This window comes from Mytilus trossulus, unplaced genomic scaffold (genome assembly GCF_036588685.1).
Source record: "Mytilus trossulus isolate FHL-02 unplaced genomic scaffold, PNRI_Mtr1.1.1.hap1 h1tg000138l__unscaffolded, whole genome shotgun sequence".
NCBI lineage: Eukaryota > Metazoa > Mollusca > Bivalvia > Mytilida > Mytilidae > Mytilus > Mytilus trossulus.
In genome coordinates, this window is record NW_026963302.1 from 8,216 (window position 1) to 145,610 (window position 137,395).

The 137,395-nt window shown below is 31.7% G+C and overlaps 3 protein-coding genes across 3 annotated transcripts; 1 reads left to right on the forward strand and 2 right to left on the reverse strand.

The window, feature by feature from the left end:
* Positions 1 to 4,876: 4,876 nt before the first annotated feature.
* LOC134700409 (uncharacterized) lies at positions 4,877 to 19,786 on the reverse strand. Its single transcript, XM_063561807.1, has 8 exons — positions 19,476 to 19,786; positions 19,087 to 19,132; positions 10,974 to 11,093; positions 9,965 to 10,065; positions 9,478 to 9,571; positions 8,244 to 8,386; positions 6,988 to 7,035; positions 4,877 to 5,023 (listed from the first exon to the last, which is right to left on the reverse strand). The coding sequence occupies exons 1-8, from the start codon at positions 19,575 to 19,577 to the stop codon at positions 4,877 to 4,879; spliced, it is 801 nt and encodes a 266-aa protein (XP_063417877.1). The 5' UTR covers positions 19,578 to 19,786.
* Positions 19,787 to 22,093: 2,307 nt separating this feature from the next.
* LOC134700347 (uncharacterized) lies at positions 22,094 to 70,395 on the forward strand. The gene is made up of 18 exons (XM_063561704.1): positions 22,094 to 22,285; positions 24,711 to 25,852; positions 26,416 to 26,493; positions 27,411 to 27,505; positions 33,479 to 33,556; positions 40,584 to 40,641; positions 41,887 to 41,954; positions 44,658 to 44,733; positions 45,561 to 45,666; positions 51,540 to 51,633; positions 53,024 to 53,168; positions 59,849 to 59,926; positions 60,149 to 60,349; positions 61,529 to 61,597; positions 62,758 to 62,844; positions 63,459 to 63,515; positions 66,085 to 66,150; positions 66,779 to 70,395. The coding sequence occupies exons 1-18, from the start codon at positions 22,210 to 22,212 to the stop codon at positions 67,130 to 67,132; spliced, it is 2,928 nt and encodes a 975-aa protein (XP_063417774.1). The 5' UTR covers positions 22,094 to 22,209; the 3' UTR covers positions 67,133 to 70,395.
* Positions 70,396 to 89,546: 19,151 nt separating this feature from the next.
* Positions 89,547 to 91,971, reverse strand: LOC134700351 (uncharacterized). The gene has a single exon (XM_063561710.1). It carries the CDS (start codon positions 91,769 to 91,771, stop codon positions 89,552 to 89,554), a length of 2,220 nt encoding a protein of 739 aa, XP_063417780.1. The 5' UTR covers positions 91,772 to 91,971; the 3' UTR covers positions 89,547 to 89,551.
* Positions 91,972 to 137,395: the final 45,424 nt, after the last annotated feature.

Genomic DNA, 137,395 nt, shown 5'->3' on the forward strand with positions numbered 1-137,395 from the left:
AAATACAAGTGACCATAACAAATTAATAAACAATCTAACTAATTTCAAAGTGAAATTATTAGATAGGGGTTATGATAACTTGGAAATAGATGATAGTATTACTGATGCTTTAGCAATTGACCGTACTGATTTATTACAACAAAACAAATCTAAAGAGAAGCAAAGTATTCCGTTAGTTTTAATAACTAAATATAATCCATATATACGTAAAATAAAGAAACGTATAATGAAACACTGGCAGTTATTACAGTTCGATGAAGACTGTGCACAAATATTCAATGCAGCACCAATAGTTGCATATAGCAAACATAAAAGTATTGGAGATATGCTTAGTAGATCAAAGTTAAAGACTTTAACATTAAATTGACAGTTGGACCCCTGATGATGGTAGATCTGTCATAATAACTAGATATAAAGAAGAAGAATAAAAATATAAATATATCAATATAAATATGAATAATTTTCATATTTGATTATATTCAAATAATGCATCTTAAATTGACCATCCCAAGCTTAACTACCGAAACACGAAATTGATATTTGTGTCGGGTCCTATCAGCAATATGGGATGCGTGGTTGCATGGGTGTTTTATTATAACAAAATGTATTCATGGACGGCTGTCCTTCTGCACCTTACCGAGAATCGTTTTCTGCATTGAGAACGATCCGCATTGCCTGTTTGGTGGGATACGGTGTGTGTTAATTTATTGTTCCGGTGGACAAAGCTTTTAGCCTTGAGTTGAAAATACTTCATGACATGATTTACTTTGAAAAATTCCACACAACAATGTGACTCATTTATACATCATCAACACAGACAATTTCTCACTGCTATCTTATCCCCGCCTATCAACCCACGTCAAAATGGGCGGATCTTCTTTCAAGGTTTATAACATGTGTAAACCTAAAAATTCTTCAGCCACCCAATGTGAGCTCAACAAAGGCACGTAGCTAAGAGAATCACCCAATGTGAACTCAAAAATGGCACGTCGTTTTAATAGAAATGCTAAAAAGCAAAAATTCCGATTCTACAATAAAAAAGAACGGAATAAATACAATATGCAGCAAAGAACTGCACATGCCAAAAAGCATGTAATTAATCTATCGAAACGCAGATTATCAAATCAGGAATATATCCTGTTGGCGAAAGGCTTGAAATTTATACCAACGCCATCAAGCAAAAATGCAAAAATGTCTATACTAAAAGACTACAATGAATTTGCTAGAAAATTACGATGTAGGTATATGTTCAGTCAAGAAAAAACTGACCTTCATCCATTTCGTAACAATACAGGATATAAACCTGCCTCTACGTGCCATACGTTGGAAAATTATATAGAGTTAACCAAGCTTGAATTGTCTTTTCTACCAATAGAAAGAAATGTAAAAAACAATCTTACTAAGGGCGAAAGAATAGCGCTAAGCAATTTGAAAAATGATGAAACAATAGTAATAAAAAAGGCAGATAAAAATTCAAATTGTGTTATTTTAGACAGGCTAGACTATATAACAGAAGTCACAAGACAACTAAATACTCAACATTACTGCCAATTAGATTCATTTAACATGGCAGAACTGAAAATCCAAGTCATTGAGTATGTTAAATCATTATACGATCAAGGCATAATCGACAAAATATCATTTAGATTTTTAACAAATGGTCAAAAATTAAGAGATGCACGATTAGGGAGAATTTATATTCTTCCAAAAATTCACCGCCTTGAAATAGAGACGTTTAAACAAATACAACAAGATGGATTAAATGAATTAAATATAATTCCACCTGGCAGACCAATTATATCACAGTGTGGTTCTGTAACTGAACTTATAGGTCATTACGTTGACTATTTTCTTATACCAATAGTTCAAAATCAGTCCACATATATAAAAGATACTACATCGTTCATTAATATCATTGAGAAATTAAAACCTATGGCAAACAGCCTGTTAGTTTCGTATGATATAACACAGATGTTTACAAATCTACCTCAAGAAGCATTATTGCGTGCAGTTGAACGAGCATATGACAGTTTTGACAAATCGAACTTCAAGGTCAATGCTCCGCCAGTCAATGTATTAATACATTTGTTGAGAATCATTTTAGAAAACAATGTATTTGAATTTGATGGGAAAATTTACAAACAAATAATAGGTACGGCAATTGGTGCAGTTCCGTCACCGGAAATCTGTGACATTCTTATGTTTGAAATAATGAATGAAATTATTTCTGCATTTCAATATAAAGACAAAATATTCTATCATGGCAGATATAGAGACGATGGATTCATAATATATGATGGAACATCAGATGAAATTACAGATTTTTTTCGTCTAGCAAATGATTATAACCCCTTATTAAAGTTCACCTATGAAATCAAAAACGATAAAATGTCGTTCTTGGATGTTGATGTAATTAAAGGTCAAAGATTTACAACATATGGCATTCTTGACCTCGAAATACATTTTAAAGAAACAAATTCTTATCTGTTTCTGCACAGAAATAGCTGTCACTCACAGCATGTATTCAGAGGATTTATTAAAGGTGAAGCAATACGGCAAATTAGAAATACAAGTGACCATAACAAATTAATAAACAATCTAACTAATTTCAAAGTGAAATTATTAGATAGGGGTTATGATAACTTGGAAATAGATGATAGTATTACTGATGCTTTAGCAATTGACCGTACTGATTTATTACAACAAAACAAATCTAAAGAGAAGCAAAGTATTCCGTTAGTTTTAATAACTAAATATAATCCATATATACGTAAAATAAAGAAACGTATAATGAAACACTGGCAGTTATTACAGTTCGATGAAGACTGTGCACAAATATTCAATGCAGCACCAATAGTTGCATATAGCAAACATAAAAGTATTGGAGATATGCTTAGTAGATCAAAGTTAAAGACTTTAACATTAAATTGACAGTTGGACCCCTGATGATGGTAGATCTGTCATAATAACTAGATATAAAGAAGAAGAATAAAAATATAAATATATCAATATAAATATGAATAATTTTCATATTTGATTATATTCAAATAATGCATCTTAAATTGACCATCCCAAGCTTAACTACCGAAACACGAAATTGATATTTGTGTCGGGTCCTATCAGCAATATGGGATGCGTGGTTGCATGGGTGTTTTATTATAACAAAACATTTACCATAGATTAGGAATCTGCCATAGATATGGAACCGGCCATAGATTTTAGTTCTACATATATATTTCCCAACTCATTCAATATGCTACTAAGATTTTATAAAGCGTCACCAGTGTATGAGTAGAAAGTTGATGAAACAGGGTTATATCAACAACGCCTCTTCCTTTTTTTCAAAATAAAGGTCATTGGAAGATACCAAGACCTTATTGGTAAATATTCCGTATCAATTTACAAATAATAGACGACGGTCTTGATGCTATGCGTACCTGATGTACTGACGTTGTTTATCATCTTAATAATGTGTTATAAACTCAGGATTGAAATGTGCTGGTGGAGATTTATTTCCCCGAGGGTATCACAAGCCCAGTAGTCAGCAAATTTACTGTTTACAAATTTTAGATTTTTTTAAATACTAACTAAAGGCTTTTCTACCTTAGGCATAGATTACCTTAGCTGTATTTAGCAAAACTTTTAGGAATTTTGGTCCTCAATGCTCTTCAACGTCGTACTTTATTTGGTCTTTTAAACTTTTTGGATTCGAGCGTCACTGATGAGTCGTTTGAAGTCGAAACGTGCGTCTGGCGTATATACTAAACTTAGTCCTTTGATCTATGATGAGTTTAATTATATAAACGCCAGACGTGCGTTTAGTCTTCAAAAGACTCATCTGTGACGCTAGAATCCAAAATGTTTAAAATATCAAATAAAGTACGAAGTTGAAGAGCATTGAGGACCAAAATTCCTAAAAGTTTTGCCAAATACAGCTAAGGTAATCTAATTATGCATAAGGTAGAAAAGCCTTAGTATTTCAAAAATTAAAAGTAAGTTTTGTTAACAGTTAATTTATAAATATGAACAATTCAGTGATGATTCAAGTCAACACAGAAGTGCTGACTACTGGGCTGGTGATACCCTCTGGGAATTAAAACTCCACTCTTTAAATTGCCTTTATACATTATTACTTTTACTGTTTTAAATGGTTTGTGTTTGGTAATGTCCGTTTGACGAGACTCAGTACTTATACATCTCGTCAATGTGTTATTGTGTTATGTTAATTTTTGTATTCATGTCTTTCTTTTTTGCTAATGTGCTTTTCCATTTTTTTATTTTTTTTGTTGAAATATTTGTTTGTTTTTATAGTGATTAAAATTATAAAATCATTGACTGCTGTACCCTTATATCTGATATTTGGACCTATTACATGTATCTATATTTGTTTTGTTCACACATCGTTGTCAACATAATGGAATTTGATGTGACTGTCATACAAGTGAGAGGAATAGCTAGCTTTAAAACCAGGATTTGATACATCATTTTCTGATTAAGAACATGCTTGTCCTACGTTAGGGATAGTATCCACTTGTTTGATGTTTAAGCTTTTGATTTTGCCATTTGCTTATGGAATTTCCGTCAAGAATTTCCTCGAAGTTCGACTTTTTGTAATTTTCTTTTTTCAGTACATTTGACGTTAAATTATCATACAAATTAGCCAATGAAATACTACAAGGAGGAGTAAGATGTGTTATGATAATTGTGTACTCTTGACAGGAGAAAGAAACGCTACGCGCTGAGTACAGCTGTTTACGGTTGTTCTAAGCTAACTAGAACAGAAAATAAAAAAATAAAAAAATAATAAAACTACAAACAAACCACATTTAATTCAAGCACAACTACTAATGACAAAAAGACAAATACAAAAACAACATTAACCACTCGACATACTCGACCGCTCGCCTGGAACATGAAACTCTTGACTATTTTTTCTTTCGCATTGTAGACACACTTTCTTGCCCAAAGATTCGACATAACATGGACAGTGATTTGGAGACATATCACTCTCTATGTCATCCAGCTGTAAAAAATAAAAATGGTATTCTACAAATATAGTATGTCTATTTCATTTCTTTTTAGTGCTTAAAACAAATTAAAAGATCGGACAAGGACGTTTTGTACAAATGTATTCTTAATAATTAAGAAGATACTACACATGTTCAACAACATTTTAAAGAAGATAAAAAGAAGTGTGATTCATTTTAAATATAATTTTATACATTCATTAAACAGTTTCTGAAACATTTACTCTTTAACTTAACTATAGTATTTCCATTTTGAACTCTTGGTTTAATAGTTCCATGTGAGCACGCAGCAACCCTCTATCAAAGATATCATGATAGGAAATACAAGTCCAGGGATAACGTTTCAATTTGGAGATACATACTCCGTATGCAGGCGCTGCTTGAATGTTGTTACATAGAAATGAAAGGTTCACAATTGGGAAGCTGAAAACATACCTTTTTTCGTAAAGTTTTGGTTTCAACCGAACCTCATTGTCAATTTCTAAATGTATGTCAATATATGATGCAGACTTAACTGTATCTGTTGTATCCTTTATCTATATAGCTAGTTCGATTGGATAGATGCGTTAAACAAAGTCACCTAAATATTGAATTATTTAGTGACAGAACGTCATCTATATAGCGGAAAGTACAGTTAAGGTGTATGGCTAACTTCTTGGCTTTCTTCCTTGGAAGTATTGTAAGAAGTTAGCCTCATAAGAATAAGAAACAAGTCGGCAAGAAGAGGGGCATAATAAGTTCCCTTTGTAAGTCCTCCCCAAGTAAAAAATATGTTTTAAATAAGGAAATTAAGCATGTTAAGTAATACAAAGTTAGAAAATGAGGAATTGGAAAAATTGTATAACAATAAAATATATAAATGTATAATTTGATGAAAGTAATTGATCTCTCAGAATATGAAAAAAATAACTGGATTCAAGTTTAAAAAAGAAATAAGATCTTAGAACTATGCAATATATATGCTTTACCTTTTATTTGATATATATGCTATACCTCTTGTTTCATATATTTCTCTTTTGCCTAGACACATTGTTATTTGGCATAAACTTGATTGGTTTAAACGACGATTAAGGTTTGAACTGGTGTCCATGACACATCTCAATTTATTCGTATTTTTGTGTCAGAAATGTCGCCCTTGCACACAGGCCATTTTTGAAACTCACTCAGGCACGGCATACGATAAAGTTTTGATCAAACGGTGATTGTTTTCCGAAATATATGCATAATAAGCTATTTTCACCTAAACGCTTCAATTGCATGTAATACAAAATATACCTTCATATGCTACTTTTAGAGATTAATGTGTCGGAATTTTTAAAAATTAATCAAAATGAAATTGGCCATTTGTTTTAGGTCTGTGGTAGTGTTATAAAGCAAGTTTGTGGGTTTACATACATTGTATTTGATGGCTTTTGACGTTCCTGATGAAAGTAAATTCCGAAAAGAGCTTCTGACGCATGAAAGTTGTAATGTCATTGTATTTTATCATACCTGACAAATATATTGCGGGGTTTTTTTTTATCGTCAAACCATTGAAATTAGTTGAATTCATATAAAAACAAGAATATGTCCCCAGTACACGGATGCCCCATCCGCCCTATCATTTTCTATGTTCAGTGGACCGTGAAAATCTCTAATTTGGCAATAAAATTAGAAAGAACATATCATAGGGAACATGTGTATGAAGTTTTAAGTTGATTGGACTTAAACTTCATCAAAAACTACCACCACCAAAAACTTTAACCTGAAGCGGTACAGATGGTCAAACGGACGGACGCAAAGACCAGAAAACATAATGCTCATATATAAATGAGGCATACAATTATCGTCAAACCACTGTTAGTTGAATTCATATAAATGTTGTAACAGAGGGACGAAAAATACCAAATGGACAGTCAAACTCATAAATCTAAAACAAACTGACAACGCCATGGCTAAAAATGTAAAGTGGTTTACGCACCTCGAAAAAATAGACACCTTTTGGTAGACGCTTCACCACAACCATTGACTACAATGAAAAATAAGTTAAATCTCTCGACAAGAATAAACATATTACAGTGGTCATCGGGTAAAAACCATAATAATTATATTGCAAAATAATATGGTATGCTAAATCGTGTTTGTACGTTTGTTGGTTTTTAAGTGTTCCACGTTTCTCGCTTTTTGTATAGATTAGACCTTTGGTTTTCCTGTTTGAATGGTTTTACACTAGTCGTTTTGGAGCCTTTATTATAATAGCTTGCTGCTCGACGTGAGCCAAGGTTCCGTGTTGAATACTGCACTTTGACCTATACTGGTTTACTTTTACATATTGTGACATGGCTGGGGAGTTGTCTGATGGGCACCCAAAACACATCTTCTTATTCATATTTCTTAACACTTTAAAAAGCGGTGCAGAAACTTGTAAGAAAGGTTCAAACAGAAAGCAAGAAGATGTGTTCGCAAAGAAGATGGGAATAAAGAAAACGAATCTTGTATGAAGGACAAAGAAAAAGAAGAGGAGGGATGACAGAGAACATGACCAAACAATGAAAAAAATATTTCTCCCAAATCCGCCATCTCATAGATAATAGGCAAACAGTTACAAAAATGTACAAGTAGAACTAATTCCAATTAGTTTATAAATTATGATCTATTTCGTCGATTAAATAATGAAATGGTTTATATTTTCATCTGACCTGACTCATTCTTTGCGTAATACATAGAGCATTTATAGATCTGAAACAAATAGATGTTAGACACGACGAACGACACATATGGGGCAGCATCTGCCTACCTTTCCGGTGAATCTAAAGAAAACCCCTAGGTTCTTTTTTTGGTGAGTTCGTATTGGTAGTTCTGTTGTGTTTTTGAAACTGTTGTTTGCCTATTGGTTTTTTTTTCATATGGCGTTGTCAGTTTGTCATCGACATTTGCGAGAGCATCTCAAAACCCGTTTTATTTTTATTAATCTGAATACTGTGGGGATATTTTGTAAAATAATTAAATTGGAATTTCTAATACAAAGGTTCGACTGGTCCATTTCAATCTTTTGTTTTGTATTTTCAAGTTTTTTTACAAGGAAGGCAACCTGAATATTACACTTTGTTAATAAAAACTGAATATATACTGGCGACGGGAGACAGCAAAAATATAGTTTTGTCCAAAACTTACATTTTTTTCGATCAAAGGGGTGGCGTGCAAACTAAAAGATATATATGTAAAGTAAAAACTTACTCCTTGGACACGTTTTGAATAGACAAGTTTACCATTCTTTCTGTACAGACTGAAATTCATGGAACTTATATGCTGTAGACCAAAGACAACTTTAATACTGTTTCCAGATATATTTAAAAACGAAAGACCTTTCCACTGCACATCTAGAAAAAACAGTGAGAAATAGGAAGAAATTAAACAATCTTAATGTTTTAAAATAAATAAATGATTTTAAATGTGCACATTTAATACATGTACATCATTGAGTGGAGGCGAAGACGCTAACAAAAACAAAAGTTTTAAAATAAATAAATGATTATTAGGCAATTAAAGCACTGGATTTTTAAATGTGCATATTTAATACATAATTGAGTAGAGGCGAAGACGCTAACAAAAACAATGAAATAAAATTATTAGTATGGGATGAGGGATATATATAGTGACCACGTGACGTCCTGTCTGTGTTTTTGGTTCATGTTTTCTTTTTATCGATCTAATACGTTAAGCCTTTTCCAACTAAGTGTTTTAGTTTGTTCGTATGTTGTGCTGTTACACCACTGTCCCATGTTAAGGGAGGGAAACTTAGAAACTTGTTTAACCCCGCCACATTCTGTAGAAGCCTGTCCAAAATCAGGAGACTGAAGTTCAGTGTTTGACGTTGGTTCATGTCTGTCATATTTGTTTTACATACATTGTTTTGTTATGAATAGTCCAAAAGTTTTACCAATTCAATTGTTTCATAATTTTTCATAACGGTGCCTCTTGCTGTCGACTGTACAGTATGGTTTATTTCTAATTGTTTGAGGACATATGGTTGCCTTTAATTGTTAACATCTACTTCAATTTAACTCTTGTGGATAGTTGTCTCGTTGACAATCATACCACATCTCGACTTTTTGTGTCGCTTAAAACTAGATAACAGTTTATCTTAACTCCACGTTCGTTCTTGATTTCATGTTATAAATACTTCACTGTCTTCTGTCGTACGTTTGGTTGTCACTGTTTTTGCACGCATGTAATTGGATATGTCTTCTCATAGTGGGACATTTTTGAGAAGCATTTGCTTTTAGAGTTTCAGACAATCATAATACCAATAAAAATAAAAATAAGAATGGAATGGTGTACATCATTGTCATTTTTTCTTAATGTCACTAAGAAAACCGAGTTTACGAGACATGATGCTGAACTTTTGTCTGAAGAATGGGATGTACCAAGTAATAAAATGCAAATCAGAAACCATTTTGTATTTACTTACACTTTATTGAGCCAATTTCTACAAGTGGATAGACATATACTGACAGCGCAGGCGTATTCTTGATATTATCTGGCAAGTGCGTTTTTAAATTCATCTGAAATTTCAGAAACAAGCAGTCTTTGTTTAGAGACAAAAGGGCAAACCTCGAGAGAAAATAAACGTTAAAGTTTTAGAACTGGCGAAAAGTGCCAATTTGGAAACGATACGAAATATTACTTACCCGGATTGACCTTAAAAACATATTCCCACTCCTTTTCAAAGTTTAAAGATGCAAAATAAAAATTGTGAAAATCTTTATAAGGATTCTATTATAATATCATTTTTACATTCTGATTCATTTATTTTGTTTGTTCGTAATTTTAATGGTGATACATTTTTCATATGCAGATGACTGAAAAAACTATATTTTGTTTATTATATTTCATTTTGGCATTTTGGTCCAATAGAAGGGTTAATATATTGCTAGTATTTGTTTCACAATACTTACTAAATTATTATGAGTATTATTCAACAAAACAAGCTTGCAGCCTTCTGAATTAGTTTCCCAGTCAGTAAACCATACCTTGAAACCTGTCAAATTGCTTTTATCTGGGACAAAAGAAAGATTATATTAACTTTAATAACTATTATAAAAAAAAAGTCATTAACAAATAACCCATCTCAACCACTGAAAACGAAGCAATTCGAAGACGATTTCTATTTCATTCATATCAATTTTTACCTATTTTTCAAATTCAGATACGTCAATTTAAAGAAGTCAGATTTCCGCGGAAAGTCTCTTACTCTAGGGCCGTTTGATAAATGATCTTCGATCTAAATGAAAATATGCAAAATGATCACCGCGTAAGCTTCATGTCTCATTATCAGAACCATTCTCGTTTTTTACGATATTTTGTCGTATCTCTAAATTTAGAGTCCAATATAAGGGAGCTGGGACAAAACTAGATCAATTTAATATATACTATGCTTTAAAAAAAAAAATCATCAATGACACCATGGTTATAACTTTATGCGAAAGACTCATCAGCCCTTGATGCTACAATCAAAAAGGTTTAGATGTGAACTAGGTGGCATTTATGAGTAAGAACACAAACTAGTCTGTAGTGAACCTTCCTTCTGTATGCATTCTTTCACATAGTAAGTTACAAATCTGGTACAAAGCAAACCAGATAATTATGATTTGATTGTCCTGAAAATGTCTAGTCATATAATAAAATACTGTATACATACGTTGCGTTTGAAAATATAATTGAAAAATACATAAATTTGAATAAGTAATAAATTAGCAAATGCTCTATAGGACTCGATTATAAGTGCCTCTATCCACTATTTTAAACAAATACTAACGACAAAAAATCGTTGAGATACGGGTGGTAAGAGAACATGCGTATTTATTCAGAAAATCAACTTTTAACGGAAGTTCTAAACGCGGTGTATCAGAACCTTTGCGATCGTTTTGTTTGTATATACATATACATATAAAATAAATATTTTACCTTGAATTGGGTAAGACCAGGTTACAGAATGGTTTATGATTTGTATCTTATTACTTGGTACATCCCATTTAGGAGGCAAATCTTCAGCGTTGTATCTCATAAATTCGGTTTCCATACAATCTAAATACATAATTATGTTTTAACTATACTATACACATGTAATATACAAACAAAAAGCATGTAAATACACATTTCTCTATTTTATGTTTACTGTTGAACAGAAAGCAAAACGAATTAATAGTTATCATTATCAAATGAATAATGCTTGTTGTCTTATAATGAATACTCATTTAAAATGATTTCGAAGTGGATATTAGTTGATGTTTATGTTACAGTAAATAGGTGAAATTAGGAATTACATGTAATTTCTAAAATTTAGGAATTACATGTAATTCCTTATGCACTTAGTAAATACACGTAATTCCTAAAATGGCCCAGCTATTACCAGTAATTACTAATTTTAAAATGAATTTTTACACCTATTTACTAACTGTTAAAATAATGTTGTAATATATGATATCTTTATTTGCAAAACATACAAAAACCAATTTTGGTTGTGGCAAATACATTGACAAACAAACATAATGAAACATAATGAAAACTCGACAATATTATAAGAAATATGATAAAAACAGTTACTGTTCTCCTTTCCTCAGTTCTAATATATGGTCAGCTGATCCAAAGTTATGTTAATACTAACCAGAAAATTAGCGAGTACTCTCAAAAAGAGATCAGCCTAAAATGTATCTTTTTGTTATAGGTGCATTAGCTACGAGATATAAAAAAAAAAATATGATTTTGTTTTTGTTAAATCATAATGAAAATGATATTCATTTATAGCAGTAAATCTGGTTCTATTTTGTTAAAAAAGCTAAGGAACATGGTTAAAGAGTTGTGCACTTGCATGTTAGTGATTGGACCTCATTGAATACATATTCATGTCAACTTCAATTCAACCCCTGCTGGATATATGTAACCGATGTATTCAGCTAATAAAAAGATCTAATAAATGCTTTAAAAACTTTTAACTGCAGAGTGTATGTGTTTATTAACTGAAAAAATAGTCAATTTATAAGTTATATACGCAAAAAGGACTTAATATTACTTCTGAATCGATTATCTTATGATCATAAATAAGCTTCTGTCTAAGTTTGGAAGAAATCCAGGATATTTTAAAAATGTTGTTAAAATTTTAAAAACTTTAACACAGTGTGAATGTAGTGTTTACTGGCATAAAAACTAAGTTTTACAAATTTTACTTCTTGAAATTTATTTTATTATCACGAAAAAGCTTCTGTTCTAGTTTGGTAGAAATCAAGGAATTTTGGAAAGTTATCAAAATTTACAAAAACTTTAACCTCAGAGTGAACATTTGTTGACACCTATGACGACGGAATGTAGGTTGATTCGCTATGTCTCACTTTGAGACAAAAGTCACAGGCTTGACAAAAAGGAAAAGTATGTCAACATTGAAAGTAAAACAAAAGGGATATATACCATTTAGTAGACTAATTCAATCCACAAAAAGATAATTCTTATACAGCTAAAAACAATGATAAAATTTTATTGCAGGTATATAAGCTTAAATTTGGAGGTCTTGAAAAAATCATAAAAAAGAGAAATACAGAAATATAAAATGTGACTCTTAACTCCATCAATGTGTATAAATATGTTTGGGAATAATGTCAGCTTCGTCGCAAATGTCTGACAAAAGAAGTCGTAGTTAAACCTATTTTGTAAAAGGAATTTAACTCATGTCATTGGGCACGTTGATAGGCAACCTATGTCTGATAGAGATTTTGATTTAACAAAATTAAGAGATTTTAAGAATTACCAAGATCATTTAACCAAATTTGGCATAGTCAAATGTCTATCATCATAAAGAGCTGACGAAGTTCAAATAAATTTCTCAGAAAGATATTTTCAATTTTGGCTTGTCATTGCCTTGCATGCTGAAAATAAATTTTAGGGAGTTTCAAAACTTAGAAAAGAATCACTTTCCAGTTTCAATTCACAAACACTGAAAAGGATACACTTTTGATTTGCCTTATATTCCTTAGACCTTAAGTAAGTCCTGAAATTTCCTACCCTTTATCTTCTTATTTGGTATATTTTTTAAAAATTATGTCTTTAATTTAAAATCAAAAATATCAAGTTAGTAAATAGCTGTAAAATTGACAAAAAAAAATCAGTTAATACCAGACTAATCACTGAAACAACTAGTAAATACATGTAATTACTAAATTGGCTGGTAATTACAGGTATTTACTGAAATGTTTAGTAATTACGTGTAATTCCTAATTTCACCTATTTACTGTAACATATATATACATTGTAGAAACTGAAACTAAAGTATCAAGTTGTCGATATATGCGGTTTCGCCACCGTGCTTGCTATTGGTTTATGATACTAGTAGTCCGTAAATACGTGTCGTACTACATGTAAACTGTTATGAGTCGCCATCGTACTTGCTATTGATTTATGATACTAGTAGTCCGTAAATACGTGTCGTACTACATGTAAACTGTTATGAGTCGCCATCGTACTTGCTATTGGTTTATGGTACTAGTAGTCCGTAAATACGTGTCGTACTACATGTAAACTGTTATGAGTCGCCATCGTACTTGCTATTGGTTTATGGTACTAGTAGTCCGTTAATACGTGTCGTACTACATGTAAACTGTTATGAGTCGCCATCGTACTTGCTATTGATTTATGATACTAGTAGTCCGTTAATACGTGTCGTACTACATGTAAACTGTTATGAGTCGCCATCGTACTTGCTATTGATTTATGATACTAGTAGTCCGTTAATACGTGTCGTACTACATGTAAACTGTTATGAGTCGCCATCGTATTTGCTATTGGTTTATGATACTAGTAGTCCGTTAATACGTGTCGTACCACATGTAAACTGTTATGAGTCGCCACCGTACTTGCCATTGGTTTATGATACTAGTAGTCTGTAAATACGTGTCGTACTACATGTAAACTGTTATGAGTCGCCATCGTACTTGCTATTGATTTATGATACTAGTAGTCTGTAAATACGTGTCGTACTATACATGTAAACTGTTATGAGTCGCCATCGTACTTGCTATTGGTTTATGATACTAGTAGTCCGTAAATACGTGTCGTACTAAATGTAAACTGTTATGAGTCGCCATCGTACTTGCCATTGGTTTATGATACTAGTAGTCTGTAAATACGTGTCGTACTACATGTAAACTGTTATGAGTCGCCATCGTACTTGCTATTGGTTTATGATACTAGTAGTCCGTAAATACGTGTCGTACTAAATGTAAACTGTTATGAGTCGCCATCGTACTTGCCATTGGTTTATGATACTAGTAGTCTGTAAATACGTGTCGTACTACATGTAAACTGTTATGAGTCGCCATCGTACTTGCTATTGATTTATGATACTAGTAGTCTGTAAATACGTGTCGTACTATACATGTAAACTGTTATGAGTCGCCATCGTACTTGCTATTGGTTTATGGTACTAGTAGTCCGTTAATACGTGTCGTACTACATGTAAACTGTTATGAGTCGCCACCGTACTTGCTATTGGTTTATGGTACTAGTAGTCCGTTAATACGTGTCGTACCACATGTAAACTGTTATGAGTCGCCATCGTACTTGCTATTGGTGTATGATACTAGTAGTCCGTTAATACGTGTCGTACCACATGTAAACTGTTATGAGTCGCCATCGTACTTGCTATTGGTTTATGGTACTAGTAGTCCGTTAATACGTGTCGTACTACATGTAAACTGTTATGAGTCGCCATCGTACTTGCTATTGGTGTATGGTACTAGTAGTCCGTTAATACGTGTCGTACTACATGTAAACTGTTATGAGTCGCCATCGTACTTGCTATTGGTTTATGGTACTAGTAGTCCGTTAATACGTGTCGTACTACATGTAAACTGTTATGAGTCGCCATCGTACTTGCTATTGGTGTATGATACTAGTAGTCCGTTAATACGTGTCGTACCACATGTAAACTGTTATGAGTCGCCATCGTACTTGCTATTGATTTATGATACTAGTAGTCCGTTAATACGTGTCGTACCACATGTAAACTGTTATGAGTCGCCATCGTACTTGCTATTGGTTTATGGTACTAGTAGTCCGTTAATACGTGTCGTACTACATGTAAACTGTTATGAGTCGCCATCGTACTTGCTATTGGTGTATGGTACTAGTAGTCCGTAAGGGAACATATATTTATTCTAGTGAGCTTCCTCCAGGCATGCTTGGAGGATGCTCCGAGCATTTTATAGAAGCTAATATCGTTAATGCACCATTACACTCCCATTAATGTCAATCACATAGAAGAGTTTATAGTTAAGAGCTTGTATGAGCTTTTTGTGAGCCTTTTGTACGCCTGTTATAATAAAGTTTACTATGTTGCCCTAGAAAATTAATCAATTGACCCAACAAAAGATACATTAAAACTTGAGGTCAAACAGTTTAGGGACATTTCATCAACATGAGATGGAAAAGCTCTAATATAACTAAAACATATTTATATAAAGCCGATAAAAATAACACAACAGTGGAATAAATAATATCGATTACATCCAAACAGTAACAAGTCACCTTAACAGTTATAATTACATGACAATAAATATTAACGGTGTTGTCAAATCTATAAAACATATTGTTTAAAACTATATAGGAAAAAAGAGATTCATAAACTTATACTTTTTGGAAGAATGATAACGAATCAAAACATAAACACATGTACCTTCTTCCAAAAATTCATGAAATCAATCTAGAAATAATTAATGAGGCATTTAGAACTGGTCAAATAGGTAGCAACATAAACATTTATTACTGACCAATCATCCGTAAGTGTAACTCTACCACGAGACGCATTGAAAGATTACTGGATCTAATTCTAAAACTATTATTGAAGAGTCATCACTTTTACAATTAAGATACAAAAGACTTCATTTATAAATAGAGTCGCACAAGGTCAAGAAAGAATGCAATTTGTTTGCCTATGATGTAGCGTCAATGTTCACAAATATGAAGATTAATAACTAAGAAGAAACAGTTATCAATGCATTTTCATCAGTAGACAAACAAGAATATGCTTTAAAAATTTCAAACAAACACAATAAACGGCATTTGTAAAGTTAAGAAACAATGAACTTGAATTAACTTGACAGTTATATAAACAAATTATTGGAGCGCCTTTCGGTGGTATAATTTTTCCGACATTCAGATTTACATCTGTCTGTCCTACTAAAAATATCTTAGATAAGTTCCAATGGATAGAAAACCTCAAATTATACTGTCAATACCAAGACGACAATTTTATGTTCTTCACAGGCACATTAAAACAGATTGAAGATTTCTTTAACACAGCGAACACCATTGACCCTCTGCTTAAAATCACATTTGAAGTGTCTAGATTTAGAATGACCTATTTAGAATTTACCGACGTGCACAAAGGTGAAAGATTCCATAATAATAACTTACTTTTTGTTAAATCGAATATACAAAAACGCAAAACGTATCAATATTTACCAATCACTAGAGCCCATCATACACACACATTAAAAAGTATTACAGTGTGTTACTATATATGTCATATTAGAAATAACTAGAACACACCCGTGATATAGCGGGTCCGTGACTGAATTAAAGTATATAACTATGCGCAAGCCTTATTTTTGTATTACATGTAGTATTGTCATCTGATAAAGTCATGCCGATATTAAGATGCACAGTTTTCTCTGCTGTCAAATCTTTCTGTTTTAACCCGTCGAATCAATTATTGGTAATATTAATTATTTGGAAAACAAAAGGTCCTGGAATGGAGTATTTTTTAATCAACAGCAATGATCTAGTCTTAGTTATAAATAAATTTGAATACATAAAAATAAGTATTCGTATTGTTATCTTAGAAAGTCTTACTGATTAAAATACTACAATAGGTTACAATTTGACAATTTAGTAATTTCAACCCCGTCATTATGACTCGTGTATATAGCATATTAATAATGAATACACCGTTTTGTGGTGTGCCTTTTAGATGCGGAACGTACAGATAAGGTAATTGGTATCGGTATCGGACACGACCCGGAACTTTTTAATTATTGGCAATATTAATTACGTGGAAAACAAACTGGCCTGGAGTGGTGTAATTTTTAATCTACACCTTTGTACTATATTAGTTATATATAAAGTTGAATTTTTTTATTCGTCTTTTTCACGTGATGACGGCTGACAGATTGGACCTCGTAATTTTAGTGTTATAGATAGTCACATCGCTGAATTATATAAACATATAATATTCAAATATTGATACGTTTCGTGTCTTCTTTTTTTTGATTGAACATCAAGTATGTTATTATTATTGAATCTTTCACCTCTGTACACTTCGGTAAATAAATAGGTGAAGCTAAATCTAGACACCTCAAATGTGATTTTAAGCAGAGGGACAATGTTGTTCGCTGTGTTAAAGAAATCTTCAACCTGTTTTAATGTGCCTGTGAAGTACATAAAACTGTCGTCTTTGTATTGGCAGTGGAATTTGATGTTTTCTATCCATTGGAACTTAATATCTAAGATATTTTTAATAGACCAGACAGATGTAAATCATAAACCACCAATAGGCGCTCGTATTATTTGTTTGTATAAATGCCCATTGAATTCCAGTTCAATGTTTCTTAACTCTACAAATGCCGTTTATTCTGTTTATTTTAAATTTTTAAAGTATATTCTAGTTTGTCAACTGATGAAAATGCATTGAAAACTGTTACATAATAGACAATGAGAATGCATTCTAAATGTACCTTGTGCGAATTTATTTTCTAAATGAAGTCTTTGGTATCTTGAATGTAAAAGTGACGACTCTTCAATAATAGTTTTAGAATTAGATCCAGTAATCTTTCAATGCGTCTCGTGGAAGAGTTACATTTATGGATGATTGGTTGGTAAGAAATGTTTATGTTGCTAACTATTTGACCAGTTCTAAATGCCTCATTAATTTTTTCTAGATTGACTTTATGAATTTTCGGAAGAAGGTACATGTGTTTATGTTTTGATTCGTTATCGTTCTTCCAAAAAATATAGGTTTTTGAATCTATTTCTTTTTTCCTATATAGTTTTTCAACAATATTTTTTATAGATTTGACAACAACATTTTTATTTTCAAGTAATTATAACTGTTAAGGTGACTTGTTTCTGGTTTGATGTAATTCAATTTTTACAACCACTGTTGTGTTATTATGATCGGCTTTATATAAATATGTTTTAGTTATATAAGAGCTTTTCGTTCTCATGTTGATGAAATGTCCCTAAACTGTTTAACCTCAAGTTTTGATGTATCTATTTTTGTGTCAATTAACTAATTTTCTAGGGCAACTTAGTAAAACTTTATTAATTCAGGCGTACAAAAGGCTCACAAAAAGCTCACACAAGCTCTTTACTATTACTATTATACTTGATTGACATTAATGGGAATGTAATGGTGTATTAATGATATTAGCTTCTCTAAAATACTCGGAGCATCCTCCAAGCATGCCTGGAGGAAGCTCACTAGAATAAATATATGTTCCCTAAATACGTGTCGTACTACATGTAAACTGTTATGAGTCGCCATCGTACTTGCTATTGGTTTATGGTACTAGTAGTCCGTTAATACGTGTCGTACTACATGTAAACTGTTATGAGTCGCCATCGTACTTGCTATTGGTTTATGATACTAGTAGTCCGTAAATACGTGTCGTACTACATGTAGACTGTTATGATTCGCCATCGTACTTGCTATTGGTGTATGATACTAGCGTTCCGTAAATACGTGTCGTACTACATGTAACAGAAAATCAATACTGGATTTTCAAAATGTCTTTACTTTTTTCCATCATGATCATATATTTTTGTTTTTGTTTTGTTTTGTTTTTGTTTGTACGTATGTTTTTGTTTATCATTTTCTTCTTCTTTTTTTTTGTTGTTGCATGATTTTTGTTATTTTCGGGATTTCAATCCGTACTTGTAAGCCGGTCTGAAAATTTAAATATCGAATCATGCATTTGCAGGATGCAGTTTTTTTCTGTCTTGTTAACTATTGTACTAAAAGAACCAAACATACCTATATCGTACTCTGTAAAACTCGATTCAGTTTGACTGACTTGATCCTAAAAGTGTTTTATGTCATATTTATGAAGTCATCACAACAAATCAAAGAAGAAAAACAAACTATCTAGCCTTGGTTCACATTACTTTAAATGCATTTTATATAACATATATATGCAGTAACAAAACAAACTTCTAAAATGCTGTTATTGTAAGATGTAATTTATCATAATATTTGATGTGATGTACACAAAGGCATTAACTTTTGTTTGGTTTATTAAGATGTTTTATGCTTACATTTTATCAAGGACTCGTATATTTAAAAATGCAATTCCTTGATTTTATATACACAAACAAAATATAAAAAAAAAATGAAAATTATATAAAAAAAATTATTTGAATTACCTGAGTAACATGTTCATTTCCAATTTGTCTGCCTGCCACTCGAACGTACACGGTGAGCATGTGAAATACCCCAAGAAACAGAATACGCGTTTCAATTGACATAGTTGATTTTGAATGAAATCAGTGCGCTAAACAGTTTATATACACAAATGGGATGGACAAAACTTTTATGATGAATAAATCCTGGAGATTTAAATTACAGAATGTGATTTGAATTCTTTTTCATATACTAGTTTTACGCAAAATAATGACGCGCTTTCTGTGGCAGTTATAAATCTCCAAATGACGAATTTTACCATACTGTCACGTTTTTCATATTTATAAAATAATCATTACATGTTATTTACAAAATCCTTCAGTAAATTAATTTACGTAAAGGCTTTGTCAATTTTGAACCCGTTACAAAGGTATGAGGAAAATGTATATCATTTGTTTACATAATGATAGTAAAATCAAATATTTCCATATTGTCTTTCCGGACCTGGCGTCATTACTGAACTTTAACAACATTTTTTTTTGTCGAATCAGATTCTTGTTGACTTATAGTTTTTTCTTAGAGTACACGAAGTTCAGACGAAGTTGAACGTGTACACCAGTGAATCCGGGTGTGTATACATCGGTGAATGTTTAGGCTTTTCGACTAATACAAGAGTTGGTTAATCGTTGTATAACTTTTGATGCATTCGTGTTTACCTCCTGGTCTGAGGACACCGTTATTTAAGAATAATTGATGCAAGCTATACTTTATTGTAGTTTTAACATGGGTAGGCATTATTTTCGTGATTTTTTTGCCCGAGCACATTGTTCCTATCATTTTTAACTTGAGAAGTAAGAAGATATATCATTGATATGCTGCTGGAAGATCTTGTTGAAACTTGGGATTTTTACCTCCTAATTATCAATTGAGCCAAACGGAGCTAGTTGAAAATTGATGTATTTCCTTGCTGAACATTTTTTTAAAGGTTTAATGGGAAGCATAGGGGTTGGGTCGGGGTGGGTGTGGATGGGTAGGGGTTGTGATGTAATAAGTTATTCCGCATCTCTAGGTCATACTGAAATGAAAGTTATTAATATAAAGACATATTAAAAATTTGATACCTGACTGCAAGATATTATCTAGAACCTTTAAAAGAGGGTCTGGATGGGGGGTCTGTTATTCATGCAGTTTAATTTTCACCCCTTTTTTCTCTAATCTTTAAGAAATTAACCCCTTTTTTCTCTAATCTTCAAAACATTGACCCCTTTTTTCTCTAATCTTCTTTTTTTGCCAATTATTCTCTAATCTTCCTTTTTTAAGGGCATTATTCATCCAAACCTTCTTGAAACGATCTGAAATATATGCTCAATCACGAGATTTACGATCAATCATGTAAAGAGAGGGTGGGGGTTCGGAGGGGTCCTGACCTCGTAATCCCAGGCTTAGAAACACGAAATCCCGAGGTCCAGAATTTAGAGAAATTCAAATCCCGACATCCCGAAATTCGAAAAAAGAATTCCCGGATCCCGAAATGATCAATCCCGAAATCTCGAGCTTAAAAACAACCGATCCTGGAGTCCCGTTAAGATCCATCCCCCTTCTGTAAAGGAAACAACTATTAGTATTGTCAGTGTAAAATCTGCAAAATTCCCAATTATCATCCACACTTTATGTCCAATAAACAAACAAAAGATGGTCGACCATGACTTACATGAATGAAACGTTGAAATGAAGATTAAATAAAATTGAGAAAGGAAATGGGGAATGTGTCAAAGCGACAACAACAAGTTAAAGCATGGAAATATGATGACATACACACTTTTATAGACTATATGACATATGAATGAATCAAGTGACTGCAATCGACACTTCTGTTGAATAATCAAGAATAATGATTTAGCGTATTTATCAAACCACAGGCGCTTCGGTATATGGATACATTTATTTTTTGTTGTTTATTAAAATATTCAATTTTCTATATTTATAATGCATATCTATCACTTCTGTGCATGTCTCACCTAGTTTCGAGTGATTTAACCGACTAAGTGAAAATACCAAATTTTACTATCCATACTAAGAAACAAATTTGGTATTTTCACTTAGTCGTTTAAATCACTCGAAACTATGTAAGACATGCACAGAAATGATGGATATGCATTATAAAATCCTGAATCGGGCAAGGATTTGTATTCAAATCCTTGAATCAGGTAATAAAAATTTGAAACTCTCCTTTCCATTTAAAAAAAACAAAATCAAAGCCCCCCTTTTCCCACTAGTATTCCACTAACCCCCTTCAGGTTATTAATGATCAATCACTTATCGTTTCCATCTCAATATTTCAAGTAAAATACATAATAGACAGATTTTATATTTTAACGTGTACATATGGTTATCATGAAAATATGTCAATGCAATAAAAGCCAAACAAAAGGATTGTAACTTGAGAGATAATACAAATCACTTTAGAATGGAAAAATGTTCATTTTTTTCTCTTTTGATCGTTCATGTGATATGGCTTGGTGGCGGTGCTCCTTGGACTAGCGTAGGATATCACTAAGAACAGAAGACCGTAAACTAAATTCAACCGGATAAATCCGGAAAATCAAGTCGTCCGGAACTTGTTTATAAACATGGACTACCTCCCCTGAGCAGTACTGAGCCCGCAGTCCACAGAAGTTTTGACAACTTGAACTTCCAAACAATGAAACACACTGACAAAGGGGAGAATTGGCTTGCTTAAAAACCCTCCATAAAGCTATGACTTCGTTCCTTTTCATTATAAAGGTCCCTGTCGAGGAGGCGAAGCACAAATCCAAGGAGACCGAAAAGAAAGGTTCTATCTATCGCTATATGTATATATGAAACCAATGGCAAATCAGAAAAATAACATGGAAGACATTTTTTATAACCCGGTCGAGCTCATATAGGCAGATCTATATAACAATCTGGCAGGGGGAGGGGGGCACTTGCTATATAATAAGGGGTAGGGATGAGCAGCTGGAATAGGTCACTTTTTCATGCTCTATGTCTGATGGGGGATAGGACCTTTATCAGGACTCCGGGAATGGGTGTTTTTAAGCTCAGGATTTCGGGATCCAGGAATCCATTTTTCGGATTTTGGGACGTCAGGATTTACTTTATTTAAATCGGAACCTCGGGATTTCCTTTTGCAAAGTCTGGGATTTCAGGATCAGGACCCCCTCCTATCCCCCCCCATGTCTATGATTTATGAAAAGGGTGCGGAATTCAAATTAAATATATCAACAGGTTGATATTATCACTTGCTCTATTATATCATAGGTATCTGAAACTAATCAGATGTCCATTTATTTTTGATCCGGTTAGACCACAGTCGTAAATGCATCAATTGTTGGTCAAACCAATTAAATTCTATTTATTCTGATGTAGTATTTACACTGATCAGTGATGCCACAGTGTCAGATAGATGCAATAAATCCAACTATTTTGACATTTTCACGTTATTAACTTTCAAGGGTTTGTATACATAAAACATCATAACAATTATTTAAAGAAATTCCATTGTTAAGAGGGAACGGCAATGAAACTTTTTTTTTATCAGTTTTTAATTAATATTTTAACATGTTAAAATCAGTGAAGGTGTTACTCTCTGGGGGATATTACATTTATCTGTAATACCATCTATTTTAATTTGTTTTCTGGAATGCCTTTCCACAGGCGTCTCAGAAAAAAATAGCTTTGCAAGACGCATTATTTGGACTAACCTAGTCCAGATATATTTATGATAGGGCACTACACAGTTAATCAGGTCAGGAATAACCACCAATTGGTGGATTATACCTCCATGAACTCAATTGACGTATTATCCATCAAATTGACATATTATTCTTTATGTTTTCAAAGCAAATTATTCTACCAAAATGGAGCATTGTTTTCTTAAAACCATATTATGGTACATTTGTATGTAAACATGTTAAACATTCCTAGTTTAGTATAGTGACATAACATATTGCATTTAATCAATAATTGTATTTGCAGTTTCTTGTATTGTTTTGTCTGTCAATAGACATCAATGCTGTCTCCAGTCATGTGATTATGATTACAACTCCACAAGTGAATGAGCTCTTTCATACTGATTTTCATTATTAAAAGTCAATCATGGTCAATGCAATAGTACAGATGTTTCAACAAAATAATTGTTGTACACCTGCATTGTCAAGAGTTGCAGCAGGCTTTGACAAAACTGAAACTTTTGGAGGACTCAATAATGGTCATAAAAGAGGTTGTAAATTGTCAAAATGCTCCTACATCTCACACTAGCATTTTATTACAAAAAAAAATTGCATTATACGTCAATTTGTTGATTAAACATCAATTGAGGTATAATCCTCCAATTGGTGGTTATTCCTAATCTGTTAGTTTGGTCAGAAGCGTCTTTTTACTACAGAACACTGCAAAATACCACAGAACACTCAAAACATGCAAAATATACCACAAACTATTCATACCTATAAAATTTCTAGCAAAAATGATCAGCATTTAGTTTAGGCCCATTGGTCCGACAACCCATAAGTTTGAAAACCTTTAAGTCTGACAACCCCAAAATCTTACAACCTATTCTTCCAACCTTTAGCAGTAGTTATTGTGTGGTATCAGGTAATAAATAGTAGACCAATCAGCCTGGAAACATGTTCACCCCAGCTACACAATGTACAAGCCTGTCCACAAATATTTGATATTTGAATGATATATACATGTATGCCTCTTGTGTGAGTTCAAATTTAATTTAATAATATTAACATGATGAGGGTTTGACGAAGTGAAAAACTTTAACCTTTTTAAGCCTAATCATGATCCTTGCTAATGTTAACTACCAGGCTACAAAAAAAGTTCCTTTATTACTAAAATATGGAATAGACTAAAATCAAATTCTTCTCCTGATACTACTACCAGTTGATCATAAAAACCTAATGTTCAAGTTTCTTTATCATCAATATCAAAGAAGACTTTAAAAAGTTATTGATGTCTAAATTTTCTTTATAAAATGGTAATCAGGTAATGGACAGGATAAAGCTTTACTCATGTTGCTCATGAATGCAAAGTATTTCTTTATTTGAAACAATGATAAATTCTGCACAATTTTTTGAAAAGTGCAAATTTTACAAAGACTTATAGGAGGAAATTAATTCAATGGTGGTATTACTCCTGAAAGTTAAACAGTTATTCATCCATTTTTGGTCCATCCATCAAATTCATGACTATAATACTATTTATTACAGGTAAGAAAGAAGTTCAAACTGACGATCAAAAGAAAGATGCAGTACAAAATGGTGATATAAAGAGGGATGGAGTGCTAACTGACGATCTGAAGAAGGATGAAGTGCTAACCGATGATCTTAAGAAGGATGAAGTCACAAATGAGAGGGAAGAGACCGAAGATAAAGAAACTTCTGATCAAAAAGAGGATAAAATTACCTCAGATGCCATAGATGAAACAAAAAATACAAATAAAACTTCTGATGATAAAAATGAACCGAACAAGACTGAAAAAGTGGTTGTGCAGCAGTCATCAGCAACAACATTGGATGAATGGGATTTTGGTGAAGATGATCCTGTAAAAGACTGTGAGACAGCAGATGAAGTCCCTATCAATAAAGAAGAAAATAAACCTATTGGCACAGATGAGGTCCCTAACGAAAAAGAAGAAAATAAACTTATTGACCCAGATAAAAAGTCTCCATTGTTTTTTGAACAAATAAAAGGAGCTTATTCTGCGATTAAAGACATGGTAATTCCAAAAAAGGATGATTCTTTTTCAGAAGAAGGTAGTATTGTCGATGAAAAATCTAACTTATTGGTGGAAAGTTGCGAAACATCAGAAAAATTAGTTGTAGATAGAAAAGATTCTGAGCCAAGATTTTTTGAAGTTGAGCCAGTTGATGAAAAAAAAGAAATAATACCAAAATTGGACGAGAGTGAAATAGAAAATTTATTACCTTTATTGGAAGAGAGTAAAAAATCAGAAATGAAACCTTTTTTGGAAGAGAGTGAAAAATCAGGGGATCCAAAAGAATCTCCTAAAAAATCATTTGCCGTTACAGCAGTTGAAGCTCCAAAGCCGGAAACTGAAAGCAAAGAAAAAGAACCAATTCCAACAGAGAATTTCTATGTATCAACAGACAAAAAGAATGCAATCAGTCTACCAGAGATTAAATCTTCACTCTTGCTTGGTATACCAGAAAGTAAATCATCAGCCAGTCTACAAGAAGAAAACTCGACTGCAAGTCTTCCAAATAAAGGAGCAACAATAAGTCTTGGAAATATTGAAAACTTACATAAAAAGGTTCAGTTTTTGTCACAAGTTTCAGCTACTGATGAAGAAGATCTTCATCCATTCATTGAACCAACAACTATTCTAGAGGTATAATATTTCAATTCTTTATTTTTTCTTGGAATGAAAATTGCACCAAACATAAAAAAGAAGATGTGGAATGATTGGTCAATCAAGTTTCATTCTGACAAAAAAATGTTAACAGCCCCTTTTGTATAAGACTTAGGTTTCTATAAATAATTAATTCTAGTGATGCTTTTTAGCCTTTTTTGAACAAGGGAGATATTTGTTAAGGTGACTGAATCTTGTGTCAAAAATTCAAAAAGACAGAACTGACATGACTGACACTAACTATAGAAAAGATATGGTATGATTGCCAATGAGACAACTCTCCACAAGAGACCAAAATGATATAGAAATAAACAACTATAGGTCACCATACGTCCTTCAACAATGAGCAAAGCTCATCCCGCATAGTCAGCTACAAAAGACCTCGAAATGACAATGTTACTTCCAACTATGTTAATTTTTCTGTAATTATTGGTTTTTGTGTTTGTTGATCTAATTTTAAAAGTCTTAAAAGAATTATTTAACGCAAATTATGCTTGTTCTTAGGGAAATTGTATTCAAACATTTTTTAACTATCTTTCTAGGATACAGAAGCTATATTAGATGATTTTGGAATTGAGAATTATGTTGTGTCAAAAACAGCTACTGGAAAATTTTATCAGGTACATGTTCTTCATGCCAAAGGTTTATCTACAGCACTTAGCAGAAATTTGGTCACAAAAACTTATGGTCATGTGATACAGAAAAGATCTCGTTTTGATTTTACTTTGAATTTTTGACTTTAAATCAATTTGATCTGTACAGTTGATGTATGCAAAGAAAAATATACCTTCAAGAATCTAGAAATTTCAGTTTTCCTTTTTATTAAACACATTTTTCCAAACTTTTCTGAAGAAAAAATTTCAAAAAGAAATAGAAACTTTCAACCTGGGTTTTTGCAAAGTGTTACTTAATTTATTGGCATATGACATATAAGTCTGTACAAAAAATATTGAATGATATAAAAAAATTGTTAAATCATAAAATTATTGTTTATAAAAATCTATACACAATTTTCTTGCCACTACAATGTACATATATACATGTATAAGCATACAGACAAAAAGTACTGTTGATTCTTTTCTTGCAATTCTGTTATACTCTGGATTGATTATTATTTGTTAGACATTCATTTTCCTGAAATTTTTGAATACAGATGAACCATGTATGAATTTCAATGTTAAACAAATTACAAAAATTCTTGAGATTAAATTTATACAGCAATCAGTATTACAACAAAACCAAGCATGCTGAAAGTGGTGTAAAATACTTACAATCAAATTCAAGAAAACTATTTGATGATGTTTATTGTTAGTGATTTCTACAGGAATTTGGGATGCTTTTCATTAGCAATGTTATGAAAAAAAACATGATAACTCTATATCCATTATTTGAATTGAATAAATATGCAATTCTAAAGCATGTTAAGTGTGCATTTATGATATTTGAGAAAGTATTTCCTTTACTGTACAGATGTTTAAGTGTTTGACCAATGTTTAATTGAAATTATTTATTTATATTTCCTTGTCATTGCTTGTAGATACTATTTATAGATGAAGGAGGAGAAAAGTGTGAAATGATACTGAATAAATTGGTAGATCAAGGTATTGGGAAAATGGATAATACTTCTGTAGGGTAAGTCTCCTGAAGAAATGGAAAGTACTTCTGTAGGGTAAGTCTTCAGAAGAAATGGAAAGTACTTCTGTAGGGTAAGTCTTCAGAAGAAATGGATAATACTTCTGTAGGGTAAGTCTTCAGGAGAAATGGAAAGTACTTCTGTAGGGTAAGTCTTCAGGAGAAATGGAAAGTACTTCTGTAGGGTAAGTCTTCAGAAGATATGGAAAGTACTTCTGTAGGGTAAGTCTTCAGGAGAAATGGAAAGAACTTCTGTGGGGTAAGTCTTCAGAAGAAATGGATAATACTTCTGTAGGGAATGTCTTCAGAAGAAATGGATAATACTTCTGTAGGGTAAGTCTTCAGAAGAAATGGAAAGTACTTCTGTAGGGTAATTCTTCATGAGAAATAGAAAGTACTTCTGTAGGGTAAGTCTTCAGAAGAAATGGATAATACTTCTGTAGGGTAAGTCTTCAGGAGAAATGGAAAGTACTTCTGTAGGTTAAGTCTTCAGGAGAAATGGAAAGTACTTCTGTAGGGTAAGTCTTCAGAAGATATGGATAATACTTCTGTAGGGAATGTCTTCAGAAGAAATGGATAATACTTCTGTAGGGTAAGTCTTCAGAAGAAATGGAAAGTACTTCTGTAGGGTAATTCTTCATGAGAAATAGAAAGTACTTCTGTAGGGTAAGTCTTCAGAAGAAATGGATAATACTTCTGTAGGGTAAGTCTTCAGGAGAAATGGAAAGTACTTCTGTAGGGTAAGTCTTCAGGAGAAATGGAAAGTACTTCTGTAGGGTAAGTCTTCAGAAGATATGGATAATACTTCTGTAGGGAATGTCTTCAGAAGAAATGGATAATACTTCTGTAGGGTAAGTCTTCAGAAGAAATGGAAAGTACTTCTGCTAAGGTAATTCTTCATGAGAAATAGAAAGTACTTCTGTAGGGTAAGTCTTCAGAAGAAATGGATAATACTTCTGTAGGGTAAGTCTTCAGGAGAAATGGAAAGTACTTCTGTAGGTTAAGTCTTCAGGAGAAATGGAAAGTACTTCTGTAGGGTAAGTCTTCAGAAGATATGGAAAGTACTTCTGTAGGGTAAGTCTTCAGGAGAAATGGAAAGTACTTCTGTGGGGTAAGTCTTCAGGAGAAATGATTTTACTTCTGTAGGGTAAGTCTTCAGGAGAAATGGATAATACTTATGTAGGGTAAGTCTTCAGAAGAAATGGATAATACTTCTGTAGGGTAAGTCTTCAGGAGAAATGGAAAGTACTTCTGTAGGTTAAGTCTTCAGAAGATATGGATAATACTTCTGTAGGGAATGTCTTCAGAAGTAATGGATTATACTTCTGTAGGGTAAGTCTTCAGAAGAAATGGAAAGTACTTCTGTAGGGTAATTCTTCATGAGAAATAGAAAGTACTTCTGTAGGGTAAGTCTTCAGAAGAAATGGATAATACTTCTGTAGGGTAAGTCTTCAGGAGAAATGGAAAGTACTTCTGTAGGGTAAGTCTTCAGGAGAAATGGAAAGAACTTCTGTAGGGTAAGTCTTCAGAAGATATGGAAAGTACTTCTGTAGGGTAAGTCTTCAGGAGAAATGGGAAGTACTTCTGTGGGGTAAGTCTTCAGGAGAAATGGATAATACTTCTGTAGGGTAAGTCTTCATGAGAAATTGATAATACTTCTGTAGGGTAAGTCTTCAGAAGAAATGGATAATACTTCTGTAGGGTAAGTCTTCAGAAGAAATGGATAATACTTCTGTAGGGAATGTCTTCAGAAGAAATGGATAATACTTCTGTAGGGAATGTCTTCAGAAGAAATGGATGACACTTCTGTAGGGTAAGTCTTCAGAAGAAATGGAAAGTACTTCTGTAGGGTAATTCTTCATGAGAAATAGAAAGTACTTCTGTAGGGTAAGTCTTCAGGAGAAATGGAAAATACTTCTGTAGGGTAAGTCTTCAGGAGAAATGGATAATACTTCTGTAGGGTAAGTCTTCAGGAGAAATGGAAAGTACTTCTGTAGGGTAAGTCTTCAGAAGAAATGGATAATACTTCTGTAGGGTAAGTCTTCATGAGAAATGGATAATACTTCTGTAGGGTAAGTCTTCAGGAGAAATGGATAATACTTCTGTAGGGTAAGTCTTCATGAGAAATGGAAAGTACCTCTGTAGGGTAAGTCTTCAGAAGAAATGGAAAGTACTTCTGTAGGGTAAGTCTTCAGGAGAAATGGAAAGTACTTCTGTAGGGTAAGTCTTCAGGAGAAATGGAAAGTACTTCTGTAGGTTAAGTCTTCAGGAGAAATGGAAAGTACTTCTGTAGGGTAAGTCTTCAGAAGAAATGGAAAGTACTTCTGTAGGGTAAGTCTTCAGAAGAAATGGAAAGTACTTCTGTAGGGTAAGTCTTCAGGAGAAATGGAAAGTACTTCTGTAGGTTAAGTCTTCAGGAGAAATGGAAAGTACTTCTGTAGGGTAAGTCTTCAGAAGATATGGATAATACTTCTGTAGGGTAAGTCTTCAGGAGAAATGGAAAGTACTTCTGTAGGGTAAGTCTTCAGGAGAAATGGAAAGTACTTCTGTAGGGTAAGTCTTCAGAAGATATGGAAAGTACTTCTGTAGGGTAAGTCTTCAGGAGAAATGGAAAATACTTCTGTAGGGTAAGTCTTCAGGAGAAATGGATAATACTTCTGTAGGGTAAGTCTTCAGGAGAAATGGAAAGTACTTCTGTAGGGTAAGTCTTCAGAAGAAATGGATAATACTTCTGTAGGGTAAGTCTTCATGAGAAATGGATAATACTTCTGTAGGGTAAGTCTTCAGGAGAAATGGATAATACTTCTGTAGGGTAAGTCTTCATGAGAAATGGAAAGTACTTCTGTAGGGTAAGTCTTCAGAAGAAATGGAAAGTACTTCTGTAGGGTAAGTCTTCAGGAGAAATGGAAAGTACTTCTGTAGGGTAAGTCTTCAGGAGAAATGGAAAGTACTTCTGTAGGGTAAGTCTTCAGGAGAAATGGAAAGTACTTCTGTAGGGTAAGTCTTCAGAAGAAATGGAAAGTACTTCTGTAGGGTAAGTCTTCAGAAGAAATGGAAAGTACTTCTGTAGGGTAAGTCTTCAGGAGAAATGGAAAGTACTTCTGTAGGTTAAGTCTTCAGGAGAAATGGAAAGTACTTCTGTAGGGTAAGTCTTCAGAAGATATGGATAATACTTCTGTAGAGAATGTCTTCAGAAGAAATGGATAATACTTCTGTAGGGTAAATCTTCAGAAGAAATGGAAAGTACTTCTGTAGGGTAATTCTTCATGAGAAATAGAAAGTACTTCTGTAGGGTAAGTCTTCAGAAGAAATGGATAATACTTCTGTAGGGTAAGTCTTCAGGAGAAATGGATAGTACTTCTGTAGGGTAAGTCTTCAGGAGAAATGGAAAGTACTTCTGTAGGGTAAGTCTTCAGAAGATATGGAAAGTACTTCTGTAGGGTAAGTCTTCAGGAGAAATGGAAAGTACTTCTGTGGGGTAAGTCTTCAGGAGAAATGGATAATACTTCTGTAGGGTAAGTCTTCAGGAGAAATGGATAATACTTCTGTAGGGTAAGTCTTCAAAAGAAATGGATAATACTTCTGTAGGGTAAGTCTTCAGGAGAAATGGAAAGTACTTCTGTAGGGTAAGTCTTCAGGAGAAATGGAAAGTACTTCTGTAGGTTAAGTCTTCAGAAGATATGGATAATACTTCTATAGGGAATGTCTTCAGAAGAAATGGATTATACTTCTGTAGGGTAAGTCTTCAGAAGAAATGGATAATACTTCTGTAGGGTAAGTCTTCAGGAGAAATGGAAAGTACTTCTGTAGGGTAAGTCTTCAGGAGAAATGGAAAGTACTTCTGTAGGGTAAGTCTTCAGAAGATATGGAAAGTACTTCTGTAGGGTAAGTCTTCAGGAGAAATGGAAAGTACTTCTGTGGGGTAAGTCTTCAGGAGAAATGGATAATACTTTTGTAGGGTAAGTCTTCAGGAGAAATAGATAATACTTCTGTAGGGTAAGTCTTCAGAAGAAATGGATAATACTTCTGTAGGGTAAGTCTTCAGGAGAAATGGAAAGTACTTCTGTAGGGTAAGTCTTCAGGAGAAATGGAAAGTACTTCTGTAGGTTAAGTCTTCAGAAGATATGGATAATACTTCTGTAGGGAATGTCTTCAGAAGAAATGGATTATACTTCTGTAGGGTAAGTCTTCAGAAGAAATGGAAAGTACTTCTGTAGGGTAATTCTTCATGAGAAATAGAAAGTACTTCTGTAGGGTAAGTCTTCAGAAGAAATGGATAATACTTCTGTAGGGTAAGTCTTCAGGAGAAATGGAAAGTACTTCTGTAGGGTAAGTCTTCAGGAGAAATGGAAAGAACTTCTGTAGGGTAAGTCTTCAGAAGATATGGAAAGTACTTCTGTAGGGTAAGTCTTCAGGAGAAATGGAAAGTACTTCTGTGGGGTAAGTCTTCAGGAGAAATGGATAATACTTCTGTAGGGTAAGTCTTCATGAGAAATGGATAATACTACTGAAGGGTAAGTCTTCAGAAGAAATGGATAATACTTCTGTAGGGTAAGTCTTCAGAAGAAATGGATAATACTTCTGAAGGGAATGTCTTCAGAAGAAATGGATAATACTTCTGTAGGGAATGTCTTCAGAAGAAATGGATAATACTTCTGTAGGGTAAGTCTTCAGAAGAAATGGAAAGTACTTCTGTAGGGTAATTCTTCATGAGAAATAGAAAGTACTTCTGTAGGGTAAGTCTTCAGGAGAAATGGAAAATACTTCTGTAGGGTAAGTCTTCAGGAGAAATGGATAATACTTCTGTAGGGTAAGTCTTCAGGAGAAATGGAAAGTACTTCTGTAGGGTAAGTCTTCAGAAGAAATGGATAATACTTCTGTAGGGTAAGTCTTCATGAGAAATGGATAATTCTTCTGTAGGGTAAGTCTTCAGGAGAAATGGATAATACTTCTGTAGGGTAAGTCTTCATGAGAAATGGATAATTCTTCTGTAGGGTAAGTCTTCAGGAGAAATGGAAAGTACTTCTGTAGGGTAAGTCTTCAGGAGAAATGGAAAGTACTTCTGTAGGTTAAGTCTTCAGAAGATATGGATAATACTTCTGTAGGGAATGTCTTCAGAAGAAATGGATTATACTTCTGTAGGGTAAGTCTTCAGGAGAAATGGATAATACTTCTGTAGGGTAAGTCTTCAGGAGAAATGGAAAGTACTTCTGTAGGGTAAGTCTTCAGAAGAAATGGAAAGTACTTCTGTAGGGTAAGTCTTCAGGAGAACACTTACTATTTTTTACTCAGGATGAAGGAAACTTTAAAATAGGAATTGTAAGTTTGGCATGTTTTTTTTTAGCAATGTTTTGAAATCTTTTAAATTGCCTGATTATAAAGACTAACACTTAATACTTGGAATGGGAGTATAATAATGGTGAAATAGTGGACATTTCAATTTTGTTTTCTCATTAGAGCTATGTTTCCTTACGAGGTCTAGAAAATACTGGAAATGGCAAACAATTTGATCCTGAAGCTAATCTGTTGGAAAATGGTTTTGAGTACTGGCTATTGATGTCTATTTTGGTTAAATTATTTTATTGAATGACAGTCCGTATAAAAATATCAAAGATGTGGTATGATTGCTGATGAGACCAAATGACATACAACTTTATATAGAAGTTAACAACTAAAGGTCACTGTAAAGCCTTAAAAGTCGGGCTTTTTAATCTGCAGTGAAATATATATTTTTTGTCGAGACCAATTATCATGATTATGTGGATTAAGGAAAATTTAATTTTCATGAATATTTGATATCATGGTTTTGCCAAAATCGCAAAACAAGACTATAGCAAATTTGTACCCCATTGAACATTTAACATGTTTAACTTGTGGTTAACCTGGACTCACAAAAAAAACCCATGGAAATGTGTATCCCATGAATAATATTGAATCTACATTACAGTGTAGAAGTATAATTTTCTTCTTCAGAATTTATCCATCAAGCATATTTAAAGGTGCAGCAACAGTAGTAGATAACAGTGACGAGGGTGATATTGACAGTGAAGGGTAGGTACAGTACATAATTATGGTCATGTGAAAATTATAAAAAAAATTGTTTAAAGCATATTTTAGATTTAGTCAATTTGATTTGCTCTTAATATACATGTAGATAAATAGATGTTGCTGTATTTCATATTGTTTTTATATCATTATTTTATTCATAAATCAGGCTGTTAGCTAGCCTTCTCATTTGTTGTTTACATTTGTCATTTTTTTTTTATATAGCTGACTAATTTTATAGTTGATAGTCAAATATAGAGAAAATCAATCATTTTCACCTAAATGGTGACCAAGGGAAAGAACTCTTAACTTAGATTACGTCATATTGAAACTTATCTATATCATCAAATGGTCACTCATTGCTGCTAGTTTTCTGGAAGATTTACAATAAACAATGCAGGGATTAAAGGGAAATAACACTTTATAAATTTTGTGTCTTTTTTTAAATTAAGTTCTGAATTAACAGAAGATTTTTATGCATTTCTACTTAGGCCAAAAAAAAATATATGTCTGTTTCCTGCTGCCAAGGCAAATAATTCAGGGTCGATAGGTTGCGAATTTTTTTTTTCTTTTTTTTTCTCTTAATTTTTGCACTCCCTGTCAGATTTGCAGTCGGTTAAATGTCATGTTCCCTTTAAAGAAGCTTTAATTGAATAATCCTTCCAGTGCCGACATTTTTTAAACCTTAATTGTAGCACATTTGTGCTGGGAGCACCCATTTTATTGTTTTGGCATAGTAAAGTACGGATCTGGATCAGACAGGAAACGATTTTTTCAGGATCAGAAACGATTTTTTCCCGGATTTGAATAAAAAGATCTAGGGTCGGGGGGTTTGAGTCAGGGTCGGTCTGGAAACAGGGAAACAGACATATAATTTTTTTTGGCCTTACATGTAATAAAATTGCTTAACAGAATTACCTTTTTGAAATGTCTTGCTTAACAGAAATATACTAGGTGTTAAAAGGTAAATTATTGTTCTTTAGAATTTCAATGTGTTCCAGTTTTGTGTTAATGTGTTGAATTGTTTTCTTAAACTTGGTGGCATGATAAATCACAGTGTTGGCTTTTACTATGTAACAATGAACAGTTAACATTTTGGTGGCATGATATATATCACAGAATGTTAACTTTAACTCAGATCCATAACAATGAACAGTTAACATTTTCGCGGCAGGATAAATCACAGTGTTAATACTAGTCACATGATCAGTTACAATAAAGTGTTAACTTTTACTTAGGTATATATATGAGCAGTAAAAATTTCGGTGGCAGAATTGTTTAGATTTACACTGTGCCAATGAATTGTTCACTTTTTGGTGGCAGGATAAATTAGTGTTTATTTTTACTTTGATCAGTAACATTAAAGTGTAAAAGAGGGACGAAAGATACCAAAGGGACAGTCAAACTCGTAAATCTAAAATAAACTGACAACGCCATGGTTAAAAATGAAAAAGACAAACAGAAAACAATAGTATACATGACACAACATAGAAAACTAAAGAAGAACAACACGAACCCCACCAAAAACTAGGGGTGATCTCAGGTGCTATGGAAGGGTGAGCAGATCCTGCTCCACATGCGGCACCCTTCATGTTGCTTATGTAAACTTTTACTTACATTGGTATAAATGAACAATAAATATTTTGGTGGCAGCATAAAACACAGTGTTAAATTTTACTAAGAAAGGTATAAATGAACAGTTAGCATTATGGTAGCATGACAAATCACGTAATGTTAGCTAAATATTTTTGCAAATTTAATGAAAAAACAATAAAAAAAAGTAATGGAAGAATTATTATGATAGTTATAATAATTAGAATGACAATTAATGATAGTATAACTAATCGCTGTATTTGAATATCAAATATAAGACAACGTGTGATCAAACGGCACATGGATTAAACGAGTAAAATCCATAGCGGCGCTTGGTCACAAGTTGTCTTATTTTTTATATTCAAATACAGTGATTAGTTATTCTTTTTATTACATTGGCAAATGGCTTTTTTTAATGAAATTAATGTAGAAAATGTAAGGAACTATATTTTTTTCCTACACATTGACAAATTGTTTTGATCAGACATTATTGTCGTCTTGACAACGCCTTTTATTGTATGACGTCAGAGAGTGGAATAACTTCGTTTAGTTCACATGTGAAATTATCGGTTTTTATTTAATTTGGAAATCAATGTAATTCATTGCAACCAATGTAATAATAACAATTATTCCTAGTGTACAACATTCAATGTTTAGCATGGTGTTTATATAATGAATAAGGATGTGGGAATGACATTTTCATGTTGTCACTATGATGATGGTATTGCAATATAGCATGCATGTCTTCTGGACTGAGCAAAGTTTAAAGAAATTTAGTATGTTAGTGGGGACAGAAAAACTTCATTTACTATTTTAATAAAAAAATAAAATACATTTTCTGTTAATATGCATGACATGGTGACAATTATGATATGTGAAGTTTGCATTATTCCTAAACTTTTCCATAAATGTAGCTTTTTGCTTGGTGAGTTTAAGCTTTTTAAGCTAATGAAGCTTGGTTGAATTAAAGCTTTTGTGCAGTGAGCTAGTTTCATATATTTATTGTTTGCAATTTTCCTGGTTTTATTTAAAGGAATGATCTAAGGTGAGTTATCTTGGATATAGCATGTTTGTGTAGATAAAAAAATAGTAGTAGATATACAAATATATATATTAGTTATTGTATTTTATTTATATATATAATACCTCCTCTTTCGTATTGTTTGTATATATGTAAATATTGTATTCCACTTTGTTTCAAGTATGTTATAGGTCAAATTAAGTGGTCGAAGATGACTTAAGCATGAAGAAAAAACTTTGAAAATATCTCAATCTATAGAATAAAAAAACCCATGTTGTTTGAACTAAAATGTCATGTCTGTTGCACAAAAAAAAAAGAAATAGGTTACTAAATTTTCTCCCTTTTTTTTACAATTTAGACAAACATACAACTCAATATTTGGATTCCTCAACCCTAAGTTAAATCTGTTTTATTTTAAATTTTGATTTTGCTGTATAGAGAAAAATACAAACTCAAAGTTGTAATAGCTTAGAGAAATTAAAACATTTTATGTTTTGGATAAAATTTTGAAAATGATATTTTCAGTAGAAAAAAATATATTAGATTGGTGGTGTGGGTCATATAACCAAAAGGTACTGGTGAAATTTCAATATATTTTAAGCACAGAGTTAGGGAAGGACAGTGGTTCAATGCTCAAAATCATTAAAATGCTTGTCTGTAAAGGAAAATTATATTTTTACTAGAAAAATTTGTCCACTTAGTTTTGTTTGTTTGGACTTTTTAGATAAATAATTTGTGATTGTCCAGTGAAAAAATCTTTTGGACCTCTACAGAATTATTGTCCATTGAACCAATTAGCACCCTATGCACAGCGAAATCTGTCTGACCTAATTTTAGTACAGTCAAATCTGAATGAACATGATGAAAGCTCACTTCTATTAACCATACACCTTTCTTATCAGCCACCCTTTTCTTTTCTCTCTACAGTCATATCTTTGCAATAGACCACTTTCAAGTTCATCCGTCATCAGAAAAAACTCGTCAATTAGGCGTGCCTTTGTGACGTCATTAACCCAATAGAGGGGGTCGCCTGTATCCCTGCACTATTAATTAAGGTTCATCAAGGGTCTTAGTGATCGTCATTGTGCAGGATAAACTAGAAATAATTTATGTTTTGTAAGTACTTAATAACAATTCCCTAATGACAGCAGTGCTTATTGTCAATTATGAGAATTGTGCAATATAGTATTATAATTTTCCAACCACTCGCTCTATATTGGAATAGAAGTGACGATGCCCCTACATGCACAAATGATGTTCACTTAAACCAGAGTTTTTGACGGAAATGCATCGAACTTGAAAGTTGTCTATTAAAACCTGTTTCCAAAGGTCAACTCTGATATAAAGTCAATTTTCTCGGGTCTTGATGTTCAGCTTTATATAGTATACTACAGGTTTGACTGTACTTATCTTAGCTGATCAATCTTAGTATATAAAAAACACATTTTAATTTAGTTACCATAGTCTTCTGGGATTGGATAGATAATTTATCTTAAACTGATTGTTTGAAAACATATTTTTAACAGGTAAGTTTTTGTTGAATCAATATTCACTTTTAATTCTTGTATGGATAGGGTTGAAATTTTCACTACATCTAATGCATGATTGATGCACAAGAGTAAAGTGAGAAAATGAATATATTGGATAGATGTTGAAATATTTCAGGCAATGCTCATTGATTTATGGACTCACTTTTGTCACAATAAAGTGACATTATTGATAGGTAAAAAGTTACCAATATACTGTAAATTCAGAAATAAATATACATATTTTACAAATTTCATAAATGTGAAAAATCTTAATTATGTTTAAGAGGTAGACATTGCTTAAGGGAAGTAACGCCGTAAATCAACACTGTATTTAGTGTACCGGTAGTTTGTTTTGTCAATGATTTGTAAGATTTCAAATAAGACAGAATAGATAATCTTTTGTCTCTATATATATATATATAGAAGCTTAGAATATGTTTTTGAAAAAGGTGAAACAAACACACTAATGATTTTCAAGAGTTATGTAACTTTTAATACATAATAGATCTACCTTCTTAATAGATTTCACATTTCAGAAACATTTTGCTCATTTGCATTTGCAACAGTTCACATTAATTTCCTAATTTACAGTAGAATATTAACAAAGGTATTGGACTAAACTTAATTATTTAACAATATATAATCATAAACTATTAGAACTAAAAAAGAATGTCACCTGAAGTAGTCTGGCCATATCTATTCTAATCAATATGAAACTTTTAACTACAATAATTGTTGTCTTTTCTCGATCATTTAATTTTAATTTTAAGTACTCACTACTCACATTTAAAACACTCATTGTCATTATCTTTCATGTCACTTATCTCTGTAAATTTATGCCTTCTATTAAGGATTGTTTGCAGATTGCAGAATATTGAAGTGTGCAATTACTTTTAGCCATCAACTGTATCTGCAAAATCTTGATCAAGTCTGGTTGACTGTCTAACTGCAGTAATTGTGCTTTGATTATATTTCTTAGCTATCTCAGGGATCAAATATGGCTTGTACCAATATCATACTTTCATCTTTAGGTATAGGAAGATGTGACATGAGTGCCAATGAGAAAACTCTCCATCCAAATAACAATTTATAAAAGTAAACCATTATAGGTCAAGGTACGAACTTCAACACACACAGAGCCTTGGCTCACACTGAACAACAAGCTATAAAGGGCCCCAACATTACAAGTGTAAAACCATTCAAATTCTAATTTTTACAAAAAAACGAGAAACATGTATAAACTACAAAAAAAAACTACAACTACTGTACATCAGATTTGTTTTATTAAGCAGAAACCAGCATAACAAGCAACTGAAAAGTATACATTCATATTACATTCATAAGCATCAATAGCATGTGGTCTAAAAACCTTATATTAACCCAGGTATAATCCATGGCTACAAATTTTGAATAAGGGTTGTATCTATGTGGTTTCACAAGGACAGATTTAACAAGTGACAAGCTATTATTTGTAATGTATTTATGTAATTTCATTACAATCAGATTTTTCATTTCAATCAGATTTTTCAATACAATCAGATTTTTCATTACAATCAGATTTACAATCAGATTTTTCTTTGCAATCAGATTTTTCCTTACAATCAGATTTTTCATTACAATCAGATTTTTCACAGATTTTTCATTACAATCAGATTTCACAATAATGACCAGCTTTTGAGTGCTTGAAAAATATAAATTACTGTATTAAAACAAATACAGTTGGTCCAATTACAAAATACCTATATCCTTAAATTTATGGAACAACAATGTCAATACATTATATATTTAATGACAAATGTTGAAATACGAGTTAGTTGCTGTTAATGGTAACTCTTCTATGTAAGTTACTGTGACATCTTAACACAATGCTTGATAACTGGTTATTTGCTTAGGAAATTGATATAGCTATGGCTATAATATTAATGTGGTTATTGCATATTATTCAGAATCTGATATTTTACCCATAATTCATGTTATGATTGAATTTATTGCAAGTCATGCTGATTCTTTAAATATTAATTTTTCAATCCTGTTATATGTTTATAGATTATCGTTGATCATCTCAACGAGATTGATTTTTTCGCTTGAGCTTGTACAGCGAAAGTGAGAAAAGCAATCGAGTTGAGATAACCAATGATAATCTGTTTATCGCTATTTTACCTATGACGACGTTGTCAATTTCATGTCAATTTCGTTAGCAATGCCACGTGGCCTCCTTAGTTTCTAGCGATAATTTATCCATCTCAAGTGAGAAGCATGATATGAAAATTATCACAAACATTGACAAAAAAGATCAAAGGAAAAATGCACAAAATAGCGATAATATCCATTATACATGTTATATGTATTAAACAGCTTTCTAAAGATTTGGGCTAAGATCTCAATTAAAACTGGAGGTTGTTGAGATCTTTAAGATCATATACAGAATTTTAACATATTTTTTGTGCTCATTAGAAAGCGTAATAAGGACGTCATATTAGAATTTGGGGTATAGTTGAAAACATCATATATAAGATTAATTATACAGGAAAGTATATGCTTTCTTTTTATGAAACAATATTTTAATTTTGTGTTTACAAATTGTGTCTAATATATACTAAACAAAAGAAATGGTAAATTCAAAAGGGGAATAACTGCTGTACACATGCTGTTTATTTTATTTTGCAGTGTTTAAGAGTTATATGCGACAAGAAAAACTTGTTTTTCATCTAATGCTATAAAATACAAATATTACATATATGTCATTATTATTTTTCTGTATTCTGGTAAGTATTACTTTACTTGAAATTGAACTGTTGTTATTTATTAGTGAACATCTTTGTATAAGAATGTTGTTTAATATTTTATGAATAGGTTAATAATCAACAATGGATTAAATTTTATTTTACAGATCAATATATGAGGGAGAATTTAGGAAATCCATCAAAGCAAGACTCTTAGTGTCACAGGTACTTTAGGTCTTACTAATTATTGTGAACAATATCAAGGAAAAGGTTCGAAATACAACCAAATTATAAATGTTCAATTAATACAGTTTAATGAAAAAACACAAAACCTACCTCAAAAATTTCATTACAATGACATATTATTAAAAATCCAAATTTGAATTGTACAAGAAACAAAGAAAACATTGGTATGAAATATTTTTTCATGAGAAGTCATGATTTGCCATGATGTATGTGCTACAAAATCATTCATGAAGTTTCACAGATTTTCATTTTATCTTAAATTTATTCATTTCTATAATGACAAGCTCTAAAGGAGTAGGTCCGGTAAGGACTCATTTTGGCCTCAAATTTCAGTTTCATCTGACGAAAGATTTTGACCACTTTTTGAACACTTAAGTGCCTATTTCACTGGATTCAATTAGTGTATGTGAAATATTTTAACTGATTTTGTCATTAAAAACGATCCGATTCAAGCTCAAATATGAAAAATCTCTCAAATATGCCAAAAAACATCACTTTTCAGATGGTTTTTGTCAAAAATGAAAGTGGCCGCATCCGTGTTCATCCACAACCTTTATATATGTTATGTATTATCATAAAATACAACTTACATTTCAATATTAAGGATGAACACGAATGCAGCCACTTTCGTTTTACACGGAAACCGTCTAAAATTTAACTAAAATGATAGAATTTTGAAGATTTCAGTAATTAAGCAAGACTTAATGGTGCTACAACCTGATATATGTGCATTGTATTGTCTAAAACAGCCCATATTTATGTAGCAGAAGCATTCAACTGTACAATAAATAAATAAAAGTTTACATTTTAACAATTTTGTAAAACTGCTATATTTTGGGGCCAAAAAGAGGTCTTACCGGACCTACTCCTTTGCAAATTGTGACCTGGTCTGAGTGTTGATTCATTGGCACTCATACCACATCTTCTTGTATCTAATTTATGTCCAATTTCTTTTGTGTTTAGAATTAGAATAGGAATAACTAGAGTAGCTACCCGTCAATTGGTATTTGTCAGCCTTTTTTATAGATGTTTAATTGGCTCCTGTATGTGTTGCTAGTAAAGCCAAATTTGAAACAATCAAATCACCAATTGACGACAGTAAGGCTTCATCTACAGTACTGTTATGACTTAATTGATATGTATTGTGGGAAATAAGTTGCAAAAATTTTAACCTTATTTGACAGGTACTTGGAATGTCATATAAGATTAGATGTTTTCTTTCAGGTGGTGAGTTCTGTGCAGGGTAATGCAGAATTTAAGTTTGACTATCTAATGCTTATAATTACAGCAAGGTAAGGCCAAACAGAATAGAATCTTTTTTGCTTAAAAATATAGTATATGCAATTCAAGTACATATAATTAACAGTGTCTGGTGATGTTTCATTGCCTGGCCGGTTTCAGTCCAAATGGGACCTTCATCAGAGCCTGAAAAGCATAAAAATTAGTATCCAATGATCCTGTCAGTAGGCGTTAGCTAACTTCTTAAAAGCTTTATATTTTAGAAGGTGAAAGATCTGGATGCTTCATACTTATATAGTATATATAGATGCCTCATTTTACAAAGATGTCCAATGTCCTTGACCTTACCGGTATTTTCATGGTTCAGTGACTACTTGAAAAAAAAGTTATCTTTTGTAATGTTAACTTTTCTCTTATTATAAGTAATAGGATAACTGTATTTTGTATGTGAGTACCATGCCCGTCAGACAGTTTTCCTTTGACCTCGAAATCATTTCATGGATCAGTGAACAAGGTTAAGTTTTGGTGGTAAAGTTCATATCTCAGATACTATAAGCAATAGGTCTAATATATTCAGTGTATAGAAGGGTTGTAAGGTGTACATGTCCAACTGGCAGGTGTCATCTGACCTTGACCTCATTTTCATGGTTCAGTGGTCAAAGTTAGGTTTTTGAGTTTTGGTCTTTTTTTTCTAATACTATATGCAATAGGTCAACTATATTTGATGTATGAAAATATTCCATGATCTATATGGCAGTTGCGCAGGTTTTCTTTGACCTTGACCTCATTTTCAGTGTTAAGTGCTCAGTTGGTCTGTTTTTCTTAAACTATAAGCAATAGGTCAACTATATTTGTTGTATGGAAGAATTGTTAGCTGTACTTGTCTGTCTTGCATGGTTCATTGAACTTGACCTCTATATTATAGTTTAGTGGTCAATTTTTAGTTTTCTTGGTTAATGTTAAGTTTATGTGACAAGTATAATAAAGCTTTATATTTAGGACTATCAACATAATATCAATGATTAGTAAAGAAGGCAAGACATATCAGCGTGTGACAATTCATAACATTTGTACAATGGAAGAGGAAATGAAAAATAACCTTCACCAATAAAAAATTTGGTGCAAATTAATATGAAGATCGGGGCAAATGCAAACATAGATTCATTTCAATCAGACAACATGATTTTTCATTGCATCAACTCCATGATTTATGGTCTTTATTTAAAAAAATGTGCTTGCATAAGCAGATGTTGGGTGACTGAATTTTGAAATGTATGATATAACAGTGTCTCTTTTAAGTTGCATTTGAATGGAGATAATAATATTCTATTTGAGGATTTGAAGCCTTCAAGTTTTGATTTGAAGAATACAAATATCCCTTTACTGGCTTTGCTACAGTTGCCAGTGTAGTTAATTTGTTACCATCAAATTAACGATTGATGTCTGCACGATGTCTGCAAGTATTCAAATACAGTTATCTCATAATTGTCTCATGACAACAATTTACTGTAATAGTGAAATTGAATATATTTTCTAGTTTTTGTCAAATAAAACACAACATTTTAAGGGAATTAGAGAAAAGCTACATGGAGCAATCAAAGTTGATACTTCTCAGTCCACCCAGTAAAGCTATATAAGAAAAAAAGATGTGGTATGATTGCCAATGTGACAGCCATCTACAAGAGACCAAAATGACACAGAAACTAAAAATCCTACAGGTAAATGTTAATTGGTTTGTTTATAAGAAATCTATTCTATTTCATCTATAGGAATTTTAGAAAAGACTATTAATTGTGCAACTCAAATCAAAAAGGGGTTAATTAAGTACAACTTAGTTCAGAAGGTCTTGATTACCACTCATTATCAGTGGAAGTCAACAAAACCTCTTGATCGTCAAATGTCCATTTGACCATGCCAATTAAGTGGTTTTTTTATTGTTTCTCTTTTATTATAAGTATTTAAAATGCAGTTGTAATGGTAGTTTAGTATATAAAATATTTAAAGCCTTCAATAGTAAACTAAGCTTCTTTGATGCTTGATGAAATATTAACCAAATCCAACATAAGTTTATTCAAATGAATGTTTTTAAGCCCCACCTATGATAGTAGAGGGGCAGTATGTTTTCTGGTCTGTACCTCCATCTGTCCGTCCGTCTCTTGGTTCGTCCATTCGCTAGTGCCTGCGTCTGTTTGTCCCACTTCAGGTTAAAGTTTTTGGTCAAGGTAGTTTTTGATGAAGTTGAAGTCCAATCAAATTGTAACTTAGTACACATGTTCCCTATGATATGAAAGTATTGACCCCAGTTTCACGGTCCACTGAACATGTAAAATGATAGTGTGAGTTGGGAATCCGTGTACTATGGACACATTCTTCTTGTATACATATTTTGCAATTGAGTTTTTAACTTATAAATGAGTATAAGAAATGAGTCTTGAATCCATTAAATTAAGCACATTAACATACAATCCTGACATAACCATACAATTACAATTCAGGAAACCTTTGTGGCAAATTTATTTCTGTTTACCAAGTTAGTCTGTTTTCCTTAAAAAGATTTTGTTGACTCACCCAAGTCAATCTCTTTCAAAAAAGCTTCAATTTGTAAATTGCATGTTGCTTCTTTTGAGTTTAATCATAAAAATTTATATATATTTTTTTTAATTTGTTTTTTAAATTGTTATTTGGATGGAGAGTTGTCTCATTGGTACTCACACCACATCTCCCTATATGTAAAGTGTTTTTTTGGTATTTTTCAGTATAATTGCAGCATTAGGATTAATAGAAGATAGTTCTGTAATACTGGTAGCAAGTATGCTGGTTTCTCCTCTAATGGTGAGTGGAATAATTGTTGGACTTTTAAAATTTTCTATTTATGTTTGCCTCGCCAACTCTAATAGTTGATTGGCGTTATGTTTTCTGGTATGTGCATCCATCTGTTAAGTTTTAAAAAGAAGATGTGGTATGATTGCCAATCAGACATTTTAATTGACTAGGATTGTCAGTTTTCCTATCGAAGGTCAGCAATTTCCCCCGTGCACTTCGGCTTCCTCCACCCTTTTAATTAAAACCACCTTGATATAGCGTAACAGTAGTGCTTAAAGGTAGCGTTAAATCACTTAAAATCAATAAAAGACAAAAATACAAAAATAAACCATAACACAATCATAATGATGGGATGTATAAGTACCAAGCCACACTAAAGAGAATTACTAGCTGGTGATATGAAGAAAATGTTTTCTGAGCTAGCATGTAGAAAATCTAACTCATTATTTTATTTAGTGCAAAACAGTTTTTTACATAAATTTTATCTCAACTTATTTTGAGTATGGTTTTTAAAAGATTGCCTACACAATCAGTCTATTTAAAATATTCCTTCCTGTCTTTTAAAAATGATGATCTTATGTTAATAAGAAATGCTAAATGTACCTAAAAATAGGTTGTGAAATCAGAATGAAAACTATATTCCAGTAATGCTTAAAGCCCATAACCAGGAAATACAGACAAAAGTTGTATGTTTTAAAAGAAAAAAAATTGATCCACAAACAATGAATAATTGCTAGACTATTACATGTATTAAAAGACTTGTAATATTATTTAACATCATATTACTACAATTTCTTCAGAAAATTAGGTTTTATTATTTCTTCATATCTTTTCAGGGACCAATTTTAGCAGGAACTTTTGGATTTGTTATAAAAAACTACTCATTGAGGAATTTAGGAATAGCTTCTGAACTGAAGGGCTTAGCAATATGTGTTCTATGTGGTAAGGTTTTTCCCCCAATGCAGACAATATGGATTATTTTCTAATAATTACAGCTTAGCCTTATATATGTTGTGTACATGTTGTACTGTTGTTCAAATTATAATTTGCACAGATTTTTTGTACAAGTTATCAGTGTTTTATGATCCGCTTAACACAAATTGATGATGCAAATACACAGTCTTTTTATGTCATCTACGATAGTAGAGGGGCATTATGTTTTCTGGTTTGTGCCTCCGTTCGTTCGTTCGTCCGTTCTTTCGTCCCGCTTCAGGTTAAAGTTTTTGGTCAAGGTAGTTTTTGATGAAGCTGAAGTCCAATCAACTTAAAACTTAGTACACTTGTTGCCTATGATATGATCTTTCTAATTTTAAAGTCAAATTAGGCTTTTGACCCCAATTCCACGGTCTACTGAACATAGAAATTGAAAGTGGGAGTTTCAGGTTAAAGTTTTTGGTCAAGGTAGTTTTTGATGAAGTTGAAGACTAAACAACTTTAAACTTAGTACACATGTCCCCTATGGTATGATCTTTTTAATTTAAATGCCAAATTAGATTTTTTACCAAATTTCACGGTCCATTGAATATGCAAAATGAAAGTGCAAGGGTCCAAGGACACAGTTATCGTCCTTTGGTTTTCGTTGTCTACGAATATAGTCCCTAGTGTAAACAGTGTACAACTTGCATGTTTTATTTAATACACTTTCCCAATTTATTTCTTTATATTAAATGCATGAAATATTAAGTAGGGGGATGTAATTACATGTCAAAAAAATTTGGGTGCTGAAACTTTATGTTAAGTAGTGAATTGGTCCAGTTCTAAAAGGTCAAATTTTATCACGTCTGAAGCTGTCAAACTGAATTTTACACCCCCTTAACACAGAATTGTCAATATTTTGAGTTAGAGCTGGGAGAAGTTTCTATAATCTTGATATTATTTGTCTCACTGGTAGTACACTACACTGTAAAAATATTTTTGAGAAAGAGCAGGTGCGATTTTTCAATTTGAATTTATTGTCTAAAAGAAATGCACTACGAAATAACTGTGTTCTCGGGCCTAAGAGATGGATTCCTGAAATCTAGATTCTGTACTTTGGGAACTTTCCTGAATGATTTGCTGGTTTCAATTTGTCAAACTCAATAAAAGTAAAGGATTTACATCTTTGGTTTACAGAAATTCTGTTAAAAAGTGCCATTTTGGCATCCTACCTCTATAATAAGCATTTTAAAGCAGTTTACATTTTATGCCTAAGAGGCATGCAGACATTCTATCTGACAGCTTTTTTTATCCTGATATTTGTGTTTCTATGCTTAAATCAAATTAAATTAACCATTTGTGAACTCTAAATAAAGAGAAAAGTAGATTATCACAGAAAAAAGTGCAGCATATTTTGTATTCATGGCCCTGGTTAAACGGCCTAATTGATGTATGTAAAATGTGAAGCGCTTTGTACATCAAATCTGTAGTCCATCACAAATATTTCACTAAATCTGTAAAAAAAGAATTTAACTATATTCAGTACACCTTACTCCTTTAAAGGCTACCATATGTTTTTTCCTGTATGATAGTAAGTGGTCAAAATTTATGCCTATTGAGACTAAAACTAAATGCAAGTTTTCCATCGAAAAGTGAAAAAAACAGGCCGTCAGACCATATTGTCTTTCAAAAATTTTAAATGCAAGAGTCCTTTTGCATTTAGACTTCTTGTGTCATAACACCTTAGCATAGAAATGTACAAAAAGTAACACATTTTCACTTTTGATAGCTTCTGTGTGCATTTTTATATGTCAATATGGACTACCGCCTAAATTGACTCTAAATAATTCTCAGTACTACATGCTCCAAGACCATTTTATACTCATGTGGTATACTTTTTGTAACTTTTCTATACATTTAAAGTACATTTAATATATATGAAAGAATAATTAAAGCTTAAAAAACTTCAAAAACTTCAAATTGGCTGAGAAAAATGCATATTTATATAAGGCTTCCCTGCATTGGAAAATCTCTATTTTCAGGCATAGGCGCATATAAATTTGACTTTGGAATAAATACAATACATCTGATAAATAAAATGAGTATGCAGATGCTTTTAATACTTAATATCTAATATTCAAGAGCATTTAAAAAGCAAATTTTTGCAAAATTTTAAGTTTTTAGGCCAAAATCTTGACAGTTGAAGATATTTAATTTATACATCAAAAATAAACATCCAAATGTCAATACTAAAATGACCATAGTTTCTGTTATATATGACATATGGCCATGAAACTTGGCAAAATATCTCATTAATGCCTAAGCTTAGGTTATGCAAAGTTTTATAAAGATTGGTCAAGTCTTTCTGTCCTATTAGGTCCAAGGACACAGTTATCGTCCTTTGGTTTTCGTTGTCTACGAATATAGTCCCTAGTGTAAACAGTGTATAACTTGCATGTTTTATTTAATACACTTTCCCAATTTATTAGGGCCCCGCCGAAAAGGCGGGTCGCCCTATAGTGATCAGTCTGTCCGTCCGTCCGTCCGTCCGTCTGTCCGTCCGTCTGTCCGTCCGTCTGTCCGTCCGTCCGTAACACTTTCGTGTCCGCTCCATATCTAGAGAACCATAATGATTTCATACTTTATACTTTACATGTATATTAACCACCACCAGAGGGTGTGTCATGATGTATGTACAACTTCCTAGGTCAAAGGTCAAGGTCAAAAACTTTGGTTTCAGTTGACAACCCTGTGTTCTTTGGTGAAGATCGTGTCCGCTCCATATCTAGATAACCGTTATGATTTTATACTTAATACTTTACATGATTATTAACCAACACCCAAGGGTGTGTCATGATGTATGTACAACTTCCTAGGTCAAAGGTCAAGGTCAAAACCTTTGGTTTCAGTTGACAACCCCGTGTCCTGTGGTGAAGATCGTGTCCGCTCCATATCTAGATAACCGTTATGATTTCAAAGTTTATACTTGTCATCCATTTTAACCACCACCAGAGGGCGTGTCATGATGTATGTACAACTTCCTAGGTCAAAGGTCAACGTCAAAAAAACTTTGGTTTCAGTTGACAACCCTGTGTTCTGTTGTGAAGATTGTGTCCGCTCTATATCTTGAGAACCATTATGATTTCAAATATTATACTTGACATCCATTTTAACCAACACCAGAGGGTGTGTCATGATGTATGTACCACTTCCTAGGTCAAAGGTCTGTCTGTCTGTTGGTCTGTCCATCGCTAACAAATTTGATCCACACTATATTTTGAGAGGACAGCTGTTATTATTTCATACTTTATACCTGACAAACATTTTCAACTTAACATATATATTAAATGTGTCATAATGTATGCATCCTAGGTCAAAGGTCAGTCCGTTGGTCTGTCCATCCGTTCGTTGTTCTTAACAAATTGTGTCCGCTTTACCTCTCGAGAACCGTTAATATTTCATACTTTATACTTGGTGGGTCATAATATATTGAAGGCATAATTCTAAAAATATGTGACAAATATCAATTGGGCAGCATCTTTAAACATTGTTCAAACATCAATCCATATATCCAGAAGTCACCTTAGAGTAGTCAACAATGAGTTCACATCATGCAGTCATATCACTATTATACTATGAAAGTAAGTTGAGAATATTTATCAGTTTTAACTTAAAATCTTAGATTAAAATCACATGTGAGACTATGTAATAACTTCCAAATAATGCTTCATATCAGATTATCCATACAACTTATATACCCCACATTATTGACAGCGGGGCCCAAAGAGATGGCTCCCATCTCAATGAAATCTAGTTTCTTTATATTAAATGCATGAAATATTAAGTAGGGGGATGTTATTACATGTCAAAAAAATTTGGGTGCTGAAACTTTATATTAAGTAGTGAATTGGTCCTGTTCTAAAAGGTCAAATTTTATCACGTCTGAAGCTGTCAAACTGAATTTTACACCCCCTTAACACAGAATTGTCAATATTTTGAGTTAGAGCTGGGAGAAGTTTCTATAATTTTGATATTATTTGTCTCACTGGTAGTACAATGTAGTACACTACACTGTAAAAATATTTTTGAGAAAGAGCAGGTGCGATTTTTTTAATTTGAATTTATTGTCTAAAAGAAATGCACTACGAAATAACTGTGTTCTCGGGCCTAAGAGGGGCATCCGTGTACTTTGGACACATTCTTGTTTTCACATATTTCTATCATATTTCCACAACTGTATGATAATGTCTAATACTGAGCATTGATACAAGAAATATTATAATGACACGCAAAGATATTTCATGTGTATGATTTTGGTATAAGAGAAAATTAAATTGATTTTAAACCTTTCAGGTTTTATGACAAGGAGAATAGCATTTTATGTTAGGTTGAAGTATATAAATTTAAATATAAGACATTCAACTAATACATTTAAGAAAATAAACTTTTATCAGCTGGTGCAAGAAGGTATGTGTCAAAAAGTTTATGACTTGAACAAAAAACCTGTACAAATTATAACTGTACCCAACATATACATGACATTAAGATAAACAAGGTACTTATTTGAAAGTCAAAATATGTCATTTTAACTAAAATCAATATTTTTCAAAAAATTATTACCCAGTTAATATCTGAGCAATTTTTATAAAAAAGACACCCTAAGATGCAGAAATAAATGAAGTTTTATTGTTTATTTGGCCTTGATATTATCCATTCTAATTTTAGTTTTCCCACCAGGGGAACACAAAGAAAAATATTGAAAAGTTTGCTATGTAATCTAACCAAATTAAAATTGTGAAAATTTGCATTTGTGTTTTACCCCTTAGATAAAGAAAACGAACCTCGCCAAAATTATGGCCAAATAAACAATAAAACTTCAGACATTTCTGCATCTTTTGGTTTCAATTCTATTAAAATCGCTCATATACTTACCGTACTTCACTTGCCTATAATTTTTTTGAAAAATATCGATTATAGTTGAAATGATTAGACATTTTTTGAGTAGGAACTCACTTTTGTCCTATGACTGTTCTTAATGTAATGACAAACTAAGATTTTGATTTTATGAACTTGCCTGATGTCCAATGATACCTTTTGGTATTGCAAGTCAAATAGAACTTCTCCATAAAATAATTTCCTCCTGGTCACAGTATTTAAACTTTTGTCAGTTCCATTGTCCCATTGTAATATTACAATAGCTTCTGTGTACTCTGCAATCTGTTATAAACACTGATATAATCATAAAAAGTTGATTTCTGACCAAAATGTTTTACCATAGTTCCTATTGAAGTTTGCCTTTAAAACAATTGTTAGTTATATATTATCTTGAAATAAGTATTAATTTAAACATTGTCATTTGGCAGTTTTTATTTGTCAAACACACAAACAAACAAAAATCAACAGGAAAACTTAAAATGTTAGATAAGGAAAACAGATGTTGTGTTATTTTTCCTGAATTACAAATTTGATGTGAAAGCGGAGGCTGCAAGCGTTAAGATGAGGTAGGCAACTTTCACACTGCTAAAGTAAAGGACATTTTACAAGCTTTTGTAGAAGTTTTGCTACCTTAAAACTAATAGACTTAATGCAGATTTTACAAACTTTAGAATGAGGAGTGGAAGTTTGACAATGCTAAGATTAACATTGATTCTATAAGTATCTGGTTGATGTTGGCTAGTTTTTCCAAGCTAGAACAACTTAGATCGTAAAACATGTCAATAGAATGGAAGCATATCAATGAGGAATTGCTGATTTGTATGGTAAATATTTTCAGAGTAAATAGTAATTTAAATTGTGATTATACATCTACCTCTTTGAGAATATTTGATGTTTTTAAGTTTAATGATAGTTTTGTCCAATTTTTGTTTACCATGTGTGAGTTTTGATTTTTTTTATTGAAGGGTTCATAGTAGGGTTAATTGCATCTAGTATTGCTGTCAATTATGGAACACTGGGAGGAACAGAATCATGGCCGACAGATGAAATGAAAATCAGGTAGAATTTATAACAGAAATTTTGATTTTTTATTTACATAGGATGCAAGTATTATTTCTCTGTCGTTCACGTTTTTATACAACCATCGTCAATGTCGTACGAAGACACTTGGTTATCTGAACAATAACTTAAGTATAAGTGAATGGAAATCTGCGAAATTTAAACGCAAGGTTTATAACCATAAACGGAAGGTTTGGATTGATTTTTTAGGCTTGTGGTCCTAACAGTTTAGGAATTAGTGGCCAAAATGGGACCCAAATAAGCATTTTTCCAGTTTCCAGACAATATTTTATGGAACATTGTATGGATCTCTCTGAAATTATACCACAAGGTTCCATACCAGAAAGGGATGGTTGTGATTGCCTGTGGGGGGTTATGGGTCAATCTGTTTAGGAATTAGGGGCAAAAAAGGGGGAAATCAAGGGTGTCCTGGTTAATGGACAATTACTTTTAAGTAAAATTTGGATTACCTCCTCTAACACTGCTTTAAATTATTAAATGAGTAATTATGATTGCAAATTCCATTGGAAATATTTGAATTTTGATTTTGACCATATCTTGAGGGAAAGAATTGGGTTTTTTTTGGAAAAGGGGGGAGGAGGGTAAAAAGAAATTGTGGGGGGGGGGGGTCAAAAAAGAGGGTTGGGAGTATTTTTTTATAATTTTTTTTTTTTTGGGGGGGGGCAATTCTCAACAGTTTGGTATATTGCACAAATCAAAAGAAAGGGGGTGATAAACAAATTTAAAGAAAATTTGGGTGGGGTGTCAATTCTTCACAGCTTGGTGTATTGAACAATAGCAAAAAACTGAAAAATAAATTCAAATCATTTAACCAATTCTAAGTTCTTTGACTACAGTTATTGTGTGTCAGAAACCTATAATGTGTAAAACATTTAATTATAATCCAAATTCAAACCTGTATCAGTGGCAAATTTTGTGTCCATTTTGCCCAATAGTTCAGGGTTGGACCTCTGCAGTTGTATCCAGCTGTGCTTGGTGAAGCAATTAATTTTTTATAATATTACACTGAAAATTGAAAGAGTTTTCTGATTCCTCATGTTATAATTTTTTCTTCCAATGTACAATGTACAGAAAGAAAAATGAGTTGGATGAAAAAGATTAACTCTAACAATGTTTATTAGATTAAGAAATGTGTTTTGATTACCAATGAGACAATTATCCAAAAGTCAGAATGTAATGGAATCAAGCATATTTAGGTGCCCATGCTAAAAACTAAACGTAGACGGCTCTTCTTTTCTCCCACTTGGTCTTCTCCATCCATTTAAAAATAGCCAATAAAACTGAATTTTTCATTGAATACCAAAAATAAAGCAGTCTTCCTTTTGGTTTAGTTTTTGATGTCTTATTTTATGCTTTGTTTTTATTACAGGGGAGTGGTGAGAGGTCTTGTTCCAGGTTTAATGATTGCCTTAGCCTCTGGTATAGGGGTAGCCTTGTCTGTTTTAGGAGGTAACGCTGGGTCTTTGGTGGGTGTGGCAATCTCAGCTTCACTCCTCCCTCCAGCTGTAAATGCTGTAAGTATTTTGACTTGTCATTGGTGGGTGTGGCCATCTCAGCTTCACTCCTCCCTCCCGATGTAAATGCTGTAAGTATTCTGACTTGTCATTGGTGGGTGTGGCCAATCAGGTTCACTCCTCCCTCCCGATGTAAATGCTGTAAGTATTTTGACTTGTCATTGGTGGGTGTAGCCATCTCAGCTTCACTCCTCCCTCGGGTTGTAAATGCTGTAAGTATTTTGACTTGTCATTGGTGGGTGTGGCCATCCCAGCTTCACTCCTCCCTCCAGTTATATTACTGTAAGTATTTTGACTTGTCATTGGTGGGTGTGGCCATCTCAGCTTCACTCCTCCCTCGGGTTGTAAATGCTGTAAGTATTCTGACTTGTCATTGGTGGGTGTGGTCATCTCAGTTTCACTCCTCCCTCCAGCTGTAAATGCTGTAAGTATTCTGACTTGTCATTGGTGGGTGTGGCCATCTCAGCTTCACTTCTCCCTCCAGCTATATTGCTGTAAGTATTTTGACTTGTCATTGGTGGGTTAAGCCATCTCAGCTTCACTCCTCCCCCCAGCTGTAAATGCTGTAAGTATTTGGACTTTTCATTGGTGGGTGTGGCCATCTCAGCTTCACTCCTCCCTCCAGCTGTAAATGCTGTAAGTATTTGGACTTTTCATTGGTGGGTGTGGCCATCTCAGCTTCACTCCTCCCTCCAGCTGTAAATGCTGTAAGTATTAGGGCTTGTCACTTCTGATTCATTGGTGGATGGAGCCATCTCAGCTTCACTCCTCCCTCCAGCTGTAAATGCTGTAAGTATTAGGACTTGTCACTTCTGATTCATTGGTGGATGGAGCCATCTCAGCTTCACTCCTCCCTCCAGCTGTAAATGCTGTAAGTATTAGGACTTGTCACTTCTGATTTATTGGTGGATGGAGCCATCTCAGCTTCACTCCTCCCTCCAGCTGTCTTCAGCTGTAAATGTTGGAAGATGTTCAACTACTTGAGCTTCAAAGATATGTGTGAGTTGGGATTTCTTTTATCAGATATAAACTTCAGCTAAGTCCGGTCCTAGTTTATACATTGCATTTGGCTACATAAATCTTAAGCTCAGTAATGTTTGGATCTCTGATTATTGTGGTATTCTCATTTTCCTTAGCTCATACATTCTTAAAATGTCTGCATTCAATCAGTTTCAATGTACAAATATGTCAACAAAAATAATAATAATTGTCCCATAGATGTGGAAAATAATGTAGAAACTGACCTTTTGAAATGCATGAGTGGGTTTTCCAAATAGACTAAAATGTCCCTATCTGATAAGAAGTTATGGTCAGTATTAATGCAGGAGTGGATCAATGACATTTCTTCAAATCTGTTCTAACAGAGATTAAAATTTTCTCATAAGTCTGAATAATGTCAAATATAACTGAAATCTAAAAAGTTGAATATATCATTAATGCAATTTTTATGCAGTCCTTTAACGTATTATTCAATCAAAATGTATAATATTTTATGACACTAATATAAGTAAAAAATTACACATAAAGATATCTAGTTTCATGACATTCACATCTATGAAGTCAAAATTTTCTATTAAAATATTGCTTTGATTTGAAGATTTTTTGGGCTATTGGTTAAATGTTAGTGATCCCATGTAAACAAACTTAATTTTGTAGGCCAGATTTGTTTACCTGCACGAACCAATCACAGTAAAGAAGGGTTGATAGTTGTTGTATCATTAAGGGTAGATATTTGTTGTATCATTTATGGTTGATAGATGTTGTATCAATTATGGTTGATAGTTGTTGTGTCATTAAGGGTGGATCTTTGTTGTATCATTTATGATTGATCTTTGTTGTATCATGTAGGGTTGATCTTTGTTGTATCATGTAGGGTTGATAGTTGTTGTATCATGTAGGGTTGATAGTTGTTGTATCCTGTAGGGTTGATAGTTGTTGTATCATTTATGATTGATCTTTGTTGTATCATGTAGGGTTGGTAGTTGTTGTATCATGTAGGGTTGGTAGTTGTTGTATCATGTAGGGTTGATAGTTGTTGTATCATGTAGGGTTGATAGTTGTTGTATCATGTAGGGTTGATAGTTGTTGTATCATGTAGGGTTGATAGTTGTTGTATCATGTAGGGTTGATAGTTGTTGTATCATTTATGATTGATCTTTGTTGTATCATTTATGATTGATCTTTGTTGTATCATTTATGATTGATCTTTGTTGTATCATTTATGATTGATCTTTGTTGTATCATTTATGATTGATCTTTGTTGTATCATGTAGGGTTGATAGTTGTTGTATCCTGTAGGGTTGATAGTTGTTGTATCATTTATGATTGATCTTTGTTGTATCATGTAGGTTTGATAGTTGTTGTATCATTTATGATTGATCTTTGTTGTATCATTTATGATTGATCTTTGTTGTATCATGTAGGGTTGGTAGTTGTTGTATCATGTAGGGTTGATAGTTGTTGTATCATTTATGATTGATCTTTGTTGTATCATTTATGATTGATCTTTGTTGTATCATGTAGGGTTGGTAGTTGTTGTATCATGTAGGGTTGATAGTTGTTGTATCATTTATGATTGATCTTTGTTGTATCATGTAGGGTTGATAGTTGTTGTATCATGTAGGGTTGATAGTTGTTGTATCATTTATGATTGATCTTTGTTGTATCATGTAGGTTTGATAGTTGTTGTATCATTTATGATTGATCTTTGTTGTATCATTTATGATTGATCTTTGTTGTATCATGTAGGGTTGGTAGTTGTTGTATCATGTAGGGTTGATAGTTGTTGTATCATTTATGATTGATCTTTGTTGTATCATTTATGATTGATCTTTGTTGTATCATGTAGGGTTGGTAGTTGTTGTATCATGTAGGGTTGATAGTTGTTGTATCATGTAGGGTTGATAGTTGTTGTATCATGTAGGGTTGGTAGTTGTTGTATCATGTAGGGTTGGTAGTTGTTGTATCATGTAGGGTTGATAGTTGTTGTATCATGTAGGGTTGATAGTTGTTGTATCCTGTAGGGTTGATAGTTGTTGTATCATGTAGGTTTGATAGTTGTTGTATCCTGTAGGGTTGATAGTTGTTGTATCATGTAGGGTTGATAGTTGTTGTATCCTGTAGGGTTGATAGTTGTTGTATCATTTATGATTGATCTTTGTTGTATCATGTAGGTTTGATAGTTGTTGTATCCTGTAGGGTTGATAGTTGTTGTATCATTTATGATTGATCTTTGTTGTATCATTTATGATTGATCTTTGTTGTATCATTTATGATTGATCTTTGTTGTATCATGTAGGTTTGATAGTTGTTGTATCCTGTAGGGTTGATAGTTGTTGTATCATTTATGATTGATCTTTGTTGTATCCTGTAGGGTTGATAGTTGTTGTATCATTTATGATTGATCTTTGTTGTATCATGTAGGGTTGATAGTTGTTGTATCATTTATGATTGATCTTTGTTGTATCATGTAGGTTTGATAGTTGTTGTATCCTGTAGGGTTGATAGTTGTTGTATCATGTAGGGTTGATAGTTGTTGTATCCTGTAGGGTTGATAGTTGTTGTATCATTTATGATTGATCTTTGTTGTATCATGTAGGGTTGATAGTTGTTGTATCATGTAGGGTTGGTAGTTGTTGTATCCTGTAGGGTTGATAGTTGTTGTATCATGTAGGGTTGATAGTTGTTGTATCATTTATGATTGATCTTTATTGTATCATGTAGGGTTGATAGTTGTTGTATCATGTAGGGTTGATAGTTGTTGTATCATTTATGATTGATCTTTGTTGTATCATGTAGGGTTGATAGTTGTTGTATCATGTAGGGTTGGTAGTTGTTGTATCATTTATGATTGATCTTTGTTGTATCATGTAGGGTTGATAGTTGTTGTATCATTTATGATTGATCTTTGTTGTATCATGTAGGGTTGGTAGTTGTTGTATCATGTAGGGTTGATAGTTGTTGTAACATGTAGGTTTGATAGTTGTTGTATCATTTATGATTGATCTTTGTTGTATCATGTAGGTTTTATATTTGTTGTATCATGTAGGGTTGATAGTTGTTGTATCATTTATGATTGATCTTTGTTGTATCATGTAGGGTTGATAGTTGTTGTATCCTGTAGGGTTGATAGTTGTTGTATCATTTATGATTGATCTTTGTTGTATCATGTAGGGTTGATCTTTGTTGTATCATGTAGGGTTGATAGTTGTTGTATCATGTAGGGTTGATAGTTGTTGTATCATGTAGGGTTGATAGTTGTTGTATCATGTAGGTTTGATAGTTGTTGTATCATTTATGATTGATCTTTGTTGTATCATGTAGGGTTGATAGTTGTTGTATCCTGTAGGGTTGGTAGTTGTTGTATCATGTAGGGTTGATAGTTGTTGTATCATGTAGGTTTGATAGATGTTGTATCATTTATGATTGATCTTTGTTGTATCATGTAGGGTTGATAGTTGTTGTATCATGTAGGGTTGATAGTTGTTGTATCATGTAGGGTTGATAGTTGTTGTATCATGTAGGGTTGATAGTTGTTGTATCATGTAGGTTTGATAGATGTTGTATCATTTATGATTGATCTTTGTTGTATCATGTAGGGTTGATAGTTGTTGTATCATGTAGGGTTGATAGTTGTTGTATCATTTATGATTGATCTTTGTTGTATCATTTATGATTGATCTTTGTTGTATCATGTAGGGTTGATAGTTGTTGTATCATGTAGGGTTGATAGTTGTTGTATCATTTATGATTGATCTTTGTTGTATCATTTATGATTGATCTTTGTTGTATCATGTAGGGTTGATAGTTGTTGTATCCTGTAGGGTTGATAGTTGTTGTATCATTTATGATTGATCTTTGTTGTATCATGTATGGTTGATAGTTGTTGTATCCTGTAGGGTTGATAGTTGTTGTATCATTTATGATTGATCTTTGTTGTATCATTTATGATTGATCTTTGTTGTATCATGTAGGGTTGGTAGTTGTTGTATCATGTAGGGTTGATAGTTGTTGTAACATGTAGGTTTGATAGTTGTTGTATCATTTATGATTGATCTTTGTTGTATCATGTAGGTTTTATATTTGTTGTATCATGTAGGGTTGATAGTTGTTGTATCATGTAGGGTTGATAGTTGTTGTATCCTGTAGGGTTGATAGTTGTTGTATCATGTAGGGTTGATAGTTGTTGTATCATTTATGATTGATCTTTGTTGTATCATGTAGGGTTGATAGTTGTTGTATCATGTAGGGTTGATAGTTGTTGTATCATGTAGGGTTGATAGTTGTTGTATCATGTAGGTTTGATAGATGTTGTATCATTTATGATTGATCTTTGTTGTATCATGTAGGGTTGATAGTTGTTGTATCATGTAGGGTTGATAGTTGTTGTATCATTTATGATTGATCTTTGTTGTATCATGTAGGGTTGATAGTTGTTGTATCATTTATGATTGATCTTTGTTGTATCATTTATGATTGATCTTTGTTGTATCATGTAGGGTTGATAGTTGTTGTATCCTGTAGGGTTGATAGTTGTTGTATCATTTATGATTGATCTTTGTTGTATCATGTATGGTTGATAGTTGTTGTATCCTGTAGGGTTGATAGTTGTTGTATCATTTATGATTGATCTTTGTTGTATCATTTATGATTGATCTTTGTTGTATCATGTAGGGTTGGTAGTTGTTGTATCATGTAGGGTTGATAGTTGTTGTATCCTGTAGGGTTGATAGTTGTTGTATCATTTATGATTGATCTTTGTTGTATCATTTATGATTGATCTTTGTTGTATCATGTAGGGTTGGTAGTTGTTGTATCATTTATGATTGATCTTTGTTGTATCATTTATGATTGATCTTTGTTGTATCATGTAGGGTTGGTAGTTGTTGTATCCTGTAGGGTTGATAGTTGTTGTATCATGTAGGGTTGATAGTTGTTGTATCATGTAGGGTTGATCTTTGTTGTATCCTGTAGGGTTGATAGTTGTTGTATCATTTATGATTGATCTTTGTTGTATCATTTATGATTGATCTTTGTTGCAGCATTTTTTAATGATCTTTTATGTATCATGTAGGGTTGATTGGTGTTGTATTATTTAGGGTTGAGATTTGTTGTATATAACATGTATCATGTAGGGTTGACATTTGTTGTATATAACATGTATCATGTAGGGTTGACGTTTGTTGTAAAATGCATTGTGGATGTCCTTTGTCCATGTACCATGTAGGTATATTATTTGTTGAATCAGGACTAAATTTCTACAAATCTTATCAACAACTTAATTAGAAAATTCAAATCTCTGTGTAAAAAGATTTGTAAAAACATAACTTGTGCAGTTTGTGATGGACATGTTGAATTGAAGAAGTTTCTGAAGAAAGAAATATCTATAATCAACAATTTCAAGTCTTCATTTGAAATTGCCATAGCCTGTCCCTGGCTTTTCTAAATATGAGAGTCAGATTTATATATTAGATATAGGCAGATGTGGTGGGAGTGCCAATGAGACAACTCTCCGTCCAAATAACAGTTTATAAAAGCAAACCATTATAGGTCAATGTACGTCCTTCAACACAGAGCTTTGGCTCACACTGAACAAAAAGCTATACAGGGCCCTAAAATTACTAGTGTTAAACCATTCAAACAGGAAACTTGTTTTGCAGAGGTGTATTTTATACTTTCAGGGTATGTTGTGGGCACATTCCATTGTAACTGTGATTAAACCATTAGAACTAGTCCCTCAAATATTCATCGAAAACCAGGTAAGTAAGACTTTAATAAACAAAATGAGATAGTAAAGTTTTTTAATTATTCTTTGTTTTTTAAAATTTAAGAAATAATTGATGCAAGCTATACTTTATTGTTGTTTTAACATGAGTAGGTATTATATTTTTGACGATTTTTGCTCGAGAGATTGTTGCATTTTAAAAGTAGAAGTTACTATTTAATACATTCAATAAAATCTTTTTTTTTTCTCATTTTAGAATACATCCATGAATGCAACTGTTAATATGACTGTAAAAACATCAGATTCTCTAATATGTCCTGCCTACCTCGACAATAAATATGAACCAGTCTATTACTGTGAGATGGAGATTGAGTCAATCTGCTTAGGATGTATAAGTCTCTCTCTGACCATACTTAATATCTTCTGTATTTTTATTGTAGGAATTATATTCCTCAAGGTATGTTAGTGATTTTACTTGTGATGGTCAAATTTTCCATTTACAAAATGATTTTCTAAATTGACGAATTTATTTCTGATCAATTTTATCACTTCATCTGTGACTAAATTCTATTGAAAGTTGTCAGGTGTATTTAATTTGCTATAATTTTTTTAAATATCAAATTTTGATGTGCATTACTCATGTGAATAAAAGGTAAAAAGTACAAATTAGAATGTAGCGAGTTTACATTTGTGCTGTTGATTTTATCACCTTACAATTATTTAAAAAAAATACTTGTTTTATAACTGAGAAGATCAGGCGATTCCAAGAATATTGGTTTACAGATTCCTGGTTTTTACTTCTGACAGCAAAACCATTACTATATTCAATATTGTGAAATTACAAGATTACAATTTCTCAGGGATTTTGGAGTTCATTTAAGAATTGAATGGTTTTTTTTTGTAACTTTATTGGGGTGTAAAAATGTTCACTGAAGTACATTTTGTATATACATTCTAAAAATGTGCACACAGTCAACGCTTTTACAACCCAATAAAGTTACAAAAAGAAGCATTCAATACTTATAATTACATTTTTTAGTTATGATCATGAAAACACGAATTTTATAATTTTATTTTATTCACCTATGCACTTTATTGTGGGACTAAATCTTATCATGAAAGAAAAGTTTTATTGAGTAATGCAATTGCTTAAGGAACAACATGTGATGTGCAGTTAGCTAATCAGAATAAAGTATCATAATTATAATGTAATTATTCATTAATACAGAATAATTGAAGACAATTAGACAGATGCAATAATAGCAAAATTCAGGCATCAAAATTTGAGAGTTATGTCCCTTTGAACATCTAAATGTACTAAACTGTAGATGTATAAAAAACCATAATCAAGAAACACCAATATTAAGGGAATAGACCAATTATATAAAAAAAAAAAAAGGCAAAATCTTTATATTTATAGAACTAAAAATGTATCTTGTACTTTTGTATATTTTCAGAATTGTTAACCTTTATTTTGTGTTAAATTAGATAAACTGGTCACATTAAAACTACAACAAATCAAATGTTTTTTTATTCAGTGCTGTCCACTGTCCAGTGAGGTTGATCATTTTACTTTCAACAGAGTTCAAACTTATCAGACAAAATTATATTACCGTAATTAACTGTATTTTTACAGATAAAAGAAGTGGCACCCCAGACTTCAGTATCTGATGAAGCCAGGGGTTTTTGGAAAGATGACATCAAGGTACTTTTTATTCAGTTATTACTTTAAATTGATAAAATTTTATAGATGCTCCATATGACTGCACACAAAATACATTTCTGAATGGAAGAGATTCCTTACATTTTGTGGGATACTAAGTTTTGTGGATTTCTAGGGTACAATTAAAAGCAAATTTGATTGTTAATCAAAGCAGACATTTTATGAAGGATTGAATACAGACTTTTAGCAAAACCGTGAATCAAAAAAACTAAAAACAACAAACAAATTACTTTTGCTCAATTAATGATATTTTGTTATAAGAAAAATAAATTAATTCACAGTTGTAGGGTTTTGTGGATTTGTTTATTTTCGTGGGTAACAATTTTCATGGATGGAAGAAAACTTGCAATTTTAATTTCTTTCTTTTGCCAATCTCTGCACAGAAAGCCAATAGAAAATTTGTAATTTGTGTTTCACCTGTATTCATAAGACCCACGAAAATTAATATCCAGCTAATAATAATGAAACCACAGTATTAACTTGAAGAAAGTATTAAAATTAAACTTAGCAAGACTTGACAATTGGAATTTCAGACTTTTGAGATTGAAGTCAGATTTATTTGTCAGATTTAGTATATCATTAACAAGAGTGAGATCAAAATTTAAAAAAATGTGAAGATTTTTGTATGCCCCAAATATGAAATACCAAAAGAGTTGCAAACAATTTTAAATAAATAAATTTGTTGTATTTACCGTCTTCTGATTGGTTAAAATTATTAGTTTTATTTTCAATGTTGTCAATTTTTATGGCGACACGCCCACTCTGACGTTGTATATTCATACGCCAACTTGTGTGTACGTTGTTATTGTTAATATAAATGATATAAAAAGTTCTTTGAGCCTTATTTTTGATGGAAATTTATTTATAATGAATGGCAATAATTTATTTTGATTTTATTGAACCATAAAACTAATTTTTGACTCTTCACATTTTACATAATCCGCTTGGCGGATTATTCAATGTGAAGAGTCAAAAATTAGTTTTATGGTTCAATAAATTCAAAATAAATAATAGCCATTCATTAAATATATTTGGACAGATATCTTGTTATGTTTGGAGATTTGTGTTTGACATTATTAATAATTTTGATCAAATGTTGATAAAAAAAACAAACACATTTGTTTAAATGATATATATTTTAGATTGCCAGAGATTCATATGTGACTCTGAAAGGGAAACAGTCTCTGAATTTTGGCGCTGAAGCAAAGAAACTCCTAGAAGAATTGAGGGTAGGAATAGTTATTGTCTACACTGAAATGTTGATACTAGTTTCAAGTCACATTCTTTACAGCTTAATTTTGGGTGCATTGAAAAGTCATTTCCAAAGAAAAGTGCTTTAAGATAGGCCATTGATGATTTGTTTTCTGAGGAAATGGCAATTATATGTCTCCTTTCAAATTTGAATATAAGACTCTATCCCCTCATTCATACTCCTGTGACTGAATGACAGAAAAGGAAAAAATGACAAAATAGGAAAAAATGACATAATAGGAAAAACAGTACTATATTTTAAGAATTTAGAATTAAACTGTTGCAAATATCTGTTTTACAGACTCTGCTCTATATTGCAAGTATAATGCATTTGCTACCATGGAATTCTAAACTGACAGAGGCAAATCTTAAAATGTTATTCCTTAAATTTCAGGATCTGATTGGACATTATTCAATGACATCATAGTAGCTGGTTGATTAACTTCTTAATGGGAACTACTCCCTGGCAAGGGAAGTACACTACAATTTCCTCAACAGAGAGAATTCACTGAAATTTTAAGATTTGATAATAAGGAACACCACATAGATAAGCAAGTAACATTTAAAAATTCTACAATGCTTTTTTTTTCAGAAGAAGCAAGGAGTTGAAAGTGAAGGAACTGCTCAACGTCTTAGAAGTATCATTGAGGTTGGTATCCTTTCACACATATAACAGCAGTAGCAGGTCCAGAATGTAAAGCAGGTTTTTTGTGATGTCATTGACTTTTTTCTTGTTATGCCAGTCATAATCCCGCTATCATTTACCCCCAAGATTGGTTCAGATTTTGCCCATTTTTGCACACCACAAAAGGCTGGTTAGGATTGAAGTTATGACTCAATCTGTTATGAAATTAGGGGCAAAAAAAGGGGGAAACAAGGGTTTCCTGGTTAATGGACAATTACTTTAGCTTTGTTTCATTATGTTGGTACTCTTTGCTATTTTTTTTACTAGTTCTAGTATGAAATATTTTAAACTGTTTCTAGAATTATCAAATACTGTGATTTAAATACATATAATAATTAAGAAATTATGATTGTCTTGAGATCATTTGCTGTAAATTTATTTTTATATGACCTCAAAATTTTAGCGATCGTATATTAGTATCATGGCAGCGGCATTTTCGTCGTCCTCAGCGTTGTGTGAAGACGAATGGTTTCCGGATAATACCTTTAGTACATGTATAAGTAAATAGAAATCAATTAAATTTTAACACAATGTTTATAACCACAAAAGGAAGCTAGGGATTGATTTTGGGGGGTTATGGTTCCTAAGGTTTAGGAATAAGGGGCCCAAAGTGCCCAAAACGCATTTATCTAGAGTCAGGACAAGTTGTGTATAAGTATTTCAACTGTTCTGAAATTGTACCACTATGTTTAATACCATAAGTAGAAGGTTGGCATATATTTTAAGGGTTATAGGTCAATTTTTCTCATTTCAGATTTAAGAAATAAAATGAAAATTTCTTCAAACATTTTTTTGAGAGGATTTATATTCAAAAGCATAGTGAATTGCTCAAAGGCAAACAAATTTTTAAAGTTCATTAGACCACATTCATTCTGTGTCAGGGCTGACCTCTGCAGTTGTATTAAGCTGCACCCTGCGGAGCATCTGGTTAAAAGTTACAATTAATTAATATTAATTTTAACCATGAGTTGACTGTATATCATTTTTGTCGAGCCTTCGACTTTAGTTGAAAAAGCGAGACTAAGCCATCCTACATTCCGTCGTTGTCGGCGGCGTCCACAAATAATCACTCTGTGGTTAAAGTTTTTGAAAGTTTATTAACTTTCTTAAACCATACTGGATTTCTACCAGACATGGACAGAAGCTTGTTTATGATCATAAGATAATATCCAGAAGTAAATTTTGTGAAAATAAAATTCCATTTTTTCCGTATTTTACTTATAAATGGACTTAGTTTTTCTGTGGGAAAACATTACATTCACTCTGTCATGTCTGTGGATAAAGTTTTTAAAATTTTAATAACTTTCTTACACTATTTTTGATTTGTTCCAAACTTGGACAGAAGCTTGTTTGTGATCAAAAGCTAGTATCTAGAAGGAAATTTTGTGAATATTTTGTACCTGTGTATCTGTATTTTGCTTATAAATGAACTTAGTTATTCTTCCAGTTAACATTACATCCATATAGTTAATATTTTTAAAACATTTATTAGATTCATAAGCTACATGGATTTTTTCAAAACTTGGACAGAAGCTTCTTACAATCAAAAGATAGTATCAAGTGGAATATTTTTATTGATTTTTTCCCTCATTTTTGTTGAGCCTGCAATTTACAGCAAAAGTAGGTGAGACGTTGGGTTCCGCGGAACTCTTCCTAATTTTATAATTTAATATTTTTTTATGTATTTAAATGAGTAGTTATTGTTGCAAACTCCATCAGAAATTTGAATTGAGATTATTTTTGTGAAATAAGGGAAATTGGTTGGTGAGAAAAAAAATTGAAGGGGGGATACAATTTTTCTCATTTCAGATTTCAGAAATTAAAAAGAAAATTTCTTCAAATAATTGTTTTGAGCAATAAATATTCAACAGCATAGTGTATTGCTCAAAAGCAAACAAAAATTGTTAAATTCATTAGACCACATTCATTCTGTGTCGGAAACCTATGCTGTGTCAACTTTTTAATAACAATCCAAAGTCAGAGCTGTTTCAAGCTTGAATGTAGTGTCCATACATGCCCCAACTGTTCAGGGTCAACCTCTGCTGTCATTTAAAGCTGCCCCCTGTGGAGCATCTAGTTTTATATGCTTACCTTTTATCAAAGTAGTTATGAGATTAACTTTGCAGATAAAGTTACTTTAGTACACATCCATGATCCTTATGTCATGTCAAATTAGCCAGTTATATATATATTATACTGTGTGCATATCTATCATACATAAAACTTTGAAACAATGGGAAATAGATGAATTTTCTGAACCCTGCTGAAATTACCAGTTTCTTTGATAGTGGATCAGTCTGAAAGTTTACTAAACAGCTGAAAATGACTTAATGATAAAAAAAGTCAGTCTTTTAAGAGCTATTCAGATAAAAATGACTGTTGCAGACTAAAATTATTCCATAGGTAGAAAAGCTTTAGTATTTCAAAAATTCTATGTTTTGTAAACAGTTTATTTGTATCAATGACCATATCAATGATAACTCATGTATACACAGAAGTACAAATGATTTACAATGTATTTTATTTATTTTAGGATGTAGAACAAGATAGTGGAGTACAATTTGTACAGAGTCGCATTCCAGGCTCAAATAGAACTAATGTAAGTTTGATAAATATAGATTCCACAACTGCAACAAGTTTATTACGATATTTCCCCACGTGAGACACACACTGAACAGCAAACGATAAAGGGCCAAAAAATTACTAGTGTAAAACCATTTTAAAGGTAAAACCAACGGTCTGATCTATATAAAAAATACATTCTTGTTTGTATATACAACTGTCTTATAAGTGAAATAAGTGAGAGGTGTAGCTAGCAATAAAACCCATATTAAAAAATAAATCAGTCAATACAAGTGCCATTTTGTTCTTACACTCATTGGTTTAAATGGTGGAATTTTACGCAACTGTTGTATAAGTTTGAGTTTTAGCTAGCTATAAAACCAGGTTTAATCCACAAATTCCGAGTCAGGAATATGACAGTTGTTATTCTATAGTTTTATGTGTTTGAGCTTTTGAATTTGCCACTTGATGAGGGATTTCCTGTTTTGAATTTTCCTCTGTGTTCAGTATTTTTGTTTTTTTACCTTTCAAAGGTTACTTTGTTGGGGATATATAATCATAAAATATATTTATTATGACTTAAAAACACTCAAAATGATTCAGCATTGTTTATATTTTTTTGGTACAAAAATCCATGTATGAACACTGATGTTATTTTGTTTCAGGCATTTTCGCGGCAATTTTCTGATGATTTGTTTACACCTGTTGATGTTTTTTCCCGAACATTTTCAAAGCGTTATCATGACACATATCATGGTCCGCCAAACAGGTCAAGTATGGGATACCGCAGACCAGTGAGAATTGGAAGTGATAATACTTGTGGAACTGTGACTTCAGCACCAATTGCAGAGAAAACAGATGAATCTTCTCCACTAATAGATGACAGCAATGCATCAAGTTCTACACGCAGTCCTGGTACTTCTTTCCTTGACAAACTAAAATCCCCTATAACAAACAGTATGTTTTTCCGAGGAAAAAGATCTAACAGTGTTGATCTTCATAAAATGGACCCTGTTTAAATAATTAGGGAACTACTTGTGATTTGTAAAAGGTGCTCAACTGAGTTGGTTGCATAATTTAAATGAAATGTTTTTTGTTTAGCCTTAAGCAGATAAGGAAATATTAGACATGTTATATATGACATGGATGACATGGATGAAATGCTTTTGGAATTAAGGTTTTAAAAAAGGCATGATATTGGATAAAAGGGGTAACAAAAGGTGAGATCTTCAGACAAAAAAAGATGGGGGAGGGGGAGGGGGAAGTGAGGGAAAATAGTCAAAAATGCTTGAGCACCCTTGTTTTACTTCTACAAACAATATCATGAAATGTATTTATGTTATTCACAGGTATTGCGTGTTAAGTATAGTACATCTATGTTGATAAAACCATGCTCACATGTTAAATATGATTTTTCGGTTTATCACAATTAACAAGCCTCATTGATCAACATCTGAATTTTATGAGTAGTTTTGTTATATTTACTATTATTATGTAGCATGTAGATTGCATAGTTCTGTAGAATCAGAGATGTTAAACACAATGAACAGCATTTTTAGTCAAAAGTATTAACTTGTTGGAACATCCAAATATGCACATTTAGTTTAAATGGACATGTGTGTAAATTCGTCAAAACATAATAGAATTTAGAATGGATAATTCCATTATTGATACATTTTTAAAGGATGAGGAATAGAAGTGCTTAGAAAAACTAAATGTTAGTCCTTTTTTTATGACTCTTTTTGGCTGAGATGTCAAGAAGGATTTGAGGATTTTAAGCTTGATATCCTATGACATGTTTTTTTTCAATTGTCTAGTAAAGGTCTAAAACAACTCCATGTAAGAGGAATTCGGAAAATGAATTATTAGAAGATATAAAAATGTGCATGATGGCCTTCACATTCTAACAATAGCACAAAATAGTGCTGAGATAAAGGATTAATGATAAAAAATATCAATAGAATGGAATCTATTTCAAAATAAATGAATTTAAACAATATCTCAAAAAGCATACATAGAATTTTTGGTCTACTTTAGACAATAAAGCAATGTAGATTGCTCTCTTATAGTTTCATCTGATTTGCCATCTATTTATTAAAAAATCCTAAAGGAGTAGGTCCAGTAAGGACTCATTTTGGCCTGAAATTTCAGTTTCATCTGACGAAAGATTTTGACCACTTTTTAAACATATAAGTGCCTATTTCACTTGATTCAATTAGTTTTTTGTGAAAGATTTTAACTGATTTAGGCATTAAAAACGATCCGATACAAGCTCAAATATGAAAAATCTCTAAAATATGCCAAAAACGTCACTTTTCAGATGGTTTTCGTCAAAAATGAAAGTGGCCACATCCGTGTTCATCCACAACCTTTATATATGTTATTTATTATCATAAAATACAACTTACATTTCAATATTAAGGATGAACACGAATGCGGCCACTTTCGTTTTACACGGAAACCGTCTAAAATTTAACTAAAATGATAGAATTTTGAAGATTTCAGTAATTTAGCATGACTTAATGGTGCTTGCTACAACCCATTATATGTGCATTGCATTGTCAAAAACAGCCCATATTTATGTAGCAAAAGCATCCAACAGTCCAATAAATAACTAAAAGTTTACATTTTAACAATTTTCTAAAACTTATTTTTTGGGGCCAAAAAGGGGTCTTACCGGACCTACTCCTTTGACTGGATAAATGATATTAATAATATGGGCATTTTAATGGCAAACTCCTGAAGAAACTTGACCATCAACAGAACTTTTATGAAGATACAAGTGTACAAAGCTGTTTTTCAAATAATCTGTTTTATTATTATAATTGTTATGTAAATTATTAAGATTTTCCTTTTACAAATTATTTGTTTGTAAAATTTTTTTAAGATTATATTTAAAATTGTATTACATTCATCATATACACGTGCAATGAATTGTTTGTTGTATTTTTACCTTAAAATTAGAAAATTGATTAACTTTGCAAAAATGTTTTGCTATAAATGTAAAGTCAAGATCGTCTCTGACAGAAATTGAATTTGAATTTTTCTCCTAGGGAATTTGCTACAGTATTCTCAAAAGACTAGTCAAATTGTTAACCTGTCTTGCCTTTATAAACAATGAAACAATTTGATGCATTTAACTATAAATGTATCTAAATATAGATATAGAAATAGATATGGAATATACATGCATGTATATAAAGCATTTTTGAGTCTGTGGAAATTATGTGAATGAAACAGCAGAATTCATATAGCTGTTTTGATATTATAATGCACTTTGATTTTATATTAACAAACTCCAAAGCAAACTGAGCCATAATATGTGGAAAACACCTTATTTTATTGTACATTATCTATTGAAAAAAACTTGATTAAATCTATTAAAAAAAATCTTATTAAAAATTTCAGCATATCTCATCAATTTTGTTTAATTCTATAATGGTTGGAAAAATAATGATATAAATTATGATTAATAAGTGTGATTTTGATTTGTTATTGTTTAATTTATTATAATTGTATTGTTGATTTGTTGTCATTCCATGTTAAGATATTGTCTGTTATTTTAATATTTAATATTTGTATGTATGTTTGTTTTAATTTTCCACATTATTTTATTGTTATGAAAAATTCTTAAGTATTGTACAGTGAAATGTCTAGGATAGAAATTACCAGACTACAGACAGATGAAAGATTTATTTTTATAAACTATGACACAACGATTTGGACTACAACTAGGTTCATTATTATTAGCAGATAATCATATTATATAACATTTTTTTAATTATTTTTTTGGCACTGTGAACAAACATCAATGGTGATAAGTGATCAGAACATATTTTTAAAACTCCTGTCCTTGCATGTTATTAGAGATGTTGAGAATGCTGAAGTGGGTCTCATTGGGGTCTAAGTGTGACGCGAGATTGCCGATTAATTGTAAGCGTGACATGTGAAAGTTTAAATTATTGTGTCGTGAAAACGGGAAACGAGGTGTTGAGGGATCCAGGAAATGACAAAAAAATAAGAATTGCTTACATACATAGTGTTAGCAGGATACGGGAATCTGACAAAACAGTAAGCGGGATCAGAACACACACCCCCTCCCCCCAACGAAACCCCTGCTGAAGGTGGCATTAACACCAACTACTACAATGAATCAACCAACCAATCATTGTTGACAGCTGATTTAAGCCATAATTTGATTTTTTTTTATTTTACATTAAAAGCCAGGACACATTTTTTTTTTATAATTTATAAGCATAAAAAAAATACAATTGTCTTTTTAAAAAACAACGATTTTTACTAAAAACAATAATAAAGACAAAATTTAGGTCAAGTTATATAATGACGAATGAGCTTTTATATAGTTCAGGAGGTATGGTCCTGAATAGATTTTAAAATTGTACTTCATGTAATTTTTGTGTAAAATTCAATGAACTGTTTAATGAATGCTTTTCAAATTTTGATATATTTTAAGATTCGAGAATTAGACACATAATGTGACAGGTCAAACAAGCCTGAAAGTGCCTTAACAATACATAAAACCCGGTTTACTGTCACATTTATACACAATACTTATACGTCCTTAACTTATAAAGCTGTCAAACATATTTTTTTCAGGTTTTTACCATCATCTAAATAGAAAAAAATGTAGTATAGGTGCTTGAAATTAAACTGACATGGTTAATTTTTTTTTAAGTTTCTCAACAAGTAATAAAAGCAACATAACCAATACCAAAATTGTTGATAATGATAGTTTTTGTCTTATATAGGATTGAAATATTTGCTGCTGAATATTTAAAAAACAAAACACAATCAATTAGTCTACCTCAACAGTAACTGTAAATTTAGAAATGTAAGCATGCATTTGTTTTTGTGATTTTTGAAGAATGAAAAAAAATGTGATTTTTAATTATTTTCATTTCAGAAAATGTTTGATACTACTAATGCAATCAAACGATGCATACTTAAAATTTGAAATATGTGAGTTGATTTTTTGTGAAAATTATCCTGTTTTTTTCTCTCAATAATTTGATAAAAAATTCACTAAATTTGAATAACAGTATCTTATTGGTAAAGGAAATAGGTAAATTAAGTTGCAGCAGGGATGATCCATTAATTTTTCATCCATCAACATTGGAAATGATAAATACCAAATCTGTAGAGAATAATTCGTTGTAGGACAACATTAATACTTACATATTGTTCATTGGATATTCTTTATTTCTCATCTTTCTTTCTAAAAATGTTCCATGACCATTGACATCATTTAGCTGACCTTGAATTCATTATTATTTGTGTGGGGTTAGAATTCCTGGAGGATAGGTACACAACAGTGGGTCATAGATACATCACAGATTTAAATGTTCAGTAAAGTATGAATTTTCTAGATACATTTCTAAGATAACAAATATTTACCACAAAAACATGGTTTTCTTGATCTATGATATTGGTTACCACTTTTAGTAATAATTCCAAAGTAGTATTTGAAAGGGTGGGTTTAGAGCTTGAAAGTGAAGAATTTAAGCAGAGAATCACTTTATTAATTCAAAAATCTCCATCTCTTTGGGTATTTCACCAAATTTTTGTTGTAAGGAATGAATTAAAGGTGATATGGGGTATACTTAAACAAAGCAGCAACTGTATGACAAAAACATGCAAATAAAGTATAAATGAGAAATTTAAAGTTCCCATTGATAGAACTGCACTTAAAACAATATATTTTGCTATTATTCAATGGGACAGTTTAATTTGCAAAAATTTAAATATTTAGGTTAAGACTAACTGATTCTCGGGAAAGGTTTTATTTAATTTCCTTTGAATTCAAAATAAAAGAAAACAAGCATTTTATTTCATATCAATTAACTTTCTTGTTATTTTAATTGTGTTTGTTTTAGTGCTTAGTTTGATTTTTTTATCAATCAGCTCTCTAGGTTTTTTATTTGTTTTTGTTTTAATGCTTAGTTTTATTCTATATCACTTAGAATGTAATGCATGAATAAAATAAATAATGTATAAGTTACATATATTAGTTATGCACAGCTTACTTTTTGTTTTATAATTTATTGCTTAATTTTTTATGCTTTTTTTTGGCTCACCTGGCCCACAGGGCCATGTGAGCTTATGCCATCACTTGGCGTCCGTCGTCTGTCATCGTAAACTATTTCAAGAATCTTCTCCTCTGAAACTACTAGGCCAAATACTTCCAAACTTTTACTGAATGTTTCTTAGGGTATCTAGTTTATAAATTGTATCCGAAGTTTTGATCTATCAACAAACATGGTCACCATTGCTAATAAAGGGCTGCGCTTTAGCGCATAATACGCCCGTTGCTCTTTTAACTTGTCTTTTATTGGAAAATTCCCCCTTTTTTAAGCATAAAAACAAGAAAATGTGAAATCTGAAATTTATAAAAATTGAAAGGGAGTTTACATCAATAGATGTAAACAATTCACCAAAGTTTCATGGACATTGGTGAAAGCCTTTTTGAGTTATTGTCTGAAGTGTTAAAAATCCCCTGTTTTTTATGAATAAAGCCCCATAAATCCAAAACTTAAAATCTGAAATTTATAAAATTAAAGGGAGCTTACATCAATAGATATAAACAATTCACCAAAGTTTCATGGACATTGGTGAAAACCTATTTGTGTTATTGTCCGAAGTGTTAAAAATCCCCCTTTTTTAGCTCACCTGGCCGGAAGGGTCAAGTGAGCTTATGCCATCACTTGGCGTCCGTCGTCGTCTGTCGTCTGTCGTCGTAAACTATTTTAAGAATCTTCTCCCTTGAAACTACTGGGCCAAATACTTCCAAACTTTAACTGAATGTTCCTTAGGGTATCTAGTTTATAAAATGTATCCGAGGTTTTGATCTATCAACAAACATGGTCGCCATTGCTAAAAATAGAACATAGGGGTCAAATGCAGTTTTTGGCTTATAACTCAAAAACCAAAGCATTTAGAGCAAAACTGACATGGTAATATTGTTTATCAGGTCAAGATCTATCTGCCCTGAAATTTTCAGATGAATCAGACAACCCGTTGTTGGGTTGCTGCCCCTGAATTGGTAATTTTAAGGAAATTTTGCTGTTTTTGGTTATTATCTTGAATATTATTATAGATAGAGATAAACTGTACACAGCAATAATGTTCAGCAAAATAAGATTTACAAATAAGTCAACATGACCGAAATGATCAGTTGACCCCTTTAGGAGTTATTGCCCTTTATAGTCAATTTTTAACCATTTTTCGTAAATCTTGGTTATCTTTTACAAAAATCTTCTCCTCTGAAACTACTGGGCCAAATACTTCCAAACTTTTACTGAATGTTCCTTAGGGTATCTAGTTTATAAATTGTATCCGAAGTTTTGATCTATCAACAAACATGGTCGCCATTACTAAAAATAGAACATAGGGGTCAAATGCAGTTTTTGGCTTATATCTCAAAAACCAAAGCATTTAGAGCAAATCTGACATGGAATAATATTGTTTATCAGGTCAAGATCTATCTGCCCTGAAATTTTCAGATGAAACAGACAACCTGTTGTTGGGTTGCTGCCCCTGAATTGATAATTTAAAGGAAATTTTGCTGTTTTTGGTTATTATCTTGAATATTATTATAGATAGAGATAAACTTTAAAGTGAGCAATAATGTTCAGCAAAGTAAGTTCTACAAATAAGTCTATCTGACCAAAATTGTCAATTGACCCCTTAAGGAGTTATTGCCCTTTAAAGACTTTTTTCACAATTTGTTCATCATGTTGACTTACTTTAAAAAATCTTCTCCTTTGAAACTGCTGTATCAATTTCAGCCAAACTTAGGCTAAATGAGTTTCATAGTATCTAGTATAAATTTTATATTTTATTTCCTTGTATGTCAAGAAACATAGCTTCTATGGCTAAAATAGAACATCGGAGAAAAAGATTTTTTTTTTGCTTTTGAAGAAAATAGGACGATCCAAAAAACATTTAAATAAATTGAAGAGCCAAAATAATCATTGATGAGAGATTTAACCAAAAGAATTAAGGTGAGCGATTCAGGCTCTTGAGAGCCTCTTGTTTATGAATAAAGCCCCATAAATCCAAAACTTAAAATCTGAAGTTTATAAAAATTAAAAGGGAGCTTACATCAATAGATATAAACAATTCACCAAAGTTTCATGGACATTGGTGAAAGCCTTTTTGAGTTATTGTATGAAGTGTTAAAAATCCCTCTTTTTTTATGAATAAAGCCCCATAAATCCAAAACTTAAAATCTGAAATTTATAAAAATTGAAAGGGAGCTTACATCAATAGATATAAACAATTCACCAAAGTTTCATGGACATTGGTGGAAACCTTTTCGAGTTATTGTCCAATGTGTTGAAAATCCCCCCTTTTTTATGAATAAAGCCCCATAAATCCAAAACTTAAAATCTGAAATTAAAAAAAAACGAAAGGGAGCTTATGTCAATAGATATAAACAATTCACTTAAGTTTCATGGAAATTGGTGAAAGCGTTTTTGAGTTATTGTCCGAAGTGTGGACGACGGACGGACGGACGGACAGACGGACGGACAGACGGACGGACGGACAACAGTATACCATAATACGTCCCGTCCCGGGCGTATAAAAATAGAACATAGGGGTCAAATGCAGTTTTTAGCTTATATCTCAAAAACGAAAGCATTTAGAGCAAATCTGACATGGGGGTAAAAATGTTAATTAGGTCAAGATCTATCTACCCTGAATTTTTCAGATGAATCAAACAACCCATTGTTGGGTTGCTGCCACTTAATTGGTAATTTTAAGGAAATTTTGCAGTTTTTGGTCATTATCTTGAATATTATTATAGATAAAGATAAACTGTAAACGGCAAAAAGGATCAGCAAAGTAAGATCTACAAATAAGTTAATATGACCAAAATTGTCAATTGACCCCTTAAGGGGTTATTGTCCTTTAATGACAATCTTTCACAATTTGTTCATCATATTTGCTAACTTTAAAAAATCTTCTCCTTTTAAAACTACTCAACCAAATTCAACCAAACTTCAACTGAATGATCAGTAGGGTGTAAAAATTAAGTTTGTGTTTTATTTTTTATTTCGTCAAAAAACATGGCGGTCATGGCTAAAAATAGAACACAGGGTAAAATGCAGTTTTTGGCTTATATCTCAAAAACTCCAGCATTTAGAGCAAATAAGACAAGAAGTTAAAATATTTATTAGGTCAAGGTCTACCTGTCCTGAAATTTTCAGCCGAATTGGGTAACTGTTTTTTCAGGTATAATGCCCCTGAATTGATGATTTTGAAGACATTTTGCAGTTTTTGGTTATTATCTTGAATATTATTATAGATACAGATAAACTGTTAATAGCAAAAATGTTAAGCAAAGTAAGATCTACAAATAAGTCGATTTGACCAAAATTGTCAATTGACCCCTTAAGGAGTTATTGCCCTTTAAAGACTTTTTTCACAATTTGTTCATCATGTTGACTTACTTTAAAAAATCTTCTCCTTTGAAACTGCTGTATCATTTTCAGCCAAACTTAGGCTAAATGAGGTTCAGAGCATCTAGTATAAATTTTATATTTTATTTCCTTGTATGTCAAGAAACATAGCTCCTATGGCTAAAATAGAACATAGGAGAAAATGATTATTTTTTTTTGCTTTTGAAGAAAATAGGACGATTCAAAGAACATTTAAATAAATTGAAAAGCCAGAATAATCATTGATGAGAGATTTAACCAAAAAAAATAAGGTGAGCGATTCAGGCTTTTCAGAGGCTCTTGTTAAAATATAGAATTATTTATATTATTTATTCTAATAGCTTAGAAACTATTCATTAAGTTTTATTTTTAGATAGAAAGCTATAATTTTTATTAATTTAAAATTTTAGTCATTGCATTGCAAATTGTATGTTTTTATCTATTGAATATGAGAAATACAAATTCAAAAAGTATTATTCAACTAAGAGCTTTTTCAATATTTGCATATCTTTTATTTTGTCTTACATATTTTCTTGATCCATTCTTGAAAACTGCATTTTTTTTTTACCTTGTCAGTAATATAAAGATGTGATAATTGTTTCACTCAAAAATAGAGTTTAAGCTCCATGATGTTCTATACAAAGATGTCAATGAGAGTTAAATTTCTTTTTGGTTAACAAAATGTATAATTTGTGTAATTTAATTCTACCAACTTTGGCTTAGTTATTTTATTATAATTCAATCTAATTAAAATTAAGTTCTTTGCACTTGCAAATATTTTTTAGGCTTGTCTATATGTCGTGTGAACAACAAAATGAAAATGAGGAACCAGTACTGAGAATTAAAATTCGAATAAGATTGTTCAGTTACATATCAGATAACATCTCTATACTAAAATGATAAGAGAAAACATCATATTCATTAATGATAATGTAAGCATAAGAATAATTGAATATTGTTCAATTGTAAGAGCTGTATGAGGGTTCTTATCTTGAGTTTTCCTTTTGTAGTGACTTTAATTTTATTGAATATTAATAAAAGAAAGTAAGCACAAGTAAATTTTCTGAAAGACTGATTTTTTTTTCCTATTAATACATCATATATTATTTGATTAAACTAAAAATGAAAAAATAAATTTTCTTTATTCTTCTAGTAAAAGAATATGAAAACATGTTATTGTCTTTAATTTATGCACAGCAGATAATTCAATAGTGTTTTTAAGTTGAAATATTTAAATTGGATCTTTATAAGCCATTAATTTAATCTTTTAAATGGATTATCCTGTGAATATGGCATTAAATAGGAAAAAAGGGTGTTTTTTTTCACAGGCTTTTTGTACCTACCTCTTTTTCAATTGTGTTGATTTTGTATAGGTGAAAATGATGATGCATGTAGACAATTGTTTTGTTTTACTACCTCTTAATTATGATATATTGTTATGTATTTTATGAAATAAAAAGCAGAATGTATTTTATGAAATAAAAAGCAGATTGCATTTGAGTTCTTGGGTAGTTAACGAATGTATTTTAGTTTGTTTCCAAATTTTTAGATGTTTTTTACTACTTTAAATATATTTATACTTAATAATAAACCATTGCTTGAATGTAATTATTTTCATTTGTTTGACAAAAATGGCCAAGATACCAACAGTAGTACAAAAACGCCAATCCCCCCCCCAAAAAAAACACAGTAAAAATAACTATAGTGAAGCAACATAAGTAAACCAATATCTTTCCCCTTCTTTGACTATTTCTTTGGACAAATATTTCTGTCAAATTTTTCTACAGTATTTCTAGATAGAACCACTTCGTATTTGGTCAGCAAATTAATAATGATAGGTTGTTTTATGCGTTCATATTTCAATATTAATATGTTTGGTTGTACCTGAACATTTCTTCAAAAATTGTATAACATGTCTCTGGATCAAAGGCAATGACTTGCACATATATCGATATCATTTACCACAAGGATAGCACTTACATAAGCCAAAAACTACTTATGGAATAGTTTTATTTGATTGTTTATGGAATGACTTGCTTGATAAGTCCATATTTGACAAGCCTGTGACTTTTGTCTCAGAAAGCTCGAAATAGGGATAGTGATCCGGCGGCGGTGTCGTTATCTAACTCATTAAAAGCTTAATATTTAAAATGATGGAAGACCTAGATGCATCATACTTTGAATAAAGATGCCTCATGTTACCAAGTTTCTATCTGTTGCATGTCCATTGTCCTCATTTTCATGGTTCAGAGACTACATGAAAAAGAAATTGAGATTTTTTGTAACGTTAATTTCTATCTTATTATGAGTAATATGATAACTATATTTATATGTGCGTATCTTGCAAGGTCCTCATAACCGTCAGACAGTTTTTACTTGACCTCGACCTCGATTCATGGATCAGTGAACAAGGTTAAATTTTGGTGGTCTAGTCCATATCTCAGATACTATAAGCAATAGGTCTAGTATATCCGGTGTATGGAATGATTGTAAGGTGTACCTGTACAACTGGCAGGTGTCATATGACCTTGACCTCATTTTCATGGTTCAGTGGTCAAGGTTAAGTTTTAGAGATTTTGCCTTTTTTTCTAACACTATATGCAATAGGTCAACTATATTTGTTGTATGGAAATATTTTATGATGTTCATGTCAGTCTTCCGGTTTTGTTTAACATTGATCTCATTTTCACAGTTTATTGTTTTGTGTTAAGCATTTTTGTTTTGGTATGGTTTTTTGTTGAGCCTGCGACTTTTGTCGCAGAAAGCTCGACATAGGGATAGTGATCCGGAGGCGGTAGGGCCGTCGACGGTGGCGGCTTAAGCTAACTTCCTTAAAGCTATATATTTTTTATGGTGGAAAACCTGGATGCGTCATACTTTGAATATAGATGCCTCATATTACAAGTTTCTATCTGTTGCATGTCCATTGTCCTTGACCTCATTTTCATGGTTCAGAGACTACATGAAAAATGTAATTTTTTTATAATGTTAATTTCTTTCTTATTATAAGTACTTGCAAGTTCCTCATGACCCTCAGACAGTTTTCACTTGACCTCAACCTCAATTAATGGATCAGTGAACAAGGTTAAGTTTTGGTGGTCAAGTCCATATCTCAGAGACTATAATCAATAGGTCTAGTATATTCGGTGTATGGAAGGACTGTAAGGTGTACATGTACAACTGGCAGGTGTCATATGACCTTGACCTACCTATCATGTTTCAGTAGCTATAGTTAAGTTTTTGAGTTTTGGTCTTTTTTTCTAATACTATATGCAGTAGAGTAACTATACTTGGTGTATGGAAATATTTTTTGATCTTTATGTTAGTCGTGAAGGTATTATTTGACCTTGCCAACATTTTCACGGTTTATTGTTCAGTGTTAAGATTTCGTGTTTTGGTCTGTTTTTCTTAAACTATAAGCAATAGGTCAACTATATGTGTTGTATGGAAGAATTGTTAGCTATACATGTCTGCCTGGCATGGTTCATCTGCCCTTACCTCATTTTCATGGTTCCTTGGTCAATGTTCAGTTTCTTGGTTAATGTTAAGTTTATGTGACAGTCTAATAAAGGTTTATATTTATAACTATCAACATAATATCAATGATTAGTAAAGAAGGCGAGACGTTTCAGCGTGTGTCAACTATATTTGTTGTAAGGAAGAATTTTAATGTCTGCCTGGCAAGGTTCATCTGACCTTGGCCTTATTTTCATGTCTATTTCTTAGATCAACATAATATCAATGATTAGTAAAGAAGGCGAGACATTTCAGCGTGTGCACTCCTGTTGAAAGTATTTGTACAAATAAGTTAAAAGAACTTTCGTGCATTGCTAACTAATTTTGTTAAAGCCATATTAGATGCATTGACTTAGCAATATATAAATGATGTCAATAAATCAGCAATATCTCTGTAGCATCAATATCAGGAAACAATTAATCATAAATTCATGTTTGTGTACTTTATGTATATCCTTTGAATTTGTCTGTCGTATGGAAGTATGTCATGATGACTCATTGACGGTAATAATTGATGCTTATATCGGAAGTGAAATAAGTTCATTTCTAAAATAAATGATCAAACACAAATAACATCATATTATCTAACTTTGATGTTTTTAAAATTTACAAGAACTGGTTTAGAGGAAGTTTCGATTGGAGATGGTACGAAAGGAACAAAAGAAACGATTCTGATCAGAAAGTAAGAGGAGAAGCGCACCGGCATGAGGAGCTCTTTTTATGTATTAGGTTGGAGAAATTGAAAATGAAAATTATGGCCGAAATGAGATGAGAAGAAATATTCTTTCCCAACACAGGACGAAAATAAATATTATTCAACATAAAATGCAGGAAATAACTACGTACAAAATAAATTCATGGGGCAAAACCAGTCAAAGTTTAAGCATGCAGTGCTACTGAAAAAAATTACTAAATTCAGTTAGCAAAAAATGTACCCCCTCTTAATATCAAATAGTCGTCGCTCTTAGCAACCTTTCGAGTTATTGATGGTTAGAGCTTATCAAGATCGTACTATATTTGGCCTTTTTTTTTTTATCTTTTTCCAGCGTCTCTGGTAAGTCTTTTAGTGTAGAGGAAACATGCGTGTCTAGAATGCAGAACATTGTTACTAATAGCTCTCATGAGCTTAGTTACGACTTAACAATCCGCTAAAGTTTGATTGAAATCCATTCACTATTTCAGAAGGAAGGAGATGCGAAGGGGAAACTATCATCACTTTAAGAATGAAATTGAAAAGTACATTATGTTTTTCTCGGAAATCACAGAATTCTTTTGAATCAAGGAGTATATCTGGAGATGTACACCTTAATTATGTCATGAAGAATCCAAGAAAATCATAGAAATCCATTAAGAAGTACAAAAGATACGGATGGGGCATATTTTACACCATATAATATAAAAGGGAAGAACAAACTTCGGGGGAGAGGACCTCATATTCGTTTGACCAAAACAAAACAATAAAATAAGATTATTATGACATGAAGAATCCATAAAGGTTTGATTGAAATCCAGGAAATGGTCTTAAATTAATGTTCATAAACAAATGCCACCGTATTACCAAGCTGTAAATCTGAAGTTAGTTCGGCTTTAGGGGAGTTGCGTTTTGCAGATACCCACCGATTCAATAGGAAAGGACAACTTTCAATATTTGTTTTGTGGACTACCAAAGTTATTCTGATAAAAAGGACAATAGGAAGAACACAATGGCATTGTGTGATGAACTACTCGTTTAAAGCTTGATATAAATCAATTCAGTGATTTCAGAGTATTTGCGCTTTTTGATAATCATCTATAAAATATTAAAAGTCAATGTTTTGGTATGGGAATCCCCAGACAGCATCCTGGTCAAAACATAAAACTAGGATAGACACAACCACATGACGTTTTAAATATTATGTGAAAGTTTCGTTGAAATTAATTAATTGGTTAAGAAGAGATTGGTCAAGATCTAATTTTTTAAGCGGGAGTATGATAACGAGATGCGATTTCATTGTAAAGGGAGGCATCTATAGATGAACACACGGCATTCAACCAGAACAAACCCCACAACGTATAGTTAGCTTAAAAAAAGTTTGACACAATAACAGTAGAATGATTAAAAAGAAAAAGAACATCGACCTAATATATGCTAAAACAATAAACAAATACGAACATGATTGACAGAAACCAAAAACAACTATACTGAATTGCAGGCTCTTGACTTATATGCTCATAAATGTATGACAAAATCAACATATCGGAATGTGTCAGCTCAACATGATAACCGGTTCACACAGTTACAATACAGGCATTTGGTTAAACTTTTAAACACAAAATATGCGGAGTAACGATTAGGAAGAATATAAGAATGTATGACCCTAAGAGTTCGTGACTCTCGCAATATATGATCAATTTTGTTTACTACAAATGTTACTTCCTTTCCTTGTAAATCTATTTACATTCAGTAAAAGAAAATTCAGTGAATTTTCACTTATTACACAATGAGTACAAATGAAACTCAAGTGAGACCGAACCCTTACAAAAAAACCAATGATATTAGTTTTCATTTATTAATTTGCCTTTTGGTTGCTATAACTATAATAATACATATCGATCTACAGTTTGATACAGGTTTAATGCACGCCGTAATAAAAGACGTCCGCATTCACTGGTCTATTCACAAAGGTTGATAGACTAGTGTAATGTACGAATGATATTTGATAATCAAATAGTTTGACCTGCTTACACATATATAACGCTATTTTTTATATTCTTTACTAAAACAAATATTTGTGATTTTTTTTTATGTGTTAGCACGTGTCTTTAGTGCCGAACGTTAGCTACGCCCTTGTGCAATATTTTAGAATTAATGTTTTCCATACCAATTGGATTTCAAACAGTATACTCACTTGTAATGAATAAAAATGATATTCATTGCACTGCGCTTCACCTGCATTTACATGTATAATTATGGTAAAATGTTTGATGTACAATTGGTTTGGGTTAATTATGATTATCATTAAAATACTTTGTTTCTCTCGGAATACTGAATCAAACAATTGGCCTTTTATTTCGGTTAAAATGTGTTTCAATTGACTTTTGAAAGAATAATAATTACTGAGGCGAACAAAACATTGACTTCATTAAAATTGGAAAATTACAAAATTCCGAACTCCGAGAAAATTTCAAAACGGAAATTCCCTAATCAAATGGAAAAATCATAAACACAAATATATCAAACGAATAGATAACAACTGTCACATTTCTGAATTGGTTTAGGCATTTTCTTATGTAGGAAATGATATATTGAACCTGGTTTTATGGCTAGCTTAATCTCTCTCTTGTATGACAGTTTCAGGGAATTCAATTATATTAACAATGTGTGAACAAAATTGGTACGAAAATCAAAAGCAAGGGCACAGCAGTCAACATTGTTTTATCATCTCAATCACTAAATAACAAATATGTCAACAAAGAAAACCAAATTGGCATATAGACATGGAATATTAGCAGAAAGACAAAAATACCAAAAGTTACTGCAGCACAATAACAAAAGACAGTTATATATATTGTGCAACAGAAACATTCAAATGTCGACTTCATTGGTGACAAAAGTATGTTTTTAAAAATAGTTGATTTGCAAGCTCTGCTTTATATTAACAATAAAAAAAAATCTTCGTATAGTATTGGCAAAATATATCTAAAACAAAAATGTTAAAATAGATAGATTATTTATCAGGATTTTATGTAGTATGTTTATATATCTCATTTATAAAAATAATGTCCTCGTCATACACGAATAAAACAATTGATAGAATGTGCTTGGTCAACACTGATCAATTAATGTCATTAATATTTCGGAAATGTTCTTGGAAGAATTTGTCATTTTGAATTTGTTCGAAGTACCAAAACAACGGTGTGATGTAATGTGCATTTCTATTGATTTGTTAAGTCCCTATTTAACTGAAGATAATTTTTAATGAAGTCTATTTATTTTTTACGGACTTTCAGATGCTGTCTCTTTTCATTCTAACGACTCTACAAATTAAAACTTTATATCTAAACAAATTAAACCAACGGGTTCTCTACCCAAGGAATATATTACATTATCTGTATTTGGAATAACCTTTCGGAAATTTGGGTTCTCAGTGTACTTTAACTTTATTTGGTCTCTTTAAACTTTTACATTGGAGCGTAATGAAACACGCGTCTGGCGTACAACATTTTAATTATGGTATCATTGTTGAGTTTATATTCAAATGAAGTCTCCGTTCATTTCTAACAACTTTAAAATGAATAAACTATTCATTTCCAAAGACTTTTAGATAAGTCTCTATTCATTTCTAACGACTTCAAGGTGAATTCATTGTACATTTCATACTACTTTTAGATGAGATATATAATTAGTATATAGCCATAAAAAAATAGAGAGTACACTTACGATTTTCATTTAAATATATCAGTCAATAAACTTGTGCGAACAATGCTCATGTTAAGATTAATCATATGATATCTCAAACGTTTTGAGATGAACTGAATACGTACACTTGACAAAATATAAAAGTATATACTTAACGGTTATATTCGTGTCAAGGTTTTATTTGTGGTCGTGTATGCCTTTCAACTACTTCTGTCTTAAAGACATATTAATATTTGTTTGTCCTATAAAATATGTCTTTAACAACAATTTCACTATTTAACATTTAAATTTTACAAGGTTTACCAACTTTCAAACTACGAATTGGTCAGTGACACAAGAAATGTCAAAAAGACCCTACCTTTATTTGTAAAATTTTGTATAATTTCATACCATTAAGATCTGCAAAATATTCCAATTTAAGACATTCCATATTTGCTGTTCCTACCTTGTGCATTTAAAGGCTATTAGGAAACATTGGTGGTTGTAGCATTAAATTATATATACATATATAACTATTTGTCGTTGTGTTATTGTGCTATGGTTAATAGTTTGTATATTCTTTCCCAAGGTGCTTTGTCTATAATATAACGTTTTGGTTACTAGTATCTTTTTACATATTTGCTTGTTTTTAAAGTGATTACGATTATAACACAATGTTAACACGTGCACCCCTATTTTTGACATGTTTAATATTATATCTGTTTGTTTTGTTCACACATCGTTGTCAATCTAAAGTTAGGAGCATGTTACTGATGCAGTTATGGCTGATAGTTAATTGTCGAAATGTCCAATTGTAGCTGCACAATTGGTACCGTTTATGTCAGTATTACAATTGGGTCGATACCCCTTCTGATTGACCCTTAGTCACCGAGGGTACTTACACCAGCCCAATAGCCAAAACCTCGGTACTATCGAAAAGCAGTATAATTGGTACCTTTCATGTAGGTTTCTCTGGGTTGATTCTTTTTGCATTTTTCATTGTTTCACATTCATCATCTTGGGGAGGGACATTTTATATGGGACAATACGGTATGACACTTGTTTTATCGTGAAAATGTACAATGTACATGACAGATATTAAAATTCTATTGATGTGTGAAAAAAGTGTTAGATATAAGTGCACCTAAAGATCTGACTAAGACCATCCAATTTTCGTTTTATTGATCATTTTACATTAGTAAACATTTATTAATATCCGCGTTCATTTACTTTACGTCATTTGATCTCTAGTGCATAGTTATTTCATAGGCAATTATACCACATCCCCCCCTGTTTAAATGATTACTATTATAGCACCTTAGTCTAAAATCTTTGTCATTGTTACATGACTATGGCCACATTGCCTTTTTAGTGATTCAAAAAGTTACATTTTAAGTTTTATAGTTTTCGTATTCTATAGTATACACAACTCTTTGTAAGGTACACATGTTAAACTGACAAAGGCCACTTTTCACGAACCAGTAAGCATGCTCATTTGTTTTATTATTATAAAAATGAGGAGATTCAGTATTACTCTCATTGCGTCATCTATCTAAATCTTTAGAGACAGTTTGAAAAGAATTTAAACAATTGCAAATCGTTGACAAGCTATAGAACATTGGAAATGGGCCTGTTTATCCTTTTAGATGATTTGAGATCACTCGCGTTTTTAAGTGGGGTTCATTTTTTATGTTGTGCTCTTTTGTTTTGTCTACGGTCGTATTGATTTTTTTGCCTCGGCATTATTAGTTAGTAATCGACTAACGAATTTGAAAGTCCCTTTTGTATTTTTTGCCTCATTTCTATAAACGTCTAAAGTATGAAAAAAAGTGATACAATAAAAAAAAAAAAAGAAAATCACCAAATCAACCACGTGATTTACGCCAAAAACAACACAATACAAAAACATATGGCAGACAGCAGTTAACGCCAACCACAATATCTAGGAAGTCTTAAATACAAATGAATGATATGACGGAGAAAACATATTTAAACTCATTTACTAGAATAATAATATTATACAACAACGTAAGAAAAATACGTAAACACATTGTGAAAGGGTTTAACTCTTTAGATCAATACAAAGCACAAAAGGCTTACAAAAACATAAGCTCTCATCAATGATATTTAGCTTATGAATTAAAGACACGACGTACCGATGAAAGGGTATTTATAATAAGTTAAAGCTTGTATAAAACTTATTTAAACTAGATAAAACCAATATAAAATCATATTACCATATAACAGATTAAGTGGACACTTATAGTATAAATGTTTCAAGGTTGTTTTGTATCATATGGGTTAAGACTAAAGATAAACATTGTCTAGTACTCATTACATATGTTAATCCCATACATTTTTAACAGGAACTTTTTGATATTTACCGAACCTTGGTATACTATGATTACAGTGTAGCATACTTTTTAATGCAAGTTTTACTCTCATTATAAGATCAAACATATCAATGAACTGACAAACTCCCAGAAAATGTTAACTCCTAATAGACAGGAGAATGAAAAATCTACAGTGACTTATCAGAAATAAAATATATGAATGAAGGAAAAGCTGTTCTAAAAAAAAATACAATTGGACGTACTTTTCCAGTCAAAATGAATCAATTTGGTGTAAAGAAATCTTTAATTGATCGAAATGAGTGAATTTCTTATTATCTGATGAACGCCCCTTTCTCAGAATTCAAGGCAATCGAAACTCGATCAGCAAGATCGCAGGAGTAACTTGAAAGTGTAAAGATAAGAACGAACAGATCAAATAAACGATTATCAGCAATAACATTAACAAAGAATGTGACTGTACCAATTAAGTGTCAATACTCGTTAGGCATACTATTAACATATACTTTGATTAGGGAAGTGAGGCGATCGATTTGGTTATGTGGAATGTTTAAATGATACACAGATACAATCGTTAGAGGAAATTTACTCTTAGATTGATGTATGATTTATTGGAACCAAAATACAAACAATTACAATGTCAATCAATATCAAATTATTCTGATATCTATCTCTTAATGAGATTTTTCTCTTGGTAAATAAATATAAATTGACGTTGATTTGAAGCGTTCAATTATTTTTTTGATTTCATTTGAATTAACTTGTTTGTTTCCCTTAGGTCTGTAAATGTTATGCATTGCATAAACGCTAATAAGTTACATTTGTGTTTTTCTTTTAAATTCATACTGATATGTTGTAACAAAATGCTGATTTGTGCTACAATGTTTCCTATTCAACAATAAAAAGTTATAAAAAATGTACTTGATGATAACAATAGATTAAATACGTTTGTTCCTATTATTGTTTGTCAGATTGTCTTTTTCCGTTTTAGACATGGCGTTGCCAGTTGATGACTTTGAATTTTACAGCGTATCTGTTGTCCCTCTTTTGAATAAAAAAAAGTGACATTGCGTCCAATTAAAAAAATAAAAATCACGTCTAACACTCCCTTATTACTTTATAATAGTGTATCTACCTATTGCTCTATTTTGTTTCAGCAAACAATTGCGCTATTTTACAAATTGTTGTGTAATTTTACGAATCATGCAAATTGTATTAAAAAAAGTAGATAACATTGATTTGAAGGTTGCCACTTTTAACATTTATCTACTAAATCTGAAAATTATCCAAGTTCCAAATAACTATTTGTCTCTAAATGTCTCATCACCTTATTTTAATAAATGAGAGACTCCAAAAACTTTTTAATCTGAGCCAAACTGTATTATCGTTTACTTACTATTTATAGTAAACAAAGAAAAAATAACACCAATTTAAAGCATTGCATTTGACATAATTTTCGAACTCATTTCATGGGAAAAAAACGACAAACGCTTATTTCAGGAAGTGCAAATTATTAATTAGAGCATAGAACCTACAAACACGATGACTAACTCATATTGTATCAATTTTGACGCATATCATGATAACGTTAGTCTGCAATTAAAACAGAGTGCTAGCAATACAATGTGTTACGTTTTTGTGTGTTTCGATACATATAAAAAGAAGATGGAAAATGCAAAAGAAGAGAAAAGAAACATACTTAAAAAATTACAGACACAACCTTGACTAAAAGAGAAAAAGACAAAGAAATACAAAAACAAAACAAAACAACATTCTACAAAAAACTTCATAAAAATGGTATAAATAGATCAACGTATACTATATCAAACAATTCGGGTATGACTGATGCTAAGGCAATATGCCACTTCCTGTCGAAAAGCCACAGATGTCTCATTCCAAAATGATCCAACTAGGCTGTGAAATCTGAAATGTAAGTTTTAACTTTACAGAAATAACAAATAACAACCTACATGACATTTTTTTTTTTCAAATTTCAAACGTCTGTTGCATTGCTCTTGATAGGATATCCAGTTTCATTTTGGCATGACAAAGCCATAATACGTTAAATTAAAGTGATGTTGACTTGCAATTCAGGTTTTTGAATGGAAGCAAATGCACAGGAATCATCTCTTTAGTGGTAGTTGTCAGTTTTATCTTACTGATATTTTCGTCTACTAATTTGAAGAACATCGTGTAGATGGGGAATCGAATCTGTAGTAGTCTTTCAAATCTATTCATAGGTTGTCTAGATTTAGATGATTTTATAGCTTCACACATAGATTTATACCAATGGCTTATGTTGAATACATATGTCATAATAAAACTAATGTTGCTCTCAAATAATCTTGATTTATAATGGTAGTTTAAGATCATGACAAGTTTGATAAGACGAACAGCAATATACCTAAGACATATCATTTTTGTTCATCTAAATAGTTTTATTCCTCTTTTTCCAAATTCATAAATGATATCCGTGTTTAAGGTGTGTCTGTTTTTGTATTGGTTTTGTTTTCTTTAAATTGTGTTGTGTGCATATATTTATGAAAACACAACTGCATCTTGGCAGAGCTGTTCTAAAAGGAAAAGAAAGGTTATGTTTCAACAATTCATGACACAAAATCGCTAAGCACAAAAGAAAAGAAAAAGCAATAAAAAAGACATTGTATTGTTGGTGGTCTTACCAGAGTCAGCCTGGAAAAAACTCAGCTCTCACTAGAAGTTTCAGATGGACATATTATCTTTCTGAAAGGACTCATGGATTGTTTTCGTTTGATTAATGTAGTGGCAAAGTGAGAAATCCTATTTAAGGCATAAACAAGCTCATTAAACCTTATCCGTTTGAAGAATTTGGATTTTGGTTAAAATCAACCTTCACTTAAAATGAGTTGTATATTGGATAAGGATAAAACGTTTTCCTGACATTACCTAGCCGTTTATTTTTTTCAAATGGCTTAACTTGTGAAGACAGTGATATTTACAAAACACGGTTCATTGGGTTTATTTTCTACTTCAAGGGGGAATACAAATTAGATGATGTTATATGAGTGCCAATGAAACAACAATGTACGAAAAGAAGATAATTAAAGTTTAAAGTACAACCTTCAATACGGAGCCTTGACTCATACCGAACAGCAAGCAATAACGAACCCCAAAATGACTTCCATACAAAACATGACAAAATTAAACGTTGGACAATGTTAATCATTTAAAAACAAATGGAGAACAACTTGCATATTCCTGACTAAGTACACTAGTATACTAGTATTTCTACATTGGTTAGAGGTATAGGGGGGGTTGAGATCTCACAAACATGTTAAACCTGCCGCATTTTTGCGCCTGTCCCAAGTCAGGATCCTCTGGCCTTTGTTAGTCTTGTATTATTTTACTTTTAGTTTCTTGTGTACAATTTGAAAATTAGTATGGCGTTCATTATTACTGAGCTAGTATATATTTGTTTAGGGACCAGCTGAAGGACGCCTCCGGGTGCGGGAATTTCTCGCTACATTGAAGACCTGTTGGTGACCTTCTGCTGTTGTTTTTTTATTTGGTCGGGTTGTTGTCTCTTTGAAACATTCCCCATTTCCATTCTCAATTTTAGTGTGTTTAAAAATTTGTGAGAATCTGAAATCGAAAACACCTGTTTAACTGTGCAAACGGAAACAGTATGTGTATATTTTCTTTAAAAAAAAAACCCACTGAAACTGATAATCATTTATACCATATTTATTACAATTAATTTTGTGATCGTGTGGATTCAAGATTGCATGATATGCTTTGAAATGCACAGAAGAAATTTGTTAAAGACCAGTCTTGAAGACTTCCCATCATAAATGGTGGAATGAAATCGTTTACCAAATGTACATGCGCATACAGTTTCTCAAATACTATCATGTCTACTTTTTTCAAAGCACATGTTGTACTTGCAAGCATATCGTCAGCACTTAATGCATTGTCATCACTTAGTTCACAACCTTTCGATTTCAAAGATGATGCACATTCACTAATCATTCGATTGGCTTTCGTTATACTTTTTAACTTTCCCATAATGCTCTTTGATCGAGTCATGTGTTCAAGTTCATTACACACATATTTAAAAGCTTGTTGTCCACATGCTTTTGTGCATTTAAAATCTTTTTGATGTAAGTCAGGTGACAAGTAGGAGTCACAATCTACCGTAGGACTTCCGAAAAAATCGTTTAACTCCTCATCACTTTCACACAACTCACTAAGCGTTAGGGTACGCCCATTTCGTAATGCAACTATGGCAACGTTTTTCTCAAAACATTTGTTCGATGAGTTTCGCATACAGACGGATTCATCTTCATCATCATCTAGAAGCCATTGTTCTTGCACACCGATTTCTTTCAAAGATGTCGATGTAACAAAAGAAGCCATTTCTTTAGCTTCATCTTTATAGATGTTTTCGAAGAGGTCGGATAATGGCTCAATCAAATGTTGATAAAGTTGTAGTTCGTAAAACACCCATACATTGTTAAGGTTGATTTTGGTGCAATTGGCTTTCTTGTTGAATGATTTCTGTTTAGATAACAATTGAACCAATGACTGACATTGGTCATAAATATGTTGCATTACTTCTTCTTTTATCATATTTGTAAACCCTTTTTCGGGTGTCTCTGTTTTTAGTTCTGTACTCACATTTTCGTACGGATTACCGATTGCTTTTTGCTTTTCCATTTGTTGAGATGGAAGTGAAAAATCAATCATTTCCATAAAAAATGGAACGTTTTCGGATCGTTTCCTGTCAATTAGTGCTTTTTGACTAAGAAAATTTCTGATTTTCTTCACTGTTGATGCACAAAAAGTAGTGTATGTCTGTGCAGATTCAGTTGATTTGTCACTTAATATGTTTTGAATCCTTTCATTCAACGTTAACCATTTCTTGGGTTTTGGGCTATTTCCAAGGATATCGGTTGACAAGCGCTCTCCACATTTAGGTACATCATAGCCTGTACTTTCACCGGAGGCCTTCAGATCATTACACGCTTGGATAATCGCTTCCCGTACGGACGTGATTTTCACTTTTCCTTCAAACATGCTTTGCATAGCTGATTTATCGGCTCGCAAATTTTCTTTTAGTGTTACATAAGTGTCATGTTTTTCGCTATGTATAATCTTAACTTTTTTCCTCCTTTTTGTTCTGGTTGTAACATTTTTGATAGATTCACGGATGCATTGTAGTTTAAGAATCGAAGAATTTACTACATCTCTTTTCTTCCTCCATTCTATTAAATGAATCTTACTTTCGTTTGCGACACTATTGTGGGTCATGTCGACACAACTTTGGAATGTAATCAGACGATCTGTCAATATTCTGATTTCTCGGTTAACATCATCAAGAAGTTCCATTAGGAATTTGTCAGTGCAATGCTTAACATTACTATAACTTTCAAAATTTTCAGTTCGCAACAAACTTTCTCTATATTCTCGAAGGTTTTTTTCTGATTCCATTAATTGTTTATCTTTATCAATTGTTAAATTGTTCATATATGTGATTCTATGTTCCACGTCGTCTAGTGCATCCTTTAGACAAGTAAGGTCTTCATCTTTGAGAAGGACCAGAGGTAAAACATGTAAATGTAATATGCGCAATATTTCCCTGGACACATCGTCTACACTGCAATTCTTTTTATCACGTTTATGAATAAGATCAATAACAGCATTAAACAGTTCGCACTCTTCTAAACGGTCATCCTCAAAGACAACTCTAAGGGAACCAGAACCACCAAGTTGACTTTTCCGTTCCCAAAACACATTTCTCAAATCACAGTCTATCTGAATAGTTTTGATAATCAGGCTTTTAAACCAAATGGCAGGTTCGATTTGGAAGTCTGATTCGATGTTGTTCACTACTGGCATATAAAAATCCTTTAAGGCTATGCCGGAATATTGACACGTTTTACTGCGGTATTTCAGTACAAGTTCCATCTTCATTGTCAACTGAATACAACTAAACACACAGGTTTACTTAATTAACCTTAAAGACGTAAGTAAAAGTTCCTCTCGGTTTTTCAATTGATTATGTTTTTGCTTACAAAGATCTTTATATGATCTGTGTTTGAGTTGTTTACTTTCTGGAAATGCCTAACGTACGTTTCACTCGTGTATTTATTACATGTTCCTGGTATAAATAACATAAACCACTTGTTCTATTTTGACAAGGAAGTTTTTATTGGTGTTACTATGAAAAACCACAATTTACTACACTTTAATTTGTTTCCTCGTATTATCGTAGGCAGGAAAACGCTTTTAAAATCGTAATTGGTTTTTATTCATGTGTGTTGTTTTTAAAATGAACACTTAAGGATAGCTAGTGAAAACCTTCTAAACAGCATGGAGGTGTCATTCATAAAAATATATCTTAAGACTAATTATCCATATATGGTACATCGACCTTGACTTATTTACAAAATCATTTGTTGCATAAGTCTTTTCTTTGAACCGAACCACTTAGTAAATAAATGAATGAAATCCATACCACAATGGTTTTAGGGTAACTATGGTCAACCACTTTAAATCAAACTTTAATTTCAAAATCACAGAAAATAAATTTACATCCGAATACTTAATATTTGAAAGTTTTTAGTATTAAAAAATATTACACAGTCATTAAAACGCTATGTTGTATTTTAATCCTTATAAAGAGTCCACAAAACACTAAAGATGTGTCATTAAGCTTAAGGTTACAATTTCATTTATTATTCACTGATTACTAATTATTTTGATAGTTTTCGCATATGTGTAACTAGCGGAATGACCTAGTCATAAATTATTATCCAGACTGGTAACCCATACCAATGGTCTCTCGTGCAAATAACTCGTAACAGTGCCTCTCGTGCAGGTTACTTCCTGTATATTAACTAACATAGATACCAGGACTAAATTTTGTATGCATGCCAGACGCGCGTTTAGTCTACAAAAGACTCATCAGTGACGCTCGAATCCAAAAAAGTTATAAAAAAAAAAAATAAAGTACGAAGTTGAAGAGCATCGAGGACCAAAGTTCCTAAAAGTTTTGCAAAATACAGCTAAGGTAATCTATGCATGAGGCAGAAAAGCCTTAGCATGTCAAAAATTCAAAATTTTGTGAACAGTAAATTTATAAATATAATCATATCAATGATAATTCATGTCAGTACAAAAATGCTGACTACTGGGCTGGTGATACCCTCGGGGAAATAAATCTCCACCAGTCTATTTTTGTCGTTTACGTAGAGTGTATTCATTGTGTTTTTACAGTATACAGGGTACGGAATTTTGTTTCGTGCGTTTCAAATTAGCAAATGATGGTTTTTACTCCAAATGAAATAAATTTGGACAGTTGTAAGACATGCATCACAAGCCTCATTTAGAATTCCCCTTCAACAGGAACGGTCAAAGTCGTATTTGAAAGCCGCGGATTTATAAGACTCCAGACAGTTGAAGAGTCGACCAAATAATTAAAAGCCGGAAAAGCCGAAGATGTTTAAGAATCAAAATTGTAACTGTAAAAGAAGGACGAAAGATTCCAGAGGGACAGCCAACATCATAAAACGAAAATAAACTGATAATGACTTGCTAAAAATGAAAAACACAAACAGACAAACAAAAGAAGACATGACACAACATATAAAATTAAAGAATAAGCAACACGAACCCTACCGAAAACTAGGGGTGATCTCAGGTGCTCCGGAGGGTAAGCAGATCCTGCTCCACATGTGGCACCCGTCATGTTACCAAATCCGGTAAAAAGTCTAATTCGGTAGGTCACATTCATGAAAGGGAAGGTGATTGTAGTTACGACGTAAGGAAACATATCCGATATCATTTGTGAAACGGTAATTCTATAACAGTTAACCAACTCGTGATGTTAGAGTTGCAGAATATAAGGAATAACTAAAATTGTCTCGAAATATAAGTTTTATTTGTACGCAGCTTAACAAACCAACATTCATGTTATTTGTTTATACAAAAACAATATGTCGAAAGTATATTGTAAATAGATTAATCATGGCCTTTTCTTATTCGGCCCAGGAATCATTCATAGGCCCAAATTTGCCATCCACTTGAGTTAGAGCTGATCTTTGGGTACCGGTGAAATGCCATAAATCAATGGCACATTTTCCTAAAATTTGTTATTATACCCTTTCAAAATCAAATTTAATAAGATGACTTTTTCCTAGTAGAGAGAAACTTGTATATTGATGATATACTATGGAGTCAAGAAAGTTTCCTGAAAATGGTGTCAATTTGAATTATTTATTGCAATTTCACATGAATCTAAAAGACAATTCACACATGTACATATGACATAATGGTGATTGTTTAATGGACTAGCGATTAGTTCTTATTATTGCAGCAATGTCAGGAGATAACCATAGAAATTCGGCAGGAAAACTTATGTACTTGGAAAACTGTGCACCAAGACTCATGCATCGGTTGAGCCATGCAGTAAGCATTTCATTTTTATATAGCAAATTTGACTAGATTCTTATGAGAGTTCATTTTTTAAAGAAACTAATTGTTATTGAAGTTTTAATTCGCAATTGGAAAAGATTGTTTATGACCTGTTACATATGCAAACATTTTCCTTCAACTTACCATCTGGTTTTTAGTATCATTTATAGTCTCTGTCATGTCCACTCCTTGTCTTGTAAATCCTCTTTACATTGTATTACCGACTCACGAGTCCAACCTTCAAATCATTATGATTAGAGAAGAAGATTGTATGGCCAACATTATAAAGCAAGCAAAAGAAGAAATTTAGGGCTGGGGCATCCCCTATTTCAGAAAATAAGATATGTCGGTAGTTGTTTTAACAGTAATTGAACTAATCTGACAAAAAGTTTCAATTAGAATTCTTACGTGCAATACTTATTACGTTTTTTAAATTTTAACTTTTAATTAAAAACGAAAACACCTCAAGATGACGGAAACATGAACACATACAATAAATGCATAGCATTGTCTATGCTAGATACGCATTTTTGAGCTGTACAGGCAGAAAACAACAGGTGTGAGATAGATTTTACATAAATTTACTGAATAACAATTTTCTTCCCTCCTTTATCACTTTTTCTAATTGTCATTTCTATGCTTTCTTTATCACCTTTCCCTTTTTGGACAAGTTTCAGCAATTTATTTTCACATTTGAAATCTCTTAAAACTTTCATAAGACCCACTTCCTGTAATTATTTTAAATATCAAATCTTTTTTTTTAAAAGGAACTTGATTTCTTTCTAAGTAAGAACATGACGATTATGAATTATGACCCCTAACTGGTAATTCTATAAAATAACACATCTGGTTTAAAAATCAACTTGATTTCTTTCCAAATAACTACATAACCTTAGTGTATAAGTTGTTAAAAAAACTAAGTTAAAACTTATCCATGATTGAAGAAAAGTAAAGAAAAGAAAAACAGACATTGTGAGACCAAAATACGTAGAAGTTGGCATCTAAAATAAGTTACGGTTTGGCCTTTATCAGTGCACAAAATGAACACACGATAATTAACTACAAAGGACTTCTTATATTGGCTAGGATTTGCTCATTGTTGAGGTCAGCTTTGGTAGTTTGAATCATTCAAAACATGAAGGTGTGATACTCTGTTTACAGTGCTTACTTCAAAAGTTTCTTCTAAAACCTATTAAGTAAGATCGATATCAAAGTTTGGACGAAAAAGATCAACGATCTTATAAACCAAATAAGACTAAACTATTGAGCCTAAACCGTATATATAAATGAATATGTGGTATGATTGCCAATCACACAACTCTCCACAAGAGACATAATGACTCAAGAATTAACAACTGTAGATCACAGTATGGCCTTCAACAATGAGCAAAGTCCATACCGCATAGTCAGTTATAAAAGGCCCCGAAATGACAATGTAAAACAATTCAAACGAGAAAACTAACTGCTTAACTTATGAACAAAAAATTATCGAAAACAAAATATGTAACACAAACAAACGACGACCACTTAATTACACACTCTTGACTTAGGACAGACAAATGCATACAGAATAAGGCGGGGTTAAATATGTTAGCGGAATCCCAACCCTCCTCCTAACCATGGATAGTGGGTTAACAGTACAACATAAAAACGAACTATAAAAATAGTTGATTTTAAAACATTAACACAAATTATATACTAGGTATAAATTACCTAAACATAGATTATTGGACGAAAGTCGGAATGATACCCTAGGGAGTGTTAATTAACCAGAAGCATTTCCGACTAAAAGTTGTATATTCAATTTTCACAATGACAACAGTTATCTTTATCAATTTATTTATGATATGTTGGTAGAGGAATTTGTCGATAGCTGTCTTTATTCGTTTAAACGGTCATATTGTATCATTCCAGTCATTTATGAAACCTCATTGTCTTTTTTCTTTATTTCTTTGGCGAAGTTGTAGTTCATATATCAGAATAAGGGCGAAAAGATTTTTAGCTGTTGCCACGTCATACTTTCAAAAAACTATTTGAATTCAGTTTTTATAATGTTATCGACTTCGTTGCTTGTTTCTATATTGAAGGTATATCGTCTGGTTATTTGTTATTTATTCATAATATTTGGTTCTTTTGTTATTTGCCCTCATTGTTCCAATTGTTTCAACTTTTGTACGCGTTTAATGACACTTATAATCAAACAACATTTTCTTGGAATGAATTCAAATTTAATTAACCAGCGGATATCTCATGTTTAAGAATTACCACTTTTGTGATTGCGTCATCTTCAAAATTATATTTATCAGGCTATTAATTTTTGTAAGTCATTCCGTCTTATATGCTCTACTCCTAGTATATTACGACTACTTTCATGAAGTCCATGTTAAACATAGCATCATTCTATAGAATTAAAATTATACTGATCTCCTAATCATGTTTTTGATGACATTTATCAGTTAATATGCTATTGTAAAAACATAACATATCATTTACTAAGTTTTACTGTACAGAACAGAATGTTAAGGTTATTATCGATTTCGTCATCAAAAAGTTAAAATAAAAAAAATGCATGTACTTAGTCAGAAATGAGACATTTGTTATCAATTCGTTTGGTGTGTATGAGCTTTTGATTTGCCATTTGATAACTAGCTCTTCGTTGAGAATTTTCCTCGAAGATCGGTATTTTTGTTATTTGAATTTTTTCAACATTGACAAAGAATAAACAACCAAATGGAAAAAGATAGACTAGGTTTGCAAGCAGCACTGAAAAACATCAAGTCAAGATTATAAAATGTGGTACAATGCAAAGAAAACAGTTGCAATGAATTGATTGATGGTTTTATAAATCCGTCAATTAGGCCATCGATTGTCGTCAAAGTAACTGTACAATAAAGATGCACAATACTGTGAACAAAACGGAAACTAACCGCGGGACTTAAATTAAGGATTAACAAATCATTGAAATATATGATCTGTGTCTTCGTGGATTGTGTACTAATTGTGTGCAATTAGTTGTTCAATTCCTATCACCAATAAAAGGCAAATTCTCTTTTGTTTGTTTTTAAAATTTCAAATCGAAATCAAATTCAAATCTAAAACTGATTTTAAAAAACTTTTATGATAGAAAAATAAGAGGCTTCATCATGTGAATTGAAAATAACTATGGTATCAAAATACTATGCTAACCCGCACGTAATGCTGCGGAAGTCAATTTACATGTACCACAATTTTTGATAAATCTACAAGACAACACGCACATATACTAATGCCATAATGTTGACTAGTTGTTGATTGGTGACCAATCCAGTGTCAAAGGAGGAAACCTTCATATCTTAGTCAATGGAATTCGAAGTCGAACACATCTTTTCATGAAATGGTTTCTAAAGCACAACCTTGTTGACAGACTACTTCTCATATATGATAGATAAACAACATATCTCACTCTGTCACATAGAGCACCTGCACGTTAAATCAGCTGTGAAGCACGAGGTACACACACCAGCTTTATTGAGAAAATAATAACTTAAGTAGAAGCTGCTATGTTTGTATTACAAAACCTTGTTGTGAACTAGATATAGGCAAATTGAGTACTTTTACTTTTTAATTTTCATTGTGTAAACTAGATATAGGCAAATTGAGTACTTTTACGTTTTGATTTTCATTGTGTAAACTAATGCATTTTCACGAAGGACAACTGTGCATTGCAAATCGATGCTAAATTTATTATCGATTTTCTTAAATGTAAGTGCAAGTCAAAATTGAATTACTTGCTTCCTGTTCAATGCAATCAGAAAAAATTGATATCTTTTTAAATTCTGATTAATGTTAAAGAAAATAGAAATCAAGAGGTAAACCAGATAGTAATATATAATTTTTATTTGGAAGAGATAATTTAGACATTTTTACATGATTATGCAAAATTAAAAAAACCCGTTCCTTTCTAAATCTAACTTTTCCTCGATCCTTCTCCAGGTTTTTCTACTGGTTTGTTTAATGATTTCTTTTTTTCTCTCGTAAAGATACACAAAACACAGATTTTGTTATTTCCAATCTCCAACCTTTAAAATGCTGTTACTTTCTTAAGACTGTGTATAAATTAATAAAAGATGTCTATGTAGTTAGATAAAAGGTTAATCTTTTAAATGACTGCAATATTTTTATTATGCAATCATTATATATAGACAATAATAGTGCATTGACGTGACATATCAACGATATAAGGATGAGGCTCAGAAACGGGGAAATGCGAGGCTGTGCCGAGCATTTTTCCCGTTTTGGGCCGAATCCTTATATCGTTGATATGTCAAGTCAATGCACTATTATTGTCTTTATACTGCAATCTAAGAAACAACATTTTCAATTGTTGTTTAGTGTGTTAATGTTATTTATTTGATTTAAATATTGGGAAAATTCCCCTTTAAAAAAGGCCTCATATCACACAGGCGGAGAAATATACACCACGATGAAATGTACATCACTACCTGTTGAAAAGCGCAATCAATGGTGAACGAATTCGTTTGTTTACAGACTAAAATATCAACAATAGACATAAAACATAATGATTTATAAGTTGCAAACAAAAAACATTAATAAGTGATATAAGTTTTCCCAAAAATTGTAAAGGAAACAAGTTTGAGTCGTTATACGCATCGTTGTTTGCATTGGAAACAAACACAGGTTGAAGAGGTCATATGAATAATTAAATATAATTTCGACAATTTCTATTTAAATATGCATGAGGAAAAGTGATATCAGGTCAGTGACTGTATATGACATAGAAATATACGGTCAACGCATTTTGACTGCTCAAAAAGAACGAGTGCAGTATAAAATCAATTAGTATGCAATTAATGTCAAAATCGTGGCCAATTCACTTGTCAATGAATGAATTTAGCTCTATGATATCTATAACCATACAGGAAATGTTAATGGAATCTTAATCAACACAGCAGGGCTGCAAAAAAGTGTCTCAATTTATCGCTATTGTATGTATTCCATTTACTCATAAATCTGTTATTAGTGTAAACCTCATTCCCACATAAAAGTAGATAATGTTTAATTAGGTGTAAAGTTTGATTTATACATTCTATCTAAAATCTTAGACACCCTTTTAAAGATAATGGCTGTAGAAACAACATATAATAAAATCAACACTCTCGGGGTATCCATGAAGAGGCTAATTCCAATGAAAATGTAAATTTCTTTTCTTTTTTTTCCAACTTCAGATACTTTATTTTATTATAATTTCTTGTAAAACTTTGTAGACACAGTTACGATATAATTGATTACATATTTGTTGTACAATACTAACTTTGCATTGATTTGAAAGAGTAATCATTTAGCTATCCATAAATACCACTTTTATGAATTTTCAATCATTAAAGAAAAAAGTTACAGCATTTCAAAACAGGGGAACTGGATGTATACAATCTTTGTATTGTGCTACCTTAAAAGAACAAATTTCAGCGTTTATTTTCAAATTTAATTTTTTTTATACTTTAATATGACCCACTTCTACTACATGAACATCTATCAAATAACTAGTTATAAAAACCAATTTTAGTTCCTTGCAAGTAAATGCATGACGATGTTGTATTATAAAACATGGAAAAGTAAACAAGAAAAACAGAAAACAGGTAAACGAGACTGGGGTACAATCCAAATGTGGCATGAACAGAAACGATCACATTTAATCAATTTTATAATATAAATAGGAAGACATCACATAAGGAAATTTACAAAATAAATAACCAAAAAAAAATTAAACAAAAGATAAGATTGTTATAGGATTGTCACTCATAAATAAAAAATAACACTTCATAATGTTTAAATTTATGAATACGTAGAAACGATAGTAGCTATAGGACCAGGAAGGAACATGAGAAAAATAGAAAAATGCATCTAAAGAATACAAAAATGTTGTTTGATTGCCAATTAGATAACTTTCAATCAAAGACGTAAATGCGTAGATGGCAACAATATGTCTTTTAGCAATGAGCAATACCAATTACGCATAGCAAGTTATAAAAGATTTGTGATGTTGGTTGCCTTTGTGCATTATTTAAGGCCGTACGCTTAGATTGGATGTGTAATTTTTATACCATGAACATATAATACTGTTTACAGCGCTAACAGCAATACTTCTAGTATAAGCTTTTAAATTATCAGATTCGATCAATATCAAAGTTCGGGAAGAAAAAAATGTTAAAAATCTTCTAAAAGCTAGTCAATTTTAAGGTTGATTTGGGATAAAAGACAAGATTAAGGATACTGTTAGCTGTTATCAGCATTTTAAATTTGTTATTCACTGACCAAATCGAGGTGTTGTTAACATGTTAACATGTTAACGGACCCCCTATTGCCCCCTCTATTATGCGCACATCATTGAAATACAATAATCAATTATAATGATAATGAATTCTTTGAAAGTATTACTAGTTTGTACTTTATTCATATTTAACATATAAAATTGTCATGAAATACTTACCTTACTATTAATAATCATCAAAATATCATGCCCAATATATCTTTATTCCCAGTTCACAAACATAGATTTTTTTCAAAATAAGTATTTATATATATTTAAAATAAGTTCAGCATAAAATTCTTTTTTTAAAATAAGGCTTTTTAAAGGTTTAATATTGTTTAATACTGTTCTTGAATAAGATTGCAACTTGTGACGAATTTGTTGGGACGAATCAGAGTTGGAACGATTCATCCAGATACCGATCTTATAGACAGAAAAGGTCTCATATGTACAGCCTAAACCATGTAAGTTGCAATCTTAGTTATAAAGCATTGATGTATGTTCTAAAGTATCCAATCACCGACCATTGGACGGATGATACACCTGTGAGTTTTAATTAACCAGCAGGAATTTTGGTGGTATCTTGATGATTCGTTTGAACTCAGATTCGTACCAACAAATTCGTCCCAAGATGCTTGGTCCGTTCGTTCCAACTTTTTCAAAAACTGGGCTGTTCGTTCCAACTTATTCAAGAACAGTATGATACAATATTAACTGTCTAGAAGTTAATGCAACTCAATGATAAAGCTATATGTAGCAATTTGAATTGCAGACACCATTATGATCTGTTGGAAGAAATATCTTTTTAACAACCATTTTGTATCATTCCAGTCCTAAAAAAAGTTCTTTTATTATTAACTCCCTGTATTGCAATTGCTTCATTATTTGTTCGTGTTTCTTGACACTTATTCAAACAACATTTGTTGGAGCTAATTATACTTTATTTGCAAGCGGATATATCAGGATCAAAAATTACCACTGGTGTGACATAAAATACAGTAAAAAGGTTAATTTGCCAACTCATTTAGACTTTAATTGAGTTGACCTTTTGCTCAATATAACAAATGAAAATAGCTGAAAGATGCTTCAACGGTTATATATATGTAACATGAATGCCATGTAAAAAAATTCTAGTATAAAATAATACATTTTGTAATAACCTCTTTGGAATAGACAATTCATTACTTTGCAAGCACGTTTTCAACTGTAACCTTCAACTCTGTTTCAATGAAGAGGCCATCAGATGTGGCCACTATTGACATAATTTGGACACATATACACCTCTTCCACCAACATGAGAAGGAAGGTTGAGGCCCGTATCCAAATATTATTTTGAATACATTATTTCTAATTATTTGGTTAAAAAAAAGCTAATATTAACTTTCTGAAAATCTGGTTATAATTAAAGCCCAAACCAAGCTTCTTTATTTGCATATATGTTTAACATTCTATAACAACTCTTAATTATTAATATTTTATATTTATAATCTCCCAGTTTTTACCTTATTACTTTTAAGTCAAATATTCATCGCTATACAGCTATCAACACTTTATGACCCTTTTATTGTCGCTACCGATGTTTTGGCATCTTTTTGTTAAGGTTACTTAATTTCTGTATTAGTTGTTCAATGTCATGGGCTTCATTTCTTTGTGTCTTTTTTCTATAAGTAAATTGTACTTTGTTTCTATCTTAAGAGACTGATTTCAACAGTTTGTTCGTTTGTCGTGCTCTTACAGCACTGTCTTGTGTTTTAGAAAAGGAAAATCGTCAAGAAACTATTTGAACGTATGATACGGTGCTTTTTGTCTTCAATTTGCTTTTTGTCCGATAATTTTGCTTTTTGTCCGATACTTTTGCTCTTTGTCCGTTGCTTTTTGTCTGTTTTGCTTTTTGTCCGATAATTTTCTTTTTTGTCCGACACTTTTGCTTTTTGTCCGTTGCTTATTGTCCGTTTCGCTTTTTGTCCGATAATTTTGCTTTTTGTCCGACACTTTTGCTTTTTGTCCGTTTTGCTGTTTTAGCTCACCTTGCCCAGAGGACTTACTGAGATTTACTCATCACTAGGCTAGGCATCCGTCGTCGACGTAAAATTTTACAAAAAATATTCTCCTCTAAAACTACTGGCCCAATCATCCTTAAGGAATCTAGTTTCAAAAACATATTCGATGACCCCGCCCAATAATCAGGATGACCACCGTGAACTTTGAGGTAAAATGTAGATTTTGGCTTATATCTCTAAAATCAAAGCATTCAGAGCCAATCTGAAAAGGAGATAATTGTTCATCTAGTCAAGATCTATCTGCTGAAATTTTTTCGACACATCGGATACTAAATTTTGGGGTTGCTGCCCCTTTATTGGTATCATCAAATTTGTTTTCAGTCTACGAAATTTCGACCAATTTGTTAGTTGTAATGGGTTTTCAATTTACGTCAGTATTTGCGTGGACTGTTACATCGGATTCCCATGTAGAGGTAGGTTTTAAGTACTCAGAAACATGTTTAACCCCGCCGAATTCTTTATTTATAGATTAAGGATCCTGTATTTTTGCGGTTGTAAATGTTTAATTACTGCAATACTTTTTTGTTTTTGTTTATTGATTTAGAGCTAAGCAGGTCGTTGAATGTTTCCTTTAAAGAGTTTCAAATATCAGGTCATTTTATAGCTTCCTAATCAGTACCATATAGTTATACATTAGTCAGGTTAGTTAAACACATTTGTTATAAATCATTGTGGAAAATATATATATATATATATATCAGGTATATCCCATCACAGGTTTTCGCTCTCCTTTATAAATTTTTTTTTTTATTTCAATAACAAAATAACCAATTTTTTCAGTCATATTTTACTTCATTTCAAATCTTTCAGGCAGCCCACTACTGGTTATTTCATTCAATGACATATTTGTTAATAGAAATAAAATCGTTTCCTATCAACGTCAATATATGACGATAGTAATTTTTAAGGACATGTTATATATATTTATCAATTTTAAAAATATAATAAAAATGGTAAAAATAGACCCAGGTACACATGGTTAATGCAATATGAATAAGAAGCAATAAATTAAATAAGAAAACTTAACACGAGGAAGCATTTTATAAGCTATAACTGCACACAATACTTTACAATTGCCATACAAATAATTGTATAAATATAATAGAGAACGAAAGAGACATGCTTTTGATGTAACCTTCAACGAAGATCGAGATGAAATGTTTGACTTAAACATAACAGCCTAACTTATCTAAGGTTAATTTTTCCCTGAGGGAGTTGCTATTAAGTTTAAATCACTTTACATGATTTATATATATCGTAAATTTACAATCACAAAATAATATTTCTTTATGTACGTACCGAATCACCAGCTTGGTGATTCAAGGTGAATTACATCCTTAGTCGTCAACCTTGAAGTTATAAATACAATACAAGTACAAAAAATTATGAGATATATAAAAAAAAAAAGAGATGTGGTATGAATGCCATTGATACAATTCTGTATAAGAGTCGACATGGCACAGGAATTAACAACTATCTTAATTACTTGTCATATTACAATTAAGGTCTTGACTTAGTAGACTTAATTGATAGGTTCAATCAATCCTAAAGTGAACGTATCATGCGTTGGTCGATTCTGAAATTATTATTCTATCCTCGCTGTTACATTTCGACTAAGACGTTTGTTCGTATTACAATCAATTGATTCATCGATAGTAGAAGACACTTGACATGTTGCCTTACCAGATCCTTCTTTTGGAATTCTATCGGTTTATGTTTTTAAACATCGGTAACCTATTACTGTCTTACTTCTATTCTCTGACTTTGCTAGACTCTTTTAGTTCAAGCAGCGTACTAGTATTTAGATAACCAAATATGACAATCCTAATAAATGTTGTTGGTTGTATCCATCAAAACTAAGAGTTTTGTGGTCTCCAATTAAGAATAGCTGTATTTTTCTACGTTTGTAGTAAATATACCATTTATTTAGAGGCATTCAGGAAGATAAATATAAACATAAAAAATACCATCAATATGTTTTATCTTGTTTTGTTAACGGGGGGTTTATTTCATTTCACATGATAACCATCACGATTTGAATAATTTTTGTAAAGATCAAGATTTTGGTATCACCTAAATGATAGTCATACCCATCATCAGACACTATGATGAATTCTAACTAACTGCCGTATGTTGGAATACTCTTCATCCATCGCCATATTCGGCTATACTCTATATATAAGGCTCTTGGTTATAGTTATGGTGTGGCATAATATAGCTACACGCACAATCATTACTGTGTAATCCTCTCAGTCAAGATTTAGTGATTTCTTTCAATGTTTTTATGACTTGAAGTCGAGATCAATATATCTAAAAGAAAAAATGTAAAAAAAAAATTAAAGCGCCAAATTCGCCTTATTAAAACGACTAAACTCGCCTTAGATCAAGTTAAACTTTAATTCCAAAACACATTTATATATATTCATAATATTTATAGATTAAGGAGGATTTGACCACTTTATGATAAAAGCATCATTATTTTGAAAGTTTGGGGTTTTTTTAAGTCGAGAAAATATCAAGATAATTTAATTTTGTATTGAGATCACTATTTTAAAAAGTATATTTTATAAAAGAGAGAGTGTGTGTCTATGAATTGGTGCGAAGAAATAATTACTTTTTTTTTACAACTCTCAACTCTACAATATATGCTTCTTAACGTGTGCATTTCTTTTTACTCATTTTACAAACAAAAAAAACTTGCAACTAATCAAACTATTTAAACAAAACATTTTTGGCTTTGTTAAAAAAAAAGTAAAATCACAAAAATACTGAACTCAGAGGAAAATCAATTTGGAAAGTCCATAATCACATGGCAAAACCAAATAACAAAACGACATCATTACAAGTTTTTTGGCTCATGTTTGGTCTATTTTACTATCAAGTTGACCGCGACTCAAGGAAATTTGGTATAGTTATTGGTTTCAATCCTTCCCGAATCTCAAGTAAACAAGTACATATACATGTTTTGTAACATTATAGATTTTTTTTAATGTATCTTAGTATTTTCTATGTAATATGGTTCAGGATGCAAATTTATCTTGTTACATTAAACTTGATATGTATACGTCGTTTATCATAACATAAGTAGTCTTGAATAAGGTTAAGAGATTTTACATAAATGAGGATCTGTATGTCGTGGGTCTTCATTTATGTCTTTTTCAAGATTTGCCATACCTTCTATATTCTTAGTGCCGAATGGTCTAAGAAGTCCAAGTAATGTATCACTATACTCTCAACAAGGATGTTTTTAATTCGAATCTCGCAATCCACTCAAATCTTAATTGACTAGGATTGTCAGTTTTCCGATCAAAGATCGGTGATTGATTCCAGGAACGGGTACGGCTTCCACCAATAAAAACTTACCTTGGGATCCCGCTAACATGTTTAACCCCGTCACATTATTTATGTATGTGCCTGTCCCAAGTCAGGAGCCTGTAATTCAGTGGTTGTCGTTTGTTTATGCGTTACATATTTGTTTTTCGTTCACTTTTTTAAAATAAATAAGGCTGTTTGTTTTCTCCTTTGAATTGTTTTACATTGTCTTATCGGGGCCTTTTATAGCTGACTATATGCGGTATGGGCTTTGCTCATTGTTGAAGGCCGTTCGATGACCTATAATTTTTAATGTTTGTGTCATTTTGGTCTTTTGTGAATAGTGGATAGTTGTCTCATTGGCAATCATGCCACATCTTCTTTTTTATATACTTGCTGAAAGTGGCGTAAAACACCAATCAATCAATCAATCAATACATTCTTAATGTTTGTTATGGTCCAATTTATAATTCGTTTAAAATATCCGATCCAAATTTCTATGTAGAAATTGTTTATATATAATGTGATTAAACGTGCATTCATCTGTTGCTTTTTCTCGTGTCATCTTTTAAAAAGTATCCAATGATATTAGCAGTTTAGATTTCCATTAACCAAATTGTTGTCTAGCCTAGCACAGTGCTGTTGGATGAAAATTTGAAAATGCATTGCACATTTTACAAATATTTGTAATGTAGGTAATTCAGAACTAAGGAATTATAAGATACATTCTTGATTTTATTGATAATCTATTTCACTCCTTTTTGAGTCCTTATTATTCTTAGAGGCCATTCTTTACAAAGTGTTAAACATTGATTTATAGTCTTCTTGTGAATTGTTTTATGTTTGGACATCGGTTAACTACTTTGCAATTTAATTTATTTCGAATTTGGCCATACTATTTGCTATTTCCAATAGAAAAGATTAATAATTCAATGCTCCCTTACGACGAGTGTATCATAGTTTTGTTATTGAGCTGTGCAGACGATAAAAAGGATTTGGAAAATTTTAAGATGTAGTATTAGTGAGAGGCTTCAGGCTTGAACCACATTGTCGAGATTAAAAAAAAGTTGCACATTGGAATTAAACCTTTGTTTGTTCAAGATGTTTGCTATAGATACAGATGTTTCATTACAAATTTTATCCTTTATCTTTTTTTTATTCTCTATTTCAAAGACAAGACAAAGCTGTCACATTTTAACTTTTCCAAAGTATTTTATACAACCCACCATTTGTTATTTTATTTAATGACATATTTGTATTTAAAAATAATTGTGTTTCCTTTCTACGTAAATGTATGACGATAATAGACAAAGAACATGTAAAATATATTTAGCAACATTAAAAATACAGAGAAGAAGGGTTAATATAGAACGAGGTACACGTAGGTGACGTATGATAAGAAACAAATTTAAAATTGATTAATTTAAGAAAAAGGAGGCAGAAAATACAAACAATAGAATATAATATGATACTGTACAATAGATTTTGATATAATCGTTATAAGGGTTTCAAGATCAAAGTTTTAAAAGCTTAAAAGATTGTAACTTAAAAATCAAAATGACTAAATAAGAAAAGACACAACATCTGAAAAAATCAAACTCTCGACTGTCAACAAAGGGAACGAATGGAAAACAACTGTCAACATCCAAACTTGTTACATGCATTTTCTGGAGCAAATGGGAGCTTAACCTGGTTTCATAGTTTGCTAAACCTCCCACTTATATATTTATAGTGAATATACCATCAACTGAAAGTCAATCAAGTCCCAAAGGAAGATCTGGAGTTGTATTTTAATTTAATATAAAATTTTGAGGCCTCAAATCTCTCCAATTTTATACTTTATTTGACTTTTAAAACAAATATTCGAAATTCCTTGATGAAATGCCGTACAAATGTGGGATCCTTGTTTCTATGATGAGTTTATTTATAAACCATCAAAAGATAAGTTGGTTTGTTCTGTTTTAAGAAGATAAATGTGGTATCATAACTAGCAAAAACTATTTGAACAACCCTCGCATATGATACATGTAATACAAAGGTATTCTTAAAATGAAGTCATAGCCATTGTCAACAACAGTAAGCTATAATTATATATATATATATATATCTCACTGGAATTAAGTCTAATAGAAATTTCTTGAAATCTAGCATTTAACATGACGTGCCATTTAAGTTAAGTTTTTTTTAAATTTTTAATACACTGTAATATAACCAATCTCGAATTACAACTATGAGGTAACTTATTTATTCACAAATACGCCCTTACAAATTAACTTATTCCTTAATGTTCCTTAATGTTCATCAAAAAACTTTAATTGACACAGCGGATTCTTAAAATAACAATCCTGTAGAAAAATTTCTTTTGGCACTTTGTAAATTTGTACTCGGAACTAGATTAAATGTTGCCAATATAGAAATATAAATTGAACATGGAAATCTTTCATTGAAACATAAACAAAATAAAACAAGCTATGTTATAACATCCAATGTTACAAGAAGCTCTTGAGTAACATTCATTTGGACTTTACTCGGAATAAGGGATGACAACTAATAACAGAATAGGCAAGTCATTTAAAATTCCAAGAAAACAAAGCTGTACCACAGTAGTAATTCATTAAAAGATGACGAACACTTTTTCTAAATTAAAATTGTAAACTTAGCGAAGATTAAAAAGATATCTATCTTAACGAAATACAAAGCTATAAAATTATTGATATATCTTAATATTTTAAATAAAAGCTATTTTTAAAACCGGTCAACTCCATTTTAAGTAAATACAATTGGTTTCTATAATAAAATGGTCATTAGAAATACGAAAGAGGACTAATTTGCTTGATCTGTTAGATGATATTTTGTGTTTTATTTATTGTATTTGGTTTTTGATATAATGTATTTGATGACATTATATTGTAACATATTTCAACTTCATTTGATAACAATAAAATTAACTAGCATATGTTTTTTTAACTTCTTTAATGTTATGCAGTGTCGTTATCACAGAAACAAACAGAATTACGAGGCTATATTTCCTCTCAATCATGATGCAACATATTATTTTGGTTATTTATATAGATTAGGTCGTTGCTTTTCCCGTTTGAATGGTTTTACACTAGTAAATTGTTGTGGCCCTTTATAGATGGCTGATTGTTTGAGTCAAGGCTCCGTGTTAAAGACCATACGTTGACCTATAATGGTTTACTTTTACAAACTGTGACTTGGATGGAGAGGTGTCTCATTGGCACTGATACCAAATCTTCTTACATCTACTTCTACTCTTTGAGTAATTATTTTGTAAGACATTTTGTCTTCGAAGGACAAAGATGCAGTTAAAGATGACTACTAAACAATTATCCTCTAACATATTTAAGTGCGAATCAAAATAGAAATACCTGCTTCTTATCATATACCATTATGGAATAACATTAGGAATAAATTATATCTTAAAATATTTAAATGCTGATAAGAGTTTAACCAAAACCAAGTGCAAAACCAAATAAGTTTTATTTTTTCGTTGTTGAAAAAGATAATTATGACGTTTTTACATGTTATGCAAATATTATCAATTAGAGAGGGATACTGTAGAGACAGAATAAAACAGCAATCAGTACAAAAATATAGATAAGGAAAATCTACCTTTAAAAAAAAAATACTTGATAGGACTTTTTCACAGTAATGTTATCAATCTTAAAGAAAATTTAGCTTTTTTAACTCAGAATTAGAATAATGCTTTTACAGGTTTAACTTTAACCTACAACAACAACAAAAATCACGATGAGAATACTTTGGAAAAAAAACGATACAAAATAATATATACATTGTGTTGTTTAAGCTTGAAACACATTTTAGAGCTGTGAATACAAATGCACTGGGGGAAGAAGATAAAGTGGTCCAAGGACACAGTTATCGTCCTTTGGTTTTCGTTGTCTACTAATATAGTCCCTAGTGTAAACAGTGTATAACTTGCATGATTTATTTAATACACTTTCCCAATTTATTTCTTTATATTAAATACATGAAATATTAAATAGGGGGATGTAATTACATGTCAAAAAAATTTGGGTGCTGAAACTTTATGTTAAGTAGTGAATTGGTCCAGTTCTAAAAGGTCAAATCTTATCACGTCTGAAGCTGTCAAACTGAATTTTACACCCCCTTAACACAGAATTGTCAATATTTTGAGTTAGAGCTGGTAGAAGTTTCTATAATTTTGATATTATTCGTCTCACTGGTAGTATACTACACTGTAAAAATATTTTTGAGAAAGAGCAGGTGCGATTTTTTTAATTTGAATTTATTGTCTAAAAGAAATGCACTACGAAATAACTGTGATCTCGGGCCAAGTTGCTGAATCACACTTTTCGCGCCTGCTTTTCGACTGTTTTCTAATTGTCACTTCTATGCTTCTTTTTTCCCTTTCCTCATTTTTAGTACAGTTTCAGTATATTACTTTCACATTTGATTTCTGTTTTAGAACTTTCATATACTCACTACTGGTAATTTTTTAATTGAAATATCTGTTAATAAAAGTAATATCGATTTCTTTCCAAATAAATGCATGACGATGGTTTAATGTAAAAACCTTGCATCTTAGCATAAAAACAAAGTTCATACTTAACAATGTTAAACGAACAGAAAACCAATGGGAAACAAGGAATTGGTAAAATGATGAAGTATGAGTAGAAATAAACAAAATCTAAATAAAATTTAACTTGAAACAGGAAGATATCACATGTTCGTATGTCTTGTTCTTTTAGCACTGTCTTGTGTTTGAGAAAAGGTAAATAGCCAAGAAACTATTAGAACTTATATTAAATTTGTTTTCAGTCTACGAAATTATGACCAATTTTTTAGTTACAGTTGGCTTTCAACTTCAGTAATCGCGAGTACTGTTACATCGGTTCTCCATGTAAAGGTACGCTTCAGTACTCAGACACATGTTTAACCCCGCCGAATTCTTTATTAATCTGTCAAAAATAAGGGTCCTGTATTTATGAAGTTGTAAATGTTTACTGTATGCAATATTTTTTTGTTTTTGTTTATTGATTTAGCGTTCAATGTTTCCTTTAAATACTTTCAAATGTTGTAATTTCAGATAATTTTATAGTTTACTATACAGTGCAACAGAGTTACACATAAGTAAAACACCTTTATAAGGGATTATTATGGAACATATATATACCAAGTGTACCCCATCACAGTTATTTTGCTCTCGTTTGTATTGTTTTTATTCGTTTCAAGGACACAATAACGGTTTGTTTTAGTCATATTTGACTTTCTTTCAAATCTTTTAGGCAGCTTCCTACTGGTTATTTCATTCAATGACAAAGTATAGTGAAAAGGATAAAAATAGACCCAGGTACACATGGTTAATGCAATATGATAAGAAGCAATAAATTAAATAAGAAAACTTTACACGAGAAAGCATTTTATTAGCTATAAATGCACAGAATACTGATAAACTCACAATGCTCTACAATTGCCATAAAATAATTTTATGATAATAATAGAGTCAAAAGAGACATGCTTTTGAAGTAACCTTCAACAAAGATCGAGATGAAATGTTTGACATAAACATAACGGCCTAACTCATCTTAGGTAACCTTTCCCCTGAGAGAGTTACAATTAATTTTAAATCCGTTTACATAACTTATATATTGTAAATTTACCATCACAAATATTTCTTCGTGTACGTACAGAATCATCAGCTACTGGATGAATTACATCCTTAGTCGTCGACCTTGATGTTATAAATACAATACAAGTACAAAGCGCTTTATTATATATAAAAAAAAAAGAAAAAAAAGGATATGGTATGATTGCCAATGATAAAATTCTTAATAAGAGCCGAAATGACAAAGGAATTAACAATTATATGTCACCGTACGGATTTGTAATATTACAATTAAGGTCTTCACTAAGTTGACTTAATTTCTAGCTTTAATCAATCCTAAATTGAACGTATCATGCGTATTGTCGATTCTTAACTTATCATAAAATTTATTCTATTCTAGGTTGTGACATTTTGACTAACAAAACAGACGCATCTTTTGATTGTCTATAAATAAACTCATCATAGATACTATACGACAGGCGCGCGTTTCATCTACAAAGGACTCATCAGGGAATTGCGAATAAAAGTTTTGAAAAGCCAAATGAAGTACAAAATCCTAGAGCAGTGATGTTCTTAAATTCTATATAAAATTAAAATACAACTTCAGATTTTGCCTCGGGACTTGCTCGACTTTGAATAGATGGTACATTTGCTGTAAATATACAAGTGGGAGCTTTAGTAAACTATAAAGACAGGTTTAGCTGCATTTGCTCAGAAAATGCATGTAACAAGCTAGAAATTTGACTGTGGTTTTTCGATCGTTCATTTTGTTGACAGTCTAACGTTTGATTTTGTGTCTTCTTATTCGGTCATTTTGTAATGTAAGCTACGCACTTTTTAGCTTTCAAAATATTAAATCTTGAAATCATGATTGTGGTTATCTCAGAAACAATTGTAGAGTATTATATTATATTGTATTGTTTGTATTTTCCGTTTTTATATGAGTCTCCTCTTATCAAATTATTCAAGTTTTTGTTTCTAATCATGCGACATCTACATGTTCCTCGTTCTATATTAACATTTGTTCACTGTATTTTTAATGTTGCTAAATATATTTTACATGTTATTAGTACACTATCGTCATACATTTACGTAGAAAGGAAACACAACTATTTTAAATACACATATGTCATTAAATAAAATTACCAGTGGTGGGTTGTATTAAAATCATGTTGCCTTACCAGGTCTTTCTTTTGGAATTCTCTCAGTTTTAGTTTTAGCTATATTTGTATCTTCTTGAAGAATTTATTAGATTGAACATCGGTAACCTGCTTTTGCCTCAATTCTACTCTCTGACTTTGCAAGACTCTTTTAGTTCAAGCAGCGTATTAGTATTTTGATTGACAATCCTACTTAATTTCAACGTTGTGTCTATCAAAACTTACAGCTTTGAGGTCTCCAATTAAGAATAGCTGTATTTTTCTACGTTTGCAGTAAATGTACCTGTTATTAAAAGGCATTCAGGAAGATTAATATAAACATAATGGTAACCAGCACGATTTGAACAACATTTGCAGAGACTGGTAGTTCTTAGATGGTAGGCATATTCATCGTCAGTCACTGTTAAGAATTCTAATAAACTGCCGTGTGTTATTATACTCTTTATCCATCGTCATACACGGTTTCTTACTAACTGCCATGTTATCTATCATCAAATACACTGTTAGGAATTATAAATAACTGACGTATGTTGTTATACTCTTTATATAAGGTTCTTGGTGTTAGTTATGATGTGCCATAACTACGAAAACAAGCATAATAAATACTGTGTTATCCTCTCAGTCAAGATTTGGTGATTTCGGAAAATGGTCTATCACTTTAAATCGAGATCAATATATATAAAAGAAAGTAATGTAAAAACAAGTTTAGAACGCTATTAAAACTAAAAGGTTCTAATCAAAACGACCAAACTCGCCTAATCTAAACGACCAAATCTGCCTAATCTAAACGACCAAATTCGTCCAATACAAACGACTAAATTATCCTTAGATCAAGTTAAACAAAACTTCCAAAACTTTATATATTTATAATATTAATGAATTAAGGAAGAGAGATTTTACCACTTTATGATAAGATCATCATTGTTTTAAAAGTTTTAAAAATATCAGGAAAATAAAATTTTGTATCGAGATTGCTATTTTAAAAAGTATAGTTAAAACAAGAGAGGATATGTGTCTATTTATTGTAACACTCAACTCATAAATGTATGCTTTTTAAAGTGTGCATGTCTTTTAAATTAGTTTGCAGAACAAAAAAACGCTACTAATCAAACATCAAACTACCTAAACAAAACATGTACAAGTTCTTTTGCACATGTTTTATCTGTTTTACTACAAAGTTGACCGCGACTCAAGGAAAGTTGGTATAGTTAGTGGTTTACGTCCTTCCTGAATCTTAAATAAACAAGTACATATACATGCTTTGTAACATTATACATTTGTAATGTATCTTAGTATCTTTAATATGATCAAGGATGCAAATAAATCGTGTTACATTTATCCTTGATATGTTTACGTCGTTTATCATAAGATTAAGAGATTTTCCATGTATATGAGGATCTGTATGTCCTGGGACTTCATTTCTGTATTTTTCAATATTTGCCATTATCTCAATGTTCTGAGTGCCGAATTGTCATTAGAAGTCTAACGAATGTTTCACTATCCTTTCAACAAGGACGTTGACAGATGCACTCGACTCCAAATTTGATTGACTAGGATTGTCAGTTTTCCTCACGAAGTTTGGTGGTTGTCTCCAGGAACGACCTCCTCCGTCAATAAGAACTGACCGACCCGAAATAGCACAATAGTGCTGAAAGTGGCGTTAATTAAACACCAACCACTCAATCAATCAAACAAACAATCAATCAGTATATATTCTCCCTGTTTTAAGCAACCTGTTATTCTTTTACTTTATACGTTATGGTCCAATTTATAATTCTTAAAATCCTAACCAAATCTCCTGCATGTAGAAATTATTTATAAATAAGGATAAAAGGGTCATCCATTGTGTTTCATCTTTTGAAAACATCTAATTATAGTTTAGATGTCAATTAACCAAATTGTTATCAAGTCTACCACAATGCTGTTAGATGAAAATTTACAAATGCATTGCACATTTTACAAATATTTGTAATGGAGGTATTTCAGAACTAAGAAGTTATTAGATACATTCTTAAAGTTGTACATAATTCATTTCACTCCTTTTTAAGTCCTTACGATTCTGTACAAAAAGTTAAACCTTAATTTATGTTCTTCTGGTGAATTGTTTTATATTTGAACATAGGTTAACTACTTTGCGATTTAATTTATTCCATAATATTTGTTTTTTTTTCGAATAGAAAAGATAGACAATTCAAGGCTCAACTGCAACAACTGTTGGTATAGTTTAGTTATTCCTCTAAGCAGGTCATAAAAAAGGATTTGGAAAATTGTAAGATGTCGTTTTCAGTGGTAGGCTTAAGGCTTAACGCACGTTATCGAGATTTCAATACAGTTGCACATTGGCAGGAACCCTTTCTTTGTAAAAGATGGTGGCAAGATACAAATGTTTCCTTTGTCTAGTTGTTCTCAATTTCCACGACAAAACTGTCATATTTGAACTTTTTCCAAGTTATTAATACAACCCACCACTGGTTATTTTATTTAATGACATATGTGTATTTAAAATAGTTGTGTTTCCTTTCTACGTAAATGTATGACGATAGTGTACTAATAACATGTAAAATATATTTAGCAACATTAAAAATACAGTGAACAAATGTTAATATAGAACGAGGAACATGTAGATGTCGTATGATTAGAAACAAAAACTTGAATAATTTGATAAGAGGAGACTTATATAAAAACGGAAAATACAAACAATACAATATAATATAATACTCTACAATTGTTTCTTAGATAACCATAATCAAGATTTCAAGATTAAATATTTTGAAAGCTAAAAAGTGCGTAGCTTACATTACAAAATGACCGAATAAGAAGACACAAAATCAAACGTTAGACTGTCAACAAAATTAACGATCGAAAAACCACAGTCAAATTTCTAGCTTGTAACATGTATTTTGTGAGCAAATGGAGCTAAACCTGTCTTTACAGTTTACTGAAGATCCCACTTGTATATTTACAGCAAATGTACCATCTTTTCAAAGTCGAGCAAGTACCGAGGCAAGATCTGGAGTTGTATTTTAATTTTATATAGAATTTAAGAACATCACTGCTCTTGGATTTTGTACTTCATTTGGCTATTCAAAATTTTTATTCGCAATTCCCTGATGAGTCCTTTGTAGATGAAACGCGCGCCTGCCGTACGGTATCTATGATGAGTTTATTTATAGACAATCAAAAGATGCGTCTGTTTTGTTCTGTTGTTCTGTTTAAAGATGGTACATTTGGTATCATAACTAGCTTAAACTATTTGAACAACCCTCGCAGAGTATAATATATAATTCTTATGTGTATTTCTTAAAATGTAGTCAAGGCCATCGTCAAAGTTAGTCAGCTATGATATCTCACTGGAAATAAGTCGTGTATAAATTACTTGAAATCTATATAGCTAGCAATTAACGTGACGTGCCACTTTATTTTATTTTATCTTTTTAAATATTTCAGATACTCTAATCAAACTTTGAGGTAACTTGTTTAGGCACATATACGTCCTTATAAATCTTAAAGAGAGCTTTAAATAGATCCTTAAAAAACTTAGACGTAAATTGACACAGCGGATTCTTAAGATAACAATCCTGTAGAAAAATTACTTTTTGTACTTTGTAAATTTGTACTCGGAACTAGATTAAATGTTTCCAATATAGAAACATTAATTGAATAAGTAAATCTCTCATTGAAACATAAATAAAATAAAACAAGCTATATTATATTCATAAAATGTAATATCAGTAGGCACAATCAAATGTTACGAGAAGCTCTTGAGTAAAGTTCATTTGGACTTTACCAGGAATAAGGGATGACAAATTATGACAGAATAGGCAAGTCATTTAAAATTACAAAGAAACAAAGCTGTACCACAGTAGTAATTCATAAGAAGATGACGAACACTTTTTCAAAATTAAAATTGTAAGCTTAGCGAAGATTAAAAAGATATCTATCTTAACAAAATACAAAGCTATAAAATTATTGATACATCATAATATTTTAAACAAAAGCTATTTTTAAAACCGGTCAACTCCATTTTAAGTAAATACAATTGGATTCTATAATAAAATGGTCATTAGAAATACAAAAGAGGACTAGTTTGCTTGATCTGTTAGTTGATATTTTGTGGTTTGTGTTTTATTAATTGTATTTGGTTGTTGATATAATTTATTTGATAAGTTGTCACATATTTTAACTGCATTTAATGAAAAAAGGAGATAATTTCAAAATATAACTAGCATATGGTTTTTTTTTAACTTTTTTGATGTTATGCAGTGTCGTCATCACGGATACAAACAGTATTACGAGGCTATATCTCCTCTCAATCATGATGCAACATATTATTTTGTTTTTTTATATAGATTAGGTCGTTGCTTTGACCGTTTGAATGGTTTGACACTAGTATTTGTGTGGTCCTTTTGATGTTCTGTTTGAGTCAGGGCTCCGTGTTGAAGACCATACGTTGACCTATAAAGGCTTATGACTTGGATGGAGAGGGGTCTAGTTGGCACTCATACCAAATCTTCTTACATCTACTTGTACTCTTTGAATAATTATTTTGTAAGACATTTTTTTCTTGGAAGGACAAATATGCAATTAAGGATGACTACTAAACAATTATCCTCTTACATATTTAAGTGAGAACCAAAATAGAAATGCCTGCTTCCTTTCCTATACCATTATGGAACTGCATTAGGAATAATTTATTTCTTTAAATTTTTAAATGCTGATAAGAGTTTAACAAAAACCCAGTTCAAAACCAAATATGTAATTTTTTCGTAGTTGAAAAAGATAATTATAACGCTTTTATATGTTATGCAAAACTTAGAGAGGGAAACTGTAGAGACAGAATAATACAGAAAACAATACAATAGTATAGATCAGGGAAATCTACTTTTTTCATAAAATAAGAAACTATAATAAAAACATTGTATTGTGAAAGCTAGAAACACATGTTTGTGCTGTCAATACAAATGCACTTGGAGAAAACGACAAAGGTGCTGAAACAAACTTTTCGCGCCTCCTTTTCGACTGTTTCCTAATTGTCACTTTTTTGCTTCTTTTTTCCCTTCCCCCATGTATAGCACAACTTCAGTATATTACTTTCACATTTGATTTCTTTATAGAACTTGCATATAACCTACTAATTCTTTTAACTGAAATATCTGATTTCTTTCCAAATAAATGCATGAGAATGGTTTATTGTAAAACCTCAAATCTTTGCATTAAAAAGTTCAAACTTAACAATGTTAGACGAACAGAAAACAAATGGTAAACAGAGAATGGGTAAAATGATGAAGTATGAATAGAAAAATAAACTTTGAATTGAAAGAGGTCGAGATACCATGTTCGTTTGTCTTACTCTTACAGCACTGTCTTGTGTTTAAACAAAAATGTTAATAGCCAGGAAACATTTGGATTTGTTTTCAGTCTGCAAAATGACCAATTTGATAGTTTTAATAGGCTTTTAATTAACTAGCATCTGTGAGTACTGTTACATCGGTATTTCCATATAGAGAGATATATGAAGATGTGATATGAGTGCCAATGATACAACTCTCCATTCAGGTAACAATTTATAAAAGTAAACCATTATAGGTCAACGGAATGTTTAAGTACTCAGATACATGTTTCCCCCTTCCGCATTCTTTATTATTCTGTCAAAAACATGGATTATATATTTATGCGGTTGTAAATGTAAACTGTCTTCAATACTTGTTTTAGTGATTTAGCGTTCAGCAGGTGATTAAATTTTTCCTTTAAATAGTTTCAAATGCTGTAATGTCAGGTCATTTTATAGTTTAATATACATTACCATATAGCTACACATCAGTAGAACACCTTTGTTGTAGATGGTTGTGAAACATATATATATATACAAGTGTACCCGATCACAGTTGTTCGCTCTCCTATGGATTGTTTTTACTATTTTAGTGATAAAATAACGGATTTTGCCAGTCATATTTGACTTCATTTCAAATCTTTCAGACAGCCCACTACTGGATATTTCATTCAATGACATATTTGTTAATAAAAATAAACTCGGTTCCTATCAACGTTAATATATGGCGATAGTGATTTAAGGACATGTTACATATATCTATCAATTTTAAAAATAAAGTGAACAGGGTAAAAATAGACCCAGGTAGATATGGTAGATGCCATATGATAAGAAGCAAATAAACTTACTAGTAAATAAGAAGACTTCACGAGGAAGCATTTTAGAACCTTAATATGCACACAATACAATTGCAATAAAATAATTGTATGATAATGAAAGAGAACGAAAGAGATATGTTTTTTAAAACAACCTTCAACAAAAAGTGACACGGAAAGTATGACATAAATAGAACAGACTTACTCATTGAATGAAACAATATCTCTGAGGGAGTTGCAATTCAGTTTATATTAACAATCACAACATAATATTTTGTCATGTACGTACCGAATCACCAGCATCAGGATTAATTACATCTTTTATCGTCAACCTTGCAGTTGTAAATACAATGCATGTACAAAGCTATATTATATATAAATAAGAGAAGATGTTGTATGATTGCTAAAGATAAAATTCTGCAAAAGAGCCTAAATGACAAACGAATTAACAATGGTAGATCACCAAAAAGATTAGTCTTGACTTACTTGTAGTTGACTTAATTTATATTTGTAATATCTTGGTTTTGCTTTTGTTATTAGCTCTCTGTATTTCAATTTTTCATTTTTTTGTACGCTTTCCGTGCCTCATATAACCAAACAACATTTTCTTAGAATGTATTTAAATTTTATTCACAAGCGGATATATAATTATTTAAGAATTCCAACTTTTGTTAGCTTCATCTTCAAAGTTATTTTTATCAAGCTATTGATTTTTTGTACGTCATTTCGTCCTAGATGCTCATAGTCTATTAAGAATTTCGATGTCACTGCTTAAAGATTTTTAATTCCCCGAGGGTATCACCAGCCCAGTAGACATGCATGATCATTTATATGGTCATATTTGGCCTTAAGTATAAATTTTGGAATTTTAGAAATACAAAGGCTTTTCTTCTCCAGGAATAGATTACCAGAACTGTAATTGGCCAAACGTTTGGGAACTTTGGCCCTCAATGCTCTTGAACTTCTACTTTATTTGTTAACTTTTTTGGAATCGAGCGTCACTGATGAGTCTTTGTAGACGAAATGCGTGTCTGGCGTGAATACAAAATGTAATCCTGGTATCTATGATCAGTTTTTCTATAGAATCAAATTAATATTTCCCTCTTGACCATTTGTTGATGACATTTATCAGTTTTGCTATTGTAATTATTTTTTTAATCGATTTCGATAAAATTTTATTGAATTGATTAGTCGTTTAATCACGGACTTTCCGTTAAGAATTTTTCTCGGAGTTTGTTATTTTTGTCATTTTCCTTTTTTCAACATTGGCAAAGAATGACTTTAAAGCCAAATTTAAAAAAGAGAGACTCAGTTAGCAAGCAGCAATGGAAAACATCTAGTCAAGATTAAAAAACTTGGTACTATGAAAATAAATAACGGTTGCATTGAACTGACTGATGGCTTTACAAATCTGCTAATCAGATCATCGCTTGTTAAAGTAACTTTACAACAAAACTTCACAACATTGTGAACTAAAAACTTACCGGGACTAAAAGTAAGGAAGAACAAATCATTGAAATACATGATCGGTATGAGCGTCTTCGTAGATTGTATGGTAATTGTGTGAAGTTCAATTGTCCAATTCTTTTCACAAATCAAGGGCAGATTTTCTCTTCGTTAATTTATTTTTCAAATATCATTTCAAATCAAAATCAAGTTCAAATTGAAAACTGATTAAACTTTGTTAAGTGAACTTTGAATATAGAAACATAGGAGGTATCAACATGTGAATTAAAGATAACTGTGGGATCCAAATACTATGCAAACCCGCACGTATTGCTGCGGAAGTCAATTAACATTTACTTCAATTTCATATAAATCTACAACACACATATATTAATGCCATAATGTTCACTAGCTGTTGATTGGTGTCCAATGCTGTGTCGAAAAAGGAGACCTTAACATCATAATGAAATCAATGTTAAATTTATTACCGATCCTTTTACATCTAAGTATTAGCCAAAATTGAAAAACTTGCTCCCTGTCCAATGCAATAAAAAAAAAGTTGATATCTTTCTAAAATATGTACGGAAGCGTATTAGCGCCACACATTTTTTTTTAATTTTTCTTCCTATGTTTGCGTTATAACTTTCCTTTTCCTTTGCGTTTAACGCAAACCTTTGCGTTATAACGCAAACATTTGCGTTATAACGCAAACCTTTGCGATATAACGCAAACCTTTGCGTTATAACGCAAACCTTTGCGTTGTAACGCAAACCTTTGCGTTATAACGCAAACCTTTTGCGTTATAACGCAAACCTTTGCGTTATAACGCAAACCTTTGCGATATAACGCAAACCTTTGCGTTATAACGCAAACCTTTGCGATATAACGCAAACCTTTGCGATATAACGCAAACCTTTGCAATAAAAAAAAAGTTGATATCTTTCTAAAATATGTACGGAAGCGTATTAGCGCCACACATTTTTTTTTAATTTTTCTTCCTATGTTTGCGTTATAACGCAAAGGTTTGCGTTATATCGCAAAGGTTTGCGTTATAACGCGAAGGTTTGCGTTATATCGCAATTGTTTGCGTTATAACGCAAAAGTTTTGCGTTTTAACGCAAAGGTTTGCGTTATAACGCAAAGGTTTGCGTTATATCGCAAAGGTTTGCGTTATAACGCAAACATAGGAAGAAAAAAAAAAAAAAATGTGTGGCGCTAATACGCTTCCGTAAATATGATTAGTGTTAAAGAAAATAGAAACCACGTTGGAAACCAGATATATAATTTTTATTTGGAAAAGATTATTTATAACGTGTTTGCATGATTATGCAAAAATAACCCGTTTCTTCTAGATCCAGATCTCCATATCATTTATAGTTTCTTTCATGTCCACTCATTGTTTTGTAAATTCACTTTATTCTGAGTCCATCCAACAAAAAAATATTACTAAAGTAGGATACTGTGGAGGCAGAATAAATCAACAAACAGTACAATAATGGAAGTCAGGAGAAATTATTTTCAGAAAATAATCTTACTAAGATTTTCTTTTATCAGTAATGTTTTCAATCTGTTAGAACGTTTGTTATTTAAAGAGGGGAATAGGACCTTCATCGGGACATCCGGATCGGGCTTTTAAGCTCGGGATTTTTAGATTGACCCTTTCGGGATCCGGGAATTCTGTTATTCCGAATTTCGAGACCTCGGGATTTCGTGTTTTTAAGCCCGGGATTTCGAGATTTCGTGTTTTAAGCCCGGGATTTTGGGATCAGGACCCTTCCTATACCCTTCTTTAAACTCCGAATTTTAAACAAAAGTTTTTTACAATTCTAGCTTCTAGCAACAAACAAAAACAAACATAAGAGCACTTTGGAAAAGTTATCCAATTTCATTGTTTAGGCTAGAAACATATGTTGAGCTGTCAAAACAGATGCACAAACAGGTTAAAAAAACTCTCATGTAGACACGTAACATACAAAGGTGCTGAATCCCACTTTTCCTCCATCCTTTTCCAGGTTTTTCTAATCTTCCCTTGCCTCAGCTGTAGAACAAATTTCAGAAATGACATTTCAATTTCAAGTTCGATTCTTTTTAAACTTCTATATGACCCACTACTAGTAATTCTATCAAATAACTGGTTGTAACAATCAAGGTTTTCTCTAAGTTAATGCATGACGATGGTGTATTGATACACACGAGAATTTGAATTAACCAGCAGGGATTCTGGCGTTATCTGGACGATTCGTTTCAAATCCGATTCGTACCACCAAATTCGTCCCAAGTTGCGTGTTCATTCAACTTATTCAAGAATAGTATTATACAATATTAACTGTCTAGAAGTTGTTAATGCAACTCAATGTCAAAGCTATATGTAGCAATTTGAATTGCAGACACCATTATGATCTGTTGGAAGAAAATATCTTGTTAACAACCACGTTGTACCATTCCAGTCATGAAGAAAGTTAAAAGAGTAAAAACGTGGTTTATATATCTGAATAAAGCAAAATAACTTTACAGTTATTGATCAAATAAATTAACAAAATGTAAAGTCAGACAAATCCAAAACTATCCTTATTTATAACTTCATCAGAAAACATAGTGTATTTGAGTTTTAAGCAAACGAGCTGGTATAAGAGTAGCTAGTTCGATGTATCATTTATTCCATTTACAAGTTAATAATAAATATAGTATTTATTTCATAATGCTTCTATCTGTTGCTTTTTCCATATAGAAGGTCTTTTTTTGTTATTTGCTTTCTGTATTGCAATTGTTTCACGTTTTGTACGACTTTCTTGACACTTATTCATCCTTTTTGATGAAATAAATTCATATTTTATTCACATGCGGATATATAAGGATACAAAATTACCACTGGCGCGAGAAGTGTGACATAAAATACAGTAAAAAGGTTATTTGCCTACTCATTTGGACTTGCTTGATTTGAAATTTTGCTCAATAGGAAAAATTATGATTGCCGTAAGTTGCTACAAATGGTAATGTAAAAAAAAAGCCATGTAAAAAAATATACTTGTATTATGCATTGATTTTGTAATAACCTCATTGGAATAGATAATTCATGCTTTATATGTAACCACGTTTTCAACTGTAACCTTCCACTTTGTTTCTATGAAAAGTCAGCAGATGCGAAACACATTTTGACAAAAAATTATACGGAAGACTGTTCCACCAAAAACATGTTTGTGGATTTCCCTTATAAAAGACAGACTTTATTTGTTGCGTTCTACTAAAAAGAGAAAAATCTATTATACAATTTTCCAAATTGCAATTTTACATGAATTATATATTGTAAATTTACAATCATCGCTGTACAACTATCAACACTTAATGGTCGATACCTAAGTTTTTGGCATCTTTTTGTCAAGTTAACATAATTTATGATTTAGATGTTCATTGTAATGGGCTTCCAGAAACTGCGAGAGCTAAAATAGTTCCGTTCTTTCTGTTGTTCTTCTATAAGTAAATTGCATTTTGTTTCTATCTTACGAGACAATGCTTATGCAACTTATTTCAACAGTTCATTCGTGTTTTTTTTTGCATTTCCATCACTAGATGTCTTGTGTTTTAGAAAAGGTAAATCGTCAAGAAGCTATTTGAACTTATGTTAAATTTGTTTTCAGTCTTCGAAATTATTACCAATTTGTTAGTTGTAATTGGCTTTCAACTCATTTTTAGACTTATATCTCGAATTTGACTTACACAGTCATCTCAGTACCAGAATCTATGACAAACGAGACGATTTTAATTTCGAAATTATAAATTTCCCCCACCTTAGTAGCAATATACCAACTTCACCTGCATATGGGATATATATTTCACAACTAATTCGATATTCAAGAGCTTGCAGCTCCTACTCAGACTTTGTAAAACGTCATCAGTGTCTGAGTAGAAAGTTGATGAACCAGGGGTATGTCAAAGAACGTCTCGTCTTTTTTCTAAAAAAGTTCATCGGAAGGTACCAAGACCTTGTTGATAAATATTCCGTATCAACTTCTCAAATAATACACGATTGTCTTGATGTATAGATTCTGCGTACTGATGTTGTGTATCATCTTAACAACATGTTTTATTGTTCTTTTTTTTTGTTTTTGTTCTATTACTAGTATTAAGATTACTTTTACTGTTGAATGGTTTTATGTGATATCCGTTTGACGTGGCTCGGTACTTATACATCTCGTCAATGTGTTTGTATTGGCTTTCATTTTTTTGTGATTTGTTTTGTATATGTGACTCTTTGTATTTCTTTTGTGCTTATAACGTGACTCTGTACTTAGATCCCGTCAGTATGATATTTGTCTATAATATGTCATTATGATATATTTCTATTATGAATTACTATATACGTTGAACCACAAACGTCAAAATCAATCAATGGCGTAGTGGAATTACCAATTTTTGGATTCTCATAAATTCTATGTATAACTTTTGGACTAGTTTGAATCTCGGTCTATTTCTGTAATTTATTCTTACATACTTTTGATTTTTTAACCCTGTATGCATACATTGCCTATGTAAATTTTAAAATTATTTAAATTTGTATGCACATTGAACGACAAATTTATGTGACGTATATAATTTTTCTGACGTCAGACACTCAAATCAATCCATGTGTTCGTAGATAGTAGATGTTTTTGTGTCCTGTTAAATTGTTCCTTTTAAAAGTTTTGGATTCTCATAAATTTTATGGATAACTTTTGGACTAGTTTGAATCTCGGTCTATTTCTGTAAATTATTCTTACATACTTTTGATTTTTTTACCCTGTATGCGTACATTGCCTATGTAAATTTTAAAATTGTTTGTATGCACATTGAACGACAAATTTATGTGACGTATATATTTTTTCTGACGTCAGACACTCAAATCAATCCATGTGTTCGTAGAAATTAGATGTTTTTGTGTCCTGTTAAATTGTTCCTTTTAAAAGTTTTGGATTCTCATAAATTTTATGGATAACTTTTGAACTAGTTTGAATCTCGGTGTATTGCTGTAAATTATTCTTACATACTTTTGATTTTTTAACCCTGTATGCGTACATTGCCTATGTAAATTTTAAAATTGTTTGTATGCACATTGAACGACAAATTTAGGTGACGTATATAATTTTTCTGACGTCAGACACTCAAATCAATCCATGTGTTCGTAGATAGTAGATGTTTTTGTGTCCTGTTAAATTGTTCCTTTTAAAATTGTTATACGATGATGACTGATGTACCCATATTTTGACTATTTTATTAATTGTGACTGTTTATTTAACGCATCATGTAAATGTAGCGGAATTTGATGAGTCTGTTATTAAAGTGAGAGGGTTAGCGCTATAGAACCAGGTTTAATCCACCATTTTCTACATTTGAAAATGCCTGTACCAAGTCAGGAATATGACAGTTCTTGTCCATTCGTTTTTGGTGCGTTTTGTTTTTTGATTTTGCCATGTGACTATGGACTTTCCAAATTGATTTTCCTCTGAGTTCAGTATTTTTGTGATTTTACTTTTTTTCAACTAACTTCAGTATTTGCGAATACTGTTAGAAACACCTTTTCCATGTAAAGGTATGTTTCAGTACTCAGAAACATGTTTAACCCGCCGAATTCTTTATTAGTCTGTCAGAAATGAGGACCTTGTATTTATGCAGTTGTAAATGTTTACTGTCAACAATACTTTTTGTTTTTGTTTATTGATTCAGCGTTAAATATTTCCTTTAAATGGTTTCAAATGTTGTAATATCAGGTAATTATTTAGCTTACTTTTTAATACAGTACCATATAGTTAAAATTAGTAGAACACCTTTGTTAGAGATGATTGTGGAACATATATATACACAATGTACCCCATCACAGTTTTTCGCTCTCTTTTGGATTATTTTTATTTTTTTCAAGGACAAAATAACGGATTTTTTCCACTCATTTTTGACATCATTTAAAATCCTACTGGTTTGTTCATCCAATGACATATTTGTTAATATAAATAAACTCGTTTCCTATCTACGTCAATATATGACGATAGTGATTTAAGAACATGTACATGTAACATAAATTTATCAATGTTGAAAATATAGTGAAAGGGATAAAAATAGATCCAGGTAGACATGGTAGATGCCAAATGATAAGAATCACATCAACTTATATAAGAAGACATTACACGAAAAAGCATTTTTAAAAGATTTCAGTGACCACAAAACTGATAACCTCACAATACATCACAATTGCCATAAAATAAGAGTATGATAAAAATAGAGAACGAAAGAGGCGTGTTTTTGAAATAAACTTCAACAAAAATCAAGACGGTGGGTTTGACATATCAAACAGAACAGACTAAAAAGTAAAATCACAAAAATACCGAACTTAGAGGAAAAACCTGGTTCAAACTGCAAATTCTACCTTTTTTGACCTAGATTAATTTAATTGTTAAATTTGACAGCAATACAACAAAAAACAAAATGACCTATGATTCAGTAAGCTTAATATATATCTAAGATAGCTGCATAGTTTGATGAAAATCCAAGTTGATTTGAAAAAGTTATAAAAAAATTAAAGAGGCCTATCTGAATTTATATAATAATTTTTATTTTTTACCTTTTGTGAAATTAAATTCTTTCATTTCACAGCAATAAATCAAACTACCTAATAAGCTTGAATTTTGTAAGATCAATATTTAATTTACTTAGATGGGCTGATTTACACCAGTCAAAACTAAAATTGTTTATCATATTCTGTTTCTGTTTGGATGTTTCTTGTGTGTATTTTTGGGCTATTAATTAAAATAAAATGTTTACTACTTAAGCATTTGAAAAAAGTGTATGTCCCATGCATTAAGATAATGAAAAATCATCAGGTCCCACTACTTTGCACGTTGAAAAGAGTACATGTCCCCTTACCATTTGCACCGGTCCCCCCTGCTTGATAAATAATGCACCGTCCCGTAGTTCAAGCAGTGTACTAGTATCTCGATGACTAAATATGACAATATTCTCTGACTTTGTGAGCCTCTTTAGTTCAAGCAGCGTGATAGTATTTAGATTACAACATATAACAGTTATACTAAATTCCAACGTTTTATCCATCAAAACTCAGAGCTTTGAGGTCTCCAGTTAAGAATAGCTGTATTTTTTCTACGTTTACAGTAAATGTACCAACATGATTTGAATATCATTAACGAAGACTGGGTTCTTTGTAGTAATTAGATGGTAGTCATATTCATGGTCAGACACTGTCAAGAATTCTAACACACTGTTGTATGTTGCTATACTCTTTACATAAGGATCTTGGTAAAAGGTATGTTGTGTCATAACTACGAATCCAAATACTATTAATACTTACTAGTTCAGTTCGAATCTAAAAAAAAAGTTAAAAAGGCCAAAAAGTATAGTACGAAGTTGAAAAGTCATTGAGGACCAAAATTTCTAAATGTTTTGCCAAAACGACCAAATTCGCCTTTAGTTAGTAAATCTATAATTCCTTAACAAATTCATATATTTAAAATATTTATAGATTAAGGAAGAAATATTTGATCATTTTATGATAAAAGCATCCTTATTTTGAAAGTTTTTTAAGTCAGGAAAATATCAAAACAATTTAATTCGGTATTTGGATGACAAATTTTTAAAAGCAGAGTTTATACAAAGAGGGTGTGTGTCTACTTATTGTTGCGAATATGTTATTAATTTTTTTTAACGCTGAACTCGAAAATATGTGCCTCTTTGTGCATGTTGTGTGTGCATTTCTTTTTATATAGTTCGCAAAACAAAACAAAACAAAAAAAAACAAAAAGCTACCAATCAAACAACCTAAACAAAATATTGTGTGTTATATTCGAAAGACTGTATTACAAGTTCTTAGGCACACGTTTGGTCTGTGTTACTATCAAATTGACCCCGACTGAAGGAAACTTGGTATTGTTATTGGTTTACGTCCTTCCTGAATCTCAAATAAACAAGTACATATACAAGCTTTGTAACATTATAGATTTGTTATGTATCTTAGCACCTTCTATTTGATATGATCAAGGATGCAAATTAAATTAATCTTGTTACATTTATCCTTGATATGTATACGTCGTTTATCATAAGTGGTCTTGTATACGATTTAGAGATTTTACATATATGAGGATCTTAATGTCATGGGTCTTCATTTCTGTATATTTTAATATTTGTCATAAGTTTTATATTATTGGTGTCCAATGGTCTTAGTAATCCAACTAATGTATCACTGTCCTCTCAACAAGGATATTGTCAGTTTGAATCCCGCACGTGACAAATGCACTCGACTCAATCTTAATTGACAAGGACTTTTCCGAAAAAAGTTCGATGGTTGTTTCAGAACGGGAACGCCTTTCTCCACCAATAAAAACTGACGGCCCCAAAATAGCACAACAGTGCTGAAAGTGGCGTAAAACACCAATCAATCAATATTTTCTAAATGTTTTAAGCATTCTATTCTCTGTAATGGTTCAATTAATAATTCTTAATTTCCGATCCAAATCTCAACGTAGAAATTGTTTACTAGTATATACAATGTAAAGAAAAGTGCAATCATCCGTTGCTTTTCTCGAGATCGTGTCATCTTTTAAAAAAGCATCCAATTATAGTTTAGATTTCCATGAATCAGATTGTTATCAAGCATAGTTCATTGCTGCTGGGTGAAAATTTGAAAATGCATTTCACATTTTACAAATATTTGTAATTAAATGGAGGTAACTCAGAACTGAACTAAGGAACTTTAGGTTAGGTATATTTTAAATTTAGTTTCAATCCTTTTTGAGTCCGTTTGATTCTATATAAAATGTTAAACCTTGATTTGCATTCTCCTTGTGAATTGTTTTATATTCGAACATCCGTTAACTACTTTGCGATTTACTTTATTACAATTTTGGGCATAATATTTGCTTTTTCCAATAGAAAAAAATGATAATTCAAGGCTCAATTACAACAATTTTGGGATCGTTTGGTTATTCGGCTAAAGTAAAGAAAAATAACTGAAAAGTGAAAAAACGACATACTGAATAGATGGGTAGAACACTATATTGAATATTAAATAGGCAATATCCTCTTCTTCCAATTTCCGAGAAAGATGTAGGTTTGGCTGCAAATATAATAGACAGATAGAATAATGAGAATGGACAGTAGCTGAAGTCAAAAGAGCCTTGAAGGAGACACAAAATGGGATCGAGTCAACAGGAAAAGACAGTGTAACACCAGATCTTATAAAGGCAGATATCTACTAGACAGCAGAGAAAATGGTAGAAATATTTAACAGCCCATGGGAGAAAGGAAAATGGCCATAAGAATGGAGAAAGTGACAACAGGAAGGGAGTACATCTTTTACCTGTTCTCAGTGAAGTATTCTGCAGAATACTGATAGAAAGAATAAAAGAAGGAATAGAGAAAAGATTAAGGAATGAGCTATGGAATACCAAGCAAGATCGTAAGAACCATAAAGGGAATATTAACATGGATTTAAGTGTACTGTCATCGATCAATGAGAAACATCAGAATGGTTTGAGATAAAATCAGGAGTGAAACAGGGTTGTATAATGTCTTTTTCTCCTACACTGGATCATGCAAAAACACAACTGCAGCCAAAGCCAATGGGATAAGATGGAATTATAATACTGTTCTAGAAGGTCTTGACTTTGTTGACAACATAGCACTTCTTTTCTTAAAACTTAGCGACCAGGATGGGAAAACGCAGAAATTAAAAACAGAAGCTTAAAGAGTTGGAATGAAAATTAACCCCAAAAAGTATTAAACTCTGTAGTTCAAAGAGTAAAGAGTATATAACACTATACAACGAGAAAGTACAAAGTATAGAGAGGTTTACATATCTTGGAGCAGTCAGGGACAAAGAGGAAAGAGGGAGTAACGATATCAAAAACAGAATACAGAAAGCAAAAGGGGCATTCCATCGCCTAAGACATATATGGTTTGCAAGTGGAATTGGCCTTATAACAACACTACACCTGTATAAATCATTAGTTAGACCTGTAATATTGTATGGATGTGAAACATGGAAACTCACAAACCTTGAAGAAATAAAAATGTAATACTGTAGAACACCAATGTCTAAGAAAGATCCTAAAAATAAGATGGCACAGTAAAACATCAAGCAAAACATTAAACGAAATCGCTAACACCAGAAACATTAGTTACGAAATCAGAAAGAGACGGTGGACATGGATAAGAAACATATCAAAGCGTGAAAGAGACAACACCAGAAATGCAGCACTACAATAGTCACCTGAAGAGAAAAGAAATATAGGAAGACTAAAAACTATATAGAGAAGAACAACAGAGAGATAAAGAAACCAACAAGGATGGACCAGTTGGAACGTGGCTTAAACATCGGCACAAGATAGAAAGGGGTAAAAAGGCAGGGTGGAGGCTTATGCGACTACTGACGCCGAGTGAATTTAGATTAAGGTAAGGTTGGTTACTCGACTGAGCAGATCATAAAAAAGGATTTGAAAAAGATAATAAAGTGACGGGCAATTTTGTTTCTTTTCTTTTTAAACCAACCTTGACTTACTACTTACTATTAAATTGTTTAGACACATATACGTCCTTATAGAAATTATAAAGAGCTCTTAATAGGTCCTTAAAAAAATCAAAATAAATTGACAAAATGTACTTTTTAAATAACAATTTTGTAGAACTACTTTTTGGCATTTTATAAAATTGTACTCGGAACTGGATTAAATCCTTCAAATATAGCAACACCAAAGTGATTGAATGAGGAAATATCTCAAGAAAATTAAACAAGCTATATGATATTTAGATAACATAATATCAGTAAGCTCATTCCGATGTTTGAAGAAGCTCGTGTGTAAAGTACATTTTGACTTGGACTTTACCCGAAATAAGTGATGACAGCTAATATTAGAACAGGCAAGACATTTGCAATTTCAAGGGAACAAAGCTGTACCGCACTGAAATAAAACTGCAGTAATTCATTAGAAAATGACGAACAATTTAAAAATAAATAAATTGTATTCTATCGATCGAAGAATAAAAAGATATCTAGCTTGACAAAATACAAAGCTATAACCTGGTATGTAATAGGAAATTAAAAATAAAACTATATTTAAAACAGATCTATATACAATATATAAATATTATTTGAAGCTTTTTGTTTTGAATTTTTGAATTGTATTTAGTTGCGTTTTATTTGATTAACTGTTGTATATTCTAATAAAGTTCAATTACAACAACGAGTATAAATTTAATAAATTTAATAAAGTATTAAAATTTTAAAACTTTTTTTTAATCGAGCATAAAATGTATGACAAAGTTATTTATGTATCTATGTATTTCTCTGTTCTGAGTGTTTTTGTATTTATTCGTACTGCATTCCTGTCACCTGATGTTGTCATTTTAGCGGTAGTTCGAACATTACCATATACGCGGGAGGTTTGACTAGTCATAAAACCAGGTTTAAACCACCTTTTTTTTCTTAAAATGTTCTGTATCAAGTCAGGAATATGGTAGTCCGTGTATATGTTTATTGACATTTGACAGTTTATTTTAGTAGCAGTTCAGTGTTTCTGTTCTTCAATTATCGTTTTCCTCTTAAAGTTGTATGTGTTTCCCTTAGTTTTGGTTTGTTAAATCGATTTATGAATATTGAACAGCGGTATATTAATATTGTTTTTATTTATGACCATTTTGTTCCACAAATTTTCTAATGATGTTCTGTTCTTGATTAAATACATAAACTATATGAACAATAAAAGTACTAACAAGTACTAAAAGAACACCCTATCACAGGTATTATTTAAACTTTGTCATGTTTGTTTAATAAGATTTTAACTTGTATATGGTGTATCAGCGGTCAAGTTTCTATTTCCTTGTTAAATAATTAATCTTCATTATCAGATCATGACTATAAATACACATTTATAATGATAACTTTATGCTTTCTTCTTTTGTAGATTATTACTTGCAGGTATGTTTGTTAGTAATACATGTAATACAAAGTAAAATATTACTGTTTCTTTTTATTTTTAGTCATCTTACGTTTCTTGGCACATCATCAAACTACATTATGTTGGCGGATATTCATTTTTTTCACACAGTCAAACGGATATGTTAAGTCATGTAATAATTAGTTTTAATCATGAAAATGTTATTACTTACTTTTATCTACAAAATTTGGAGTACATGTAATTTTGAATATGAATATTAATCTTTTTCATCGTATATTTGTCTTTTTGTAAAAGACTTGTTTTTCCTTCAAATGTTTATTATAGTCTAAATCAAAACAAATGTTTTGTTGGGTAAAATGTATTACTTTAAGATAAGAGCATCATTGACAAATGTATGGTCATGTATCCTAATTGAAAGATGTGTAATAAATATCCCTCTTAAACAACACTGAAATTCCTATATAGTATATAAGTTATTACTGTAATTACCTTATTCCAAACGACTTTTAATATCGTTTGTATTCCTCTTCGTATATTCGAATTCAAATCTGTTCATCGTTTTCATCAACAAATCAGTATTGCCTTTAAGTCCATTCAGACCATCGTTGCACAAAATATTATTAGTTACATAGTGTGTTAGTGACCTAATATGATATATACAGGGTCAGCAAAAAAGCTCGAACCCCATATGGAATTTACTGACCCTGTATATATTACATTATGTCACTAGCACACTATGTAACGAATTTATCTTATCGACTATCTTTATTTGTGGAATTTAGACTAAAGTTGTCTTATTTGCTATCATAACACATCGTCTTATTGCTGTATAAAAAGTGTTCAATGTTCAATAAAGAACCTTCTTCAAGTAGTCGACACTAAAAAACTAATGTAAACGATAAATATCTATTATCAACAACCTTTATATAACAATATTAAACAGATCTTTCAATAATTTTTAATAATCAAACAATGCCTAAGTGGTAAATCCACTACTAACCGTGTATTGAAATAAGCCCCGTCTCCCTACTAACCTAATATCGAATATACACGGTCTCCACTAGTTCGCTATTAACCAATCATAGTCCTATATATGTATAGGAGGTAAGATAAAAGTTATTCTGTCTCTGATAGCGAGGATATTCCCAAATAAGCCCAAAATTGAAAAAGGGTACAAAAGAGGGGCGAAAGATACTAAAAAAAACAGTCAACGTCATAGATAAAAAATAAACTGACAATGCTAAGGCTAAAAACAGAAAAAGACAAAAAGACAAATAATAGTACACAAGCCACAACATAGAAAACTAAAGACTAAGCAACATGAACCCCACCAAAATCTGAGGGTGATCTCATGTGCTCTGGAAGTATAAGCAGATTCTGCTTTGAATGAGAGACCCGTCGTGTTGCTTATGTTATTACAAACCCGGTAAATTGTCTTATTCGGTAGGTCACATTCGTGAAAAGGGAACGGTATTGTAGTTCCTACATAAGCAACATATACATATCCGATATCATCTATGAAACGGTTATTTCATAACGGTCAACCAACTTGTTGTGGCGTCCATAAAATTTACGAAGGGACGACTTCAACTTCACCATTTGCAACTCTTGGCAGCAACCCTCCATCAAGGAAATAATGATAGGAAATGCAAACACAGGAATATCGTATCAACATGATCAATTGAGAGATATATATTCCGTATGCAGGCGCTGCTGGTATGTTGCTACATAGAAATGGAAAATTCACAATTAGGAAGCTATCATCTCTTTTGTAAACGTATGCAACTTGTGAATAAAACTCCAACTCACAAATAGTAAAAAGGTGAACCGGTAATAATCCAAAACCAATACAACAAAAAAACAATGTTGACCAGCAAAACTATAATCATAACCTTAGTTAACTTAGTTTATGTTTAAAGTCCCAAGCAATTACAAAGGAACGATGTTTTAACTTTTTTGAACATGAACATATATAATGCTGAGTTTTAAATGTTGTCTTTTTTTTTATTAAGTTCTTGGATTAAACACTTGATAATCGTCCTCGTGAGCTTGATAGGTGTTTTGGAAATTACCTTATTCGTGTTTGCCCTGTTTGGAGATCTAGGAACTACTGAAGTCGTACTTATACGGAAGCATTGGATTTTTCTTGGATTGCACCGTTGGGGACTGGTATCGATATTATTCTAGTAGCGGTTGAAACTCAGTGTTACACAAAATGCAAGCATAGTAGTACCAATATCCCACATACCATTAAAAGCGAGATAACTCTATCTCATATAAAATCATGTACTTACAGGTAATATAAAAAAGAAGATGTGATATAATTACCGATGAGACAACTAGCTTTTTTAATATCATGTAAAATCATAAAAATTCTTTTGTCTAATTGTTTTAATTAACAACATATCTATAACCATTACTTGAAATGTTATCATTAAAAAAGAAATATATCAAGAAAGTATGATTTTACTCGATTTCAAGACTTTGATCGTTCTGGCTTTGAAGACTTTATTGTTCTGAATGCTCTGCTAGCATTTTATATTCTAACCTTGTAATCAATCGATCTCACGCTGACACGATTAAGGTGATTTTAGAAACACGTATTGTGTCATAATCATCTATGATTTAAAATGATATTAAAGATTTTTTTTATCAAAGTTTATGATTCGATTGTGTGGTAGAGTTATCTCGCATTACATGTTATGTGAAATTGACGATATTATTTAATCTTTGAACCCTGATTTTATCAAGATGCTTGATTTCTTGTTGACATCATATTTGTTACATTTTTTGACGTGCTTTTCAACAAACTATCGGCATTCCCATGGGAACCAATTGTACCTCTCTTGACGACTTGTTTCTTTATTCTCATGAGGCTGAATATCATACAGAAACTTCTTAGTAAGAAAGAAAAGAAGTAAACTATGTCCTTTAACTTTACATTTGGCTATACAGATGATTTTCTCTCATTGAATAATTCAAAATTTTAAAACAATGTTGAAAGCGCATTTATCCCATCAAACTAAAGATAAAGGATACTACAGATACAGTTAAGTCTGTCTCATATCTTGCCATACATCTAGAAATTGATAACAAGGGTCGGTTGAGAACAAAACTTCATTATAAAAGAGATGAGTTCAGCTTCCCAGTTGTGAACTTTCCGTTTCTATGTAGCTCAATCCAGCAGCACCTGTATACAGAGTATGCATCTCCCAATTGAAACGATATTACCGTGCCTTTTATAATTCCTATCATAATTTCCTTCATAGAGGGTTGCTGCTCACAAGGAACATGAGGAAGCTATTAAACCAAGAGTTCCGAATGGTGAAGTTAAAATTACCCCTTCGTAAATTTCATAGATCAGAAACTATATGAGGCTGGCTTCAGAGGTGAATACAGCCGTTTATCATGGTGAGTCCAAACAAGAACAAAGGGTTGGGTTTTTTTTTTTTTTTTTTTTTTGGGGGGGGGGGGGGGTCCAACCATATGTCCTCATTCAAATGCATTGATCGTCAAAAAAGGGGTTCCAACCCCTTGAATTCCTCCCCATCGATCCGCCGGTGGGCTTTAACATGCTCCAGAGTTTGCCATTTGAAGAATAATTCTGTAACGTAAACTCTATCATCATAAGTCGTCCAACATAAACATAAGATGTGGTATAATTTCAATGAGAATCTCCACAAGAGACCAAAATGACGGAAATTTACAACTACAGATTATCGTACGGCCTTCAAAAATGAGCAAAATCCATACAGCATACAAAGCTTGTTTCAAATTGAGCAAATCTTATTTTCTTTTAAGAAAGAATCATGCGTACTATCAAGAATGCACTACACCTGTCATCTTGAACGCTGTTGTTTTCATCTGACACAAGAATGATAATGACAAAATTTCAGTCTTTTAGCTGTTTAAAAAGCGTTTAATGGAAATCGACCTTATTTAAATTATTATCTGCCATTATCAATGCATCGATCTTTTAACATATTTTAGGTTGAAAAAATGTATGCAAAGTCTGTAACTGTTTGGAAATTGAGTTGATATAATATAAGAACCCAATGAAACAAACTAAAATATATCTTTTTTATCGAATGTTAATATTCAAAAACCTATCAAAGTCTTATGTATACACGTGTATACGTGCACCTGCATAAGGTCTATTTCTATCCGACGCAACATAAATATATGAACGGGCTGTTGCGGTTTTAGACATTAAACGATTACTTAGTTTCAAACTTTCACCATGATAAAACAAATACAATGTTGATTAAACACAAGTCGACTCTAGAAAAAGCGCCAATGACACTTTGTTTACAAGCGCAGGAAAATATCCTAAAATTAAAATCCACAAAAAAAGACAACTTGACCCGTTCCCGCGCATGTAAATATATGCATTATTCTATGTTGCCCTGAGCTTATAAATATATCTGATTGTTTATTTTTAAAAGTCAGTTTGTACTTTTACATAATCGTGATGAAAATTGACATACAGCCTAAGGATTAATTTTGTTCACCTTTGTCTATCGTGGAGTTGAAATCTTGTTTATATACAATAATTGTACTGAGGAACCGGAAAACTGCCATTGCCTTCAGATATAGGCAATATATATTGTTTTACAATGCATTTAAATTGTCTGAAGTTAGGTTTTGTCGTATGACAAAGCATAATAACAGATAATGATATAATGTTTATAAATACCAACCAGTTAAAAACATAAACTTTCCAATTATCTTCGAAAAGGATAACGTTTTTGTACTCCTTATTAGACGTTTTACCTTTCGTGAATCGAAACGAGTATTGTTTCAGTCTTAAAGCATTAAGTACATCGTAAAAGTGTCCTACATTTTAACCACTGGAACTTATTAAAAAACGAATATTTACTTCTGTTTTAAAAGCCATTGGGTTCAGGATGTGTGTGTCCCGCATCTGTACCTAAAAATGATGGGGGATATCTTTTTTGAAATGTTTAATCTCTTGCGATCGGGCTCCCATAAAACCAGATACGGCATCCGCGCATGATAAACTCATTGATCTAAATTGAAAAAGCATGAAAAGTGGTAACAGCATTCGCCATACAAAACTGAATATCACATCAGGCTAAAATATAATAGACTATTGTGTATCAAAAGCTTTAGTTCGAATCCCATTGAGGGG

What these genes read in the sequence shown, in the direction of transcription:
- LOC134700409 (XM_063561807.1), bottom strand. Translation starts at nt 19,577, where the DNA reads ATGTCAATTGAAACGCGTATTCTGTTTCTTGGGGTATTTCACATGCTC. An exon ending in GAAATGAACATGTTACTCAG is followed by an intron (nt 19,133 to 19,475) that starts GTAATTCAAATA and finishes AAACACTTTTAG; the next exon opens with GATCAAGTCAGTCAAACTGA. An exon ending in TTTTACAGAGTACGATATAG is followed by an intron (nt 11,094 to 19,086) that starts GTATGTTTGGTT and finishes TTATGTATTTAG; the next exon opens with ATTGTATGGAAACCGAATTT.
- LOC134700347 (XM_063561704.1), top strand. Translation starts at nt 22,210, where the DNA reads ATGACTTCGTTCCTTTTCATTATAAAGGTCCCTGTCGAGGAGGCGAAG. An exon ending in TTTGGAAAGATGACATCAAG is followed by an intron (nt 61,598 to 62,757) that starts GTACTTTTTATT and finishes TATATATTTTAG; the next exon opens with ATTGCCAGAGATTCATATGT. An exon ending in CAGGCTCAAATAGAACTAAT is followed by an intron (nt 66,151 to 66,778) that starts GTAAGTTTGATA and finishes ATTTTGTTTCAG; the next exon opens with GCATTTTCGCGGCAATTTTC.
- LOC134700351 (XM_063561710.1), bottom strand. Translation starts at nt 91,771, where the DNA reads ATGAAGATGGAACTTGTACTGAAATACCGCAGTAAAACGTGTCAATAT.